The sequence below is a fragment of the Delphinus delphis genome, chromosome 6, assembly GCF_949987515.2.
Source record: "Delphinus delphis chromosome 6, mDelDel1.2, whole genome shotgun sequence".
Taxonomy (NCBI): domain Eukaryota; kingdom Metazoa; phylum Chordata; class Mammalia; order Artiodactyla; family Delphinidae; genus Delphinus; species Delphinus delphis.
This window is the reverse complement of record NC_082688.1, coordinates 7,606,022-7,742,764: the sequence shown is the minus strand read 5'-3', so window position 1 is coordinate 7,742,764 and position 136,743 is coordinate 7,606,022. Positions and strand designations below refer to the sequence as shown.

General features: G+C 55.1%; 7 protein-coding genes and 1 long non-coding RNA gene across 22 annotated transcripts; 4 read left to right on the top strand and 4 right to left on the bottom strand.

Moving 5' to 3' along the window:
- Positions 1 to 1,340: 1,340 nt before the first annotated feature.
- On the bottom strand, positions 1,341 to 12,752 carry PTGES2 (prostaglandin E synthase 2). 2 transcript variants are annotated; one of them, XM_069540747.1, is made up of 7 exons: positions 12,183 to 12,743; positions 10,800 to 10,997; positions 10,068 to 10,126; positions 9,547 to 9,696; positions 9,079 to 9,279; positions 8,624 to 8,741; positions 1,341 to 1,595 (listed from the first exon to the last, which is right to left on the bottom strand). In XM_069540747.1, exons 1-7 carry the CDS (start codon positions 12,450 to 12,452, stop codon positions 1,560 to 1,562), a joined length of 1,032 nt encoding a protein of 343 aa, XP_069396848.1. In that variant the 5' UTR covers positions 12,453 to 12,743; the 3' UTR covers positions 1,341 to 1,559. The 2 variants fall into 2 exon arrangements, with proteins under 2 accessions (XP_069396848.1, XP_059870065.1); XM_060014082.1 differs by lacking the exon at positions 1,341 to 1,595 and adding an exon at positions 6,996 to 8,156 and having other exon boundaries at positions 12,183 to 12,752.
- A 12,209-nt stretch (positions 12,753 to 24,961) lies between these two features.
- LCN2 (lipocalin 2) lies at positions 24,962 to 28,798 on the top strand. The gene is made up of 7 exons (XM_060013294.1): positions 24,962 to 25,144; positions 25,669 to 25,805; positions 27,005 to 27,084; positions 27,280 to 27,399; positions 27,636 to 27,737; positions 28,484 to 28,513; positions 28,619 to 28,798. The coding sequence occupies exons 1-6, from the start codon at positions 25,007 to 25,009 to the stop codon at positions 28,504 to 28,506; spliced, it is 600 nt and encodes a 199-aa protein (XP_059869277.1). The 5' UTR covers positions 24,962 to 25,006; the 3' UTR covers positions 28,507 to 28,513; positions 28,619 to 28,798.
- Positions 27,657 to 32,005, bottom strand: LOC132426503 (uncharacterized). The gene is made up of 3 exons (XR_009519714.1): positions 31,856 to 32,005; positions 31,222 to 31,369; positions 27,657 to 27,748 (listed from the first exon to the last, which is right to left on the bottom strand). It is a non-coding gene; the product is annotated as an uncharacterized lncRNA (long non-coding RNA).
- A 235-nt stretch (positions 32,006 to 32,240) lies between these two features.
- Positions 32,241 to 36,185, top strand: BBLN (bublin coiled coil protein). Its single transcript, XM_060013293.1, has 2 exons — positions 32,241 to 32,416; positions 35,279 to 36,185. The coding sequence occupies exons 1-2, from the start codon at positions 32,338 to 32,340 to the stop codon at positions 35,449 to 35,451; spliced, it is 252 nt and encodes an 83-aa protein (XP_059869276.1). The 5' UTR covers positions 32,241 to 32,337; the 3' UTR covers positions 35,452 to 36,185.
- A 652-nt stretch (positions 36,186 to 36,837) lies between these two features.
- On the bottom strand, positions 36,838 to 54,158 carry CIZ1 (CDKN1A interacting zinc finger protein 1). 8 transcript variants are annotated; one of them, XM_060014078.1, is made up of 18 exons: positions 53,906 to 54,056; positions 53,220 to 53,346; positions 52,860 to 52,975; positions 51,024 to 51,095; positions 48,941 to 49,167; positions 46,482 to 46,575; positions 46,193 to 46,301; positions 45,356 to 45,692; positions 45,064 to 45,271; positions 44,682 to 44,803; positions 43,897 to 44,094; positions 43,013 to 43,137; positions 40,593 to 40,680; positions 40,030 to 40,143; positions 39,682 to 39,831; positions 37,898 to 37,967; positions 37,553 to 37,674; positions 36,838 to 37,182 (listed from the first exon to the last, which is right to left on the bottom strand). In XM_060014078.1, exons 2-18 carry the CDS (start codon positions 53,339 to 53,341, stop codon positions 36,967 to 36,969), a joined length of 2,490 nt encoding a protein of 829 aa, XP_059870061.1. In that variant the 5' UTR covers positions 53,342 to 53,346; positions 53,906 to 54,056; the 3' UTR covers positions 36,838 to 36,966. The 8 variants fall into 8 exon arrangements, with proteins under 8 accessions (XP_059870061.1, XP_059870057.1, XP_059870056.1 ...); XM_060014074.1 differs by lacking the exon at positions 53,906 to 54,056 and adding an exon at positions 54,066 to 54,158 and having other exon boundaries at positions 45,064 to 45,692; XM_060014073.1 differs by having other exon boundaries at positions 45,064 to 45,692.
- An 8,438-nt stretch (positions 54,159 to 62,596) lies between these two features.
- Positions 62,597 to 107,774, top strand: DNM1 (dynamin 1). Of its 4 annotated transcripts, XM_060014072.1 has the most exons (23): positions 62,597 to 62,826; positions 78,166 to 78,239; positions 78,454 to 78,603; positions 78,972 to 79,175; positions 79,455 to 79,553; positions 79,658 to 79,818; positions 80,857 to 80,999; positions 81,133 to 81,268; positions 81,461 to 81,528; positions 82,658 to 82,796; positions 90,033 to 90,119; positions 92,610 to 92,680; positions 92,853 to 92,904; positions 93,110 to 93,121; positions 95,493 to 95,606; positions 99,411 to 99,520; positions 100,258 to 100,369; positions 100,830 to 100,841; positions 101,216 to 101,386; positions 102,455 to 102,696; positions 103,067 to 103,282; positions 105,501 to 105,537; positions 106,475 to 107,012. In XM_060014072.1, exons 1-22 carry the CDS (start codon positions 62,666 to 62,668, stop codon positions 105,520 to 105,522), a joined length of 2,556 nt encoding a protein of 851 aa, XP_059870055.1. In that variant the 5' UTR covers positions 62,597 to 62,665; the 3' UTR covers positions 105,523 to 105,537; positions 106,475 to 107,012. The 4 variants fall into 4 exon arrangements, with proteins under 4 accessions (XP_059870055.1, XP_059870051.1, XP_059870054.1 ...); XM_060014068.1 differs by lacking the exons at positions 105,501 to 105,537; positions 106,475 to 107,012 and adding an exon at positions 107,139 to 107,774; XM_060014071.1 differs by lacking the exon at positions 105,501 to 105,537 and having other exon boundaries at positions 106,478 to 107,012.
- A 110-nt stretch (positions 107,775 to 107,884) lies between these two features.
- Positions 107,885 to 124,712, bottom strand: GOLGA2 (golgin A2). 4 transcript variants are annotated; one of them, XM_060014064.1, is made up of 27 exons: positions 124,622 to 124,712; positions 123,212 to 123,334; positions 122,182 to 122,262; positions 119,187 to 119,303; positions 118,869 to 118,912; positions 118,704 to 118,767; positions 117,886 to 117,945; positions 117,607 to 117,687; positions 116,759 to 116,797; positions 116,422 to 116,484; positions 116,242 to 116,335; positions 116,032 to 116,138; positions 114,980 to 115,038; positions 114,537 to 114,678; positions 113,699 to 113,785; positions 113,485 to 113,592; positions 113,203 to 113,290; positions 112,360 to 112,697; positions 111,943 to 112,056; positions 110,984 to 111,208; positions 110,827 to 110,902; positions 110,526 to 110,617; positions 110,048 to 110,266; positions 109,856 to 109,958; positions 109,654 to 109,760; positions 109,430 to 109,580; positions 107,885 to 109,340 (listed from the first exon to the last, which is right to left on the bottom strand). In XM_060014064.1, exons 1-27 carry the CDS (start codon positions 124,703 to 124,705, stop codon positions 109,123 to 109,125), a joined length of 3,084 nt encoding a protein of 1,027 aa, XP_059870047.1. In that variant the 5' UTR covers positions 124,706 to 124,712; the 3' UTR covers positions 107,885 to 109,122. The 4 variants fall into 4 exon arrangements, with proteins under 4 accessions (XP_059870047.1, XP_059870049.1, XP_059870048.1 ...); XM_060014065.1 differs by having other exon boundaries at positions 107,887 to 109,340; positions 110,526 to 110,614; XM_060014066.1 differs by lacking the exon at positions 122,182 to 122,262 and having other exon boundaries at positions 107,886 to 109,340.
- Positions 124,713 to 124,847: 135 nt separating this feature from the next.
- Positions 124,848 to 129,890, top strand: SWI5 (SWI5 homologous recombination repair protein). Its single transcript, XM_060013652.1, is given in 7 exon segments — positions 124,848 to 124,873; positions 125,041 to 125,058; positions 125,060 to 125,152; positions 125,463 to 125,511; positions 127,234 to 127,355; positions 128,179 to 128,273; positions 129,778 to 129,890. Coding segments are annotated over 7 exon segments (468 nt in total). The 3' UTR covers positions 129,843 to 129,890.
- The last annotated feature ends 6,853 nt before the right edge of the window (positions 129,891 to 136,743 follow it).

Sequence of the window (136,743 nt, the reverse complement as noted above, 5' to 3'; positions counted from 1 at the left end):
GTTGGAGTGATGCATCGACATGTCAGAAAATGCCAAGGATTGGGACTTCCCTGGTGGTCCAGTGGTTAAGACTCCATGCTTCCACTGCAGGGGGTGCGGGTTCGAGCCCTGGTCAGGGAACTAAGACCCCGCAAGCCTCGGGTGCGGCCAAAAAAAATAGGATTGCAGGCAGCCACCTGAAGCGAGGGGAGAGGCAGGAACGATTTCTCCCTCAGACCCTCCAGAAGGAACCAACCCTGCTGGCACCTGGATTTCTGGCTTCTGGCCTCCTGAACTGTGAGAGAATTCATTTCTATTGTTTGCGGCCATCCAAGTTCATGGCAGCCACAGGAAACAAATATGCCACTTGCGTCAGCTTGTTACCAGGGTAACAGGCATAAACCATTTCCCAACCATTGGTTGGGTCTTGTCAAGTTGGTCGTCCCCGCCCCACCCCCGCCCGCCCCCGTCCAGGCTTCTCCTTGGGACGGTGGCCAGGTCCCAGGTTCCCAGGTCCTCAGTTCCTTCCAGCTGGGAGTGGGGCTTCTCCAGCACAGAAGTTAATTTTGGGAGGTGCTCTGAGGTGGGTGACACTTGATGTGTCACCAAGCCAACCTCCCTCCTTTGTTCCTTCATCCCTCCTTCCAGTCTTTAATTGAAGGTCACTTTCTTACAGAGGCTGTCGCTGGCCACCCTGCTTCCTATGGCAGCCCTGTTCCACGCCGTTTGTTCTTCTCCCTTGCACTTCTCCCCGCTAACTAGAGGGTGGGAGTACCGGCTGGCTTTCTCACTGCTGTTCCCAGTAGGTGCCCGGCACCCACTACAGGCTTAACGAATAGTTACTAATCGGATAAAACCCATCCAAACGTTCTATGGTGTGGGAAGCAGAACTATACCCCCTCCCAAAGACAGCCACGTCGTAACCCCCACCACCTGTGAATTAGGTGGCATGGCGAAGGCTAATTAAGGTCACAGATGGAATTAAGGTTGCTAATCAGCTGACCTTAAAATAGGGAGAGTAGCCTAGATTATCCAGGGGGATCCAATGGAGTCACAAGATCCTGCCACGTGAGAGACAGAGGCAGGGAGAGGCGGGGAGGCGGGCGAGGACTCAGCCCGAGGTCGCTGGCTTTGAAGATGGAGGAATGAGGCCCGAGTCAAGGAATGCTGCGGCTTCTAGAAACTGGAAAAGGCAAGGACCAAGTCCTGGAGAGCCTGCGGAAGGAACGCTCCCCTGCTGACAACCCTGATTTTAGCCCGGCGAGACGCATTTCAGACCTCTGTCCTACCTCCAGACGAGCCTGGGAGGGCTGCTGGAAAGTTGAAATGAGACAGGAAACGGAAATGGCCGGTCCTTAATAAAGAGTTTTATCTCGCAGCTCCCCTGCCCCATCCTGGATTCCAAACTCACAGAGTGATTTCCCCTAAATGCTTTTCATTCCAGTCCCCCCTCCCTCCTTCCCGGGGTGAGGAGGCCTGGGATTTCTGGCATGGGATGGGGGTGGGGGCAGCTCCCACCGTGGGATCTGGCCCATCCTCTTCGTGCTTCCTTTCTGAAGCCAGACCTTCTCATCTCTTAGTCACGGGAGCGCCATCGCTGAGCGCCAGCTGGGGCTCTGCAAACACAGGGCACAAGTGCCGCCGCCATGTCCCCATTTTACAGAGGCAGAAACTAAGACTCCAGGAGGGGAAGGGACTCGCCCAGGCCCTCGCCGTGAGCAGGTGACGCGGCCTCGAAGGCAGGTCAGAGGACCCCACTCCCACTGCATGCTTGGGGGGTGAAGACGCCATGGGGTCTGCTGGGGCCCCTGCCCCCAGAGCAGGCCTGGCGGCCTGGAACCACACCACGACCCACCTGCAGGGACCTTCACTGAGGGGCAGGTGCTCCTTGCCTCACCTCAGGTAGGTGACACCTGGCGTCTGGCTGCTCTCCTGGCCAGGAGGCCACAGAGAGCCGGAGAAAAGTGGGGCAGGCCCGTGCTTGAATCCTGGCACCTGGCGGCGTGATCCTGGGCAAATCTCATGCCTCTCTCAGCCTCAGTTTCCTCACGAGCAAGACGGGCACAATATTTGCCTTACAGCTCAGAGCTGGAAGGGACTCCTCCGGTTCATACAAAGGGCAAATGTTGGGAATTGCCTGGCGGTCCAGTGGTTAGGACTTCTCACTCTCAATGCTGAGGGCCCGGGTTCGATCCCTGTTCAGGGAACTAAGATCCCACAAGCCATAGCGTCCCCCCACCCCCCAGAAAAGGGCACATGTTGAGCCGGGATTCAAACCACTTTTGCTGACTCTGAAGCCCTGTTCTCAACCTCAGCTCTGGCCAGACTGTCCCCAGTCCGCATCTTGCTGGTCTGGGCAGGTTGGAATGTAGGGGAAGGGTGAGAAGAGGAACAGCCTGCCTGCCGGGCCCCTCTGCCCAGGCGTGGACCTTGGTCCCTGCCCTCCAGGGCCAAGAAGCAAGAGCAGACCAGCGAGTCCCAGTTATAGTGGCTGGAGAGGCTGGCCAGTGCTGGGTGGGAAGGCCAGCAGGAGGGGAGTGATGCAGGAGTGCAGGAAGGAAACAAGAAGGCCAGAGGCCCACCCCAGCCCCCAGGGGCCAGGCAACCTAGGCCTCTCCTGCTGTCAGCGTCCCATAACACAGAGGCTGGCGGGGGAGCGGCACAAAGGGACCAAACATTATCTCCCCACGGCAGCTGTGAAAGCCCCATGAGCTGGCTCCACCCACACCTGCCAGGGTTGGGGGTCCCCTGCTGCACCAAAGAGCCCAACCCCTGCCCCTCATTTTAGGGAGGAGGAAACTGACACAGGGCAAGGGACTTGCCCCCAGGTCACCTGGCTCCCTGTAGCCGCTTCTCTTCCCTGACTACACTGGTCTGTGCCATTTGTATTAGTGTCCTACGGCTGCTGCTACAAATCATCACAAACGTGGCATCTTAAAACAACACAAAAGCAGGACTTCCCTGGTAGTCCAGTGGTTAAGACTCCGTGCTTCCATTGCAGGGGACACCAGGTTCGATCCCTGGTCAGGGAACTAAGATCCCGCATGCTGCGTGGCACAGCGAAACACACACACACATTTATTCTCTTACAGTTCTAGAGGCCAGAAATCCAAAATCAATCTCACCTGAGCCGAAATCAAGGTGTCCCACAGGGCTGGTTCCTTCCAGAAGCTCTCAAGGAGAATTCATTTCCTTGCCTCTTCTGGCTTCTGGAGGCTGGCTGCTTTCCTTGGCTCTCGACCTCTTCCTGGCGTCATTCCAACCTCTCACTTCTGTTCTCACGTCTCCTCTTCTTTAGTGAAACCTCCCTCAGCCTCCCTCTTATAAAGAGACTGTGATTACATTTAGGGCTCATCTGGATAATCCAGGAAAATCTCTCCATCTCAAAATCATTAATTTAATCACACCTACAGAGTGTCTTTACCACATAAGGTAACGTTCCCAGGTTCCAGGGATTAGGACCTGGATATATTTGGGGGCCATTATTCAGCCCACACCACACCATCCCCCCACTACCACGTCTGTTCCCCATTAGACACTTCTGCCCGTCCACATCCTTCCCATTGGACTGGTTAAAAAAATTAGGGAAGAGTCATCCAGTGGAGCATGGCATACTGTGGGACAGTCATTAGAAATGGTGAGGGAGAACAGTTACTGATCTGGAATGTGATTCAGGAGCTACTGTGTGATCTGAATTTTTATTTCAAAAAATATGTATCTAGAGAGAGAGAGAAGTAATGTGACATTGTGATTAAGATCATCGACTCTGGAGCCAGGAGATCTGGGTTCAAATCCTGCCTGTGCCATTTACTGTGTGACACCAGGCAATTCATTTAACCTTTCTGATGCCTCAGCTTCCTCATCTGTAAAATGGGAATATTTGTACTTACCTCATAGGGATGTTGAAAGGATTAAATGAGGTAATATGTATAAAGTGCTTAAAGTGGTGCTTGCCACAAAATAGGCCCCATTTAACTGTTAGATATAAATATTGTACATAAAATATAAATTATATATATAAATATAAAATATTTTATGTGTGTATATATATATATATATATATATATATATATACATACACACTATATGCAGATACATAAAAAATAACTAGAAGGCTATTCTCCAAAAAAAAAACTTTTTTTTTTATTGGCTACGCCGCGCAGCTTGTGGGATCTTAGTTCCCCGACCAGGGATCGAACCTGTGCCCCCTGCATTGAGAGCACGGAGTCTTAACCACTGGACTGCCAGGGAAGTCTCAAAACTTTTTAAATTTTTGATATTTAAATTTTTAAATCTCAGTGATGGGTCTGTGAATAACTGGTATCTTTTTGCTTATCCACAAGCTCTATTTATGCACAATGAACAATTACTTGCATAATCAAAATGAAAATTTTAAATTTAATAATCTAACAAAAATAGTGAACCAGAATCCTAATCCTTAAAGCCCCTGCTGTGGCTTGCTCTCCTGAGGGAGCCCTCCCTGACTCCCAGGGAGGAGGGATCTCGCCATTCTCACGGCTCTCTTCCCTTCTTACTTCCTGGAGCACTTGGCCGTGAACTCCAGGAGCCCAGCAGGAAACAGCAGGGAGTGTGTTCTGAGAAGAGACAGCAGACCCCACCGGCTGCAGAAAAACACCCCTCACACATCAACAATGCACATCAACTTTGTGCAACCTTCCCATCCCTGATTTCAACAACCCCATGAAGGGTAACTGACCTCCGAGAGCTTGCCCACGGATGGGCAAGGATGGGGCTTGCCCAAGGTCACAGCAAACAATTGCAGAGTTCCCACTTCAGGCCTTCTGCTGCTACCAATGCCCACAGGCACAAGCCATAACCTAAGCATTACCAAGATGGGGCAAGGGTTCCTAGCTTGCGGCCTTTTCCCCTGAAAGGTGTGACTCTTCCTACCTACCCATCTTCAGCACTTTGCATGCTAAACCCATTTTACAGATGGGCAAATAGGGTCCCTGGAAAATGAAGATGGCCCAAAGGTGCGATCCCAGAATTGGCCACAAGGTGGCAGCACCAGGTCTTGTGGCCATCCCCTACAGGGCTTTTGCATCCTCTACCGCCCTCTGCTGGTTATGGGAAAAGGTAACTGAGGCAAGGTTGTCACCTCTGGGGGAAATACTCCGTGAGAGAAGCAGGACTCAGTGCCCCGTGGTGGCCTTGCATTGACTGGCCATTCTCCAGCCCGTCACAGGGAATGGGTCTAGTTAGCACAGTCCTTTTCATCAAGGTGACTTTTCATCAAGGTGACCATTTAGTGGAGGTGGGTGAGGAGGGTGTGAGCAGGCTCCTCTCTGCCTGCTGCAGCCCCAGGGATAAAGCCCCAGTCAGGAGTGAGGCCCCTATCCCCGGCATGGCTCTGCCATCAACCATATCCTCCTCTGAGAAATGCAAAAACAGAAGAAAACATCTCTGTGAAAACAAGGAGAGGGGTGGTGATGAGTAGCTGGGGTCTGGCCTGCCCCTGGCACCTCCTTCGCCAGACCAGGCCTCAAGAGGAAGACATGATCACTGGATTTAGCAGGGAGCAGAAAGGGCAGGAAGCACAGGGTGGGACTGTGGGACGTGAGACCCTCCCCAGGCCATGGTGCCATGGACTGAAGGTAGACGCCTCATCCCAAGCAGGTCACATCAAATGCTCCCTTTGGGGAATTTTGGGATTGAGACAGAGAAAGGCGAGTCGGCCTCCTTGAGCAGCTGGAAAAGCACCAAGTAACCCTGGGGGGTAACAAGGAAAAGCCTGTCTGTGAAGAGCAGGCAAAGTGGGGAGGGGGGCAGGGATGCAGCCCCGAGGTGCTCCTGGCCTAGTGCCTGCCCCGCTGAGGGAGGCTCTGGGGTCCACAGGCCAACGCAGGTCCTTGGAGCAAAGGCGCCTTGGGACTTAAAGGCCGATCAATGAAGGGGGAACTGCATCCTGGACACAGCGGTGACTCGGGAGACCTCAACACCTGTGGGCCCCATGGAGGCAGCTTCCACGGCTCCTCAACCCACAGACTGGTGTGGCCTCAGGCCTCAGCTTCTCTCCTTCCTCCCAGAGGAAGGAGCACTCTGCAGCCATGAAGACCCAGCCAGTGTGACACGTTGACAAGGACAGATGCTCGCCATGGGAACAAAAACAAGCAGGTGGCAGACAGCCCTGCAGAAGCTGAGGCCACTGCTCCCAAAATGACACTGTCTGCCTCCAGAGTGCTTGTCGCTTCTACCTTATTTGAATGTTTGCTAATACAAAAACCATGAATTTTTTTTTTTTTTTTTTGGCCACGCCGTGCAACTTGTGAGATCTTAGTTCCCCGACCAGGAATCGAACCCGTGCCCCCTGCATTAGGAGCATGGAGTCTTAACCACTGGACTGCCAGGGAAGTCCCCAAAGACCATGAATTGTTTTTATGTTTTAAAAAAATTAACAGGGCTTCCCTGGTGGCACAGTGGTTAAGAATCCGCCTGCCAATGCAGGAGACACGGGTTTGAGCCCTGGTCCGGGAAGATCTCACATGCCACGGAACAACTAAGCCCGTGCACCACAACTACTGAGCCTGCACTCTACAGCCCGCGAGCCACAACTACTGAGTCTGTGTGCCACAACTACTGAACCCCGCGGGCCTAGAGTCCATGCTCTGCAACAAGAGAAGCCACCGCAATGAGAAGCCTGTGCATCACAACGAAGAGTGGTCCCCGCTCGCCGCAACTAGAGAAAAGCCCGTGCGCAGCAACGAAGACCCAACGCAGCCAAAAACAAATAGATAAAATAATTTTTTTAAAAAAAAATTAACAAAGAAAAAATTTAAACTCTCCTGAGAGGGTTGCCCAGTCACTGCACAGTAGGGAGGGCCCGGGAGGTAGAATTCAGCTCACTGGCTGCCTGTCGGGCCTCTGCAGGGCCACCTCAGCAGACCAGTGTGCCCCTCATCTGCTGAAACCAGGGGAACAGGGACCCCACAGCCCTGCCTCGTTCCCAGAACCGCTTCTCTCTATAGCCCCCTGTCCCAGCGTCCCCCCCCCCCACCGTGAAATGCCAGGCCTGGGATTTGAAGCCCTGGGTGGCTCTGTGCTGCCAGAGGGGCCCCTGGAAGGCACTGTGTCCTCTGCACCCTCGTCTCCTGGTCTCCAGAGCAAGACTGGAACAACCCCGGCCCCTGCTGCACCAGGCACCCTTCTGCACACGTGACCTGTATCCTGTGATCAAGCCCTCACAACTTCCCCTTGAGGTGGGGACCACCATTGTGCCCATCTGACAGATGAGGAGACTCGGGCCGAGAGGGGTGCCCCTGCCCAGAGCCCCACGGTCAGTGGGGAGCAGAACTGGACCTGCACCCTGGGCCATCTCTGCACCTCCCTGCTGCACATCCCATGTCCGTGTCCCAGGGGTTATGGGACACAAAGCCCACTGAGCCTTTCACCCAGGCCTGCTGCACATCCCATGTCGTGTCCCAGGGGTTATGGGACACAAAGCCCACTGAGCCTTTCACCCAGGCCTTAGTAAGCACTGGACAAACGGTATTTACTGGCTGCGGACCTCCACTATGGTGCCGCCACGCGGGGAGCAGCAAACCTTTTCTTTATTGTGAACATGACACACAGTCCTGGGGACACCTGGGAAGAGCAGGAACCAGGGGGAGCCAGGGATGGGGCCTCCCCAAACCAGACGGTTCCTACTTCCCTTGCCCAGGGCAGGAGCCCAACCTGATTCCCACCCACGGGGTGTAAACAAGGCAGCCTTGAGAGCCCCAGAGAAGGCTAAAGAGCAGGGAGGCCCAGGAGGGGGTCCAGCTGGTGAGGGAGGTAGCCTTCCATGCCCCGGGGGGCGGGGGTACATTTGTGAATGGAAACTGAGCCTGGGCTTTGTCCCCCAGCGCCCCAGGGCTCCAGCAGACGTCCAGTGTTAGAAGCGAGGGGGCAGTTAGGGTGGGTGGGCAAGAGGTCGAATGATCCTGTCCCCTGCTGCACTGTATCACAGCATCAGCAGGTGCTGGCCCAGCGGCCCTGGTCCCCCACAGCCGGTGTCTTCCACTGTTCCCTCCCTCCTCCCGGCAGGGATGCTCAGTTCACTGGGGGGCCTCAGCGATGGCCTTCTCCACCCGCAGGTACCAGGGCTGGATGTGAGTGTGACGCATCAGGTCGTCGAAGGCCTCCAGACCCTCCATCACACGCAGCACACCGTACACTGCCTGGGGGAGGGGGGGCGGGTACAGAGGGGGTGTCCATGCCTGCCCCGCCCTCTGCCCGGTGTGTGCCCTGGGCCCATCACCTCCCCGTTCAGGGAGCCCCGTGACCCACTGACGGGCCAATTTTGCACGCAGGACTTTGAATGAAGCGTGTGGGTTGGCTGTAGGATTCGGGAAGAGCGGACCCCACCACTCGCTCCAAGACCAGAGCCTTGCAATCAACATATTCTACCCTGGCTGTAGGACTGCTTCAAGGATTGGCATTGAAGTCAGGCCAACAAGACACTGTCCCAGGAATCTTGCTGGGCAGAAGCCTGGAGCACTGGTTTTCCTTAAGCCCTTGACAACCAGTGGAGGCAGATGCCTCTGGGATGGAGGAGCTGTGAGACGTAGGTATTGCCTGCCTGGGCCTCCCCCACCCCAAGGACAGACCCTTTGGTCTGTGCACCCTCTGACACCACCACACTCACCAGATCAGCCAGGTTCGGCCTCTGGCCCCCCATGAAGGGCCGGTCTTTGCCCACAGCTGCCACCCACTTGTTGGCAGCCTCGTAGAGATCCTCACGCACGTCGTCCTGGAGGCGGTGCCTGGGTAGGAATGGGGGAAGTCCATCAGGGGAACTCCGAAACCTGGCCCAGGTCGGGGGAGCGAGAAGGCCCGGGGGCCAAGGCTACTTCGGCGGGTGGAGCAGGACAAGAGACCCAACCATGGAGAGGAAAACAGAGGAAGGTACAAGGCAGAGACCCAGCTCTGGACTCCCAGGCCAGCCCTGCTTGCCCTGGGCTGGGGGAGGCAATCAGGGGTTCTGGGTTTGAGTCTCAGCTTGGCTAACGCTGGGGACTTGGGGAGGGCAGGCCCCCAGGTGCACGCGCGCATGAGCGCACGCGCACACACGAGCGCACACACACACGTGTGCACCGTCACCTGCTCTTGAGCCGCTTGCTGATGAAGTACATGGCAGCTGCGCCCATGTACTTGGCCATGGCGCCCTCCACGGTCCCGAAATTGCCCTCCTTGACAATGTAGTCAAAGGAGGCCAAGGCTTCGGTCGGCGTGCGGTACACATTGGGGGAGATGAGGTGCACCAGCCAGTCGTCTGCCCACTGCCGCCACTTCATCTCCTCCCTGCGGGCAAGGGGGGACAGAAGGTGGGCCAGGTGGGCTCCCTGAGCCAGGGCCTGGGAGCTGAGGGAGCAGACGCACTATCTCGACAGCCCAGTGTACGGACGGAAGCAGGAGGTCCTCAGGAGAGTCAGTCACGCCCGTGGCTCAGCCCCAGCCCTCGTGGTCTCCCATGCTGCTCCTGGCTCACAGCATCTCGCGCAGCCTGGTCCCCTCTGGGGAAGACCAGCCCCTCCCCACATCCCCAGGGCTGGCCCCGGCCCCACTCACGTCCTGGCCTCCTTCCCACCATACATCCGCTGGGCCTCCTTTTCATCCAGCATGAGCCAGTACTTGTTGCAGAATTCGGTCACCTCCTTGCCCTGGTCGTTCACAGCCTTCATGGGTGGGTAGTAGGTGATGATGTCTTCGAGGGGCTGCCTTTGGGAGATATCCAGAGCCTCACCCTGACTCCCTCTTCCTCCAGGAGACTCAGCCCTCACCTCCTCGGGATGAATATCTACCCCAGCCTGATCCAGCCCCAGGACTGACCAACAAAAGCTTTCCCACCCTCCTGTGGGTGACACAGGAGGTCCTGCAGCAAGAGGGACTTGGGGCAGATACCAGAAGCACTTCCCCAACAGAGGGAGATGCACAGAAGAAGGGGGAGTCTCAGAGTGATGCCCATGGCCCATCCTGGAAATCTAAGCAGCAGCTCCACCCCACTCCCATGCAGGAACCTAGGGGAGGCCTCCCTGAGATAGGAGACAGGATGAGCTGCAGCGCCAGCCTGGGCCTCAGGGGCTCCTTACCCCGACACCAGGTAGGTCTTGAGGGCACTGATGATGACAGAGGAGTCGTTCAGTTGTTGCTGGAGAAGAGGATGGTTTAGATCAAGACTGTGGGGGGCGGGGGGTACTGGCTGACTGGCCACTGGCAGGATCACCAGGGGCTCTTAATCCTGACACCCAAGCACTCTGCAGAAGCTGGTCGGGTGGAACCTGGGCATTGTTTGTCTGTCCCTGGAGGTTCACCCCTAAAATCGATGCCCACTGAGCTTTCCCTTCCCCCAGGACCCACTCCCCGCCCTCAGGGAAGCCTGTCCCGAGTCAGGGAGACCCAAATGTGGCTAATGGGGAGGAGAATGTGGGGAGGACCCAGGATCTGAGCCCCGCCCACTCACCCCCTTGGCCTCCTGGGCACTGAGGGGCCGGGAAGACTCAGAAGCTACGTACTAGGAGCCAAGCCCTACACCCTGGAGAGTATGGTTCTCCGTTGATTAACGAAGCAAACCCAGAGGGGCTAAGTGACTAGCCCCAAGTCACATAGCCAGTGAGTGACAGAGCTCCACCTTGAACCCAGTCCACCCTGACCTCAGAAGCCACGTTGTTAAGCTCTGTGGTCCTCTGTCTCCCTTAGACTCACGGGTTCATAAGCCCCAGCTGAGGCCCGGAGAGCCCAAGTTCCTTCCAGGGCTGCAGGGCAGGGCCCAGCTCAGGACAAGCCTGGACAACGGGGCAGGGAGGGAGCTCCCCAAGGCTCACCAAGCTGTCTCCTTCCTGGGCCAACAGGATGGGCACCTTCCTGTAGGAGGAGAACTTGATCTCGGCCCTGCGCACAGGGTTCACCTCCACCACCTGGTAGGGCAGGGTGTGGAAGTCGAGGAAGGCGCGGACCTTGCTGCAGAAGGGACACGTTTTGTACTGGTACAGAGTCAGCTGCAGGCGGCTGGACAGGGAGAGCTGGATGAGGAGCAGAGGAGGGCGCTTCTGAGGCCCGGTGCCCAGGCCCCGCCCCCAGGTCCAGGCCCCACCCCCAAGCAAAAGTTTCCCAAGAGAGTTTTCTAGGATGACCTGAGAACTTCAGGAGAAATGCGGGATGGGTGACAGGGAGAAAGGGAGGTGAAGGGAGGTGGGCAGCAGGCTCCTGCAGTGGACAGCCAAGCGCCCATCCAGTGGGCTCCCCAGGTAGAAAGTCTGTTCTGTGTAGGAGGAATCTTCTCATCTCTGTCCAACGCTAGACAGACATCTCTCCTTTCCTTCCTGTCCCAAGGGAACTTCAGACACCGCCAGGTGTGCCCCCCCAGATGCAACTGTTTCAACTTGGGAGTGCCCACCCCGACCCCTTCAAGGGGTGTGGAGGCAGAGCCCAGCGTTTCCGAGCGGGGTCTACCTCAAATCTACAAGAGGGGAGCGTTATATCTGGGCCACTGGCCTGCATAGAGCAGGAGAGCCTCACGAGAGCTCGCAGCATATTCATGTTTGAAAGCCACAGCTGCAGTACCGCTCCCCCATTGTTCAGAGATGAGAGACTGAGGCTGGGCCACGGAGGTGGGCGGGCAGGCAGACACGGAATTCCACTCCCCATCTACCGTTCCTGTACCCATGGGTTCAGGAAAGGGGCGCCTGTGGGGGTGTGTGTGTGGGGGGGTGCTGGTGCTGTGTACAAAGCATCGCAAGGGCAGCTGGGCCACCACCCGGCTTGGGGGACATACCCTTGTTCCTCCGTGTCTCAGGGCCTGGAGTCTAAGGGTCATCAGTTCCGTAAAAATACTAATAACAGTACTAATAAATACACAACCTCGGGATTTGGAGACAGTGGCAGGGACACGATAAAATGTTTGTAAAGCCATCCACTGTACAAGAGGCTTTCCCTTTTCAGTGATCTCCAAATCTTTCCATCAAAAAGTCTTAAAACACGTTAGAAAAACGACTTTGAAACAACGAGAATTCTAGTCAGCAGGCATCAGTAGCGCCCCATTTCACAGATGAGGACGCTGAGGGCTCGAGGGCTTAAAACCAAGTCACTGGTCCAAGGTTAAGAGCGGACGGAGGAGGCGATTCCTGACACCGCCGGTTCCCAGAAGTCCCGAAGTTCGGCGCTGACCCGAACGCCCCTACCCAAGGCTTGGTCCGACCCGGGCTTACCTGCGCGGCTGAGAGGTCGGCACGGAGGTTCTGGGCGCGCAGGTGCCACCGTGCAGTGTGGTACAGCCCCAGGGCTCCTCCCAGGGCCAGCGCCGCCGCCCCCAGGAGCCGTGCGCCCCCCTTGCGGGTGGTGGCGGCGGGGCCCGGGCCTCCCGCCGCCCCGGTTAAGCCGGCCCGGCTCTGCGCGGGAAGTCCCAGCGCGGGACGACCGCCCAGCCTCCAGGTCAGAGCGAGCCCGCCGGGCCACAGCGCCCGCACAGCGTGGGCCATGTTTGCTCCGCCGGCGCAGCGGGAGGGCGCGAGAAACAAAGATGGCCCGGGCTCAGGCTCCTCTTAAAGGAGCAGGTCTCCGGCGCCCTGCAGGTTGCCGGAGTGACAGTGATGCCGAGTGGGGAGGGCCAGCTCTCGTGGGACTGGGCGTGAGTCCTCGGAGCCCAGTTCCACACATCCGTCAGAGCCGAAGAAACACACCTAGGGATGTCTGCTAAATGCCCCGGCTTCTAAAGTGTAGATGTAACTGGTCTCGGTGGTGACCCGGAGACGAACGCAGGAACTCGGCCACGTAGCTCGCCATGTGGCCGTCAGCGTCATCCGTAATACGCACCCAATCGAAAGAGAGTGAACCCTTCAGACTACCAGGGAAAGCGTCACGGCGTCGGGTCCAGGAGAGTCGCAGAAACCGCCCAGCCCGACCCACAATAGGTGGGAATCCTCGAATCGGGCTTTTTCTGCCCTCCCGCACCGCTGCACCGTTTCTTCTGTGGCCCGAACCATAAAATTTTCCATACACACAGGGGGCCTTAGAAACCACGTGTCTCGTATTTATTTCGCCCACCCGAAGGCGCCGAGTCGCCGACCCGCAGGTGCCCAGCGGCAGGATAGGGCGCAGTGGGGATTCCAAGCCCTCCCGCCCCTCTGTCGGGCTCCTTGGCCCAAACTGAGGGCCCGAGGCTCAACTACCTAGGCTTCTCGGCGGGCAGCCCCGGGATGGCCCCTCCCGGCGGCCGGGCGATGGGTGGGGCTCGAGGAGTGGATGGGGATCTGAAGGCTGGACAGATTGTGGGCGGGGCGATGCGGAGTCCGAAGGCCAGGCGGGCACAAAGCTTCGCTCCCGGGGTGAGTCGCAAGAGCTGGGCTGCGACAGGGACCAGGCTCTGAGTGGGGCGGGACGTGGGGCGGAGTCTCACAGCGGGTGGGGGCGGGGCCCGGGCGCGTTCAGTTGTGGCATTCAGCCCAGCTGGTCCCGAGTTCCACCCATCACCTCCACCTTCCGCCCTGTGCCGGCTTTCTGTGCTACAATCGCTGTGTCCCGTCTTCGCGCTGCCCTTGCGGCGCCCGAGCCCACAATGTCGGGCCCCAACGGGGACCTGGGCATGCCGGTGGAGGCGGGCCCGGAAGGCGAGGACGACGGCTTCGAGGAAGCAGGTGACCCAGGGGGGCTGCTGAAACGACTTTGCTTTCTCTGGGGTGCCCTCCTGGGAAGGGGAATCGGGGCCGGGATAGGGACCGGGAAGGAACCGCAGAGCCCTCCCATCCCCCCGCCCCAGGGTGGTTCCGGAGCAGCAAGCGCCCTCCGGGGGTTTGGGACGAGCACCTGCGAGCGGGTCCCTGGAAACCGCAGCCTTCGAGAACTGTGGGCGACAGGCCCCGTTTTACAGATGGGGAAACTGAGGCCGCTTCAGGTCACTCGCCCTTTGGGACTGGGATTTGCTCCAGACACTTCTTTCAGCCCATGTGGAGACGGAGACTCCTAAGGGGCCGGGGCCGGGAGTGGACCTTCTTGGCTTGGCAGGAGGGGCTATCTGGGTGGGCGTGCCGCCCTGCTGAGTCAGCAACCCCAGGCACCTTTGCTGGTGTGGCCTGGAGCCCTGGCGAATGTGACTTGCTTACAAAGCGGCCTGTTGCCTACACAGCACTGCAGGGGGTGGGGGTAGGGGGGAAGGAGAGAGAACCATTAGCTCCCTTCTCCCCTTCTGCAGCCTCAGTTTCCCCATCTGTAAAATAACAATAATGGTTAGTGTTTCCTGCAATGAGATCTGTCAGAATTAAATGGGGAAATGAATGGGGAGAGTCTGGAGGCTAGTGAGGCTGGGGTGTTTTAGAGACCCCTATTTTTTGCCTACCTGGCAGCTTGCTCCATCTTTGCCAAATACAGAAAGGAAACCCAATAACCCAATCCTCCACCAAAATACTTGGCAAATTCTCACTTTGTCTTCCTGGCCAAGATTGGGCAGGACGTAAGGGCAGGCCCACGTGTCTTGACCTGCCAGCCGATGCTCACTGCCCTGGGTCCCTATACGGCCTCTTCTTTAGTTCTTTCCAGGCAGGAACCTTCTGTCTGTGGCTGAGCTGGATGGATCCCTAGGCCCAAGTCTGAGCAAACCCTAGGGGTAGCTGTGCTGTTCCCTGTTGCTATGGGACATCTGGGGACAGGTGGCCAAGACCCAGGGTTCTCACACGGGAGAGAGGACAGAGCCTCTGTCCAGGCATAGCCCAGATCGTGCCAGCCCAGGAGCCCCATTCTAGGCTGTAGCTTCTGTGACCTCCCATTGGTATGTGACCCTACTAGCCAGTCTCTTGGGCACATGTCCCTCTGAGTCCGTGACCTCACCCTCCTTGTTTTCCTTCACCCTCTCTTATGCGGCCCTGCCTCTTTTTTTTTTTTTAATAAATGTATTTATTTATTTATTTTTGCTGCATGTGGGTTTTCTCTAGTTGTGGCAAGCAGGGGTTACTCTTCCTTGTGGTGCACAGGCTACTCATTGCAGTGGCTTCTCTTGTTGCAGATCATGGGCTCTAGGTGCGCAGGCTTCAGTAGTTGTGGCTCGCGGGCTTCAGTAGTTGTGGCTCGCAGGCTCTAGACCACAGGCTCAGTAGTTGTGGCACATGGGCTTAGTTGCTCCGCAGCACGTGGGATCTTCCCGGACCAGGGCTCGAACCCGTGTCCCCTGCATTGGCAGGCAGATTCTTAACCACTGCGCCACCAGGGAAGCCCCAGCCCTGGCTCTTAAGAACTGGGTTCTTCGGGGTTCATTCTTGGACCCACTAGGCCCCATACACGTGGCCTCGGCCACCTCTTCCCTACCCTGGTTTCTGTTACCATCTGTGTCGTGAATGCCCAGCCTATGGTTTCAGGTCAACCCTATCCTGGGTTTACAATTGCCTCTGGGTCAGCTGGGATGTCCCACAGGCACCCCACCCTCATCCTGGCATAATCACCCAATTGACTATCTTTCCCACCTAACCATTTTCACCTTTTCTGCTCCTGCCTCCGTCGTCAAGGGAGAACCCAAGAGTCCTGCCAACCGCTTCACCCTCCATGACTGCCCAGCCCCTGCTCTGCCACTCCTCCTGACCCCAGCACTCACCCCTCTAACACCCCAGTGGGTTCTACCCAAATGTCCCACTGCCCCTTCATCTCACCCAAAACCTACTGAAGAGATGAATCTCAAAATAATTGTGCTGAATGAAAGAGGCCAGGCAATAAAGCATATGTACTATTTGGTTCCACTTATATACAACTAGAAAATGCAAACTAATTTATGGTGAGAAAGCAGCCTGGGGGTTGCCTGGGAGTGGGGTAGGGGGTGTGTGATGACGAGGAGCAGGAGGGAAGGGGCATGAGGGGTTTTGGGGGTGATGAGTATGTTCACTGTCTTGATTGTGGTGGTGGTTCCATGGGTATTTATATATGTCATAACAAATTGCGCGAAAACTACAATGAAAGCGGTATGTCAAAAGGACTTCAGAGGGCTTCCCTGGTGGCATAGTGATTAAGAATCCACCTGCCAATGCACAGGTTCGAGCCCTGGTCCGGGAAGATCCCACCTGCCACTGAGCAACTAAGCCCGTGCGCCACAACTACTGAGCCTGCGCTCTAGAGCCCGCGAGCCACAACTACTGTAGCCTGCGAGCCACAACTACTGAAGCCCGCGCACCTAGAGCCCGTTCTCTGCGACAAGAGAAGCCACCGCCATGAGAAGCCCATGCACTGCAAAGAAGAGTAGCCACCCACTCACTGCAACTAGAGAAAGCCTGTGCACAGCAACAAAGACCCAATGTAGCCAAAAATAAAATAAATTAAAAATAAGTAAATGTATATATATAAAACAAAGGACTTCGGAGCTCCAATGGCCAAAGTTGGAACAATTTGATCAACAAAATAAAGTAGTATTGGATTATAACCCAACGTATGCAATAAATATTCATGAGCCCATTCTGATATAAATAAATGATTGAATTAATAAGTAAAGGGGGGAGAAGATACAAATCTCTCGTAGAGAAGAATTCCAAATAATTTGTGTAGACATCCTGCCCTCAAGGAGGTGGAGCAAAACTCCACCCTCCTTAGGTGTGGGCTGTGCAGAGTGACTTTCTTCCCAAGAGGACAGTGTGGGAAGGGGGAAGAAGGGTAACTGCAATGGAGAAACCTGACAGTCACCCCCCAGCCAGGTGACCAAGGTCAACATCAACATTGATCAGTCATGTTGACAGTATGTGCCCTCGATAGGATGTGATGCAAAAATGGCGCTTGACCTCTGCACTCTTTCTCCCCCAAAACCCATAAGCCCAGTCTAACCATGAGGAAAACACCCGACAAATCCCGAGAGGGACGTTCTGCACAATACCTGAGCAGCGCTTCTCCAGACTGTCAAGGTCATCAGAACCAAGGAAAATCCGAGAAACTCTCAAAGCCGAAAGAAACCTAAAGAGACATGACAACGTATGTATATGTATAGCTGATTCACTTTGTTGTGAAGCAGAAACTAACACACCATTGTAAAACAGTTATACTCCAATAAAGATGTTAAAAAAAAAAGAGACGTGACAACTAAATGTAATGTGGGATCTTGGAACAGGAAAAAGGGCCTTATGTACAAACCAAGGAAGTCTGAATAAAGCATGGACTTTGGTTAATAAAGTATCATTGATGGTTTGTTAACTGTAACAAATGTATCAAACTAATATAAGATGTTAATAATACAGGAAACTGAGTGCAGGGTATATGGGAGCTCTTTTCACAATTTTTCTGTAACTAAAACTATTTTAAAATTAAAAGTTTATTTTTAAAAACTTGTCAGATTGCGTACTTTGAACATGCTTAGTTTATGTTGCTCGTCTGGTATTTGTGGGAAGGTTTGTTAATGGTTGATTCGATTTCTGTCGTGGCTATAGGGCAGCTCAGATTGAATCCCTTTGGGTAAATTACAATTTACTGGGAAATTTCCCATTTCATTACCCGTAACATTTACCTATCCATTTAATGTCTATAGAATCTATAGTTATATCCTTCTTTTACTTCTGTTTATTTGTGCCTTATATCTTTCTGTTTTGAGAAATTTTTCTAAATTTCTATCTAAATTATAAGTCTTTTCCAAGAGTCAACTTTTGGCTTTGATATTCCTATTGTGTCTTTCTAGTTCATTAATTTCTTCTCTTAACTTCATTTTCTCCTTCCTTCTGTTTTCTTTGAATTTATTCTGTGGTTTCTTTTATACATTTTTATTTTGGACGCCTTGCTCATGACTCTGCAGGCTTTCTAGTTATTCTAAAACACACCCTCAAAGCCATGCATGTCCCTTGTTTATTGTGAGCCCAGCAGGGCGTTAAGAGTCTATTTCACGCTAGATCTGGTTGTCTGGTGGAGGGAGGGCCCTTCAGAGTTTCTAGACTGCTGTTCACCAGGATTGCTTTTCACATGAGTCCTCCCCAAGGTGTACTCCCCAAGGTCCACTCAGGCCACAGGAAGACTGGGCACCCCTCCGTGCCTACCCTTCAGAGCAACAGCCCTATCTTCCCGATAGCCTCCCTTTCTCTCCTCGCCAGCAGGGGCCAATCTTGACCATCCCTCGCCTTTTGACTTCTCTTGGCAGTAGTCTGACTCCAGTCCACAAGCTCCAAGACCAGAAGTCAGCCCTCCACCTTCCACATCGATTCTCCAAAATAGCCTCACTAGGCAGGAGCTGGAGGAAGCAGCTCCCTGCTCCTAGTGGGGATAATTAGGAGGTAAAAAGGGCAGGGCTCTGATCACGGAAGGGAGGGACCCTGCGGCCCTGGAATACCGGCAAGGCCCTCTGGACGGGCCTCTCCCCCCTCTCCCACCTGATACAGCACACACTCGGAGGAAACACTTGGTGTACACTGGGAACCTGTGAGAAACTTCAGCCATGTAGGAAGGGGAACATTGGAAGGGAGGATGAAGAGCAGACAGTGGGAGAAGGGCAAGGCTTCCACGCGCCAGCTGTGCAAACTAGAGGCCCTAGCATAGTTTTAATAGTCCAGGAGGCCTAAAAGATCCTTTAGTAACTCTTTAGGAGAGGGAAATGATGGGAAATCTGTCAGTGTATGGTTTCACTCTGTGAAAGTGGACAGAATATTTGGGATGTTTTCTTAGCCCAGTCTTTTAGGAAGGCTCTGAACAAGTGAAATCAATTTTCTTTTCAGAAAGCTAAACTTTAAAAAAAACTAAACTTTTTTTTAAAAGGTTGACCAGGAATGAAGATTATCTAGGAGATTTAGAAACATGACACTTCTAGGAAGATGGGGGATTAGGAATGGATAGGAAATGTGGCAATTTAGGGACAAAAAGAGCAAGCTTAGAAGTTTAGGATTTAGGAGTCAGTAGATGTGGCTCACGGGCTCTAGAGCGCAGGCTCAGTAGTTGTGGCGCACGGACTTAGTTGCTCCATGGCATGTGGGATCTTCCCGGACCAGGGATCGAACCCGTGTACCCCACACTGGCAGATGGATTCTTAACCACTGCGCCACCAGGGAAGTCCCAACAACAGAAATTTAATTCTTACAGTTTTAGAGTCTGTGAAGTCCAAGATTAAGGCATTAGAAGATTCGGTGTCTGGTGGGGGCCCATTTCTGCCCATTTCCTGGTTCACAGACAGCCGTCTTCTCACAGGGTCTGCACATGGTGGAAGGGGCGAGGAGCTCTCTGGGGTCACTTATAAGGACACTAATCCCATTCATGAGGGCTCCACTCTCATGACCTAATTACCTCCCAAAGGCGCCCCTCCTAATACCATTGCATTGTGGGTTAGGATTTCAACATGAATTCTGGGGGGACACAAACATTCAGTTCGTAGCAGTATCCCAGGACAGGGGGCCCCAGAGGTATGGGTAGAGACCAAGGAGCCATGGGTCACTCAATCCTGGCAGACCCAGGTTGGCTCCTAGGGAGAGCACTCGGGCTGCACTGACCCTGGGGGAGGCCAGTGCCCATCTGAGGGTTGAGGGACTCTGGGCCCAGAGGGAGCACCTATACCTATGCCCTGCATCCTCAGCCTGCCTGTCACACCTCTGTAGAGGGTTCGCACCCCTGAGGTGATTCTGAGAGTCATGAGAAGAGGGAAGGGGGTGGTCCTCCCTCCAGCCCAAGGTCCCCAGAAACTCACACCTCCCCCCGGCCCCTACCTTGTCCCCCTGAGAATTGGACTACAGAGGGGCAGTGGCCAGGCCCAAGGCTTCAATGGGTGTTCTCAGAGTTTTACTCTCCTCTGCTCCCTGCACCAGGCTCCCGGCCCCTCGCCCCACTGTCCACTGGCCCAGGTCGGCCCCTTCTCCTTATGAAAATGGACACACTGCCCCTTTGGAGCCTGACCTTGTCCCCACTGTCACAGTCTTGGTCGTGGCAGGACGGGTGCAGAGCAGGAAGGAGCAGGTCTTGCTGAGTGTCAGGGCCACATACCAGGCAGAGGCCTATGGAAACAGCTACCCCTGCCCAACTCCCCCGGAGCCCAGCATCCACCCACCGCCGGCTGGATGCCTGGTGCCCCCTGCAGACCCTGCTCAGAGCAGTGGCCTCCAGTCCCCTGGACCCCTTGTAATCATCACAGGCCCTCTTGCTTGCATGGCAGTCCAAGCCCTGGAGTGAAAGGCAGGAGCACCCATCTAAGGGGCATGCATGCATGGGCCAGGCACCCAAGGACCAGAAGCAGGACAAGGGCCTGGCCCCAGACCTCATGCTGCTGCTGCCCGGTAGACCCTAAGGATTTCCCCAGAGGGAGGAATCCAGTGGGTGTCTTGTGGGGGGTGTCAGAAGCAGCTGCCTTTCTTTTTCTCTTTTATTCTTTTTTAAAATTAATTTATTAATTAATTTATTTTTTGGCTGCGTTGGGTCTTCTTTGCTGTGCGTGGGCTTTCTCCAGTTGCGGCGAGCGGGGGCTACTCTTCATTGCGGTGCACGGGCTTCTCATTGCGGTGGCTTCTCTTGTTGTGGAGCACGGGCTCGAGGCACGCGGGCTGCAGCAGTTGTGACACGCGGGCTCAGTAGTTGTGGCGCACGGGCTTAGTTGCTCCGCGGCATGTGGGACATTCCCGGACTAGGGCTCGAACCCGTGTCCCCTGCATTGGCAGGCGGATTCTTAACCACCGCGCCACCAGGGAAGTCCGCGGCTGCCTTTCTAAGCTTTGCCACAGGTAGGCTTCCTGGTAGGTGGAAAGGGCGGGAATCAGGAGATCCTCGAGTGACCCCTGGCTGAGAGCTGAGCGATGGGGGTTGGGAAGCTGCTTCTGGAAACCTGAGACTCAAGCCAAGTCTCTGGAGGAGCAGGCACCTCACACTGAACAGTCCTTCGTTCTTCTGGGTGTTTGGACCCGCAGTGGCCAAGGAGGGCCTATCTGTGGACCCCAAGAGTTGCTGTCGCCACAGCTGGCCTCCTGGGGGCACCTTGCCTGCAGGCTGCTCCCAGGTGTCGCCCTGGCCCCCAGGAGCCTAGTCGCCCCTGCCCCGGGGACCTCCTGCTCAGCCCTTCAAGCAGGGGAGAGAGGGGTGCTTTTGCCCCAAACATCCCAGGCTGGGCTGAACACTGCTCCCAAGCTTCCAGAAACAAGTCCAGGCGGTTAGAGTGGATTCCTGAGATGCAAAAGCTGTCAGTGAGCATTTGACTGCCTTCCTGATTGGATTAGACCGGGGATGAGGCCTGGGTCCTTCCATGGGAGTCAGGCCACTGCAGTCCCTGGGGAGCTTCTCCTCTGGGGCCCGTGGAGGGGGAGAGCACCTGCCAGAACAGATTCAGAGCAGCCACCGTTCTCCTGGCTTCTTGCCACAGAGAGCCACGTGCGGATGGTTTCTAAGTTCCTGCCGTTGCTAAAGAGACCCAGAGCAGGACTTGGAAGGTCCAGCCCTGGCTTCTCCCAAGAGGGGCCTGGCCCCAAGACTCCTGTGTGGCTTGTTGTGGCCTCACTCAGGACGTCTGCAGCTCCTAGAGAGACAGCGGGGAAAGCGGGCAGGGGTGGCCTGTAAGACCAGCCCAGGGGCCACAGTGGAAACAAAGAGAGGGGCCAAGGGGAGTCAAACAAGCACCTGGGGTGCCCCACATGGCGCCACGAGTGCAGAGCAGAACTTTCTGAAGCCCTGGAGTCCAGGAACTGCTCCCAGCTCTGGGCAGTGTGAACCTGCAAGTGTCTTCCTTGGCCGGGGGCCCAGGCCCAGTGGGAGGGGGCTGGGCAAGGAACGAGGTCTCCAGGGTCCTGTCCTTGGAGTCGGCCCAAGTCTAGACAGGAGGTCTACACCACGGTCCTCACCCAACCCTCCTAGTACCTAGTTCTGCAGCTTGTGCGAGGTGGGTGTGTGTGTTGAGCTGACCCTTCCCTGAAGCCCAGCTGGACTCTGAAGAGGGTGGGCAGAGCTTTTCACCTTTATCCCCAGCCCACCCTGCAGGACCCTTTCCCTTCCTAAGGCAGACAGCTGCAAGCACCCTCGGCTGACCTCCTGCCGCCCAGCTCCACACAGCCCCAAACCCACCTCTTGTTGGCTGGGATTGGCCTGACCTCTGCTCTAGCCAAGGCCAGGACCATCCTTGGACCCCCACGAGGTATGGCTGGGACACGGCACACTGCTGAGACTCAAATCCCTGGACAGGCCTCGTCCCCTTCACTCCTCCCTCGGCTCCTGGACCAGGCCAATCTCCAGGGCTGGGCCAGGAGAGAAGGCAGAGGCAGCCAGCTGAGGAAGGGGTGATGAGATGGCTGTCACCAGGTGTGTCCGCTGAGGCCAAGACCACACAGAGATAAGGACAGAGAGATAGACAAGGCCAGTGGGTCTGAGACAGGCCTGGAGCCAGCACAGAGAGAATGGGCCCTGCGTGGGTGTGATCAGAAACTCAGAGGTGACGTCCTGTAGAGACCCCCCATGTGTGCACCAGCTGCATGGCCTCGCAGGATCTGCCTGCAGCTCTCTTTACAGACGGGGAGACTGATGGAGTGTGTGTGGGGGGGTGGACAGAGATTTGCAAGCACCCGGAGGCATCAGGACTCCAATGGGGGCCCCTGAGCTGGGCAGCTGGGCCGTCTCCCCTCCTGCACCTGGCCCTGGTTTTCACATGCTGCAGACCTGGCCCAAACACCCGTCCCCAATTCATACCAGGGGAGCATTGGCCACCCTGACTTTATTTTATTTTATTTTATTTTATTTTTATTTTACTATTTTATTTAATTTTATTTTTGGCCACACTGAGCGGCTTGCCGGGATCTTACTTCCCGGACCAGGGATCGAACCTGGGCCCACAGCAGTGCAAGCGCCAAGTCTTAACCACTGGACCGCCAGGGAATTCCCTCACCCTGACTTTCTATTTTTTTTGAGATCGCTCAATGTGAGCAAAAATGTGAACAGGTCTTCATATTTATTGCTCATCAACATCAATGGGAAATCTTAAAACACGGAAGAGAACAGGCCACTCCTCCTTCTATCTCATTCAGTTAGTGTTTTTCTTAGGACCCATTCCTTTTTGTTTTTCAGAGTAATCCTGACTTTTTTTTTTTTTTTTTTTGGCTGTATTGGGTCTTCGTTGCTGTGCACGGGCTTTCTCTAGTTGCGGCGAGTAGGGGCTACTTTTCGTTGCCGTGCGCGGGTTTCTCATTGCGGTGGCTTCTCTTGTTGCGGAGCACAGGCTCTAGGCGCGTGGGCTTCAGTAGTTGTGGCACGCGGGCTCAGTAGTTGTGGCTCATGGGCTCTAGAGCGCAGGCTCAGTAGTTGTGGCGCACAGGCTTAGTTGCTCTGCGGCATGTGGGATCTTCCCAGACCAGGGCTCGAACCCGTGTCCCCTGCATTGGCAGGTGGATTCTTAACCACTGTGCCACCAGGGAAGTCCCAACCCTGACTTTTAGAATCTAGAATATTCCCTGCAGTGGCTCCTTGGTGATCCAAGGTACTGTCCCTCTCCTACTTAAAATTCTTTGAGCCTCCATCCATGAGTTTCCCCAACGTCTAGGAGTCACCACAGACTCGAGGGTACCTTTTAAGGTCAGAGAGAATAGCAGGGGTAGAGGCCCTGGGGCTGCGAGCACGGATGAAAGGGGTGGGGTGGGGGTGGCCACGGGTGCCTGCAGAGGGCCCGGCCTTCGGTGGCAACATCCCTGAAGAGGCTTTGCTCATCTCTACTTCCTGTGCTTTCATCACCCGGAAAGGCCGGCAGGTCAGGGCCTGAGAGGGCAGGGGTCCTGTGGGGGCCTCTCTGCCTCAGTAAGATGCGTCCTACCCACCAGCTCAGGACCCCTCCAAAGCCCCTCCCCTCAGGGCTCGGCACCCCAGAGCCTAGGCTGGGGAAGCTGATTCCCAAGCAGCAGGCAGGCAGCGCCATTGAGGTCCCCGTCAGTCTCATGCGAGGCCAGCAGATCCTCAGTTCAGCCACAGATCAGGCATCCAGACAGCCTTGGCCCTCGTGGTAAGCTATCTGGGAGACATTGCCCGGGGCCTGGGACCCACCATTGCCTCCCAAGGACGGCCAGGCCCCCAGTGAGGAAACTGCGCCCCTCCAAGGACAGAGCTGGGATCAGCCATGGCAGGGACAATTCTGGGGTCCCACGCCCAGGGCACTGGGCTCCAAGGCTGTGGCCAGAGACAGCAGCTGGCCTCAAGGACCTCTCAAAGACAAGTCCAAGTCCCTGCATTCCCTGTGCCCCAAAGCACTTGGTGTTCAGAGCAGCTGGGTGGATAGCCCACCTTCAGGCCCCAGCCCCCAGCGCCCCTCACCCGGCACAGACGCATGCCCCCTGCTGCCCCCCACAAGCATGGCGCTGGGACCGCAACACCTGCTCTCTGCTTTGCCAAGGGTCCACACGTGGGGCTCTAATGCCCAGCTTGGGGTCTCATCCCCTGGGCCCACAGCAGGGACCAAGTCCTTTAGGGGTTGGCTAAGGTCCGAGGCATGGAGGAGGGGAGGGGCTCTTCCTTCAGCCTCTGGCCTGGTGTGCGGCCCCCGGGAGGGCCAGGATCTGGGCTCCGAGAGCTCAGGGCACACACCACACTCTCTGTCCTTCCTGGTTAGAAATGTTCACTCTCAGCTGCCCTACCCTTCCCTGTCCCTTCTGAGAACCAGGCCACAGCACATAGGCTGCCAGGGTGAGCAATGGTCTGTGTTCCTCGGATGTGGGAAGGGGGTCTCACCACACATACCCACCCTGGGCTGGGGCTGAGCAGGGGCCCCTGAAAGTCAGAGATGACAGCTTTTCCTGATCAGGGACCACCGACCATATACAGAGCCGACCAGAATGAAGGGAAGGGGCACAGAGAGAGTGGAGGGAGCCCTTGTGCCTGCCAGACGTGCAGAGCTCTGGGCAGTGTCCGCTCCCCACCTTCTGCCCCTGGTCTTGCACAATCCTGACCAGCGGGGAAAGGGGCAGAAATCTTGCCAGGTGTTTCAGCAAGAGTGCTGGCAAATGCCTCAGCCTTCCCGGATATGGCAAAATATGAATGACTCCACCCTGGGAGGGGCTATGAGGCAGGTGGACCATAAATAGGGTTGCCCAGGCAGCCTCCGCACTCACTTCCCCCCTCAGCTGCTGTAGGGAACGCCAGCCAGCTCAGCCCTGAAGCCATGCCCCTAGGTCTCCTGTGGCTGGGCCTCAGCCTGCTGGGGGCCCTGCACACCCAAGCCCAGGATTCCACCCCCAACCTGATCCCAGCCCCACCTCTGTTCAGGGTCCCGCTGCAGCCCAACTTCCAGCCTGACCAGGTAAGGGCCCTGGAGGGAGAGCTGCAGGGGTGCCTAGGGAAGAGTGCAGGCAGAGGGGAAGAGAGGTGAAGAGTCCTAGCAGACAGGTAAAGGCGGGACGCCCAGGCTTCAGCTTAGCCTGCCCTGGCTCCCCCGATGGAAGACACGCTCCATTGTCCCACACCGACCCCGACCTTGCTGACAAGAGGATCACCTGGGCAGACCTTCCCAGGTCCAGTCTCTCTCCCATAATTGCTGTAGTCCATGCGTGGTGGGGACACCTTTAGTCCCTCTGTGTGAGGAGGAAACTGAGGCACAGGGAGGCCAGCTGGCCACCCTGCCCAGGGTCGCCCCCTCCCTGCCACCGTCGGGCTCCCTCCTGGCCTGGCTGCCTCCGGCTCCCACTGGCTTCATCAGTGCAGGAACTGAATGCCCAGTCCCAGGCTCTGCTGCTTAGTTACTGGTTCAGGGCCTGGTTCAGGGCCTGGTTCAGGGCAGGGGCCCTAGGGTCGTTCGTGGGCTCTGCCTATTACAGCCCCCTGTAGTTCCAGGGGAAGTGGTACATCGTAGGCTTGGCAGGGAATGCATTTAAGAAGGAAAAACAAGGCCAGTTTAAGATGTACGCCACCACCTACGAGCTGAAAGAAGACCGCAGCTACAATGTCACCTCCACCCTGCTCAGGTGAGAGCTGCCACCTCCTTGGGGAAAGTGGGAGAGACCTGAGGGGCTGCTTGAGGGTCTAGCAGCAGACTGATGTCACAGTCAAGGGCTGACCGAAGGCGAGAGACAGTCATTCATCCTTCCGCTCAGCACCGGATTCAGGTATTTGTCCATTTCTTCCTTCATTAGATCAGCATTTATTGGTCACTTCAGAGCAGACACACAGAGGGTGCTGGGGATGAACAGTCATTCAGAAAACAAGACAGAGACAGCCAGGACCCCCCCCCCCGCCCCCGCCACCCAGGGCTTCATCAAGGGCTTACAGGGAGGTAGCCTCTGGAACTGGCCTTGAACGAGCCACCTGCCTCAGAAGGAGGCATGAGGCGTCCACGGCAGGGGCTGGTGACCCTGAGTCAGAGAGAAGCACTCCTTCAGGAAGCAGCCGTCGTACAGCTGTTCTGAGCAGCAGCTGAGTGGCTTGGCAGGGGGGCAGCCCTCACACTGCCAGGGGCCTCAGGCACCAGCACAGAAGCGATCTGGTGAGGAGTGGGTCTGAGCAGGGTCCCTCTGGGGGTGGTGGAGAGAGAAATGGTAGGGTGCCAAGGGTCGCCCAGCCCCTATGAGTCTCTGGCTCCGGCACCCAGGGGGATTGAGGCTGGAGCATCTGTGGAGCAAGAAGCAGAAGGATGGGTTTGGGGAGATCAGCTCTGGAATACCAGGAGACAGGGTAGGACTCAGGTCAGGGTTGGCCCAGGAGCTAGAGGAGTCCTTGGCAGGGAGCAGACTGGAACATTGGAGGGCGAATCCCCCAGGAGAGGTTACAGACAGGGAAGCAGCAGAGGGTAGATAGGAGCAGGGATAAATGCCTGGGGTTGGGGGTAGGGGGACAGTGTGTAGGGAAGGCCACCGAGGGGAGACAGCCCTAAAGAGGAAAGGACAGTGGGTGCTGGAGGGAGGGTCTGAGCAGGGTCAGATGTCCCAGGGCAGACCAGGCAGTGACAGACAGGGGTAGGCTTAGAGGGGAAGACCCAGGCCCATCTCAGCTGGGTGGGGTAGGGACCGCCTGCTGTGGTGGGGATGGACTGTCTTGGGCTGGGCCAGGCCAGGGGCATCAGAGTCCCACCCCCTCCAGCTACAGCCCTGGCCCCCACCTTGTCCAGCCCAAGGAGTCCAAGCCTGTGTCCACTCCGGTCTCACTCACCCATCTCTCCCTCCCACAGGGACGAGCACTGTGACCACTGGATCAGAACTTTTGTCCCAAGTTCCCGTCCCGGCCAGTTCACCCTGGGCAATATTAAGGGTGAGTCCTGAATGAGGCGGGCCCTGGGGTTGGGCTTCTGGGGGGGCAGGGTCCTCCAGGAAGGGGCGCAGACCTCCCTGCCTGTCCACACAGATGCTGTTCTGTGGGAGAAGCCCCTGCAGATGGGCCGGGGAGAAAGGAACGGCTCCCTCCTCCCAGCCTGGGCAGGCTGACCCCTTGCCGTCCTCCCCACAGGCTTCCCCGGGGTGCAGAGCTATACCGTGCGAGTGGCGACTACCAACTACAACCAGTTTGCCATAGTGTACTTCAAGAAGGTTTACAAGAACCAGGAGTACTTCAAGACCACCCTCTACGGTGGGTCTCCCCCACCGCCTCGGGGACCCGGCTCCTGGTCACACTGTCAGGGGAGAGGCCCACGCCAACCCAGCCCCCCAAGGTCCTCTCCAGTGTCAGCTTGCAGTCCCTGTGGGCGGCCAGGGAGGGAGGTCCTTCTGCAGACCCTCCATGAGGAAGGGATCAGAGGCCTTGTTCACACATTCAATGATATTTATGGAGTATTTGCCGGCCACTCACTGGCCATCTGGCCACAGGGAGGACCAAGGAGCTGACCCCTCAACTGAAGGAGAACTTCATCCACTTCGCCAAATCCCTGGGCCTCACCGATGAGTACATCCTCTTCCCTGTTCCAATCGGTAATGGCCAGCTGGGGAGAGGAAAAGGGCATGTGGGGACTACCCAGGCCTGATGCTGCCCCACCAGGGAAAGGGGGGGAGGAGGAGCTCGGTCCTCTACTCCAGTCACTGGAGCCCCTGGGAGCCACTTTGGGTTCAGGAAGACCCTGCCCCACCCAAGGATCCGTGGGGCACCCGGGGATCTGGGCCCCAAGGGTTCCTCCCTGACAGATGAGAATTTCAGGCCCAGGTCCAAATTCCCCCAGTCTCCCTGCCCCAGGCCACTTCCCCGACACCCCAGGCCCTACCATCCTAGACCACTTCCTCCTCACACCCCCTCGTCCGGGGCCACTTTCCCCCTTGCCTTGAGGCCGGCTCACCACTGACTTGAAAAGTGCCCTTGTCTTCAGGTGGCCTGGACTGGGCAGGGGGCTCCAGCTAGGCCACTCAGGGAGCCACTGGCTCCCCAAAGCTGAAGGGCTGCCAGGGTCAGCAGGTAAACAGGCAGAAGGCCTGGGTGCCCGAGCAGATGTGTGGCTGGGCCTCACCTGCCTCCTCTGCAGAACGGGAGTCCCCCAGGTCTGCTCGTCCTCAGGCCCTTCTCCCAATCCCCTGCCCCAGCCCCCCAGCCCTGAAGGGAACCCCCAGATATGCCTTTGCTGGGCCAGGCTGGGGCCTGGGGTGCCCAGGGGCAGTGCAGGGGTCCCAGTGGGCAGGGGTCGTACACACACACACCTGCCCATTCTAACAGACTCTCTCCCCCACAGACAAGTGCATCGATGACCAGTGAGGGTGCAGTGAGTATGGCTGGGGAGGGGGCTGATGGGAGCCAGGGTGCAGGCCTGCCTTTGCCCCCCCTGCCCAGGACTGCTCTTGTCTCTACTTCCCCGTCTCCCTCTCAGGTGCCTCCTGTCTCTCTGCTCCCATCACCCTCCTGTCAGCCTTTGCCCGGCTTGGTGCCCAGCTGTCCCCACCAGCCCAGACACCAGTGACAGGAGAGAGTCCAGAGACCCTTCTCATGGCACTGCCCACCAGCTGCTCTCCGAAGCCCCACCTTGCCTGCTAAATAAACACATGCCCCGGTCCCCAATCTGTGCTCCTTGACCCCTGGGCCACCTGGGAGGAGGACAGGCAAAGGATGGGCTCACATTAGCATCACTCCTGGACCCCCCTGTGGTCCTCAGCAAGTGATGGCGGCCACAGAACCCATGGCCAGCTATGGCTGGACACTTCCTAGCTCTCCACCCACCCCCACCCCACCCCCAGGCCCGTCCCTGCCTTTGAGGGATGCCTGGTCCAACAGAAACACTGATGGGGCTCATTCCCACACTCGATCACCTGCAGTGGGTGCCACAGCAGAGGCCCAGCCAGGGCCGGGGAGCTGGATGGGGGCTGCGAGGGCTGAGGTGCTGTCACCCCCAACTCACCAGGACTCCTGTGGATGCTGGAAGACAGCAGCCAGGGCAGGAGGGGTGCACAGTGGGTGGGGCAGAGGCATGCCCAGCTTGAGGGTCGCCAGGGGTGGTCCCCAGCCCCTAGGGGGTGGCAGTGTCCATGCTGACCCCATTCAGCATCTCGTCCTCACCCACACCTCTCCTCTATGATGACCTCCAGACCACCAGGGGCAGAGCCGGGGATGGCAGGGAGGGGAATATGCTGCCAGGAATTCAGATTCCAGGAGACTCGAGGGCTCCAGACCTGTACCCTCCGCTTGGCTGGGCCCAGCAAGCCCTTGTTCACCCACAGGCCGCAGCTGGAGCCCCTCCCTGTCTGTACCACACACAGGAACCCTCTCCCTGGCCTCTTCTTCCGTTGCAAGGTTAGAGGTCAGAGAGGGTGGGGTTCTGAAGAAACCCAGGCTTCTCCACCCACAAACTTGCACACCTACCCCTTCACCCTCGGCTGGGGGAAGGGGAGATACTGGAGCTGTGATAATCCTGGATAATCTCTCTATCTCAAAGGCTCAGTGTAAGCAAGTCTGCAAAGGCCCCTTTCCCAAATAAGGCACCATTCACTGGTCCCAAGCACTAGGACCCAGATCTCTTCGGGGACTGTTACTCAGCCTCTTCCACACGGGGCTTGCAGAGGGGGTGATGGCAGCTCACCATCACCATCACTTGTGAGATGAGGGGTGAGAGGCGAACAGCGATGCCAGAGGCGGGGCAGCACCAAAGCACGCCCCCTCCCCCCATCAGGGCTGGCTGGGGTAGTGGCTGTTTTGTCCTGTGGTCTGCTATGTGGACCTTGACCACAGGAGTGAGGTGGGCAGAGTCCAGGTTCGCTTTGGCTTCTGGGAGCAGAGAAGGGGCCAGCCAGGTAGGGGCCTCACCACATGTGTCACCCAGCTCTCCATCCTCCCACCCTCACTCAGCCACTTAGGGGATGAGGCTTTGGCTGGGCTCTCCTCTCCTCTCCTCTCGCCTGCCTCCCTCTGCCCACACCGCTAGCCCCAGGCCCCGGGCACACGCTCAGGCCCAGGAGAAAGGCCACTCCTTGAATGCCATGGTGGGGTCCTGCTGGGGGCTGTGCAGCGTCCTGCGGACCCTGCCCAGTTCTCCGTGGAGTCTGACTTTCAACCGGATAAGCTCAGTGACTCCCCTGCCTGGTCCCCACAATGGGACAGGCACCTCGGGGTCAGGGAGGGGGTACTCTCTGGGGCTGCGTTGTCTCCTTGAGAAAGAGAGGAGCTGAGCGGGGTCAACACTTGGCAGAGGTGTGAGCAGGGCTGAGAAAGGAGGGCTGGCTGATCAGTGAGAGGCCCTCCCTGAGACCCTGGCATTTCACTAAGACAGAAGAGTCCTGTGTCCTCTGATGGAAGCAGAAACACCTGTGTCTGTGTAGCACACAAGTGCGCAGAGACACGGCAGAAACACAGGTCACATATGTGGACATGCTGACACAATCCAAACATGTTTATCCCTACAAGCATAGGACACCCAAATAAAAGCACAGGCACATGTTTTCTCCCAGTTATGAAATCACACCTGAGATCACAGGACCCCACAGACGAGGGGAGAAACACAAAGACCCCCAGGCACACAGGGACGGGCAACAGACCCTCAGAGAGACATACAGGTTCTCAGAAACATGCCGAGGCATGTACAAATACACACCACACAGACATAGCAGTTGGATGCGAGCGCTCATGCATGCAGCCTGCACGGGGATGCCTGATGCACGTGTCCACCCATCAGAGCGCCTGGCTACCCCCGGGCGCACTCCCATCACCCTCCTGAAGCCAAAGACTCATCCCTCTCCAGGAATGGCCCAGGTGCTGTCTGCCACCTGTTCCATCCATGGGCCTAGTACCTTTTTTTTTTTTTTTGGCAGAAAATTTCAACTTTATTTGGCCAATGTGTCCAGTTCCAGGTAGTGGGAAGAAATAATAGAAATATTGTGGTTGCCCCAGGTGGTGGGAAGTAAGTGGATGCCTGGCTGGAGGAGGGCAGCTGGGGGGATGGGAGGAAGGGTACCCACCCATTATAGTCAAGGAGGGTCAGCTGACCTGGGTGAGGGGTTTTTCACTGCAATCCTTCCTGCACTGGTTCAGCGTGGGCCTCGCCTCCACTCAACCTGCTTCATAGAGAAGGTGGGGCTGCCGTTATCCAAGTCAGTGGTGGCTCACGTTCCTCAGTGAAACGGTAAGGCAGCTCCTGGGACAGAGAGGATCCCTTCCCATTGTCATCATCGGGGAACATGGCTCGGTCTGCCCGCCACCCAGGGATGGCCTGCTCTCAGGAACTACCAGTGTGAGACCAGCACCAGGCTGCAGCAGCCATGTGGCCTCCTCCAGGAGGCCCAGCTACAGGAGTCCCAGTAAGTGAGCCCCTCTCCCCTGGATATGGGCCTCACTCAGCGGTATCCCTGGCCAAGATCACACCCCTGGTTCCAGCTCAGGAGCGACACTTTCCGGCTGTGTAACTTTGGGCAGGGCCCCCTTTCCCAGCTGGTAAAAAGGATGGGGTATGACGGCAGCTGGGCAGACTATCCCGAAGCCTTCCGTGACTGACAGCCACAAGCTGCACTCTGCTGACCGTGACTCTCAAGTAGGCTGTGAACGGATATCTTCCCTACACACTGGGGGCCTCAGAAACAACTCGTCTCAGATTTCTCCCATGCAGAGGCGCCGGCTAGCTTACCCGCAGGTCCCCAGCAGCAGGATGGGGCAGAGTGGGGGGGTCCCAGGCTGCCCTGCCCTTGTGCCGGGTTGCTCGACCTGAGGGCCGAGACCCCAACGCCTAAGATTCTCATGAGGTGGCCCAACCCTAAGATTCTCACGGGGTGGTCCAACCCGGCCGCCGGGAGAGAGGCGGGCCCGGGGACCGGCGGAAGTGGGCGGAGCTCGACTGTGAGGCAGGGTGTGGGCGGGGCTCGAGTGTGGGGGCGGAGTCTTACGGACGGGAGGGGACGGGGTTCTGGCGGCGGGGCAGGGCGGAGCTCTGGCCGCCGGGCTCCGCCTTGGGGGCGGGGCCCCGGCCTACTGGGCGCGTTCTGCCGCGGCGTTCCGCCCTTCCGGCCCCGAGTTCCATCCACCGCCTCCCTCTTCCGCCCCGCGCCGGTTGTCGGCGCGACCGTTCCCGCGGTCAGTCGTCGCGCTGCCCTTGCGGCTCCCGAGCCCACAATGTCGGGCCCCAACGGGGACCTGGGCATGCCGGTGGAGGCGGGCGCGGAAGGCGAGGACGACGGCTTCGAGGAAGCAGGTGACGCAGGGGGGCTGCTGAAACGACTTTGCTTTCTCTGGGGTGCCCTCCTGGGAAGGGGAATCGGGGCCGGGATAGGGACCGGGAAGGAACCGCAGAGCCCTCCCATCCCCCCGCCCCAGGGTGGTTCCGGAGCAGCAAGCGCCCTCCGGGGGTTTGGGACGAGCACCTGCGAGCGGGTCCCTGGAAACCGCAGCCTTCGAGAACTGTGGGCGACAGGCCCCGTTTTACAGATGGGGAAACTGAGGCCGCTTCAGGTCACTCGCCCTTTGGGATTGGGATTTGCTCCAGACACTTCTTTCAGCCCATGTGGAGACGGAGACTCCTAAGGGGCCGGGGCCGGGAGTGGACCGTCTTGGCTTGGCAGGAGGGGCTATCTGGGTGGGCGTGCCGCCCTGCTGAGTCAGCAACCCCAGGCACCTTTGCTGGTGTGGCCTGGAGCCCTGGCGAATGTGACTTGCTTACAAAACGGCCTGTTGCCTACACAGCACTGCAGGGGGTGGGGGCAGGGGGGGAAGGAGAGAGAACCATCAGCTCCCTTCTCCCCTTCTGCAGCCTCAGTTTCCCCATCTGTAAAATAACAATGATGGTTAGTGTCTCCCGCATTGAGATGTATCAGGATTAAATGAGAAAGTGAATGGAAAATAGTAGACTTCAAGCATGCAAGTGTTCTGCATGCAAGTGTTCTGTAAGTGGTTATTATTCCCTTTAGTGTAATAAAATTTAGTTTATTAACAGAGGGCAGGACTTAGTAAATGTGGGGTAAGTTTGGAGTCTGCTTTTGGTTTTGTTTTGGGTAACAGCTTTATTGAGCTATAATTCACACACTGCACAATTTACCCATTTAAACTGTACGATTCAGTGGGTTTTAGGATATTCACAGAGTTGTGCAACCATCACCACAATAGTTTTAAAGCACTTCATCACTCAAGGTCTGCATTTAATAAAGAGGTAGAGTAAGTGGGGTAAGTGGTGGGCTGCCCGGTTTGCCTGGGGCACTGCTGGTGAACAAAGGCCAGGTGTGGTAATCACGCTGGCAGCTGTGCTGGGGGCATCTGGAAGGGTCTCCCAGGAGTCACACTGAGTGGAAGTTGGCAGATTCACAGGACTTAGGGCATTGGGGAGGAGGGTGTCCCCGATGGAAGGCAAAAACTTGGAACCGGGAGGTACCCGTGACACTTGACGCAGACAAAGCCTAGCCCCAGGAGCGGAGAGAGCTGCCTCCCCCGTCTTTCTCCCCATTTGTGTCTCTTGACCGGAATGTGAAATGTTGATAATCGCGACCACCTACTAAGCGCTTGCTGTGGCCAGACCCTGAGTTCTTGATATATGTATTTGAATCTTCACAATAACCCAGTTCTCATTCCCTTTTTCCAGAAAGGCGTAGTAACCTGCTGGGATGGGGCAGAGCTGGGACTGAAACCCAAGTGCCCCTGCTCCCCAAGTCTGAATCTTGGCTCTGCCACCAACCAGCTGGAGGACCCTAGGCAGGTCTCTTCCTTCTTGGGCCTCAGTTTCCCCATTTGTACCACAAGGGAGTTGGACTCCAGGATCCAGCAGAGGCTTTCCAGGACTCTGTCCTCTGTGAGTTAGGACAACTCTGGGCCATGGGTACCCTTCCCCCAGAATGCAGACACATTTGCACCCTTATCCCAGACACTCTCCTCTAGCCTTGGTCGTTTCCACACACCATCAGCCGCTTCCCCTTTATCCCAAGCTGGCAGCTGAGTGTATCTGAGTCATGCGCTGGCTCAGAACTGGGTCCCGCAGTGGGCACAGGCCCAGACCTTGGGCCCTAGGGGACATTGTGTGGCTGAGAGAGGCAGGTCAGGAGTGTCTGTGGAGGAGGGAGTGATGGTTTCTGGTGGAGACCAGGGAAGGATTCTTGGAAGAGGAGGCATTTGGAGCTGGTCCTTGAGCGGCTGAGGCATTCTGGATGGCAGGGGCAGTTAAGGAAAGGCAGAAAGCCTGGAAAGTCAGGCTTCATTCATTCATCCATTCATTCATTCAACAGATGCTTACTGTGTGACACTGAGGGCACTGGGGAAACAGCAGTGAACACAAGTGAACACAGTGAACACATTCCACCTGTCACACAGCGCTCACTGTAGTCTGGTGGGGGAGACAGACTAGCACACAGTCACAGCAGCCGAGCCGGCGGTGGGGGCCGTGGAGGTGTGAGAGGGCAAGGCGATCAGGAATAGAGGCCCGATCAGGCTGGGGCGTGGGAGGGCTCCCTGTGGCAACATCCACGCTGACACTTGAAGGATGAGTGGGGCTCATCCAGGAGGAGAGGAGGGAAGGAAGACAGAAGGAGAACACAGCACATTCCAGGCAGAGGCCACAGCATGTTCAAGGGGCCTGAGGTGGGCAAAGGCAGGTGTGAGAGAGGAAAGGAAAAGGCAGGGGAGGTGGGGCTAGAGAAGGGGGCAGGGCCTTGGAGTCTGCTAGGAGCTAGGGCAGGGGAGCCAGAGGGCTGGAGAGGAGGACCTGTCTGGGGACAGAGGCCGTGACTGCCTGGCTCAGGAGCATGGGCTCTGGCCTCTAGGCAGCTGGTGCAGGAAGTAGAGAGGAGACCTGGCACCTGGCAGGAATTCCCGGGCAGGACACTGTCTGGCTAACCTCCCTGTGACCAACCTAACCCTAGAAAAAGCTGGTACACTAAGGTATTTCTCCAAAGCCTTTCCTCCTTTGATATCCAGCCATTTTCCAGTTGGTGACAGTGAGCCTCAGGAAGGAGTAGGGACTTGCCCAAAGCTCTTTAGAGGCAGGCTGGGGGACAGTGGGGGGGGGGGGGCGGGGTGTGTGCCTGTGATCCCTGAGGAGATATGGGACCTTGACTCTCTTTCCCCTTCCTCCCAGAATACGCTGCCATCAACTCCATGTTGGACCAGATCAACTCCTGTCTGGACCACCTGGAGGAGAAGAATGACCACCTCCACGCCCGCCTCCAGGAGCTGCTTGAATCCAACCGGCAGACACGCCTTGAGTTCCAGCAGCAGCTCGGGGAGGCCCCCAGCGATGCCAGCCCCTAGGCTCTGGGAGCCCCGGCCAGGCTCTGGCCTGAGCACTCACTACCTGGCTTAGATACCTTCTCAAGGGCTGGCCTACAGATTTCCCGGGGCAAGGGGAGGTGGTGTCTGCCGGCCTAGGCCACTCTTCTGGTACTTCACTTGGCGTACCTAGGCCCGCCCCACCTCCCGGCACCCCCTCCTCAGGGCTTCCTCCCCACTGCTGGCCAGGTGTGGGCCAGCGACCCACCCACCTTGCCTGTCTGCCCAACTCCTGGACGCTCCCCACGCTGCCCAGGCCTTGAGCGTCCCCATTAAACTGGTCTCCAACACCACTGCGCCTCCTCTCTCCTCTGTATCTCAGGATGAGGACCCCAGTGGCCGCCAGAGGTAAACAGGGCAGTGGAGGCATCCCAGGCATAGATCACACACCGGCTCATAGGCATGGTGGTGGGGCCGGGCTTCTTGGCCTTGTATTTCTGGACACAGGTGCAGGTGAGGTCAGGGCTTCCTCCCCACCGGGTATGCTCCTGGGCAGCGGCTGCTTCCCCAGCCCAGCTGAGACAGCATCAGCCATGCTGTGTGACCCTGTGTGATGTGCTCAGCTTCTCTGGGTTCTAGGGCCTTTCACTAAGACAACCAACACCAAGACATGCTGTGCAATATGTATAAAATAGATAAGAACCTGCTGTGTAAAAATAAATAAAATTCAAAAAAATAAAGACATGCTGTGCAACCTTGGGTTCCACCCTCTTTCTCCTGGCTTCAGTCTCTCCAGCTGGCCAATAATAGGGCTGGTCTGGTTATCTTGTCTCTAAGGGTCTTTCCAAATGGGGAAGTGGAACTAAAGAGCCAGCTCAGCCTGGGCCCCACTCACTAATGATTCATCATAAGGTCTCCTGACAAGAAGGGTGGGGTCCCCGCTAATGAACATGAACTCGGAACCAGAGGGCCTGAGCAGTGAGGGCCCCCACTCCTGCCCTTCAGCTTCCGTAGGGTCCAGCTGGGAGAGGCCAGGACAGGGGTCCAGAGTTCAGGCTCGGTGTCAAATCCTGGCCACTCACCAGATATATGACCTTCAGCAGGCACTTGACCTTGCTAGGCCTCAGTTTCTTCATCTGGGATAATGGGATAATTTGGGGATAACAAGACCTACCTCCTAGGGACACTGTGAAGATTAAATGAGATCTTACTTGAAGGTAGTACTTTCCTAGCCTGGGTACATTATTAAGAGGGAAACTGAGGCTCAGGAGGTGAAACACCTCATAATCCCAGAGTCCCTGGTTAGGGAGCCTGTCTTCAGCTTTCCAGTTCTGCCACCACACTACCCGCAGGGGCTGGGTGCTGACTGAGAGCTAGCTGGGGGCCCCCTTTCCCTGTCCACCCAGACGGAAGTGCTGGTGGGGACTATACAGCCAAACTACCTTCTTTTATTGGATTTTGAGTAAAAACACCAACCATGTCACAGTCTCCACACAGACTCCTAAAAAGCGTAGCAGATCTAGACCCAGACGGGGCAGCTGTGGGCCGCTCCCTCCATCAGGTTTTGAGGCGGCTTGAGCGCCGGGGTAGAGGGTGCTGAGCGGGTTGGGCTGTCACCTTGCTGGGCGTTTTGGCTGTGTCCTGGGTGCTGGGCTGCGTGGGTGTGCGGCCGCCGGAGGTGAACAGAGCAGTCAGGGCGTTCCGGGCGTTGATTGCACACCGGCGGCTCACGGGCCTGGTGGTGGGGCTGGGGTTCTTGGCCTTCTTATATTTCTGGACACAGAGAGTGCAGGTGAGGCCAGGCTTCCTCCCCACCTGGTGTGCTCCTGGCCAGAGGCTGTTTCCCCAGCCCAGTTGAGACAGCGTCAGACATGCTGTGTGACCCTGTGTGATGTGCTCAGCCTCTCTGGGCCAGAGCTCTAGAGCTAACAGCCCAGCCCTCAGCACCCACCAGAACAACTGCAGAGAGACGTTGGCCCCAACGTGGCTCTGATTCCCTTTGTGGGCAGAGCCTCTCACTGGGCGCTGTACCCAGGGGCTGAGGCCAAACACAGGAGGGAGGTGGCCACTGGCTGTCCCCATCAGCTAGGACACAGTCTTGACTCCCTGGGTAGGGCAGAGCCGGGAAGGGGGTCTGACTCACCTGCAGGTTCTCAAAGTGGGCCAGGGACTTGCAGTGGGAGAGCTGCGCCCCTGAGTTGCTGTGATAGAATTTGTGGCAGATGCGGCAGATGTAGCCCATCACAGGCACCAGGAAGTCCACACCTGTGGGACAGCAGGGTCTGTCTCTCACATGCCTCACCAGCCAGGTGTCCCCCCTTCTCTAGGGGCCCATTTGCTACCCCTCCCCACCCTCCAGATGGGAAAAGAAAAGAGGACGAGGGGACAGGATGCCTGGCCAGGATGCTGTGGCTGGGATCTGGGGGGTTGCCTGGAGGCAACCTGAGGGCCGCAGCTCCTGCAGGTGGGGTCAGGGCTGGGGTCTTACCATATGCCGTGTCGGGGCTGTAGGTCTCCGAGCCTTTCCATTCCTCTATGGATATATCTCTGGATCTCACCTGGAAACACACACAGGTGTGGGCCTCCATTGGTTCTGGCTTCCCCTAGCCTCCTCCTAAACGCAGGCGGGGACTGGAACCCACCCATGCTCTTCAATCAAGGAACCCCGCCTTGATTTCCAGGAGGTTGTGGGTGGCATGCTCTGAGCCTTTGCACATGCTGATCCTGCCCCCCGAGTGCCTTTCCCAATCTATACTTTCCAGGTTCAGCTCAATCAGTCCCCTCCTCCAGGAAGCCCTCCTGCTCCCACACTGGCCATAATCCATGCCAGGTATGCCCAACACATCACACATGTCATTTCTCTGAATCCTCATAACAACTTTCTATGGTTTGCCCATTTTACATAAGAGGAAACTGAGGCCCAGGTGCATTAACTCACTTGCCCAGGGTCATACAGCGGGTTTATGGAGGTGCAGGGTAGTGAGCCCTGGTGAGCCCCCAGCCCGGTTACACTCTGCCATGAGCCCCCCGCCAGCTCCCTAATGCTGCAGCAACCACAATCTTAGGGGGTAGGTTTCAAGTGATCAAGGATCCCTTGTCTCACTGGCTGGACATGAGCCCCTTCCAGACAAGGCCACGCCTAGCAGTGCCTTGCAAACAAATCTGGCTTTTAAGAATAACGACCACCCCCTGGGCTGTGACCCTTCCTTACAGTCTGAGTTGGGACTATTCTAAGCAGAGGAACAGGCTTATAGAGGCCAAGGGGCTTGCCCAGGGTCATGCCACTGCTGACCGCTGAGTAGCAAAGCTGGCATCTCCCCCAACCTGCTTAGGGCTGGAGGCCACCCACGCAACCTTCCATCCACAGCCCCATTATGCACCGCCCCCTGTCGCTGCCCCCTCACCACCCTGGACTGTAACAGACAAGTTCTGTGAGGACAGGGGCCGGAACTTCAACCCCAAGTACCCCTGGTATCCAGCACCAGGGCCTGGCCCAGAACAGATGCTCTGGAAACACTTGTTAAACTGCAAAGCTCCTCCAGCTCCTCGCTCATGGGAAGCAGCAGAGCTGGGGTATTTTGAGCACGGGCTCTGTAGTCTCGCCTCCTGGCATCCAAGTGGGTGAGATTCTGCCAGGAAAGTGCTTGGTACACTCGTGGCATATAGTAAGTGCTCAAAAAATGTTCACTGCTCTCGCCATCATCCTCATCATCATCTTTCACTGACTTTTCCTGTATGCACCACATAGCTCCCCTCTCCATGCCTTTTTTTTTTTTTTTTGCGGTACGCAGGCCTCTCACTGTTGTGGCCTCTCCCACTGCGGAGCACAGGCTCCGGACGCGCAGGCTCAGTGGCCATGGCTCACGGGCCCAGCCGCTCCGCGGCATGTGGGATCCTCCCAGACCGGGGCACGAACCCGTGTCCCCTGCATCGGCAGGCGGACTCTCAACCACTGCGCCACCAGGGAAGCCCTCTCCATGCCTTTATGGTGCTGTTCTCTTGCCCTAGGATGCCCTTTCTCTTCCACAAGTAAAAACAGCAGCCAGGCTTTGAAGACCTTGCGTATTTCACCTGCTACCCTATAGGTGTCATGATGTATATTTACATATCGTCATATTGAATAGAGTTCCTATTGATACTAAATCGTGGCAGGCCTTAGTGCCCAAAGATGCCAGCACAGTGCCTCCTGGCCCCTGGGAGGTGGGGTGAGGTCTCTCCTGGGCTGGGAGTCCAGCCTCCAGCCTCCGTTCCACACCACCTCCCCCCAGGCACCTGCTTGCAGAATTCCTCCTCAACCTCGATCTCTTCTTCATCATCGTCATCCTCCTCCTCTTCTTCATCACCCTCAAAGCAGCCCACGGCGTCCACCGTGATGAAGTGGTCCTCATCTTGGCTGGCAATCTCCTTCTCGAGCATCTTCAGCTTCCCAGGGAGTGGGTGAAGGCTCAAGTCAGCTCTGGGCAGCCAGGGTGCGACACCCCATCCTCCCCACACCCCAGAGAACTCCAGTCCCCCCGGACCTGCTATGAATTTGGACTGGAATACACCTCAACTTGCTGTGTGGCCTTGGCCAAGTCTCTACTTCCCTGGGCCCATGTCCTCTGAGGGAGCTGGGGTTACCTCCTTGGCTTTGTCCTTATGCCCCTGGGACTTCACATGTTCCACAAACTTGCGGGGGGTCTTGAAGTAGCGGTTGCAAACAGTGCAGAAAGGCCGCAGGGACTGTTTGGCGATCTGGGGACAGGAAGGCAGGCCAAGTGGGCGGTGGGCAGCAGCCCCAGGCGCAGCCAGGCAGGGCCCAGCGAGACCTCGCCTCCCACTCGCAGGCCCACCACTTCTGTAATCAGCCGGCTGTGCTGCACAGAACAGAGGCAAACACATCCCGTCCCTGCGCTATAAAGAAGGACGACAGATGGTGACAGAGACAGGACCGTCGGAAGACAGGGAGAGAGGGCAGGCACCTGAGGACCCCACGAGCCCCGAAGCTGAATGCAGGGTGAGATGGTGCCTTGCCCACACTGGACAGATGGGGAAACTGAAGCCCAAAGAGGAAACGTGACTGACTCGTCATGAGTTGCGGCCACGCAGTGACAAAGGCTGACGTTTGCTTTCTGCTCCCAACCTGGGCTCCCTCCTCCGCAGCCCTGGGCTTGGGCGCCTTCGCAGCAGATGGGCCCTCATACCTTGTGGTCCTGCGTCCTCCGGTGCTGGATCAGGTCCCCCATGTAGTAGAGCTGGCAGGTGTTGCACCAGCGCCTGGGTGGAGGCTCTCTAAATGATGACAATCAAAACAAGTACAGTGTGACACCGCATTCTTGCTGGAAAGACAGCAGCTCTTCCAGACGCTCCATAAACGGAATGCAATTCCAACAGAATCGTTTTTTTGGAAACTTAACAAAATGGTCCTGAGGCTCATCTGGAAGAATACTTAAATAGGAATAAGAGAGAAAACTTGGGGGGAGAAATGAGATTTAGAAGCATCTGGGATACCAGGAGGCCACCAGGACGGTGACAGAACTGAGGATATCTGCCCTGGAGATCTCTTCTTATCCTTCAGTTTAGATAAAACCTCCCTTTCCCAGAGCTGTTCTTCCACCTCCCCCCATTTCTGGACCTGTCCCAATCCCAGGTAGCCAGGCCCCCCTCTGGGACCCCAAAGTGCCACTGCTCCAGCATTTTCCACGATGGATCGGGACGACCTGCTCCCTTCTCTGCCCTCACTGGACTGCAAGCTCTGGGAAGCCAGGACACCACCCCAGCATCCCCGGGGCCTGGCACGGGATCAGCCCAGAGTTTCAGAAGGACACACAGCCTATCGGAAGGACTGCCACATTCTGCACAGGGCCAAGTCCAGATTCAAGGGCAGACGTCATCAGAAGACAGTGTAATCGGAATCCCCTCCACCTGAAGCTTGTTTATAGCTTGGGCTACAGCCCTGCAGTTTTCTTCCGTCACAAGATCTTTTTTTTTTTAATTAATTAGTTTGTTTCTTTAATTTTTTTGGCTGTGTTGGGTCTTCGATGCTGCATGTGGGCTTTCTCTAGTTGTGGCGAGCGGAGGCTGCTCTTCGTTGCAGTGCGCGGCTTCTCATTGCGGTGGCTTCTCTCGTTGCGAAGCATGGGCTCTAGGCACGCAGGCTTCAGTAGCTGTGGCACGTGGGCTCAGTAGTTGTGGCGCACGGGCTTAGTTGCTCTGCGGCACGTGGGATCTTCCCAGGACAGGGCTCAAACCTGTGTTCCTTGCATTGGCAGGCAGATTCTTAACCACTGCACTACCAGGGAAGCCCAAGATCTATTTTTATATTGAATATAATCAAACTCATTCTGCAAACGCTATTTTGGATCCTGTTCTAACTTGACACTGCATCACACATATGTTTCCACATTATCAGAAATTCCCTAGAATTAGTTCTACCACCAAGAACTAATTCCCTAGAATTAGTTCTACCACCAAGTGGATAAGACTTAAACTGATCTGACTAATCCCCTAGTTTTGAAAAGATCATCTCCAACTAAATTTTTGCACCATTGCATTAACTCTGCAAGGAGCAACTCTGTGAGTCACCTTTCTCCTGTCTTTATGATGATTTGGCCTAAGTATAACTCCTAGGTCAGCAAGCAAAGGGAGCCTTAAGGCTGGAGAACATCCTACAAAGCCACAGGGAAGCTCTTCTCTTAGTGAGAACTGCCTAACAGAGACACAGAAGCCTTTGGAGAGAGTGCTTCCCGTCACGCAGGAGATGCAAGCTGAAGCTACTCGAGGGCCCTTCCTGTCCCCTCACCCCATGCAGGCAGCTTCAAGCTGTGACCTTCTATAAATGCTCATGGCACAGTCCCCGACCATTGACCCAAGGCCTATCTAGCTTCTGAAAGGGTCTGATTTGGCCTCCACAGGACTTGTTTCATCTTGTTTTAATTCTGAACTAGCTGTTAACATTTTGAAATTGGGAGATTCACATACAAATCTAGGTTTCTAGATGTCTCTGAAAAACCAGGAGGTCTGGAGCTGAGTGGCAGCTGTCCTGTGAGACACAGCCCATATCCCGCAGGGCGTCCCGAGCCAGCACCATCCTGTTTCTTTCACTGATGATGCCTCCCAGCCCCTGCAGGCCTCAGTGATTGCCCACAGAGCACCCCAAGAGCCAGTCCCAGACTCTGGGAGGGCTGACATTTCTGATGGGCCAAGTCCCCACGACAAAGAAAGGGGGTGACCCAGGGAAGCTCTAACCTCAAGCCACAAGATGAGCAGATCCTGACCTTCAGGCCCCCGTGGTTGGGGTCAGCATATATGCCAGGGGAGCAGGGTGTCCCACAACCCACTTCCCTCCCACATACATGGTCACACTGTTCCTGCCTGGATGTAACCTTAAGAGACTGTCTAGCTCATGAGTTCCTGCATTACACCCCTCGTGAGGCCATTTTACAGATAAGGAAAACTGAGGTCCAAGGCCACACAGTTAGTGGTGTGACGAGGTGTCTCAGGGAGGGCAATGCTTAACCCAGAAGCAGACCTTGTGGATGGTGGATTCAGGGTCCCTTTCTGCCGGGGCTGGCTTGCGAGGCCGCCTACCCCCCCTACAGCGGCTCTGAGATCCCCCACTCACTGGTCCTCTCGCTCCAGGACATCCCGGGGCACAGGCAGCAGGGACAGGAGGCAGGCTTGGCTCATGTGCTGGATCTCTCCGAGCCGCTGCTGGTGCTGGGCCCCCAACATGTGGTCCTGGAACTCCTGCGGCAGGCGAGAGGGAGGAAGGGGCATGAGGAGTGAGCCCCAGAACGGTGGGCAAGAGTGCGGCCCGGGGAAGAGGCCTCCAACCTTGGCTTCATGCTCACCCCACCTCCGCTGGGAGGCCGTTTCTCTTACAACCCTGTGTGGGCCAGAGAAGGATGGTGAACGGAGGCACGGAGCGAGTACACGCCAGCCAGAGCCTCTGCTCCCCCTGGAGACTGAGCGCCTCCAAGGCGAGGAGCAGTCTGATCAAATTCCAGGTCCCCGTGACTCTGCTCAGGGGAGGCACAGAGGGACGAAGGTAACAAGAGCGATAGTAATAATCATACCAGTATGATGCTGTTATTAACGCTGCACTCGCTCTGGGCCGGGCCTGGGGCTTATGACTTCAGTGTCAAGTCGCTGAATCCCCAGAACTTGCCAGTGAGGTGGGTTCTATTTTTTTTTCTAGAGGCGGGTTCTAAATGTTTCCTCCTCTGACACATGTGGAAACTGAGGCACAAAGGGTGGAATTCACCTTCCGAAACCCACATGGCCAGTCAGGGCTGATTTGAACCAGGTCCACCCAACTCTAAAATCCTGCCCCCTTGGCTGGTCAGGAAATGTTTTGTGAGCAAATGTACAGCTGCTGGGGGTGGGGCTTGAGGGCCCATGTGGCCACAGAGGCAGCCGTGGGAAGGGCAGGCTAGGCATCACATACAGACCCCAAACCCTCCGCCCGCCCACGTGACCTCCCCACCCACCCGCTGGGGGCGGTACCTGCTGGCTGCTGCAGCCGGCCTTGCAGATGTAGCAGAAGAACTGAAGGGCCTGCTTAGAGGGCACGCTGGCCGCCACAGGGGTGGCAGAGGTAGAGTCGCCGGACCAGGGCCCAGGTGTGAGGGGTACGGTGCTAAAGGCCCGGCTGTCGCTGCTCTGCAGGATGGTGACCTTCAGGGAGCCCCCAGCACCCCACACCTACACCGGAAGCAGGAGCAGAGCTACCACCAGCTGGGCGCTTACAGTGGGCCAGCCCCATGCTAAACATCTAGGAGCCGTCCTGACAGCCCACTTTACAAGTGGGGAAACTGAGGCTCTGAGTGGTCAGGTGATTGCCCAAGCTCGCTCAGCCAGGAAGCACCACAGTTAGGATTCAAACCCAGGTCCGCCTCACTCTAAAAGTCTACCCACCCCACCCCCCACATGACAGATGGAGACGCATGAAGAAGGGAGGGGGTTTGGCCAGGAGGCAGGGCTGGGCCCCAGCCCCAGGCACAGGCTTCCAGCTGCGCTCCCTCCGCTGGAGCAACGTTACCTGTAGGGGGCTCTGGGGGCTCTAGTTTCGGGGTGGGCCGGCTGGAAGGGACCCTTATCACTAAAAGTACCTCCAGGTCATCAGAGCAAAGGCATGTGAAGGCTGAACCACTGTCACTGAACCACTGTCAAACCCAGTCTGGTCTGCCCACGAACCCAGGTGGAGGGCTGCTGTCACATTTCACAGGACAGGAAACCCGAGGGGGCGCTGAGGGGTGCACCATGTGGTCCTCATCAGCATCTCTACCCACCCCCAGCATCTCTCTTGCTCTTTCTTCACATTCTCCCACATCCAGGCCACTGGTCAACTCTTCCTGGCTCTCCTCCAGGCCAACCTGGGCGCCCACTGGCTCTGGCGAGGCCTCCTCCAGGCCTGAAATGACAGATGTGCTCTGCTTCCCCAGGGTCCATCTCCCACCTGGGCCCTGAGGGACCCAGGCCCAAGAGCCACCTTCTCTGCCCACATCCAGGACCTTGAAGCCTCCAGTGCAGACGGCCCCGAACCCTAGATCCAGGCCCAACCCTCAGTCCCAGGCAGCACCCAGTCAGGGTTGGACAGTGCCAGGGCAGGACTGAAGGGTTCAGGCAGAGCTGTCCCATCACCAGGCCGGCTGGGAGCCACTGCTCGCTTACCTGCTCCAGCTTCCACTGTATCGGGCGGCGTCTCCAGCACTGCAGAGGGAACCGGAACTGGGGCTTTCTCCAGTGCCGGCACCGACACCTGTGGCTGAGTCTGAGGCTGTCTCTGGTTTGGCTCCAGTGGCTGCACTGGCAACTGCACTGGACGTTGCTCCAGTGGCAGCTCCAGCGGCTGGACCCTCGGCTGCGCTTCTGTCTGGACCTGTGGATACGTCTGCGTCTGTGCCTGCTTCTGCAGCAGTGGCTGCACCTGCCTTGGGGACTGTGAATGTGCCTGTGGCTGCACCTGTTTCTGTGGCTCTGCCTCCTTCTGCAGCTGCAGATGCTCCTGTCGCGGTACTAAGTGCTCTGGAGAGGTCTGTGTCTGTGCCTGCTTCTGCAGCTTTGGCTGCACCTGGGCCTTCAATGGCAGCATCTGTGGCTGAGTCTCTGGCTGAGTCTGTGGCTGCACCTGGGCTTGGATCTGCAGAACTCGTGGCTGAAATCGTGGCAGCACTCGAGCTTCCAGTGGCTCAGGCAGCAGCTCGGTTGTCTGTGTCTGCTTTGGTGCCATCAACCGGGCCTGTGGCTGGACCTTTGCCTGCAGCTGCCCTGGGGTCCCCTTCTCTGTGGGCTCCTCTGAGCTAGGAAGGATCAAAAGAAGATCAAATTCAATTGGCCCCAGGGGGTCCCAAGAAAGGCCATGACCTAGGCTCCAGTCCTAGCTATGCCACATACAAAGCTAGGGATTTGGACGAGCCCCCTCGGCTCTCTGGGTCCCAGTTGCACCTAAATAAATTGGATCACTTGCTCCCACCTCCCACAGCTTGCTAATATGTATCCGAGGTCCTGTAAGCCTGCCTACCCTCTGCCCACTCTCTGAGGTTCCAGGCTCACGTCTTCACCCCTCCAAGCTGGCCACCTCACCTGCCTCCAGGTGATTCAGTCACAGTGAAGATGCCAGAGTCCGTCTGGCTGAGGGCCTTCCCAGGTAAGGTGAAGAATTAGGTTTGACATTCCTCCAAGCCAGCAACCAAGGCCCTTTCCTTGAACGATCTCACCCCACCAACCCCCTACCCTCTGCCTTTGCAGGAATCAGGGTACAGGGTACCTGGGCCCCAGGCAGGTTTTCAGCATCAGTTACCTCTTTGACCTTTTAGCTGGTGGCTCAGACGCCACACAAGACTCAGGCTCAGGTGCTGCAGTGCGTTTCTCCTTAGTGATGCAATCTGGGCAGTGGGGAGATTCTTGGTCTGGAATGGAGGGCAGGTGAATGACTGCCGTGCTCGATATAGCACGTACGAGCTCCAGGAGATGGGGCCTGGGCTCACCCCCCCACCCACCCTGCAAGATCCCTGCCTCCATGACCACCCCTGCACCCCACTGCCCTAACCCGCGTCCCCTCTGAAGGGCCAGCAACCTCCCTCCCTCACCTTCAGGTGTGTCTGTTCGGGGCTCTGCGGCTTCCTCAGACCCCTCTGGGGGGTCCGACTTGTCCTCCACAGGCATCGTCTGAGAAGAAGAATCCTGCTTCCTTTCAGAAACCGTTTATGATACCTGCCACCCACCCCAGTAAATACTCCCTTGCCCAAGAGCGGCTGCAACACGTCCCCCAGAGGATGACGGGGCCTGGCCCCAGAGAAGATCCTAAACACCCCAGGAATTCTGTCCAGGGGGTTCCATCTAGCTGCCTGCCGGTTAAGTAAATGCAGGTTTGGGGGATGCAATGCCTTCACGTGGTCCACGGTGTTGCTTCCTGATTCCCCACCCTATTCTCCACAAAGCAGCCAGAAGGATCCTTCTCTCTCTCTCTTTTTTTTTTGTTGGTCATGCCGCTTGGCTTGCGGGATCTTAGCTCCCGGACCAGGGATGGAACCCAGGCCACGGCAGTGAAAGCGCAGAGTCCTAACCACTGGACCACCAGGGAATTCCTGAGGGACCCTTCTCAAACCTGATCATGTCTCTCATCTCTGTCAGGCTGCAACCCTCCCGTGATTTCCCGTAGCCCTGGATGACTCCTTCCTTACCCCAAGCCTGAAACTACCCACCCGCCCCACCCCCCTGCACACTCTGCCCTGTACCCCATGCCCACCCCTGCAGCCTCAGCTCTCCCCATGCTCCCCCTCCCCCTCCCCATGTCCACACTGGCCTTCTCTCTGTTTCCGCAAAGCCCCAGGCCTTCTCCCAGAGCCTCAAAGGCACTCCTTGCAGGAAGCCTTCCTAACCCACAGTACAGGCCCCCAGGGGCCCCAGGCTTCCTTTCTGTGGCGTTTTTCATAGTCATAATTCATTGGCTGGAGTATTATTTGCATTAAGGTCTCACCACTACCACCACCCCCTCCCCAGCCCAAGATCTCCAGGAGAGCATCTCCAGATGCCTTCTCTGCACCAGTGAGTCCTCCACAGGACTTAACAGACATCTGTGAAATGAACACACAGCTCCACGTGGTTCCAGGGCACCCCAGGGAGCCTCAGGAATCCACATGCAGCTTCCCTCCCTCCTACTAAGCCCAAGGAACCAGGGCTGAGTGCAAACATGCACCACATCAGGACTCCACACCCTTCAGAAGCTCCCCAGCTCTCACCCTGCACGACATGGGCACTGGCCTGTGAGTCAGGAGGGCTGGACTCTGGGTCTGTCGCGACAGCTGTGCAGTCCAGGGCAACCTCCACCCCACGGCCTCGGTTTTCCCATATGTAAAATGGGGGCAAGGAGGTAAACACTAGGCCAGACTGTGTTAGGACAAGCCCGACCCGTAAAGTCAGAGGCCGCCTGGACCCCCCTCTGGGGGGAAATGCCTCCCCTCCCGATGTGGGCTGGCGCCAGAGCAGCCAGAAGAGGAGGGTGTTCCAGCCCTCCACCGCCAGGTGCTCTCAGGAGTGTGGTGTGTGTGAGGAGCTGCCAGGACGTTCAGGGACAGGACAGGCTCAGGGAGGATATTATTCCCTTTGAAAACTCTCTGAGGCTTCCTGCTTTTGTCAGGGAAAGGCCTGTAGAGGCTGAGAACCTTCGGCTGGCAACGGAGTAGAGTTGAGGATTTTAGAACATTGCTTTACCCCCAGTCACTTTTCTTTTACTTCTATGTATGGCAATTAATTTAGCTTTTTTTTTTTTTTTAATTTCAGACAGTGATATAATGTTTCCTTTTTAACTAAATGTAGCAGAGAAGCAGCTACTTCATTTAAAGCTGTGCTATCCCAGACCGTAGCTACTAGTCACATGTACCTGGCTTTTGAGCCCTGGAAATGTTGGAAGCCGAATTGAGACATAAGCATAAAATATACACCGGAATTTAAAGACTTACTACAAAAAACAAAAAAAACCGGAATGTAAAATGCCGTGTTCATTTTTTATATTGATTACAGGTTGAAATCATTTTTTAAATATATTAAGTTGAATAAAATATGCTAGTAAAATTAATTTCACCTGTTTCTTTTTACTTTGTTACTGTGATTACTAGAAATTTTTAAATTACATGTATGGCTCACACTTTATTTCCACTGGACAGAGTTGATTTAAAGAAAATTGGTAGAATACACCTAAAATGAATACAATGTTATATGTCAGTTACATATCAGTTTTTTCAAAAAGAGAGAGATATTAGTAAATAATGTAAATAGTAATTAAAAAGGGAATAAATAATAGTACTGGTGGTGTTTGGATATAGCAAAAAATTACATCGGGGTTCAGGAATATTTAAAGTTTGGGAAACACTAAGCGAGTCTAACTCCTGCCCCCTTCCCCATTTTACAGATGAGGAAACTGATGTACAAAGAGGGGTATGACCTGCCCAAAGGCCAATGTGAGCCAGAGAGGGCAGAGCTGGGCTGATCCCCAGATACACCCTCTCCCATTCCCATCCTCGCCTGCTCCAGTCCAGATACCACTCACCTTGCGACTGGGGGTTGTAGAGGAGAACCGGGCCTGTTTCTGGGTGTTCCGCCCTGAAAGGTTGAGCTGCGAGGGGTTTATGGGGACCCCAACAGGAGGAGGGCCCAGCAGGGACTGCCGAGTGGCCTGGGGAAAGAACTGCTGTAGATTTGGGGTGGCCAGCTGCGGGGGTGTGAGGCTGGGAGCTGTCAGGTTTGGGGTTGCCAGGTTGTAGCCACGGAGGTTACCTGTGTGTGAAAAGAGGGGAGAAAAGGGATTACAACTGTGGTTGGGTGGTAGAGGCTAGGGTCAGGGGTCAGTTCCCCAAAGCATCATCACAGTTAACTTCCAAGGGGACCCTCCCCACCCAAGGGCAGCCAGAGGGGAGAGATGACAGCTGAAGACGCAGTCCCACCTGGACCACTGGTGGAGAGGGGGTTTTAGGGCTAGCGTTTTCTGCTCCAGCTGGGGAGAGAAGGGGGCCTTTTCCCACCCCAAATGCCTCCCTGGTCAGTGGCTTAAGCACCCCCAGCAACTCCGCTCACCCTCAGGCCTGCTTTAGTGTACACCTTAAGGTATGTGAAAGATTCAGCACAGGACCCAAAGGGAGAACCAGCAAGATGACTGGTCCCTGGAATAAGACGACACTCTCCTACCAATAGAAGCTACCCTTCATCAAGTTTCCTGGGAAGCAGCCACTTGCTAAGCACTTTCTATGCATGGCTTCACTCACCCCACCCAGCCACCATCAGAGTAAGCATTATCCTCTCTACTGATGACAAAATAGAGACACAAAGCGAAGGAGTGGCTTGTCCAAGGTCTCTGGGAGTGGCACTGCTGTCCACAGCTGGCTACCGGAGAGGATTCAGGGCATCTTCCTGACTCCTCCCTCTCTTCACCCTCCCCAATCCAAGCCAACACCGGATTCTATTAACACTGACTCCTACTCCTCTCCTCAGTCTAGCCTAACCCCTCTTCAAATCTCCACTCCTACCACCCCCCTTCCTCCAAAGCCACTTCATCCCCTGTATGAATTTCAGCCACAGTTTTTGCACTGGATAGCAGCAAACAGTGATCTTTCAAAAACCACATTCTGACTTTGCCCCTCCCCCTGCCTAAACCCTTCCATAGCTCCCTGATACTCAGGAACGAAGCCCATTCTTCACCGTGCAAGGTCCAGTCCTGCGCTCCTCCCTGACCTCCTTTCTCGCAATTCTCCCCACACACGTGCCCACTTTATTCCAGCTACATGCTCCCATGCATCCCTCAAACAAGCCTGGTCTCTGCCTGCCTCTGGGCCTTTGCAAATGCTGTTTCTTCTGTCTGGACTGTTCTACATCCCAATCATCCTTCATTCCTCTCTTTAGGTGATCTCCTTTGGGTGGCCTTCCCAGACCCTCTCTGTATCCCCAGAGGCCCCAGCTTCCCTGTTCTAGGACCACCTGCACAATTTCCTTGTCTGCTTCCCATTGCCCACCACCTAACCACCCTGCGAACTCCTTAAGGGCAGGCACCTCATCTGACTCAGAGATCCAGCACTGGGAATTGTGTGACCCAATAAAGGACAGTTTAAATCCCTGACCCAGTGCTGGGATGGGAGGCACAGGGGTTAAGGGCGTGCATGGGTCAGATGTGCTGGGAGAACTGGTTCAAATGCAGACTCCACAGTACAAGACCTGTGACCTTGAGCAAATCAGTTTCCCCTTCTTAGCCTCAGTTCCCTCATCTGTAAAATGGGGATAGTAAGAGTGCTTGACTCACAATGTTTTATGAGGATTCAATGAGATATACAAGTGTGCCTGGTATTTACTAAGGGTTTAATTAACATTAACTTAAAACAAATACATATACACATATGTGCAGAGAGAATGCTAACGAGCTCTTAAAAACAGTAAGATAAAAGGTGGCACACTCTAAAAAATAGACAAAGCACATGGACAAGTCACAAAAGGAATTACAAATGTTTAACAGACAAATATAAAATGTTCAACCGCACTAGCACTCCAAGAAATGTAAACTAAAACATTAATGATATAGCTTTTGCCAAGCAAATTAGTAGATTAGATGTATATATACATATATATATATATCAAGAGTATAATACCCAATGTTGCCGTGGGCATGGTGAGACCGGCACTGTCATATGTGGCTGGTGGCATTGCAAACTGGTCCAGTCCTTTGGGAAAGCAATTTGGCAATACTTATCAAGAGCCATAAAATACCCATCCCCCCGACCCAGTCATTCTACTTTTGGGAATCCATTCTAAGAGAAAATTCTGAAACATGATATTCATTCCATTATTTAAAGCAAAAAAAAAAAGAAAAGAAAGGAAAAGAAGTAGAAGAAAACAGCTGAGAAAGTTTAGGGACACAAGGGCACACACCTCCAACAGAATATTAAACAGCTGTTCAAAAACAATCTTTACAGAGACTTTCAAATCATTTGGTAAATGATCATGCCACTATATTCAGTGAAAAAGAAACAAGATACAGCCTTTCACTTATATCAATACCACAATCATATACAAGTCCCCAGGTTTGTGCCTAGAAAAAAAGGGGAGGAAATACAACAACACTTTAAAGGGTGGTTTTTTCTTTAGGAGTGAATCTGCATATGACAATTTGGGTTTTCTTATACTCTTTTTAAAATATTTCTTTCACTCTTCTTTGAGGAGTATGACTTTTTATTTTGTTTCTGTTTTTTTGTTTGTTTGTTTCTTTTTGCGATACACGGGCCTCTCACTGTTGTGGCCTCTCCCATTGCAGAGCACAGGCTCCGGACTCGCAGGCTCAGTGGCCATGGCTCACGGGCCCAGCCGCTCTGCGGCATGTGGGATCTTCCCGGACCGGAGCACGAACCCGCGTCCCCTGCATCGGCAGGCAGACTCTCAACCACTGTGCCACCAGGGAAGCCTGAAGAGTATGACTTTTAAAATGAGTAAGAAAAAGTGAAAAAATATATATACATTGTGGGTCCCTGTGTGTGGTTTTATCTCTCTACTCATCATCTATCATTTATAAGCCAGCTCTCAGGACCATCCACACCCATGTGGCCCCAGGAGGGCTGAAGAGTGATGACCATCACATCTTCTGACCTGACTGCATACCCTGCTGGGAGGCAGGATAGCCTGGTGTCTCAGAACATAGCTCTGTAGTAAGACCACTAATCAACACCTGGGTCTCAGTTTCTTCATCTGTAAAATGGGATCATGAGTGTATCTCCCCTTAGGGTTGTCAGCAGAGTCAAGGAATTGGGTTTGTCAGGGCCTCAGCACAGTGCCCAGCCCTGAGGAACCAGCCAGCAAGCCACAGCTACCGTGCGGGAGAGGCTGGGTCTGAGGATGAGCTGGCCCCACGTCTCTGGACCCCTGGATTACTCCTGCAGGGGCTAAGGTATCGGGAGCAGCTTCTTGTAAGGAAGAGATGAAAGACTGCTCTCCACATGCGGAAACTCAGGTAAGGACACAGGCTTAACGCAGAGGGCTAGAGACACCCACTCAGAGACCCAGGGGGTCAGGAGGCCCAGGCCTCTGTCTAGCTCAGCCACTGCTGATGCTATGTGACCCAGGGCAAATGACTTCCCTTCTCTGACATCCTCGGCATCCTCATCTGTCAAATAGGATGCAAAGAAAGGAGGGTGGTCAGAATAGATCTTGCCATCCATCATATCATCTAATCTGAATGTCAGCAAACTGTGCTGAGTAGCACCCACAGAGCTAACACCATGGCCAAGGGTACACCTCTGTGATCAGATAGACCTGCATTCAGTTGAGCAACTTAGGGACTTCCACCTCCTGGAGCCTCAGTGTCCTCATCTGTAAACCAGGACGCTGACACAGCTCCCTCTCAGGGTTACTGTGTGGATTTGATGAGATTCAGTGCCGTGGGGCTGCTGGGGATCTCCCGCTAAGATGGAGCGAGACAGGGCCCGCAGTCATACCTTGCAACTGCTGCAGAAGCAAAGCTCTCTGCAGCACAGAGCCGTTGAGGAGGGAGGCTGAGTTGGTGCCCTGGAGATTCAGGAGCTGCTGCTGTGGCTGCTGCTGGGGGAGCCCCCTGTGTGTTGAGAGCAGTGTCAGAGGGCTCTGGGGAGAGTCAAACCCTCCCTCTTCCCTGAGACCCCTCACCTCCATTCTCTGCCCCCCTCTACTGCAGACAGAGCATCCCCTTAGGGTGGGAATTGATGACCTCCAGGACTCAGACAGGGCTGTTCCTGAGAGAAAGGGCTGGGAGGAGGTCTCCAAGGCATGGGTCAGAGGGGCAGGTCTAGAGCCGCCCACCCCTCCAGTGGGGAGCTTACCTGCTGACGGCCATGGGCAGTGGGGCCTGCGGTGGGGACTGCTGGAGCAGCTGCTGGAGCTGCAGCAACTGCTGCTGCTGGAGCTGCTGGAGCTGCTGCTGCTGCTGCTGCTGGTTGAACATGGCGGCTGCGCGAAGGGAAGGAGTCAGGCCGGGTCCCCGTCGCCCAGCCCCAGCCCGCGGCCCTCACACGCTGCCGACCGAGCTTCACGGCTACCCTCCCGGTCCTGCCCAGAGCGTGCCACGCGTGCGCCCCATCCTTTCCATACACCTCCAATTCCACCAGCAGCAGAGTTCAACCACCCTCCCGCCAATTTCCCCCATATCTTCCCAATAGTCCCTCCTCCAAATGCCCAACCGCACCCTCCATCCCTCCGACTCCCTCCGCTCCGCAGCTCCGGGACGAGCGTCCGACAGAAATACACCTCCCACCCCACCCTTCAGCCTTTCTCTGCGCCAATCACGTAGCGAAGCCAGCCCCTGTCCACTCACACCCCTCTGATACGCCCACCCTGTCCCTTGCGCACATGTTGTCAATAACATCAGCGCCGCCCCACCCCCACCTTTCCCTTTCTTCCACGAACAAAGTAGGAGGAAGGCTTCCCTCCACCCTAATCCCCCCCATTCCGCTGAACCCCTTCCTCTACAGACAGAGCCAGCACTACACGTCAAAACCGGTGTCCCCACCTGTCAACGAAGCCCTCGGCCTCCATTCAAGTGGCCCCTAAGGCTTCCGGCGTCCCCCCAGCCGCGCTCGGCCCGCGCACTTCGCCTCCCAGCGCGGCTTTGGCCTCGGGAACCACACAGCCTCCTCCCCGAACCCCCTCCTCAGTCGCGCAGCCCCCACCGTGGGGGGTGGGCCGCGAGCTCCGGATCGCGGCTCCAACGGTCCCCGCAGCTCCCGGGGTCCCCGCTGCTCCGCCACGGCCTGTCCGCTGCGAAGGCCAGTCTGCAGGCCAGGGCAGGGCAGCGCCCTCTGGAGGACGGGAGGCCCGGGTGCCCACGGCCGCGCCGCGAGATCCCTCCCCGTGCACCCTTCGCGCTGCAGGGGCGGCACCTGCTCGCCCAGCTGCTGGGCGGCGCTGGGAGTGGTTCCGAGCTGCTAGGGGACCCTGGGCAGCGCAGACCCTCTGCCCCGCGTCCTCCGCATCGGTAAGGGGCGGCTCTGAGCCCCAGGTCCGTCTGTCGCCCAGAGGGGTCTCTCGTCTGGCAGGGACATCGCGGGCGACTTTGAGGGGGACCATCCCCAGCGGACCTTGCCGCGGCCGCCACTGTCCCGCGATCCGGAGACCCCGCGCGGGGCTGGGGTGGGAGGGGGCGTGCAGCCGCCGGCTGTACATTCGGGGACCGAGACCCAGCGAGAGGACGACCGGCACAACGGGGCAGAAGAATTAGCCCTGGAAGGGGTGGGGAGATCGGTTTGAAAGTGTTTTTTTGTTTGTTTGTTTCTCCGGTTTGGCTGGGGAGCGGGTGAGGAGGGCAGAGTTTAATGGTAAAAATGGCGCTCATCCTGCCCCTGAACGGTCCTGCCCGCAAGGACCCTTTAATTTCGACTCTGTCCCGCGTCCCGGTGCGCCTCTCCTCGGTCCCCACACAAGCACTGAGGCGAACAATCCGCAGTTAGTAACAACAATTCCCTTTGCTTTTTCTGTTGCTCAGAGCCTACCAGAGCTGTAACAGCCCCAGGCAATGCGCTCACTTTGCATTAAGCGCCGACTGTGTGCCACACGGCGCACGGTGGCGCTAGGGACGCGCAGACTTAAGGTCGGCCCAGCGGAGACCCGAGTGTCAACCAGTTACTGCAGTCATGTGACTGCAGTCATGTGACTTTAGCGCTGCCCTAAAGCTAGGGACCGGCTCTACTACAGCCCCGGGCGGCAGCACAGGTGCCTAACTCTGTCTGGACTTGGAGGCGCGAACGCGGCTTGGCGTGGCCGGAGGGCGGGGCGGGCTCGGGCTCAGGGGACTTTGCGCCTTTGGGTGGAAGGGAAGCCCGGACTATGCGGGCTTTGAAGGCGGGCCCGAAGAGTTGGGCTTTACCCCTGAGGGGCAGGGAGTGGCTAGGGAAGAGTGTGACAGCATCATATCCGCCCAGATTAGATCACTCGGCTCTGGTGAGAACCAAGACGGAGGCAATGGGGAAGGAGGGGTGGGTTGAGTCAAGATCGCCTAGGCTTGCAACCAATAGATCTGGGTGCTAGCCTTGGAGAGGTCCGGTGTTGAATTGGGGCTCCACTGCCTTCTGGCTAGGCGACCCTGGCTGTTGCAGGAGTCCTCTCTGAGCCTGTTTCTTCGTCTGTAAAATGAGTACCCCCTGCCGGGGATTTTTTGTGTGTGTGTCTGTGTGTGTGTGTCTGTGTATGATATTACATAATGTTTAGCACTGGGGAGCTTAGCAAATTGCCAAAGTAAAAAAATAATAATAATGCTCATGCTGGTGAAGGTAGGGAAGGCAGCGGTGGCTTCCTGTGTTAATTCATCTTTCTGGAAAGCAATCTGAAAATTCTCTATCAAGACTCTTGAACGTGTTCTGACCCTTGACCTGGTCCCCACTTGTAGGAATCTAGCCCAAGAAAATAATCAGAAACAAGCCTTTTAAAAGACAGCAGAGAGCTTCCCTGGTGGCGCAGTGGTTGAGAGTCCGCCTGCCGATGCAGGGGACGCGGGTTCGTGCCCCGGTCCAGGAAGATCCCACATGCCGCGGAGCGGCTGGGCCCGTGAGCCATGGCCGCTGAGCCTGCGCGTCCGGAGCCTGTGCTCCGCAATGGGAGAGGCCGCAACAGTGAGAGGCCCGCGTACCGCAAAAAAAAAAAAAAAAAAAGACAGCAGGTTTTGGGCTTCCCTGGTGACACAGTGGTTAAGAATCCACCTGCCAATACAGGGGACACAGGGTCGAGCCCCGGTCCGGGAAGATATCACATGCCACGAAACAACTAAGCCCATGTGCCACAACTACTGAGCCTGTGCTCTAGAGCCCACGAGCCACAACTACTGAGCCTGCACACCTAGAGCCCGTGCTCCGCGACAAGAGAAGCCACTGCAATGAAGAGCCCGCGCACCGCGACAAAGAATAGCCCCTGCTTGCCGCAGGTAGAGAAAGCCCACGCGCAGCAACAAAGACCCAATACAGCCAAAAATAAATTAATTAAATAAATTTATTTTTTAAAAAGACAGCAGGTTTCTGTGATAACCTATATGAGAAAAGCATCTAGAAAAGAATGAATATATGTATATGTATAACTGAATCAATTTGCTCTATACCTGAAACTAACACATTATAAATCAACTATACTCCAATAAAATTAAAGTATACTTTTTTTAAAAAGCCAGCAGGTCGCTCACAGAAACATTATTTATAATAGCTGTCTGGAAACTAATCAACTTGGAGAACAGCTAAATAAATCATGGTGTCTGCCTCTTAAGGAATAGCACACAGCCTTCAGAAAGTATGTCTTCAAAGGATATTTAAACACTCATGATATGATATGAATTGAACCCAGTAGGTTACAAAAGTGCATACACATTATGACCCCAGTTTTGGAAAGAATAAATGTGTGTAGTGGGCTCATGGGTGGGGGGCTGGGGGGGGGATTCACTTTCTCTCCTTTTTTACTAATTTGCTGTGACCAGTTGGATGACTTTATCATGGGGAGGGAGTGAACATTTTTTTTTTGAATGTATATGACCTTGTGCTGCCTCCTTGAAGACCAGACTAGATTGTGGATGGAAACACTCTGGGGACACTGTTTGGGGCTAGACTCATGTTAATTGCTTTTAATCAGTCCCTTACAGGCAAAGCCCCCCAGTGAAGTATGTTCCGAGGGAGAAGAAAGGCCCCATCTCTCTGCATCCCAAATGAAGTCTGACGACGTAGCATCACCTGGAGGCCTCATTCCTGCCTCCACTTTGAGATGCACCTTTATCAGGAAGTAGACTCATGCTCACGTGGCTCTATGTCCAGACCTATTTGCTCCTGGAATCTACTTGTCTCTTCCTGTGATGATATCACATAGTGTGATTGTTATAGTTTTGGAATATATTTTAATGCCTAACCACATAAGCCCCTGATACTGTTATGTTTCTTTAAAATTTGCCAATTCCCAATCATGTAGATTTTGGGGGGTAAGTTACAGAATGATTTTTGTCAAACCTTCTCCCTCCCCCACCCATGCCAAAATCCCATCAGAATTTCGACTGGTGTTGCATGAAATGTGTTTAAGTTGGAGAAACACAGCCAAGTTTATCCCAAGTTTTTCAGTTTAAGAATGAGGTACACATCTCCATCTATTCAAGCACTGCGTTATGTTATGGTTTTGCAGGCTTCTTGATCTAGCATCTGTGCAGTTTCTATAGTGGCTATTGTCGCTATTTTCCCAGTACACTTTCTAACCAGCTATTGATGATGGTGTCCTTATCCTGTAACCTGCTACTTCCTCCTCTTATTTCTGCCCTCAGTAATGGCATGTGCCCTTTGACAGTAGAAAACAGCTGCTGAGTTGTCCCCATGTCCTTGGGACACCAGCTCAGAGCCCTGTACATCATGGTTGCTTGGGGAAGGTTGATTAATGAGCAAACGAATGAACGAATGACTCCAGGATGCAGTTTCCTCCTTCCATCCTCGGGCTGGTGTTCATCACAGCAGCTCTTCCCTTCTTGACATCTACGTCCATCACCGCACAGCAGCAAGTCCCAGCAAGGCACCCAGCACAGCACACCAACGCAGGCTCACAGAGTATACCCACAACCAGACGCCCAGCTCAGAAACCCCAGGAATAGTCCGTGCTTAGCGACAGCTCCCGGCCAGACTAGAGCAGAGAAAAATATAAGGCCATACGGTTATCATGTATCAGTATCTGTCATCCACCTGCGCCTTTACCTATTATGAAGCAGGATGAGGGGAACAGAGAACAGAGGTGGGAGTGGCACGGTGGGCACAGCCTTGTTGCTGCCCCTACCTTCCAGAGAGACCTGGGGCAGGACCCCTCCCGACTTAGGATCTGAGTTTGGCCATCTCTTCTAGACAGGACTGGCTTATGTGTAATAGGGTCTCCCCACCGCTTACCAGGTTCAGCCACAGTGGCTGCCTTCCATCCCCAAAGGAACTAAATTTCCCTTACAATGCTCCCCCCTCCTCTCACTCGTCACCAGGCTGATCCCTGTCCAGTCTTCCTAGCTCAATTCAAACATCGCCTCTTCAGGAGGCCTTTCCTGATTGCCGGATATACCTTCAAAGGCCTCTGTCCACATGGGGAATACTTGGGTAATCTGGGGCCCCCTGGGGCCTGGGATTTCCACAGGCTGAGCCATCCAGGGCTGTTATATTTAGTCACTAAGTCTGCTCAGGGTCTGGCCCTTTGGATTCATTCATTCATCTGGCCCCCAATCCACACCTCCAGACCTAGCTCTGTCTCTCCCCCACAAATCCTGGCGCGTTTATGATCCCTTACCCTTCCCACCAAGAGGTGACATGCTTTGCTACCTTCATGAGGCTGAGGTTTCTTCAGACAGTACAACGGTAATGATGATTATAATTATACTAATCGTAGCTCTAAGGATTCACTGTTTTAGGCATGTTTTCATGTTTTACCTGAATTATTACATCACTGAATCCTCCTCACACAACCCTATGAGTTAGGTAATAGTCTTATCCCCTTTTACAGATGCAGAAACTGAGGGCCAGGGAGGTGAAGTGACTTGCCCAAGGTCACTGGGTTAGACAGTGGTAGGGGTGGGATTTGAACAGCAGGCAATCTAGCTTTGGAGCTGCGCCCTTGATCCTCAGCATACAAGGGATCTAGGCTTATGCTGTTGTTCCAGGCTTATGGGGAGCTCCTCATTGTAAGATGGGGAATTCCAATGGTCCAAGATGCCTGGACCATTGGTGCCCCAAAGCCCCTGGGAAATCTTGGTGCCCATCCCCCAGCCACACAGAGGAGGGCACTATGTGTGCTCCAGCCTGGCCCAGATGCTTCTTCAGCAGTGACCTTGCCCCAGACACGGCCAGGTGTCTTGGCTTCATGCACCTGGTCTGCTTAGCTTGTCTTCTTCTCACAGTGCATCCGCATTCTAGCAGGACAAGTCCTGCATCTTATTAACCTCTTCATCCCCCTATGTCTTGCTTGAGGTCTGGCATGAAGTAGCCACTGATTAATACCTGCTGAAGAATAAATGAATGAAGGAATCCAAAGGGCCAGACCCTGAGCAGACTTAGTGACTAAATATAATGGCTTGACCCAGGAGCTATAGGGTCAAGGCTGCGCAATAAGGCCGTTGCACAATTTAATGCAATTAGCATTTGTTAAGCACCTGCTGTATGCCCAACAAAAACCCCATCAGAAGGGACTAGTGTTTTATTTCATGTGCATTAGAAGTATATAGGTTGCAAGGGCTGGTGCAGTATAGGATATAAACATAGAAGCCCTGGGTCTCACCTACCTCCAATTCACATCTTCACTCCATCACTTTCTGGCTTTGTGACCTCAGCCACATTCCTCTTTGTGCCTCAGTTGCCTCATCTGTCAAGGGGAACTAATAAGAACTTCTCCCTCCTGAGGGTTGAATCAGCACAGTAACCTGGCCCAGGAAGAAATGCACAGTGAGTGTTCCTGCTACTGATCTGCAAGCATAGGTGGTGGTTACAGCTTCAGGGGGTCCAGAGAGAATTCTCCCTCGTCAGCGCTCAAAGTAGAGGGTCAAAGCCATTTCTAAGACTCTCATTTAACTCATTGGCCTTCTGGATCCCCAACTTCTCAGCACCCGGGAGAACCATCTACAGTGTCCCTCCTTCGGTCCTCACCAAGCCCTGTGGGAACAAAGACAGGGTAGACATCAGGTTCGTTTCCTTTCTGATTCCATACCTTTGCTTATGCTGATTCCTCTGCCCAGAACATCAGCACTTCTCTATTCACACTCCCCTCCAAGTGGCATTTTATCCATCCGTTCTTCAAGCCCAGCACAGTCATTTTTAGCAGACCAGGGAACAGAACCAGAGCACTGCCAAACAGTGGGAAACTATGCAGCCGTGAACAAGGAATGTGACCAAACTGTTCTTACGCTGAAAGACGTCAAAGACATACTGTTGCTAAAAAAGCAAGTTGCATGTGATAATATGTATTAGAGTTCCAACTTTGATGTGCAACGGAATCTCCAGGGGCCCTTGGTTCTGGTTGAATGCAGGTTGTGATCCAGCAGGTCATGAGTGAAGCCTGAGAGTCTGCATTTCTGACAAACTCGCGGTGATGCCCAGGCTGCTGGTCTAGCATGGGTGATACAGCAGTACAGGATTTATAGTATGATCCCATTTCTATGAAAACAAAATGAAACAAAATGAATATATATGGGATAAGCCAGAGAATAAACTCTAAGCTATAAGTAGTGGTTATTTCTGGGTGGGAGAATGACCAGAAGCTTTCAAACACTGTGTAAAGTCTGATTTTTACAATAAGTTTCCCTATTGTAATTAGGAAAAACAACCCAGCCATAGTGGTGCTCTTCTAGGCAGACATCTGTAACCTGCACCCTCTTTCCAAATTAATGGCTCCAATTCAGGCTTCATCTCTGCCCTCTCTGGCTCTCAGAGCATAATAATGGGCTGGCTTGGAGCAGCTGCACGGGATGTGTGTTGTGTGTGACTGATGCTCCAGCTATCTAGAAGGCTGTGATCAACAGCAGCAGTTTAATAAGGGTCTCCTAAGTGCCAGGCCAGGGCCATGCCCTTCGCAGTCATTCCCACATTGGATAACGGCGGCTCAAAGATCTGCAGGGACCTGGATCACACAGCTCGTCTGAGACCCAGGCCCGGCTCCTGGGATGGGATCCGCTTATTCCCCTCTGCCTGCCTGGAAAATTCCTCCCCTAGATGTCCACATGAGCTGCTCCCTCACTTCCTTCAGGTCTCTGCTCAAATTTTTACCTTACCAGAGTCCTCCTCTGACCACTCTATACAAAATAGCAACACTACCCCCTCCTCCAACTTCCCCAGCTTCCTTGCTTTCCAAAGCACTCATCACCATCTGACAGTCATATTTATTGGCTTATTTGTGCTTTGTCCTTCTTTTTCCACTAGACTATAAGCCACATGTGGGTAAGGGCTTTATCCATTTTGCTCATTGCTTTATCACTGGGGTCTAGCATAGTTCCTGGCTTAATAAATATGCATTAAATGGGTGAATGCACAACAGTCCCCAATTCACAGGCCGCTGATCTCCCAGCAGTGTCCCCACTCTGTTCACAGACAGAGTAACCTGCTGATCCCCAGTAGCACAGGGTAGGCGGGCCTTTCTTTCCAGCCTTGTGGGGAGTCCAAATTAGGTTCCTTAAATGCAGACGTGGATGCCTAGACCTGGGGCCCCATGGTCTCTCCATGTGAAAAGGATAAACAGGGTAGGGTTGTAGAAGTCCTGGATTCACATCCCACTGTTTTACCACCACCCTGATGGTTTGGGGAAAAGACTGTCACTCTCCAGGATAAGAAGTCCCAACTGTCCCATGAAGGTCCTTCCAAGGGTCAGGGTCTTTGTACTTGCCATTCATTTGGCCTGGCTGGCTCCTTCTCAACATTTAGGTCTCTTCTCAAATGTCACCTCCTCAGAGAACCCCCCTAACCTCCCAGGCTAAAGAGGACTCTGCACCCACACAGGTACTTCTCTTCACACCCCATGTTTATTTCTCCCATCACTATTAGTATATTTTCACTTTTACTGTTTCATTTATCTGTTTATTCATTTACTGTCTGTCTCCACTGTAAGATCTATGAGGGAAGATCTTGTTCTTGTTCTTGTTTACTGTTGTATCTCTAACTGTCTGTCTTGTTTATTGTTGTATCTCCAGCGCCTAGAACAGGGTCTGACTTATAGTAGGTGCTCAGTAAATATTTGTTGAATTAATGTTCTATATCTTCTCCTTCTAGAAATGGGGAAACTGAGGCCCAAAGTCGGGGAGGGAAATGTCAGAGATAAATTAGTCACAACCTAGAGTAGAAGGCAGTGAGGGCAAGTGGAACTGAAGGTCAGGAGACTATGACCTTGGAGGAGGCCCATGTCTCCAAGCCTCAGTTTCCACACCTGTACGATGGAGTCAGGCAGTCATGACCACTATCCGAGGGGCCTGGTACTAACGGTACCTAGTACCTAGGAGACCTTGACCATTTCCAGGAATGATATCTGCGGTGCAGCATCCGCGCTTCCCCCAGACATGGCTCGAGCGCCCCAAAAGCCGCAGAAGGAGAAAACTACAGTCCCCATAGTGCCACGGGCGGCGCCTGCGCATGACTGCCGGCCCGGAGGGCTGCGGACGCCCTCTAGCGGCACTCTGGCACAGCGCTCCGCTCCGATCCCCGAGGGGCGGGGGCCCGCGGCGCAGGCAGTCAGAGCGCGCGCTGCAGCGGCAGAGCCAAAGCCGGGAGCCCAAGCGGCCGCCGGATCGCAGCCCGTGGGGCCAGCCGCAACCATGGGCAACCGTGGCATGGAGGATCTAATCCCGCTGGTCAACCGGCTGCAGGATGCCTTCTCCGCCATCGGCCAGAACGCGGACCTCGACCTGCCGCAGATCGCTGTGGTGGGCGGCCAGAGCGCCGGCAAGAGCTCGGTGCTCGAGAATTTCGTAGGCAGGTAGGAGCGGCGCGCCCCTGAACTCGGACTCCCCCCGCCCGGGTCCTCCGGGCCTCGCTACCCGGCCCCGACGGCAGCCCCTGGCGCTGCACCGTGGAAGGCGCGCCCCCCGCCTCCAGCCAGAAGGAGACGGCCCACCCCCGCCACGAGAGCCCCTCAGGGGCGCAGCGCCCCCGGCTTGTCCGCAAACGTCAAGCCAGCGGCCGCGGGATCACGCCCCCCTCCTCCGCCCCATCCTTTGGGGAAGACAGCGAGACCCTGGCAAAGGGCTGTCCCCCCAACCCCCCTTGGGTACTGAGGGGCCTGCATTACTCAGCTCCTCCCTTCGGCTCTGGGGGTCTCTTGAGGCGGGCAGCATCCCTGGGGCAGTCCCCCCAACCCCAGGCCCTACGGGGGACAGCTCCCTCCTCTCATGGGAATTCCCGGCCCGTGGCAGGGGACCCCCCCCCCATAGCCCCTGGGAGAGGAGATAGCCCCGTGGGCATCGGGGAGCAGACGCAGCTCCCCCCCCCCCCCCCCCCCCGTCACACACACACCTCTGCGGCTCCAGCCGCCATCCGTGCGCAGCGCGGAAGAGGGGGGCGGCGCGGGTTGCAGGATGAGGAAGAGGACGGGGTGGGGGAGAAACCGCTTCTGATCCTTTACTGAGCAGCCGGCCCCTTGCCTCGCCGCCGCCCCTGGGTGGGGGCACCTGTCAATGTCGTTCTCCCCTTGGCCTGGCAGAGGGATTGTAATGGAGGGAGAAGGCGGCGGAGGGCAGAGATGACTAAGACAGGGAGGCAGGATGGCGGGGAGGGGGGAGCCATTTGCACAACCTAATCCCCCTCCTGTCTCTGATCCCACAAGGCGCTGGGAGGGCCGGGTGGCAAGGAGTCGGGGGCAACCACAAAGACAAAGGGTGTCCTGGGTTTAGGGAGGCAGGCAGGGTCGTGACCCCCACCCCAGGGTCCCCCAAGAAAGGGGAGGCGGAGATGGCTTTTTCGGGTGCTGAGAAGGAGAGAAAGAGGATGACGCTCTCGGCCCGGTGCTAGAGACCGAGTGGGGGCTGGGCAGACTGAGGGGGGTGCGGGAGAATTGACACTGACCGGCCCACTGTGTCATCTCCCTCGGAACTCTCGCCTTCTTCAGAAACCCTAGCTTTGTGCCAATGACCTTCATGGCTAAAGAAGCGAACGACATGTGGGAGAGGGAGGCAGGTAGAGGCTTTCGCCCTCAGAGGGACAGCAGTTCCAGGCCAGACATCCTGGGTCCAAGCCAGCTTCTGCTGTGAAACCTCAGGCGAGTCACTGCCCTCTCAGAGCCTCAGTTTCCCCATCTCTAATATGGACAGTTGGACCAGGTGGTTGTTCCTGCCCCACAAATGACCTGGGAAGCCCAGTGTCAACCCCAGGGATGAGAGGGAAGGATCCTGCCTGGAGCTATGGATCTGGGGGGGCAGCCAGACCCATCTGGTCAGCAGAGGGGGACGCCGTCTGTCTCCCAGGGACGGGCTCCCAAAGAACCTCCCTCCTAGTCACGTGACCCCCCAGAGCAGCAGAGGCACAGGCAAGAGACCCACAGATGGTCCCCGTCCCTACGCCTGGCTGTCAGAGTGAGGGGCTGGGAGGACCCTGGAGACAATAAAGCCCCGGGGTCTTCGTGCTTTATATAACACTCGTGGACATCCAGAACTTTCCAGTGTACAAGCCATAGGCCTGCCTTTCATCCCCTGGACATCTGCTGAACGCCTGCTCTGTGCCTGCTGCGTGCTCTGGGCAGGGGGCACAGAGGGGAAGGTGACCTCGGCTCCCACCTGCTGGGCCCTTCCCATGTGCCCCATGCCATGCAATATGGGATGGGTCGCAACAGCCCCATGAGGCAGGTACCATGATGCCCATCCTGCAGGTGAGGAAACTGAGACACTGAGGTTAGAGGCCATGTCCAAGGTCACAGGGCCAGGAAGGACAGCATCTATTAGACTCCAGTCTGGAGCCTGCACAGCCTCTAAGAGCCCAGCTCTGCACTGAGCAAAGGGACGTGCAGGGGTGTGGGTCCCCATTTTCCCCATCTGAGTGATGGGCAGACTGACAGCTGCTGCCTTGCCTTCCTGAGACAGTGGCCGTGGGGCTCCAGTGAGTTCACGGGTGTCAAAGCCCCCTTTTGTAAACACGTGGGAGGGAGGTGTTGATTGTCAGTTAGGTTTGGGGCCTTCATGTGCCAGTACAGACCAGGCCCCTGCCCTTCTGGAGTTCACTGTCCAGCAGAGAGAGGTGCCAGGAAGTAGACAGCACAGCAGGCCAGCCTGGTCACAGCTGACTTGGGCAACTGTTTGCTTGTTGAGTGGTGGAGTGAGATGTGGATTCTGCCCCAGGAGGCCTGGGCCCTCTCACAACCCAATACCGTTTGACTGTGGCCCTGCAGGAGGATGCACGGGGTGTACAGACACAGGCCAGGGGCAGAGCAGGGGTCACTGGGCCTGAGGCGGAGGAGTGAGCAGGGAAGCATTACTTGATCCTCATGAAAGCCAGTGAGGAGGCCAGTGTTGGAGTGCTTTCGGGAAACTGAAGTTCACCGGGGCCCCCAGCCAGCCCTGCCTGGTCTGTCATGGGTCCCAGCCTCTCTACCTAGGACTAGGTCCCCAGACGCATAAGCATGGTAACAGTGGCTCTGCCTCCTGGGGCTTCCCGGCAGTCAACTCCCCATGGAGAGGAAGTGGAAAATACAACAGAGGAAGCAAAGATTGCTCCAGGCCAGCCCGGGCTCCCGGGCAACAAGGAGGACCCTGTTGTCAGCTCTGCAATGGAGGTGACCCAACCAGCTGCCCAGGACCCCGCTAGGACTGGTCTGGGTCTATGCTATTTCTTTGTCCCCCTTTTACAGAAGGGAAAACTGAGGCTAATTCATTGAGTCATTCAGCAGATATATGAAGAAGAAAACTGGGGAATGGGGTCAATGCTGGGAGGGAAAAGGGCCACTTTCCACAGGGAGGTCAGAGAAGGTCTCTAGGAGGTGGTGGCATCTGAGAGGAGAACTGAGGGATGAGAAGCCACGTGACTATCTGGGGAGAGCATTCTAGGTGGAGGGAACAGCAAATGCAAAGGCCCTGGGGCAGTAATGAATTTGGTGTGTTTGAAGAACAGAAAGGAAGCACTGGGGCTGGTGTTTTGTGAGCAAGGCGAACACAGCATCGGGGAGTAGGCTGGGGCTAGATCTACAAGGCCCTCAGATTATGCTGAGGAGCTGGGTTTGTTTTCATTATTATCAGAAGCTTTTAAGTAATGGAGTGACTTGAGCTGATTCCAGCAAGTATGTGACTTGGGAAGGGGGGCAGGAGACACATGAGGAGGCTGCTGCGGTGGGCAAAGGTGACAGGGCCTGGACCAGGGCTTTAGCAGAGAGAGGAGGAGACCTGTGGGGTTCCGGATGTATTTTGGAGGAAAGTCCCACAAAACCTGCTGGTGGATGGGATGTGGAAGGTGAGGAAAGAAAAATCCAAGATGACTTCCGCACCTTTGACCGCAGGTGGGTGTTGGCGCCATTAACAGAGTACGGGAGGAGCCAGTTGGGGGGCTGGGGGTAAGACCAGGAGTTTGGTTTTGAATTCTTTGAGTCTGACATGTCAGGTAGGCAGTGTGGTGATGCAAGTCGGAAGCTCAGGGGGAAGGCTGGCTGGAAATATAAATTTGGAAGAGATGGAATGTAAACCCGTGAGCATAGATGAGATCATCTTGGGGGTGAGTGCAGACAGAGGAGTGTGTGTGGGCCCCAGGACACCCCAGCATTTTGTGAGCAGATGTCTGGTGCCCTAGTTTTCCCTTTGTCTGCCCCCAGCTGTGTGCCCCCTCCCCGCAATACCCATCCTACGTCAAGTCTGGTGTCCTGGGATAGGCTTCCAGCCTCCGACGCCCCTGGCCTTACTCACTTTGGTGCCCGGGTATGCTGACATTTGGGCAGTGCCCACCTTCCCTCCCGTTTGGCCCCTGGGGAGGCCAAGGCCAGTGGGAGTGTGGTAGAGGGGCTGAGCGCTCAGGCTCTGGAATCAGACCCGGGTTTGTAGCTTACCTCTGCCACTTACAAGCTGGGCAACACTGGGCATGTTTCTTAAACCCTGCTCAGCTTCTATTTCCTCATCTGTAAAATGGGGATAATAATAGCACCTCCCTCATGGGATTGTGGCGAGTGTTGACGTCATACCCGTGAAGCACTCGGGGTAAGGTCTGGCACAGAGGATGCACCCATTCTGTTCCTGCCTGGGCATAGGTACCAGCTGGGAGGAGGGCCAGGGTGAGGGTGGAGGTGGGAGAATCTCCTCTAGCCAGGATAGCGGGAGTGAGCCTCTGCCCAGAGCCCATGGGGCAGCCTGGGGGTAGTGTTTTGGGTTTCCCTGGTGACTCTGCCTACCCCTGCTCAGGCTCCCTGCCTCCTACCAATCCCCTTGCCCCTTTCTCTGCATTCGCGTCCCAGCAGAGACTTGTGCTGGTCTCTGGCCTCAGAGAGCCCCTCTCTTGGTCAGCCCCAGCTCCTGCCATGGGGGACAGCCCACTCCCCACTACTAAGATCTGTCGCTTCCTCTGAACACTTCGGGCTACATCTTAGTGGTCCCATTTCCCAGGTTTGGAGACTGAGGCCAAAGATGATTAGGGGATAATTGAGACATCAAAAGTAGAAAGTCACTGACTGGAGGGGGCAGAGAGAACTGACATCTCCTTGGCACTTGCAGCGTGCCAGGCCCTAAGGATACAGCTCTGAAGAAGCCAGACCCACCCCTATTCTGGGGGAGGGGGGGCTGCGGGGGAGGGGGGGCTGCGGGGGAGGGGGCTCACAGCTGAGCAGGACAGACAGACGCTACATCACACAAAGAGCTCTTTTTTTTTTTTTTTTTTTTTTGGCGGTACGCGGGCCTCTCACTGTTGTGGCCTCTCCCGTTGCGGAGCACAGGCTCCGGACGCGCAGGCCCAGCGGCCATGGCTCACGGACCCAGCCATTACGCGGCATGTGGGATCTTCCCGGACTGGGGCACGAACCCGTGTCCCCTGCATCGGCAGGCGGACTCTCAACCACTGCGCCACCAGGGAAGCCCACAAAGAGCTCTTTTGTTGTGTGTTGGAAAAAGGGTACCAGGAGCCTCGATTTTGAAGGGAGGGGAGTCGTCAGGGGGCCCGGGAAGGCATTTGAGCATTTAAGTCTGGGCCTGAGCAAAAACGGGACTTGGTCAGGCCAAGGAGTGAACACACTCCAGGTGCAGGGTCCCACCTGAGCAAAGGCCCGAGGTGGGAGGGAGCCCAGTGGGTCTGAGAACCCGGACGAAGGGCAGTGAGGAGCAGAGGTCACAGTGAGACCAGGAGAGTCGGGGAGGCGCTGCCGGCCCTTCAGCCATCCCCAGCCAGAGAGCCCGCGATGCTGCCGGGCAGCCACACTCTGCTCCCCGTCTCCCTGCTCAGAGCGCGCACCTGCCACGCGCCCACAGCCAGACCCGCGTGCCCAGCCCCGCCAGAGGACGTCTTCCCCAAACCCCCGCCCCACCCAGTGGCCCCAAGGAGCTGGGAATGAAAGGTGACTCTGGCAGACGGCAGCTGATCCCGGCGCCAGGAGAATCGAGTTTCCCAGGCCTTGGCTGGGGTCGGAGGGTCGGAACCTGGCGGGCGGGTGAGGAGGGGCGGGGCGGGAGCGGAGGCAGCCATTCACGGACGTGGTGTTATCAGCCCCGGAACAAGAGCAGAAGTGGAGCCCACGTGCCGTAGGTCTAAATACTCCTGTTATAAATCAAGCTAAGGAATTGCTAAATACAATACATTCTGCCCTCCCACCTTGACAAACACACCTTCAACGCAACCTGGCAGGCTGGTGTTGAATATCGAATTTCAGACTCCTCCGAGCTCTGTGATGGGATGGGAAGCGTCTCTCTCCAGGCCGCCCTCATATTCCAGCTCCATCCCCGTCCCCAGAAAGGATCCCCCTTAGCCCCCCAGGGTTGCCTCCCCGAAGCGAGGGCCGCCCCCAGTGGGGACAGAAGCTAGAGGTAGGCTTGAGACCCCTAGGAGGGGTGCACAGGCTCCAGTTGGGCACCTTCCCTTGGTCCTTGGGAACCCCATGCTTCATGGGGATGGTGAGGCCCGAGATCTCAACTGGGATGGGGTGCAAGGTCAGGGCCCCGATTCCCCAGCTCCAAGGGCAGTGCTGATTGTCTTCTTGGAACCAACAACCTGTCAGTAGGAGGAGCATCATCCCAAGTTTTCAGGTGGTGAAGTGGCACAGAGAGGGTAGGGGACCTGCCTGGAGTCACACAGCGGTGGAATCAGAGGCAGGACAGGAACCAGCACAGGTCTCCTGCCTCCATGTGAATGTCCACCATCTTCACCCCAACCCATGTGCTTACATCTCCATACACCTCAGCTTCTCCTCCTCTGCTCTCTCTGGTTGTCTCTCGGGCACTCTTATCCCCTCCCTGGACTGAAATCTGGCTAGGGAATATGAACTGTTTGCAGCAGTCAGCTCTAGCAACTTGGAATTACTACAGGCAACAGGAAAAAGAGGAATATTGGCCTTGGAAGGTGTTTGAGACAGTCACCTAAATGGCATCTTCCCACTGCCCTGGCCAGAGGCCCCGGGATCAACTCCCCCCTCCTCTCTCATCCTCTGCATCCATTCAGTCTACAAGCCCTGTGTATTCTGCCCCAGTCCACCCCCCTCTCTCTACCTTGGCCACCACCACCTTTGTCTTAGCACCTGGGGCATCTGCCTCTCTTGCCATTCTCCATCTGACAGCACAGAACTCTCTATGGCTTCCCAATCTGATCCCCTCTGCTTGAAGCCCTCCTTAGCCCCCCTGCCCTCCAACCAGAGACCTAGCTCCTGAGTTGGGACCCTGAGGCCTGCCTTACCCAGCCTGGATTCCCCTCCAGCCACTCCCTGCTGGGCCACCTGGGTACCTTGCAGTTCATGGGGAAATGGGCCATCCCTCTCTCTCACTCTCCTGAGTGCCGTTGCGTGTGCTGTTCTCTCTTCCGGGAAGGCTCTTCACCGCACCTCTGTCTTCTTCCTTCACTGGCTCAACCTCCAAGGCTCACATCAGCCAACACCTCCTCCAGGATGCCTTCCCTGATCACCCTCCAGCCCATGACCTCCGTGTGTATGGTAGGGCTCAGTTTTTCCAGAATGAGGGACCATAGAGGGAGGAAGAGGCCCATGGCCTTGGGCTGAGAGCGAGTTCCAACCAGGGTTACTATGAACATTTTACCTGTTTGTTACTGCGTCACTCTTTTATCACTGGTCTTAGCACAGGGAGACAAGGCCACCAGCCAGGACGGGGAGAAACATCTCAGCAGGTGAATGCAATGCTCTCTAGCACACACAGGCACCTAGCACATGATGGGCACTCAGGTGGCTCATGGCATCACCAATGGGCACTCTGTTAGATGTTAGATCTTTCTACAGCCAGGATCTCAAGGCATCCCCTCAACAACCCTAGGAGGGAGCTGCTGGATTGTGTCCCATTTCACTGATGAGGAAACTGAGGTTAGGAGCAGGGAAATAATTTAGTGGTGGAGCTGAGATTCCTTCACAGCAAGCTGCTGGTGATAAGAAATAAGGATCCAGATGTAGCTCTGTATTGAGCGACTTGGGAAAAGTTTGTGCTGAGCTGTTAGGCAAGCAGAGCCACTACCCAAGTGTGGCTCAGAGCCCCGGGCACAAGTGGGCACGTGAGGGGCACCTGACTTCATCTCTCTGAGCCTCAGTTTCTTCCCCTTTAAGTTGGGGAAACTGGACATGCCAACCTCACACAGCCATTCGAGAATCAAACGAGAGGATGCAGATTTCTTAAACAGCTTTATCAAGGTATAATTTACATGCCATAAAATTCACCCATTTTTAGTGCACACTTCAATGATTTTTAGCATATTTACAGACTTGTGCAACCATCATCACAATCTAATTTTAGAACACTTCCATCACCCCCAAAAGAAACCTCGTGATGATGCAGATTTCAAAGCCTCCGGCAGAGTCCTTGGCCAGCAGTCAGCAATGCATCAGTGTTTGCCATGACTATTATTATAAATGATAAAATGTTTACAATGGTGAGCCCCAGGTGTTGCGGTGTTGGTTGCTTTTTATTTTTTCAACATTTTATTTATTTATTTATTTTTCTGACTCAATAGCTGGAAACAGCAATTTCTTTTTTTTTTTGAATTTTTGAATTTTATTTTATTTATTTTTTATACAGCAGGTTCTTATTAGTTATCCATTTTATGCATATTAGTGTATATATGTAAATCCCAATCTCCCAATTCATCCCACCACTACCACCACCCACCCCCGCCGCTTTCCCCACTTGGTGTCCATACGTTTGTTCTCTACATCTGTGTCTCTATTTCTGCCCTGCAAACCGGTTCATCTATACCATTTTTCTAGGTTCCACATATATGTGTTAATATATGCTATTTGTTTTTCTCTTTCTGACTTACTTCACTTGTATGACAGTCTCTAGATCCATCCACGTCTCTACAAGTGACCCAATTTTGTTCCTTTTTATGGCTGAGTAATATTCCATTGTATATATGTGCCACATCTTCTTTATCCATTCGTCTGTCGATGGGCATTTAGGTTGCTTCCATGACCTGGCTATTGTAAATAGTGCTTCAATGAACATTGGGGTGCATGTGTCTTTTTGAATTATGGTTTTCTCTGGGTATATGCCCAGTAGTGGGATTGCTGGATCATATGGTAATTCTATTTTTAGTTTTATAAGGAACCTCCATACTGTTCTCCATAGTGGCTGTATCAATTTACATGCCCACCAACAGTGCAAGAGGGTTCCCTTTTCTCCACACCCTCTCCAGCATTTATTGTTTGTAGATTTTTCGATGATGCCCATTCTAACTGTTGTGAGGTGATACCTCATTGTAGTTTTGATTTGCATTTCTCTAGTAATTAGTGATGTTGGGCAGCTTTTCACGTGCTTCTTGGCCATCTCAACATTTTATTTTGTGAAAAAAAAATTTTCAATTTTATTTTAATTTTTTATTTTTTAAATTTATTTTTATTGGAGTATAGTTGATTTACAATGTCGTGTTAGTTGCTGCTGTACAGCAAAGTGAGTTAGTTATACATATACATGTATCCACTCTTTTTTTAGATTCTATTCCCATATAGGTCATTACAGAGTACTGAGTAAAGTTCCCTGTGCTATACAATAGGTTCTTATTAGTTATCTATTTTATATATAGTAGTCAAAAGTTTTTTTAAAGGGAGAACATATGATTTTTTAAGGTACAGGCAAAAGAGAAATTGATTTTCATTTTGAGAGTATAAAGTCATCAACACTTGAAGGAAAGGAAAGAGGAAAGAAGGGAGGGAGGCAGGAAGGAAAGAAGCAAAGAAGAAATGTAGGAAGGATGGAAGGATAAGGTGGAAGGAAAGATCACAGATTTTCTTTTTTTAATTAATTAATTTATGTTTAACATTTTTTTAAAATTTATTTTACTTATTTATTTAGGCTGCGTTGGGTCTTTGTTGCTGCGCTCGAGCTTTCTCTAGTTGCGGTGAGCGGGGGCTACTCTTCGTTGTGGTGCACAGGCTTCTCATTGCAGTGGCCTCTTGTTGCAGAGCATGGGCTCTAGGTGCCCGGGCTTCAGGAGTTGTGGCTCACGGGCTCTGGAGCACAGGCTCAGTAGTTGTGGCGCACGGGTTTAGTTGCTCCACGGCATGTGGGATCTTACTGGACCAGGGCTCGAACCCGTGTCCCCTGCATTGGCAGGCGGATTCTTAACCACTGCGCCACCAGGGAAGCCCCACAGATTTTCTTTAATAGAGAAAATGGATGTTGTGGAGAGAGCACCGGGCTTGGAGTCCAGAGCCCTGGGCACCAGTCCTACCCTGTCGCCAACTTGCACTGTGAACTTGGGCAACACTCTTCCCCTTTTTATGCCTCAATTTCCACATCTGTGCAATGAAGGCGATGGTGGGAAAACTGTAGGAGCTTCATCAAATCATTCTTTTGGTTGACAGGGGTGTCCCGAGTGCCCGCTCAGTGCCAGGCTCCGAGCTGGGTGCTGGGAATACGGTGGTAAACAGGACCAACCCTGTTTACTGGACATCAGAATATCAGGGGAAGCTAAGGCCAGGGCTGCTCTAAAATGTTCAAACCTCAGCTGGAAATTCATGGGCTATGCAACGAAGTGGGCCAGCCTGGGACCTCCTGGGGCAGCAGGAACAGAGCAGGACTTGTTGCCTGGCCTCACCTCCTCCCCACTGTGTTTCTTGGCCCATCCACTCCCTCACCTCCACCCTGGATCCCTGCTTCAGAGGGCATCTCACAGCCTGCCTGGCCCGCTTGCCTTCCACCTCCAAGGCAAGGTTTGGCAGGAAATATCCTAGCCTCCGTCCACGCTTCCGGCCAGCCCCCAGGAGACCCACCTTCCAACTCCCTCCCTGCTGCATCAGTTGGTGACATGGTTGTGGGAGCCCAGCCTGTGTTCTCAGATTGCTCAACAAGTTATATTTATAATCAATGCTACCATTTATTCAGGCATTAATTTATATAAGCCTCACAGAAACCCATTTTACTGATAAGAAAACTGAGTCTCAGAGAGGCCTGGTCATTTGTCCATAGCCACACAGCTCCTAAGTGGCAGCTCTGACATCCAACGCCTGGCCCGTCTGACATCAGAGCCCAGGAAACAAGAGACTTATAAGGATGACTGCCGCTGGGTACACGCCAGACCAAGCATGCTACTTTCTGCTGTTGTTTACATTCAGCAGGACCCGGAAACCAGGGTTCCAGAGCAATAGTCCCGGATCTCGGACACCAGAGTAGGGGTGGGGTCACTTCGGCCCTTTGGTGTAATTTCTCCAGGCCCCTCTGGGGTGACAGTGCCAATTCAGACGGGGAGTATGTAGTGCCTGGAGGTCGTGAGACGTGTTTATTTCATCCTCCCTGTGCTTCAGGTTTGAAGGTACTTCTGCAGATGGCAAGGCAAGGCCTCCCCGGGAAACCACCATCTGTCCAGGATGAGTGGGAGGGGCTGGCCTGTCACCATCCACCCCTCCCACATGACACTCGAGGCTGGTGGGCCCGGCACACTTTTCTCTGGGCACCTGTTCTGTCCTCCCTCAGGCTAACCAGGAGCTGGGTGGGAGGTGCAGGGGGGGCTCTGGCTGGAAACCAGATCAGGCCCGAATCCCCAGTGGGGAGGCACCAAGGTACACTTTAACAGAGGGCGTGGGGCAACCTTTCCGGTTGAAAGGCAGGAGCTGTGGAGCCGCTCCGCCGTGCTCGCTCCTACCAGTGTCCCCTGAGCCCCTGCTGTAGCCCAGCCTGTGCCCAGCGTGGGAATCCAACAGGGAGCAAGGCGCTCAGTCTGGGCATGGGAACCAGCCGGTGCGTCACTGCCTGTCCAGGCATGCGGGGCCGGAGAGCCAGCCTCCTGGTCCTGGTCCCATCACGACCACCTCTCCTACCTCTCCTACCTCTCCCATTGCTGTGTGGCCTCGCAGCTCCCTGCCCTTCTGTGGGCCTCTGTTCCACCCTCTGGATAATGACAGGGGAGTGAGATGTTCTCTGAAAACTGCACCTCCTTGATGTCCATCGTTTCCATCCAACATTCTGTGGTCAGAATCCCAAGATCCAATTCAGTGCCCGAAGGAGGTGAGGCAGAGGGCTCTTCAGGATCTTGGATCCCTTGCTGAAATTTGGGGAGCCTCCGAGGGAAGAGACCGAGGACGGGAGGACCTCCTTGACAGGCCCCTGAGACTGCTGAGCGCCTACTATGTACCAGGCATGGGCTAAGCTCTTGGTGAAAGGGCTCCAGGGCTCCTCCCGCAGCCATGCGTGGTAGTGTATGATGCCCGGTTTAGATCATGTGCTTTACAACTGAGGCCCCTGAGGCCCAGAGCATGAAGCAACTTGCCCCGGGGGCACCAGGCCGGGGAATGGCCAAGGCAGGATTCGAACCCAGGGCCTCTGTCTGGCACTGGCTCCTCACCACTGAGCCAGTGATCCTTAAACTTGACAGGAACATGAAAATCATATGGGGATCGTGTTTAAAATCCAGATTCCCTCCTCCCCTCCCCTGCACACCCCCCACCCCGCCCCTAGATTCTAACCCAGCCTGTCCGAGGAATGTGCATTTGAACAGGCTGCCTGGGGAACTCTGACACAGACTGTGTGAGGGCCTCCCTTTGAGAACCTGGGCCAGGGCCAAGATGGGGCCCCTCCCCACCTGGGCACCCCATCCCCACCCTGGCCCTGGGAGATCCTGGTCTGAGGAGGCGCTCTTCTCCCACACATGGCCCTGTGCTCTAATCTCAGCTTCCCATAAGCTGCTTGTCCTTTAAGTAGCCCTGGGAGGCAGCAACTGGGAGCAGGCTGGCGCAGACCCTTGACCACCCCTCCAGCTGGGCCCTGGGCTCCCCACACCCTCTATGTGGCACCTCAGGGACCTCCACCCCTCTGGCCTGCCAGGGCCAAGTGGGCCCATCGGTGTGGGGGGGCGGAGGGGTGCTCTCAGGGAAGAGCTCCAGGGAAGGTTCGTGTCTCTGCATGGGGAGGGGGCTCTCTGTGGGGAGTCCCATCCTTCCCAAACCCTCCTGCAGTTTCCATGGCAACTACTGTTGCCATGGTACTGCTGGGTGAGGAGCTGGTGGGGAAGAAGGTAGACCCCAGGCCCCCAGGCCCACCCCAGCCTCTGTGAGAATAGATGTCTTACCTCCACAGCCCTGAGGGATCCCAAGTACTAGGGGGTCACCCCTGCAAAGGCATCAGCGGATAAAGGATGGGAGAGACAGAGACAGGAAGCTCCCACCCTGCTCGCTTCCCCCTGTCCCCAGTTAATCACCTCCCTCTCTGTGCTGCCTGGTGCACCTCCATTCCAGCACATGTCACATTGCATTGCATTATCTGTTTACTTCTGTCTCTCCCACCATGCTGTGAGCTCCTCGGGGTGGGAACTGTCTGACTCATCTCCTCCCATCCCCAGGGCCCAGCACAGAGCCTGGCACAGAGCAGCTGCTCCCAAATATATTCTAGACTGAATTTAATTGAATTACATAAAAAGCCAAGTCTGGCTCCTCAGGTTTCGAGGGCAGCAGAGTTTGATGGGAAAGTTCGCAGGCTCTGGAGTCCAACAGCACCAGGATTGAATCCCAGCTCTGCCATTCCTCATTGGGTGAATTTGGCCAAGTCACTTCACCTTTCTGAGCCTCAGTTGCCTCATCTGGAAAATGATCATTTCCATATGAGAGCACTTTTGGAGGACTTGGGAATTCAGTGCCCATTTATTAAGGACGTCTTGTGTGCTAAGCCTTGTGCTGAGCCATGGGATACAGCGACAGACGGAAAGAGGCAAGCCCACCCTTCTGAAGCTCAGAGTCTTGCACAAATGAAAAGCATTTGCCTGGCACCTAGAAATGATGGATAAATGCAGGATTTATCATTCTCCTTCCCCATAAGGTGGCTGACTCTTCCCAATTAGCCTCTGCTCTCCCCAGAGGTGGGGCAAGGTGAGAACAGGGGATGAAAGAAGCCTCCCCAGGGCCCCCAGATGAGGCCTTGAACCCAGAAACCTGGGCCTACTCTGTTGTCCCCAAACCCTCTGCCCCAAACCTGCTTTGTGAGTCCAGGTCAGGCTCTGGGCTGGGGGCAGGGGATCCATGTTCATGATCTGGCTGTGTCCCAGCCCTATAGGATCTTTTTTTTTTTTTTAATTAATTTATTTATTTATTTTTGGCTGTGTTTGGTCTTCGTTGCTGCACGCGGGCTTTCTCTAGCTGCAGCGAGCGGAGGCTACTCTTCGTTGTGGCACGCGGGCTTCTCATTGCAGTGGCTTCTCTTGTTGTGGAGCACGGTCTCTAGGTGCACGGGCTTCAGTAGTTGTGGCTCGCGGGCTCTAGAGCACAGGCTCAGCAGTTGTGACACATGGGCTTAGTGGCTCCGTGGCATGTGAAATCTTCCCAGACCAGGGCTCGGACCCGTGTCCCCTGCATTGGCAGGTGGATTCTTAACCACTGCGCCACCAGGGAAGTCCCCCTTATAGGATCTTGAGTGTATCCTTTCCCCTCCCTGGGCCTCCATGTGCCTCTCCATGAATGAGGTGACTGGCCAGATCTCTGTGGTCCCTCAAGCTCTGGCCTCCTCCCCCCTTTCCTGAGTCCTGGGAATCCCATAACTGTGATCCCAAGAGCCTGATCCCTGGAGAGGCCTCCACCCTCCTTCTTGTGCTGGCCTGGGTGGGGCCGTGGTTGTGTGGGTGGGGAGATGAGAAGAGCTGACAGGACAGAGAGAAGTGTCACCCTCAAAAGTTAGCTGAAAGGACTGCTGAAGTTGACACAGCAGATGTCTGAGGAATAGACATCAGGTCTAGGGGCATGAGGTGAATTTGGGACGTCTCAGTCCAGTCCTTCAAAGGGAACTGGGGGGCTTCCCTGGTGGTGCAGTGTTTGAGAGTCCGCCTGCCGATGCAGGGGACGCGGGTTCGTGCTCCAGTCGGGGAAGATCCCACATGCCGCGGAGCGGCTGGGCCCGTGAGCCATGGCCGCTGAGCCTGCGCATCCGGAGCCTGTGCTCCGCAATGGGAGAGGCCGCAACAGTGAGAGGCCCGCGCACCGCAAAAAAAAAAAAAAAAAGGGAGCTGGGTCTTCAGGGAGTTGAGGGGCAGAAAGCTTTCACCAGAGAGTCAAACAGATCTGTGCCCAGGGTCTGGTAGATACTGGCTGGGCAACCTGAATGTCTCTGAGCCTCAGTTTCCTTGTCTGTAAAATGGGGATAATAACAGTATCTTCCTCATGAGGCTACTCTGTGGAGTCCAGGAGATATTGCCCACGTAAAAGCCTGGCATGCAGTAGGTACTTAAGGAGCATGAGTTCTTTTCCTTGCCTCCTCCTTCCCCCCATCCCCCTCATCCTCAACCCCAACCAGATGGGGCCAGGGAAGGGGAAGTGAGATGCTGCCTTTCCCCACAGCGGAAGGGGGGGAGGAGGTGCAACTCCGTTTCCTTGGCATCCACTCTGTGGCCACTGGACGCTTGGGCACATGAGGTGGGGCACCCCATGCCTCAGTTTCTCCTGAGTTGAATGGCAGTGGCTGGGTTGGGGCAGGGACTTCCTGTTGGCTCAGAATTAACACAGGGCAGACCTGAGAGAGGTCTGGGGGCCAGTTCAGAAGCACAAATTCTGTGACTCAGAGGATTTGGGGGTGATCTGTTACACCTTTCTCAGCTGCCCTCTTCCCATAGTGAAGTCCTTAGGCTAAGGTGTGGCAGGGAACTTTGGGCAAGCTTTGGGGCTCCCAGTGGCAGGACAAGTGCCCCTGGGACAGAGGGAGCCTCCTCAGACCTTGCCTCTCTTCTCACCCCCAACTCACTGCAGGGACTTCCTGCCCCGAGGATCTGGCATTGTCACCCGACGCCCCCTGGTCCTGCAGCTGGTCAATGCTACCACAGGTATGGGCTTCCCCTCTTTGGGCCTCATTCCCCATCCGAACAGCGGGGATAAAAATGCGTAACAGAGAGGTGGCTTTGCGTGGGGGGAGGGAGAAGAAGGCAACGTTTTGTGTGTTTGTGTGTGGGGGGGTCTTTTCCCAGCGGAAGATGGGACCCAGGTGGGTGCCGGCTATTATGATGCTTACTCGCCCTTGCCCCCCTCCTTCTGGGGCAGAATATGCCGAGTTCCTGCACTGCAAGGGGAAGAAATTCACCGACTTCGAGGAGGTGCGCCTGGAGATTGAGGCTGAGACCGACCGGGTGACTGGCACTAACAAGGGCATCTCTCCGGTGCCCATCAACCTCCGCGTGTACTCGCCGCACGGTGAGACCTGGCCCTGGCCCCGCCCCCAGCCTCTTGGCTCCGTCTCTGAGCCCCGCCCCTTGGGAACCATCTTATTGGCCCCGCCCCTTAGCTGGCACCTCCTCAAGGGCTTCACTCCTCCTGTAGACTCCGCCCCCACAGCGACTCCTCCTCTGCGCGTCCTACCCCAGTCCCACACGGCCACGGCTCCGCCCACCCCTGGCCACGCCTCTAACGGGCCTCCGTTTAGCCCTTCGCGTTTCCCTAGCCCCACCCACCTACGGCCACGCTCCCAAACAGATCCTCTTTAAGCCCGGCCCTGTTCCTTAATCCGCCCGCCCCCGGCCACGCCCCTCGCCTTCAACGCGCCTTCTCGCCGCCCTGTCCAGTGCTGAACCTGACCTTAGTGGACCTGCCCGGAATGACCAAGGTCCCAGTGGGGGACCAACCTCCCGACATCGAGTTCCAGATCCGGGACATGCTTATGCAGTTCGTCACCAAGGAGAATTGCCTCATCTTGGCCGTGTCCCCAGCCAACTCCGACCTGGCCAACTCTGATGCCCTCAAGGTCGCCAAGGAGGTGGACCCCCAGGGTAGGTTTTCACAGGTAGCCGATGCGCAAGGCCCTGGGGGTCTATTCACAGCGTAAGGGGGAGCCACTGGAGGGTCTAAGCGAATAGGGGTGGGATCAGATTTATGCCTTTAAAAATCATTTTGGCTACTGTGGAGAATGAATGAGGTGGGGAGAGCAGAGGCAGGCAGTGGGTAAGGGAGGGAGTGGGCTGGGAGATGGGGGAGTGGGGTGGGATTGGGAGTGCCTGGGGTCGCCTGTGTGAGGGCAAGTGTAGACAACCCTCTCCCGCCACCCCCAGGTCAGCGCACCATCGGGGTCATCACTAAGCTGGACCTGATGGACGAGGGCACAGATGCCCGTGATGTTCTGGAGAACAAGCTGCTCCCGCTGCGCAGAGGTCGGCAGGCCACACACCTGACCCACCCCCACTGCCCCTCCTCGTAACACCGCCCCCCCACCCCCCACAAGGCTGGTTGCCCCTGACCCCCACCCCATCCACAGGCTACATTGGAGTGGTGAACCGGAGCCAGAAGGACATCGATGGGAAGAAGGATATCACGGCTGCCTTGGCTGCTGAACGCAAGTTCTTCCTCTCCCACCCTTCCTACCGCCACTTGGCTGACCGCATGGGCACGCCCTACCTGCAGAAGGTCCTTAACCAGGTAGGGGCTCCTTAACCAGGTAGGGGCTCAGGCCAGGATGAGGCCTGAAGAAACCAGCGTAACAGAATCATTTAAGCGTATTTTGTGAGGGTTGCCCACTGTCCCACAGTGAGGTAGCACCAGAGAGCTTTGCTGACCGTTCCCTGTCCGGGGCCAGGAAGGGGAGCCCTAGGAACGCCCCAGAATGGAGAGAAGTCCAAGACCTTGTGTGGACGGTGGCATTGACAAGGGCTTGGGCTTGGGGGCTAGGATTGGAGTATGGTTGGCTAAAGACCTTTGCTCCTTCTGAAATGGGGAGAGGCTGATCTGCGGAGGGGGTGATCCCAGGGGCTTCCCTAGGATGTTTCTCCAGCTGGAATGGGGCTTCCAGAATTACCGAGGGGTGTGTGTGTGTATGTGTATTGACAGTAGGAAGGCAGTGTGGCATGGGACAAAACTGGGGTCTCTGGAGGCCACATACCTGGGTTCTAGTCTCAGCTTTGTCTTTCACCCACCAAGACTCTCCAGCTCTCTGAGCCTCTATTTCTGCATCTGTAAAATGTTGATAATGGTGATGTGACCTGTTTCTTAGGGTCATTCTGCAGTTCAGGGAGATACTGCGTGTGGAGACCTAACCAGAGTGAGCCTCAGAACTTGAGAATTACCTTAAGGGAGGCCTTAAACCCAAAGGGCACAAGGGGGCAGTCTTCCAGCCATCACTGCCCCTGATTCATTTCATCTGGCTCTTGTGGTGTCTAAAACTATTAAATTAGTCAAGATCAGGCAATTTCAGATAAAAATCTAGATTTCTGGCTTCTACTGAAAATGGAGTTATTGACTCATTCATTCAATTAATACACCTCTGTGAGCACCTACTGTGTGCCAGTCCCTGCCCTCAGGCAGCTTTCATTCTGGTGGGCAGGACAGCAGTGGGCAGGGCTGTGGCTCTGCACCTCACCACATCCACATGGGCCCCAGACATCCTGGCCCCTGCTTGGTCCTGTGGGCATTCTGGGTCTGTGACCATAGCCTTAACCCTTTCCTCGCCCCCACCGCCAGCAACTGACAAACCACATCCGGGACACACTGCCAGGGCTGCGGAACAAGCTTCAGAGCCAGCTGCTGTCCATTGAGAAGGAGGTGGAGGAGTACAAGAACTTCCGCCCTGATGACCCAGCGCGCAAGACCAAGGCCCTGCTGCAGTGAGGCCCTCCCCATCTCCTGACTCCCCATCATGGGGCTGTCCCTCCCCGCAGCCTCTCAGCACAGGGCTCTCCCAGGGCTCCCTGCCCGGGGTGGCTGCTGCCCCCTCAGGTCATACCACTCTCTCCCCAGGATGGTCCAGCAATTTGCTGTAGACTTTGAGAAGCGCATTGAGGGCTCAGGGGACCAGATCGATACCTATGAACTGTCGGGGGGAGCCCGCATCAACCGGATCTTCCATGAGCGCTTCCCCTTTGAACTGGTCAAGGTAGGCAGACCCCCCAGGGGCAGGAGGGCTCAGGACTACCCTCCCACCCACCTACCTAAGACTCTCTCATGCATACATGTGCTGACCCCACTAGAGGCCCTGATGCCCAGCTCTGGGAGTGAGGTGGACCCTGTTTGACCTCCCAGGTAGCAGAACAGGCCCTGACCAGCCATCTCTTTGTCTCCTACACAGATGGAGTTTGACGAGAAGGAACTCCGAAGGGAGATCAGCTATGCCATCAAGAATATACATGGCATTAGGCACGTATTGGGACCGGGGAGGGGAGCTGAACCCTGCAAGGCAGGAGGGGTCTAGTGCAGAGACAGAGGGAGTGATGGAGTGAGCCTCCCTGAGGAAGGACCAAGAGCCCTACCTAGTCCCCAATCTCCTCAACCCTGACTTTCTGGCTCCCAGCTTGGACAGGCTCTGGATAGGGGAGGTGGATGGGAGACCCAGGCCATCGCCCTACCTGCAGCCTGCTACCCTCCTTTGCTTGTCCCTGGGAGCGGCCCGGAGGCTAGAACAGTGGGGTAGAGCCCGAGACACAGGTGGCTGGGGAAGCACCCTTCAGGCTTGGGCCCCCTGCCCATCCCCAGGGTAGGACAGCTCCCCCCAGTGCTATCCAGAACAAAGCTGCCCAAACCACTGGGTAGGGCCTGGGCTGGTGCATCAGGTGTTAGTCTGTGAACCTTTTATGATGGGATGAGGCCTCTCAACCCTCCAGACCCTGCCACAGTCCCATTAGCCCGAAGTTGGCCCCATTCCACCCCACTTCCCTCCTGCTAGCCAGCCCCAGGGCCTGTGGAGCCGGGACAAAGGCTGGAAAATAGACTGTTCCTAAAAAGCTTCGCCCCGCTCCAGGGACCCAGATCGACACTGTCCGTTCAACAAGAAAACTTAAAGCACCTGCTATGTGCCAGGCAGTGAACAAGACTGAAATGTCACTGCTTTCATGCAGGTTCAGTTCCAAGGTTTGGCATGGAATTTACAGACTGCATTGGCTAAGGCACAGAAAAGAAAAAAAAATCTCTTTCCTAGTCTTAAAATAAAATGCTTTATTCCCAGAAAGGCTCTTAAAGAAAACCCAGTTTGACAGTTTTCAAACCATTTCTAGCCATAGAACATTTTGTATGAGCAGAATCTGAAGACAAAGCAGGACAAATGCAACAGTTATAAGCAGACCTTGTCTTGCCCTAAAGAGCTTCGATTGAAAGGCCTTCATCAGAATCCCTCCTGCCCATTTTACAGATGGGGACACTGAAGTCCAGACAGGGGTAGTGGGAGGACCCCGAGGGCAGAGCTCAGGGGGGCGGGGCGGGGCCCTGGCCTGGTGCTCCTGGCAGGAGCCGGTCTGTGACACCGTGCCCTTCTTCCGCTCCGGGCGTTCAGAACGGGGCTCTTTACCCCAGACATGGCCTTTGAGACCATTGTGAAAAAGCAGGTGAAGAAGATCCGAGAACCGTGTCTCAAGTGTGTGGACATGGTTATCTCGGAGCTAATCAGCACCGTTAGACAGTGCACCAAGAAGGTAACCAGCTGCCCGGCCAGCCCCTGCCTCTGCCCCGCCCTGCTCTGCTGCCAGGCGCTCCTTCCCCACCTCCCCCAGTGCCTCCTGGTAGCATGTACAGACCTCAGCGGGGTGGGGGAGGCAGGCCACCACAGTCCAGGAGAGGGGGACTCTCTGAGGGGGCCTCACCCAGCCCCGGCCCCCAGACCAGGGGAACCAAGGGATTAGACATTGGAAAGACAGGTATGATGGTGGTAATTTGCCCTGAGAGCCCACCAAGAGCTGCCCCAGCTCAGGGAGAAGAGGGGACCCTGAGCCCCCTCCCTGCTCTCAGAGATGGGGTCATCTTTGGGGGCTCCAGGGAGGGGTCTTGGGGAAGTCTTGTCCCTGGAGACAGATGAAGTACAGGACCTTCTTGGGTGCTGCCCTAGGGGCCTGGAACACCAGAGGGATTCAGAGGACCCAGGTCAAGCAGGTACCCTGACTCCCCACTGTCCTTCATCTTCCCCATCTCACTCCATCCTCACTCAGGACCCTCACTCAGGACCTTCCCCGTCCCTTCCATCCACATCCAGCCTTCCAGGGACAGAGCCCCCTCTGCTATGTCATTTGAGCCTCACAGAACCACTCAAGGAGGGCACGGCAGGGCAGGGAGGATGGCGCCCACTTCACAGCAGGAAAACTGAGGCTCGGGAGATCAAGTGACTTGCCCGAGGACTTGAGCTAGGAGGTGGCAGAGCTGTTACTTGGAGCCAAGGCTTTGGACTCCAAGTCCAGTGCCCCAGACTCCCTTCCTTTCCCCTCCCCACTGCTGCCCTGGCCCCTCTCTATCACCATCTCCACTCTTTCTGTCTTTCCTCTTCTCTCTCTGTCTTTCCAAACTGAGCTCCTCCAGACTCCTTAGGAGGAGAGGCAAAGGATGCCCCTTGAGGAGAAAGGGAAGGGCAGGAGTAGAGCAGGGAGCTGGAGAATGGCGATCAGGCAGCTACACAGCAACTCCAGGAGGCATCATCTGCCCCGTAGTCTATGGAAATGGAGCCCCCTGGAGTTGTGCAGTGCACAGCCTGGGCAGCTGAATGCAACAACCTTGGTGGAGAATAAGGAATGGTGCTGGGCTTTGGAGTCGGGATGAAGCGAATACAGGAGGTTCTGGGAAACCTAGAATTGAACAGAATGTGGGTGGGTGGGTGTGGCCTGGGTCAGCTCCTCAGCAGGATGGCATAGGAAAAGGACAAAGAGAGAGAGGGCAGGCTCGGTGTAGCTGAAGAGTGGGGGAGAGGAGGGAGGCAAGCCCTGGGGAGAGAATATGAACTCAGTAAGTGCCCTTGGACGGGGCAGGGGCTTGGTCCCTCAGACCCCTCCCACACCCTCAGAGCCCTGGGGGTTGCTTGGCAGCACCTGGGAGGTGCCGATCCAGGTGGGCAGGAGGGCCAGGTCCCACGCTCACATTGTCTTCTCTTCTGTCTCTCTTTCTCTGTGTCGGTGTCTCTCTCTTCCCTCGTGTCCGTGCCATCCTCCACCCCGGCCCCTGGCTCTGCTTGGCTTTCACTGCCCTCCTTCTCCTCGCCCGCCCACCCCGGCTGCTCCTCCCCTGTTCCCCTCCTCCTCCCCGGGTGCAGGACAGGCCTCTTCACACCTGACCTCGCTTTTGAAGCCACAGTGAAAAAGCAGGTGCAGAAGCTTAAAGAGCCCAGTATCAAGTGTGTGGATATGGTAGTCAGTGAGCTCACAGCCACCATCAGAAAGTGTAGCGAAAAGGTATGATGGCCGCCCGGGAGGGGCTGGGCCTGGCCACCCCTTCCTCATGGCCAGGGCCTCCCGTGGGCAAGAACCAACTGCTGAGCAAGCCCGGCAGCCTCTCAGCCACCCAGGTGGACCCAGATGCCCAGGCCGGCCCGGCTGATTCCTGGCCCCAAGGTCTCATGCCGGCTTCTAACCCTGGGTCTACTGTACTCATGATTCCTTCAGGCCCCCACCTCTCCCAGAAGACTTTGCTCTAACCCAAGCATCCTCAATGGCCGCTTTGATGGTGATGATGATAAGGAGAATGGCTGCTGTTTATCGAGCACCTACTGTGTGCCAAGCACTAGGCTAAGTGCCTGCCCTTGTCATCTGACTTAATCCTTTTAACAACCCTAAGCAGTGAGTAGTCTTATCTCCATTTTACAGATGACAAAACTGAGTCTCAGAAAAGAACAGCAGAGTGGGATTCAGATTTAGGGAGGCTGAGGGAAGAGATCTGGGATCAGGGCCTCCTGGGGCAGGGGAGCTATCCCAGCCCCTCAAAACCAATTTGCCTAAAAGCATATTGGGTTACTCACTTTACTGTAATCCATACATGTTTGACAGGGTCAGCCTCTTTTGAGTCGTCCGTGACCTTTTAGATGGCTTTTTCCTATTTGTCTACTTTGGGGCATTTTGGGGACTTTTCGCCAGATCATCTAAAGCAGTGCTTCCCAGGGGCCTGCATGAGCCCAGCCTCACTTGTATTTGCAAAAGCTCCCTACACTGGGAGGTGGGGGAACATCTGCCTTAACTTCATGTTTTAAATAAGTATCACGGTTTTTGTGGCTCATATATAATTAGTCCTGTGCGCCCCTTACACAATCCTATCTCACTTTTGCCAAATGGGGATAGATTAAGCAAATTAGCATCCACTCAGTGCCTGATCCAGGTGGAATCAAATCTGGGCTGGACTTTCCCTTGCATAGTATATATCATGATATCTAAATCATGGTCCCACTGCATCATTAATACTAAGCAATGCAATCTTAACTTTTGTTAAACTAAAAAATACCGAGTTTATTTTAAGCTGCCTCAAATCTCTTTACAAAAGAACACAAAATATATCTAAATTTTTAAAAATTTTGGGTTTTCATTTTGAAAGGAACACACTCTCAATTAGAGAAAATTTGGAAAATGCCCAAGAGTGAAAAGGAGGCAACAACACTCCCTTTCCAAGAGCCACACTGAGATTTTTGTACATTTCCTGCAAATACACTCCTTTTTTTAAAAAATGAAATTATCGGTATTGATTTTGTTCTGATCATACATGATTGTTATCAAAATATTCAAACTGCACAGAGAAAGCAAAAGTCCCTATAAGCTCACAGCCCTAGAGATAAAGGCTGCTAGCAGCACACCCTTCCTAACTAATTACAAATATGCACCGGTTTTAACCTAAAAGGGATCACACTGACCACACTGATAGTGAACTCTTCTTTTTTACTGAGCAATGTGGAGTGGAATCCTTGTAGTAGCTACGTAAAGATCATGCCCTTGAACAGCTGAATTGTATTCCACTGTAGAAATATGACACGATTTATGTATTCAATATCCTATTGACAGACATTTAGGTTGTTTCCACTTTTTCTTTTCTTTTACAAACAGTGCTGCAGTGAATAGCCTTATAAATATATTTGTAGTACTTATCCTGTCATTTCTTTAGAGCAAATTTCTAGCATAGAATTGCCTAGTCAATGGATGTGAGCACTCACAGTTTTGGTAACTTCTGCAAGATTTGCTCTCCAAAGAGTTTTCACCAATTTATTCCTCCAAACTCTTTTTTCTATACATAGGTTTATTTACTTTGTTAGGTATTTACACTGTGAATATATTAGTATCCTGCTTTTTCTCTTAATAACATACGTTTTGGTGGGTGTTATTACATAGTCTATGTGAACATTTTTTTAAATAAATTTATTTATTTATTTATTTATTTAATTTTTGGCTGCGTTGGGTCTTCGTTGCTGCGTGCAGGCTTTCTCTAGTTGCGGCGAGCAGAGGCTACTCTCCGTTGCAGTGCGCGGGCTTCTCATTGCAGTGGCTTCTCTTGTTGCGGATCACGGGTTCTAGGCACGCACCCTTCAGTAGTTGCAGTGCATGGGCTCAGTAGTTGTGGCTCACCGGCTCTAGAGCACAGGCTCAGTAGTTGTGGCGCATGGGCTTAGTTGCTCCGCGGCATGTGGGATCTTCCGGGACCAGGACTCGAACCCGTGTCGCCTGCATTGGCAGGTGGATTCTTAACCACTGGCCCACCAGGGAAGTCCCTATGTGAACATTTTTAATGATTGCATAATATTCTATTGAATAGATTTATCACGGTTTACTTAACCATTTTCTTATTGGTGAACACTGAAACAGTCTCTAGTTTTTCAATATTATAAATACCCTGGCAATGGACATCTTTGTGTATAAAGAATTTTATTTTTCTTTCTCTAGGATTATTTCCTTAGGATAGATTCCTAGAAGACTGATTACTAGATATAAACATTTAAAAACTGTGGAACACTTTGCTGAATTGCCTTCCAAAAAAGCACTAATTAGGGTAAATGGTAATATTTTGGAAACAACCCAGATGTCCATCAAGAGGGGATTGACTATGGTATCACACAGACAATGAAAGACTATAGTTGTTAAAAGGGCAAGGGATATTTATTTCCATTCACGTGTCCTTCCACAATGTACTGTGGGGGGAAAAGCAGGTTTCGGAGACGAACGTATAGAATTTGGGGGGGAAAGTAATATATATAAATGATAAATATATATAATATAATAATCTACATAAGTGATAAAATTCCAAAGGCATAGTTACTAACCATTATTTTAAGAAGGCAAAGAACACAGGAATTTTTTCATTTCTACTTCACAAACTTTTGTCATATTCAGATTTCTTACAGTGAGTCAGTAAATTTTTGTAAGGAGAAAAATTGACCAACAAAAACTTTAGAAGGGAAAGCTTATAAATTATTTCTTTAAAAAAATTGCCTTTTAATTGATTTAATGCATAGTAGTTTTTTGTTTACATAGCAAAATTCACCCATCTTCCTCTTTTTTTTTCCCTCCCCAAATCTTCTAAATTTAGCAAGCCACCCCTGCTGATTATTCCTAGCCCTGCTGGGATTAGAGTTTCATCTCTGGATGAAATCTGGAGTTTAATGTCCAGCACAGGGTGTGCTTCTCAGTCCTCTCAACAACCCTAAGAGGGAAGGTGCCATTATTACCTCATTTCACACATGGAGAAACTGAGGCTCAGAGGGGTCCAAGCACTTTCCCAAGGAAGGTCAGCAGGGTAGGGGGCTGGCTTTGAACCCAGAGCCATGGTGGCTCCAGGGCCTGCATTCCTGACCACTAAACAGTGGGCTCCAGGCTGACTGCCCCACTTAGCCAAGACCTGAGAGAGAAAAGTTCCATTTTAAAAACTGGCTGAAAGTTCTGGAAATGCTCAGAGGCAGCCAGAATGGAAAAAGATGCTCAAAGGGAACAGAACTTCTCAAAGGGGCTGAGGCTGCCCTGTCATTTGTGACACATGGAAAACTTGACAAATGTAATATCCAGGCCGTTAGTGGGAGAACTGGTCATGCTCTTTGGCAAATTGCTCCCTCCTCCTCCCTCCTTGCCCCTCCCGCGACGCCACCCAGGGAGGGAGCACTTGGGACCGTCTCAGAGGAGGCTTTGCTGGTGGCCGTGACTCGGTCCCAAATCTACCCCAACTCGGGGATCGTGAGAAGGAGTGATGGCCTATCCCTGAGCCTCTCGGTGCAGAAGGGTCCACTGGGTCCCTCCAGCCAGTGCTGTTTCTAAGCCCCGCCTCTCAGGCTGCCTCTCTTCCAGGTCCCCTGAGCTTGGCCACATGAGCCACACCCTTGGCAGAGCCACGGAACAGTCAGGGGGGAGTGGGGAGGATGTGGCATCTCTCAAGTCTGCCTCTCCTGGGCTGGCATCCAGGGCGCTGCTCTCTCCCCCATCCTCCTGCCTCTCCTGATGCCCCCCACCCCTCCCCCACCCCATCCCCTTGGCCTCCATCTTGCCCTCAGAATCACTACCTGTGACCCAGGCACGCTAACCTCCAGCTCTCTTCCCACATAGGGGGATCCACCTGCGGGGCCTGACCCAGGATAGGAAGAGGGACAAGGTGTGGGTCTAGCTTTGCCCAGCCTGGGCCCCTCCATGGCAGAGGAGGAAGTCCCCTTGGATAGACTCCCACCATCAGCAGCTCAGCGAGTCCCCCTCTCCAAGGAGCTGCCGGTTCATGAGCCAGAGGGCAGAGGAGCCCATGTCTGCTCACCCTGGCAAGGAGGGCAAAGACTTCCATCCTTCATTCATTCCCTCATTCTTTCAACGTGCCCTCTTTGGGCACTGGCAGTGTGCCCAGCCCTGGGCCCTACCTTCAGGGCAATTACAGTCCAGTCTGGGGAGGGAAGTGGGGTGGAGAGGGATGGGGCACATGGAGGTGGTCACAGTAGGCTCTCTGGAAGACACGATATTCAACAGAGTCCTGAAGAAGGAGTCAACCCGGGTTTTGTCCAGAGCCTGGCTGAGCTGAAGGCAGAGTCCACAGGCAGGGGGGAAGGGTTTGGAGCAACTTCCCTTTGGCCTCAGTTGATAAAAACTGCGGGGGGTGGGGGGTGGGTAGAAGGGTGCTGCTGAGCTTCTACCCCCAGAGGAGTGGGGTAGAGACAGGCTGGCCGGCCAGCTCTGAGCCAGGCAGATGTGTCGGGTTAGCGGTGCCGGGACAGGGCATGCAAAGGGAGGCAAAGCCGGTGGATTCGACCAAGAGGGCCCCCGCGGGGTACTGCTCATGCTGCTGGCACTCCCACTCCGCATGCCCACCCCACCCCCAATGCCCTCGCATGCCTGTGCCTCCTGCATGTCCTTTGTGTAGCCGCTGGTCTTCCCCTGCTCCCCTCCCCCAGCTCTGACAAGGAGCACTGCCTGTCCCCAGCCTGACTCAGGAGGCCACCTGGCACCTCGGGCCCTGCCCTCCCCAGATTCTCCCTGGATCGTAATCTGCGGGCTGTTACCTGCCTGATTCCCCACCTGACTGTGCCTCCAAGCCTTTGAGGAGGCAAGGGGTAGCCCTGAGGATCAGTGAAAGTTTGGGGCGCTAACAGCGCCCCAAACAGAGGCCTCAATCGAATAGGTCTTTTTCCAAATGGCTGCCACCAAGATGGCGGCCGAGGACCAGGCTGATTCCCAAGGCATTTGTGCTCATGGGAACTGCCGGCCCCCGTGAAGTTGCCCAGGTAGGCTAGTGAAGAGGGCCCGGGACTGGGAAGACCCTTGACTTGCCATTTGGAACCCACAATTGGGGGAAAGGGGTGGCTGTGGCTGGGTGCCATCAGCTTCCTGGGCCCCCAGGTGTGGGGCATTCTGTGTGTCCCTCCCACCCCACGGCCCTGGATTCTGGTGGGGTTTGGGTGCCCCCTACCCGTGCCCCCAGTGTACGTGGCTCTCTCCCCTGCCCCCCCGCCGCAGCTCCAGCAGTACCCCCGGCTGCGGGAGGAGATGGAGCGCATCGTGACCACCCACATCCGGGAGCGCGAGGGTCGCACCAAGGAGCAGGTGAGCCCACGCACCACCCCCTCTTCCCTCACCTTTCACTCCTGCCCTTGGGCTCACCTCCTTCTTCCCACTTTGTCTCTTCTGTCTCAGTCTCTCTTATACTTTCTCTCCTTGTATTAACTTTCTGCTTCTCTCTTGCTCTCTCTTTTGTTGTGAGAAAATATATACATAACATAAATTTTACTATTTTAACCGCTTTAAATTGTGCAGTTCAGTGGTATTAAGTACATTCAGATTGCTGTGCAACCATCACCACCAGCCATCTTCAGAACTTTTCATCTTCCTAAAATGAAACTCTGTCCCCCTTAACCAGTGACTCCTAGGGACTTCCCTGGTGGTCCAATGGTTAAGACTCCACGCTCCCAATGCAGGGGGTGCGGGTTCAATCCTGGTTGGGGAACAAAGATCCCACATGCCCCACAGTGCAGCCAAAAACAAACCCAAAAAAATGACACCCATTCCCCCTTCCTCCCAGCCCCTGGCAACCACCATTCTCCTTTCTGTTTCTATGAAGTTGATGACTCTAGGTACCTCATATAAGTGGAAGCATACATTTGTCCTTCTGTTTCTGGCTAACTTCACTTAGCATAATGTTCGCAAGCTTCATCCACGTTGTAGCACGTGTCAGAATATCTTTCCTTTTTAAGGCTGAATAATATTCCATTGTATGAATAGACCACATTTTGTTTATCCGTTTTTTCCCACTTTTGGGCCATTGTGAATAATGCTGCTATGAACACAGGTGCACAAATATCTCTTTGAGAGCTTGCTTTTAAATCTTTAGGGTATATTTCCAGAAATGGAATCGCTGGATCATATGGTAATTCTATGTTTAACTTTTTGAGGACCTGCCATACAGTTTTCTAGAGAAGCCGCTCCATTTCACAATCCCACCATCTGCTTCTCAACTATCTATACTCTGGTCATCTCACTTGGGGCCTCTCTCTCTCTCTTTGCTGTTTCTCTGGGTCACCATACACCCCTCATAGGCGCCCTCCCTTCCTTTTATGTAGTCATTTATCAAATATTCTTTCATTCATTCATTCATTCGTTCATTCAATAAGAAGCATATTCCCTGAATGCTCCTCTGAGCTGGGAGGGGCAGAGGTGAGCAGGCTCCCTCATGGCTCTCACAAAGCTCACAGGCGAGTCCTTTTCCCTTGGCCATCTCCCTGTCATCTTCTGTCTATACCCACCTCTGGCTCCCAATTCCCAGCTTCCATCCTCATACACCCCTTCTCCACAATGGTGCTGTCCCTAATCACTCACATTTTTGTTGCCGATGTTGTGTTTCTAAATCCTCACTGGTCTCTTTTTAATGACAAAATGAGAAATACTCAATAAAATATTCAATCAGTATAGAAGTCATTAACTTACGAGTAAGTGTTCCTCCATTCACGCTTCCCCGCCCGCAGTCTCCCATAAAAGAAACATTATTAAAAGTGTGGTGTGTCTCCTTCCAGACATTTTCCCTAGGCACATACAGATTCCAGACTTCCTCTTACTCTTAAAGAATCACAGTCCTGCGGTGTGTCTTGCCTTTTTTTCTCTGAAGATAATTGTAGCTAACATCTGTTGAGCACCTATTACAGGTCAGACCCATGACCTTCCTCCTCTCACCGTGTCTTCACCACTCCTGTGAGGCTGAAACCCTTCATTTGTGGAATTTGAAGCTCGGTGAGGACAAACTCACAGGAAGCAGCAGGGCCCGGGTCTGAACCCGGCAGTGAGCATCAGGAATGTCACCCCCATCACAATTTGGTCACAAATCCCATCACTCTTAATTATTTGCAAAGGGGATTTTCCCATGCCAGAATCTGGACGTTATCCTCATTCTTCTGAACAGCTGTAGAGTGCCTTTTAGTTTAGAGGATACCATAATCTATTTCACCTTCTGATAGCCATTGGCTTGTTCCCAGTTTTTCTCTGCAACGCACCACACCAGACTGAACACCCTGGTACCTGTATCTTTGCTCACTCAAGGAGCTTATCTGTGAGATATAGTTCTAGAAGTGAATATGTGCATTTTAATGTTGTCAAATATTGCCAAACTGCCCTCCAAGAAGGTGATACTAATTTACAGTTCCACCAATGGCATGTGAGAGAATCTGTCTTCCCACAGTTGTGCCCACACTGGTCATTATCAATATTTATTATTAATTTGATAGGTTAAAAAGGGGTCTCACTTTAACTTACATTTCTTTATCAATGAGAGGGAGCATTTTTTACATATCCTTATTGGTTGTATGCATTTCTTCTATGGGTTACCCATTCATGTTCTTGGACTATTTTGATTTGTGTTTCTTGTCTTCCACTTATTGATTTATAGGAATTCTTTGTTTATTATGGATACATTTATTTATTGTGGCTTATACATTGATTTATTATGGACTCTATACATGCTGCAAGTATGCTTCTCCCAGCTTTTCATGCATTTTAAAACTCTGTGGTATCTTTTCCACTTTACTGCTGACCTGTGTATCCTTGAAGGTCATGCTCCTCATCGATATTGAACTGGCTTACATGAATACCAACCATGAGGACTTCATAGGCTTTGCCAAGTGAGTGCTCCCTGGTCAGAGAAGGTGACACCTCGTGTGACTGTGTGTGTATGTGTGTGTAGGACCCAGGCCTGTTGGGTTAAGCCTCTGGGTCTGGTGCCCACTGAGCAGTAGCAATGAAGCCGGGCCTCTTGAGAGAAGTTTCTGGGACTCTTCTTTCTCTCCTCATTAGTGCTCAGCAGAGGAGCAACCAGATGAACAAGAAGAAGGCTTCAGGGAACCAGGTGAGTGAACTCCAGTGTCCCAGCCGGAGGGATGGAGGGTGCCGGATGGACGCCAAGCTCTGAGATCCCCCTCCCCCGAGGGGAAGGGTCCCACAGGGGCCAGAGAGCCTGTCAGATGCCAGCCACAAGCCTCCCACTCTGCATCAGTAACCCTCTCTCCTCTCTCCCGGTGCTTCTCGTGGTTGCTATGGTTACCTCTTTGCAGGATGAGATTCTGGTGAGTACCAGGACTGGGGCTCTTGGTTTGTGTAGTGAGGGGGAGGAGGGGACCCATTTGTAGTGGGGATGTGCAGGGGTCAAGAGGGCACCCTTTGGTTTGCACACACCAGCCCATGGGTGTCCACATAATGCGCTCAGGCCAGAGGCAGGGTCTAGCCACACACAGAGTCCCACCAATCTGTCCATCACTGCGCATGAACTAAGCATCTACTTCAGCCAGAGGTAGACCATGTGGGCTGGGGTGGGTGAAAATGCCTGGCAGGGGCCTGGCACTGAGTAGGGGCTCTTTAAATATCGGTCGGATGGATGGATGGATGGATGGATGGTTGGATAGATGGACGGGTGGATGAGAGAGAATGTTTTTAAGCTGGCATCTCTACCAGAGAGTTGAGTAAAGAGTGAATGAAGTGTCAAGAGACCAGTGCCTCCTTACCTATTCTGTCCTTCAGATCTCTGCTGAAACATCACTTCTCAGCCCCGGTTGTACCACCAGCCATAGAGTTTGAGCTCTTCCAGAAGCTGTAGTTTCTTTGTGATAATATAGGTGTTTGTGTGATTACTGGCATCATATCATTTCCCTCTTGAACCCTATAAGGGGAAGGGCTGGGTCTGTCCTGTTCACCAGTAAATCCTCAGCCCCCAGTGCAGTGCCTGGCACACAGTAGGTGCTAAATAGAATGAAGGAGCTAATGAATGCAATATCCCAGGGCAATGCGGTTCAGCAAACACTCACTGGTGCCTGTACTGTGCTGGCCCCTGGACAGGAGTCAGACTCTGGCCCTGCCCCTTGGAAGCCTGTGCTTGTAGTCAGGCCCCAGGCAGGGTGGAAGTGGGGGGAACAGGAGGTCCCTGGTGCTGGGGCTCTGGAAGGGGGTTTTGGGTGAGCAGGGAGGAGGGCAGAGCTGGGGGTGGCGGAGGGAGGACAGGAGTCAGGGCGGGAGCAGGGTGGAGAGGTCTGTTGGTCAGACTGGGGAGATGGAGGGCCAGGGAGTGGCATTCAGACTCAATTCCAAAGACAGTGACAAGATGCTGAGGGGATCCTCTCCAGACCGGGACAGGGTGGGAGGGTGGTCACGAGGCACTTGGCTACCACATCCCTGTTACTGACTAAGGCAGCTACTAGCTGTGATCCGCTGTGTGACTTGGGTTCTCCGCAAGGTTCTCAGGGAAGCCAGAGAGGTTTAAGGAGGGCTGGGAGTGGGGGCGGGGGGCGGGGGGGGCGCTTTGAGGGCCTTAGATGCAGGCTTGACCCCAGAGGGCTTTCCTGCCAGCCCCAGGCTGCTCAGTCTTCTCCGGATGCTCAGGGGAGAAGCTAGGGAGGCCAGGGCTGGGGGAGGGAGCAGAAGTAGCTCCCTTGTCCCCTCAGTCTGTCCCACCACCGGGGTCTGGTCAGTGTCCCTGCCCTTGGAGCAGAATCCACAGGCCCTAATCTGCGTCAGTCGCTCAGGACAGTCCCAGAGCAGCTGCTTCCTGCTGTGAAAAGAGACCTTTGCCTGTTACTCTGGGCTTCTCCAGGGAAGAGGAGTCTGGACAATTTGTGCTCAGCTCCTCCCCGCCGCGTCTGTGCTCTACCACCACACCCCTGTCCTGGGGCTTGGAGGCAAAGACTCTTAGAACCCTACTATCACAGCATTCATGTATTCATGCCACAAATATTTATTGATAACTTACTGTTTGCCTAGCCCTCTGCCAAGTGCTGGGATACACCAGTGAGGGAGAGAGTTCACAATTTAGCAAGACAGACTGACATCAACAGATAATCACACACACGCACGCAAATTCAAAATTCCAGTCATCGTCATAGAAGAAAGCTTAAGGGAGTGATGAGAGATTATACTAGGGGTCCTGACTTATATGGGGGGCCGGGGAGAGTCTGCCTGAGAATGTGACTTCTGAGCTCATACCCAGAGGATGAGTAGGATTTGCCAGGCCAACAGGAGGAAGTGCTTTCTAGGCAGAGTCAACAGAAGCACGTGCAAAGTCCCTGAGGTCAGAAAAAGTCTTTGAATAAACTGACTGTTAACCTGAAAAGATACTCAGAGTTATCTTGCCCAATCAGCCACCTGAACTCTGCTTGCACACTTTTTAGCAGTGGGGAGCTCGTCCCCTACCAAAGCCACCAGTCCCCTACTCAGATGGCTCTGTCAGAAGGCTCTTTATCCTGAGCTGACCTCTGCCTTCCTCTGTCTTCCTCTCTGTTCACTTGTGGTTCAAACCAGGGCAGGTCTGGCCCCCACCCTCTCTGACCAGCCAGGCCTTGAAGAGCTGGGGGAGGGGTGAGCTTTTGAGGGTCTCTCTTTGCCCACCCCATCCTCCATGGGGAATCCTCGCCTCTGTCCACTGACTTCCTGCACCCCCCCACCCTCCAGGTCATCCGGAAGGGCTGGCTGACCATCAACAACATCGGTATCATGAAGGGGGGCTCCAAGGAGTATTGGTTTGTGCTGACCGCCGAGAATCTGTCCTGGTACAAGGATGACGAGGTAAGTAAAGGGCCACTGGTCATCAAGGGGTTTGGCTGGTGGCCAGAGGCAGGCTGAGACCCTACCACAGGCTTGGAGTGGACTGAACCACCCAAAAGGGGGATTTAAAACTCTCATCAAAGACCTCTGGGTGGAGGTGGGAGGTCAGGACCAGAGGCAGGCAATCCTGGGGGCTCATCCAGGCTGGATGGAGAAGAGGGCTTGGCAGGACTGGGGAGCTTGGGGCTCAGCGCCCTGGGGTGGCAGAGGTTCTGGGCATCCCTCCCTGACCCCACCAGCCCCGCAGCCTTCCTGTTTTCTTGCTCCAGGGCGTGCCTCCTACTCCGTGGCCTCCACAGGCCCATGACACACACGAGTCCAGCTGCCAGACACGCTGTTAACCCCTGCACCCCAGCCCCCCAGCCCCCAGCAGTCCGAGGGGGATGCCCAGGGTGCCTCCAGCCAGAGGGGCGAGGAGCGATGGGGCCCCACAGAGGCACCACCCCAAACCCCTCCCTGCCCACTGGGCACAGAGAAGCCCAGCCACCCCCCTTCCCTGCTGCTGGTCTCCTTTAAGAACGAGTCCCTTTGGCTTCCACATCTGGATTCCAGAGGTGACCAGAGAGAGCAGGGAGGGCTGGGGGGGAGGGGGCTTGTGGTAATGAACTCCAGCTGGCCAAGGAGTGGGGGGAGGGACCCCCTTCTTCCTGAGGGGTCTGTTGAAGGCGAAGGTGCTCTCCATGGGGGAGCAGAGCCTGGGGCAGTGGCCTCTGATTTCGCTCTCCAAGCCCCCCTCCTTGATCCCTGCCCCCTCCAAGTCTCCCCAGGCAGGGCCCCCCTCCTCACTTTGGGCGGGGCCCTCTGTCGTCACCGGCGGGGGCGCCAAGCCATCTGGACCTCATTACCCCAACCCTGGCCTCTCCCAGAGCATGGGGCCCCTCGAAGGGTGGAGCGTGAGGCTGTGCGGGGCACGGGTGTGGGGACCGCTTCCTGCTCTACCGCCTGGGCAACCTTCCTAGAAGTGCCCGTGCCCCACCATTCCTTGGGCTCCTGTGTTGAGGTTCCTTGCACAGGGCCAGGGGACAGTGTGACTGGGGCTGGGGTCTAGAGATGGGCTACACTGGGGGGAGGAGGGAGTATATCTGAGCAGGGCCCCCGTCCTTGTATATGTGTGTGTGTGTGTGTGTGTGTGTGTGTGTGTGTGTGTGTGTGTATCGGGGGGCTGGTCTCTATGGAACTTCGTGTGTACATTTGAGTTGAGTCGAGTGTGACCCCGGCGTTTAGTGTACGTGTGGGTGGGGGAGGGCTGGGCAGTGAGTGCTGGGAGGTGAGGGTGTGTGTGAGGCTTGTGGACGTGGGGTGTGGGTGTTTGACAGGAGAGGGTCTGGGGTATAAGCTTCGGGGCGTGTTCGGTGTTTGAGGGTTTGCATGTGTGTTTAGGGGCAGACCATGTGTGCCTGAGGCGTGTGTGCCCGTGCCCGGTGTGTAAGCATCTGTGTGTATGTGTGGCGAGTGGACTTGAGGAGGGAGGGCGTGCGTGTGGCACGTTTGAGGATATGTATTGTACGTGTTGGGGATGTAAGGATGGGAGAGGGCTGGTGTTCCATTGTGAGCGGGTGTGTGCGTCTGTGTGCGCATGTGTGTGCATGCACTTGTGTGTGCTTGGGACACGGATGTGTGGCTTAAAATTCGAGTGTGGGGATGTATGTCTCCGAGTTGTAGGTGTGTTCGTGCCGAGGTAAAGTTGCGTGTGTGTGTGGGGTTGTGAGTGGATCTTTCTGCCCTAAAACAGCTGGGGACAGGGAGGTGGTCCGGGCTGGGCGGAGGGTGATCTGTCCCCCTTCTCCACCCAGCCACCAACCGTCTGGTCTTTGGGACTTGGGTGATCCTCTGGGCAGACAGGCAGCCGCCCACATCCCCAGCCCTCACTGACCCCCCATCTTCTCACTCTTCCTCCGCCACCCATCAGCAACCCCACCCCGTCCCACAGCATGGTGGCGCCCCCATCCCTGTTGCCTCCTCCCAGCCCACCCTGTGCCCCCCAAGCCCCCTGCCCCGGCTCCAGGCTCCAGTTCTGGGATGGCGCGCGGGGGCCGCTCCAGCTCTCCGGCGGCGGTGCCGAGGGTCTAACCCAGCCCAGCCTAACCAATGTGCAGACTACTGTACAATTTGGAAGTCCTGAACAGATAGTCTAAACACTGGGTAGACGGAGTGGAGGTGTCCTCTGATCCATCCAGGCTGCAGTGTCTGTCCGTCGGGTGAGAGCTTCAGCCCCATGTCCTGGAGATGCAAGGCCCCCAGCCCAGCCCAGCCAGCCCGGGGTCCCCTCTCTGCTCTGACTCCCCTTCTGCCTCCTTTGACGTGGCAGGGGTGAGCGGGAGCTCTGGCTGGGGAGGAGGGGCCTGGGGACGGGCCGGCCTGCGGGGAGGAGGGGGCTGCTCCTACCTAGTGTCCAACCCCAGAGCAGAGCGCAGGGCGGGTGGCGGCGGGGCCTCCCTCGAATGCTTCCAGATGTTCCCTGGCCGCGTGTGCAACTTCCTCCTCTCCTCCCCCAGCCGCCCTCTGGGGCTCCCGGCCACCCGCCTGGCATAAAGAGGGCTTTATGTGGCTGGACGGGCCAGGGGGGTGCGGGGGGCAGAGAGAGGTGGGCAGGATGACGCCAGGACGTGGAGCAGGGTCCTCCGAAACCCAGCCCCCGACCCGAGATCCGTGGCGAGGCTCATGCCCAAGCCCCGAGTCCTCCAAACCCACACAGTCACCCCAGCCCGGGCCCCCGGGTGTGGGCCCTGTGGTGTTGGGTTGACTAGTGGGGTACAGGCAGCAGAAACCCCTCCCCTCCTCCCAGAGCCCCATCCTGGGGTACCTCCTCCGAAGATCCCTGAGCTCCTCCCCTCTGTCTGTAGGACACAGGAGCCTACAGTCACGTGTCAGCCCCCACCAGACGTACACACATGTGCACACAGGCCTGGCACCCACATGCCATCCACAGATAAGCGTAACTCCTCCCAGACGATACAGATAAACCACATAGACTCAGCCCATTACGAAAACTCTATGCACGTAAGTACGTGCACCCACAGTGCAGGTCCCGCAGGTACATTCACGCAGACATATGGACACTTACAGTTGCCACACACACACACATGCTCACACGCACACACAGCCGGGCTGGCACCTCCTCAGGCGCCCTCGTGCACACACAGGGACACATGGGCACACGCACGGTGGTGAGAGCACACGTGCTCAGACATGCACATGTTTGCACAGACATACAACCACACACGTTGCACACGCACACTCACCATCTCCAGGCTTGTGCCGTGTGCCTGATCGCTAACACATGGGCAGCTGTGGGGAGTGGGCTGAGCCAGCCCTTTGAAGCTGCCAGGCCTGGTGGCCGCCCCCCTTCCCCGTCTCTCCAGTCAGGAAATGAAGTCAGAGGCTTATCCAGAGCAGGCCCCATCGGCCAGGCTGGCGGCAAGAGAGGCCGAGTGCGGGGTCCCTGGCTGGGGCTGGCCTGGCTTGCGTCCAGGGCTGGCTTGGGGCGGGATGTGGGAGCCAAGCTCAGCCTCGCCACCCCAGGCTCTTGAGCTCTGGCATGGATGCGGAGGCGGTGGGAAGGGCTTGAACGCCGTGGGGAGCCGAGGTGCCCAGCAGACCCGGGGCCCTGTGGCCAGGCTTTCATCAGACAGCGCCCACGCAGTGCAAGGGGGCTGGTGGTCTACAGCCCCAGGTCCCCCCACGCCGCAACATGGAGCATCCTTAGGGAGTGAGGCGTAGCACAGACAGCACCAACCTCACCCATCGCTCCTCCCTCTCCCCCAGGAGAAAGAGAAGAAATACATGCTGTCCGTGGACAACCTGAAGCTGCGGGATGTGGAGAAGGGCTTCATGTCCAGCAAGCACATCTTTGCCCTCTTCAACACGGAGCAGAGGTGCGCCTGCCTGCTCCCACGGGGCCCTGGGGAGTAAAGACGGGCCCACGGATCCAGAAGACAGAGAGATCTGCCCGGGCTCCCCAGCAAGTCATTCACTTGACAAATATTTGTTGAGTTTCTAATCTGTGCTACACTCATGTCCAGATCTCGTTCCTGGCCTCCCTCCCGCCACCCCTTCCTTTCTCCTTCCTGCCTTTCCTCCCTCCCTCTCCGTCTCTCTCTCTCCCTCCCTCCCTCCTTCCTCCCCTCCTGTCCTTCTGCAATCACTCGGTTAGTACCTGCCCTGCATGAGATACTGGCAGTACCAGGCCTCTCCCCTCCCAACCCAGGGCTGACTCTAGTGGACTTTCTCCTACTCAGAGATGAGGGTTCAATACAGCTGCCAAGAGGGGAAAGCCTGGGAGGGGGCCAATGGGGGTTGAGATCTAAGCCAGGGGCTGCACTGTCATGGGTGCCCCTTTCATGAGAGCTCAGTCCCTTTCTAATAGAGTACTTTACTGCTCATTTCACTAAATCCTCTCAATGACCCTAAAAGGCAGGAATTGTTATTATTAACCCATGTTCTGGATGAGAAAACTAAGGCTGGGAGAGAAGAAGGGACTTGCCACAGCTGGCAAGTAAGAAAGCCAGGATTGGCCCAGAGGCACGATGACCCCAGTCCACGCACGCCCTTAACCACCAAGGTGAATGGGCTTTGCCCCCCATCTCCCCTCACCACCTGCCCCATCTTGCAGGAACGTCTACAAGGATTATCGGCAGCTGGAACTGGCCTGCGAGACACAGGAGGAGGTGGATAGCTGGAAGGCCTCCTTCCTGAGAGCTGGCGTGTACCCCGAGCGTGTTGGGGTGAGTGGCAGGGGAGGTAGGGGAGGGGCAAGCTGCTTAAAATAAGGGGCTCCGGGGGAAGCCATCCACAGTGATGCCAAGCCATTCCATATTTTCCGGCTCTTATTGGGCTCAGAAATAGCAGGGATCCTCCCCCTACCTGCTCTGGGGTGGGATCAGAGTTAACCCTTCCTCCCATCCTTCTCCAGTGCAGTTTTACATGACTCTTTGTCTGACACAGATGGCATTTCCGACATCCCTTTCATATGATCATGCTTTCTTCTGACTGCCTTCACTTTTCTACCCTCTTTCACTGTGACAATGTCTAGAGTTGCCTTACAGTTGGGGTGCAGTGCCCTGGGTTTACTCAGTCCCTCCTCTTTTCCTGTGTGTGTCTGCTACGGCTGTGCTCGCTGGTGGTGGCGGCGATGATGGCAATGCTGGTGTGGTGACCTCTATGGCTTTGGTGTGGGCCTCCCAGGACAAAGAGAAAGTGAGTGTGTCCCTCTCTCATCTTCTGCCAGGCATCTCTAGCCTGGCGACAGATCTGGCCAGGCCTTTAGAATCAGGAAGGGTCCTTGGAGATGTCCTTTCCTAATTTATGGACTGGGAAAGTAAGGCAAATTCTAGGTACTAGAGTCAGAGCCAAGATAAGGCTGAATGAGGGTTTGGGGTCCTGAGAGGCACTGGGGTGGACAGAGCCCAGAGACCCAGAGCTATGGGGGAGCTGGTGTCTTTGTGTACAGGCCAGTTGCTTCTCTCTGTATCTTAGCGTTCCAGGCATCCTTGAAGGGGCTGGGACCCTGGGGATGCCTGGAACCTGGCTTTGAGGTCCTAGCCATCCTGATGCCCTGTCCTCAATGGCAGGCCAGTGAGACGGAGGAGAATGGCTCAGACAGCTTCATGCACTCCATGGACCCACAGCTGGAGCGGCAGGTGGAGACCATCCGGAACTTGGTGGACTCATACATGGCCATCGTCAACAAGACTGTCCGGGACCTCATGCCTAAGACCATCATGCACCTCATGATCAACAATGTGGGTGCACCACCGCGTGGGGGGCGGGTGCTCTCGTGGGACCAGGGAGGCAGGTGGCCAGGTTGGCCTGGAGTAGGCACGGGCTAGTCATGTGGGACCAAGTCTGGGGAGGGAGGCATGGGTCCACGCCAGAGGTATCCAATAGAAATGTAATGTGAGCTTCATATATTATTTTGTAGATTCACATAACCAAGTTGTTCCAAGCATGCTTAAATGCTTTCCAGGAGGGGCTAGGAATATGCATCTTTTGAGAACTCCCACACCATGTTTTGAGATACACACCCCACGGAACCACTTCCACCCATGGCTTAGTGAAAAAGCATGGCCTGAAGGGAATTAGAACTGTGTTGGAATCCTGGCTTTGCCTCAACCCTGTGTGACTTTGAGCAAACGAACTACCCTCTCTGAGCCTCTGTTTTCTTATATGTAAAATATGGATAATGATAGAGTTGAGGATTAAATGAATATAAAGTGCATAACAACACAGTGCCTGGCATGTAGTAGGTGCTCAACATAAATTTAGATGATGAATAAATGAGACACAGGCCTACGGCATAAAAAACCTCAGCATCTCTCCACAAATGTTCCAGAGCCTGGCCCAGGTAACATCTGGGAATTTTTAAGGAGAACATTAACCCATGCCCTACACACAGACACTCACATTTCACCCGATCCAGGCACACATTCACACCTGCTACTCAAGGGCTCAGAAAATTTTAAACTGTCGTCTTCCTTATCTTGGTCCACTGGAGCATACAAGTCTTTGGAAAGGGTGTAACTACCCCATTTTACAGATGAGGAAACTGAGGCTGAAATAAGCTGAGTAACCAGGTGTCCTGGTGCATAATAGGCCCTGAGTGTTCTCCTAGATCTATGACCTTGAACAGTTCACTTTTCTTCTCTGGACCATCTGAGAAAAAGGGCAAGCGGGGAGGCGGGGAAGCAAGGGAGATCTCTTGAGTTTAGGCAGTGGCAGAGCCCCATCCCCGAGCTAGTAGGGCCCGGCGGGGAGGGCAAATTGGTACAGGCGTCAGGTCCCAGCCCTCTCCTCTCTTTGCCCGCCCGCAGACCAAGGAATTCATCTTCTCGGAGCTGCTGGCCAACCTGTACTCGTGCGGGGACCAGAACACACTGATGGAGGAGTCGGCCGAGCAGGCGCAGCGGCGCGACGAGATGCTGCGCATGTACCACGCACTGAAAGAGGCGCTCAGCATCATCGGCGACATCAACACGACCACTGTCAGCACGCCCATGCCCCCGCCCGTGGACGACTCCTGGCTGCAGGTGCAGAGCGTACCGGCTGGACGCAGGTACCAGGGCCGGCTCCCACGGCCCCAAAGCCCCCCAGCCCGGGGCCCGCTGGAGGAGGGCCGAGACCGGGCAGTGACGCGACGGCGTCACCGGGATAGCTCCCACCTGGAGCGAGGGGCGGGGCTTATCGCGGGGCGGGGCTTATCGCGGGGCGGGGCTTGCCGTGGAAAGCTGGCTGCCGGGAGGGGTGGAGCTGGAACATTGGAGCCTCTGGGGGCGGGCTTAAACTCCGGCGAAAACCTAAGGCGCGGAGGGGCGGAGCTTGCGCGCATGGGCATGACAGGCACCCAGCTGGGGGCGGGGCCTCACGGTGGGGCGGAGCCGCTCATCTCTCTCCCCTCCTTGTCCTTCGCTCCCTGTCGCCCGCAGGTCACCCACGTCCAGCCCCACACCGCAGCGCCGAGCCCCCGCGGTGCCCCCAGCCCGGCCCGGGTCGCGGGGCCCTGCTCCTGGGCCTCCGCCTGCTGGGTCCGCCCTAGGGGGGGCGCCCCCCGTGCCCTCCAGGCCGGGGGCTTCCCCTGACCCCTTCGGTCCTCCCCCCCAGGTGCCCTCGCGCCCCAACCGCGCCCCGCCCGGGGTCCCCAGGTGAGTAGGGGCTGAAAGCGGCGGCAGAGACCGCCGGGCGGGCGTGGCCGGGAGGGAGGTGGGGCCGGATTCCGGAGCATCGGCCCAGGTCGCCAGAGCCGGCCCTCTCTGTCCGGGTCACTCGGACCGTGGGTGCCAGAGCCACCGGGGGTGTGGCCGAGGGCTGGCGGAGCCTGCCCCCAGGGAGCGCTGAGTTCCGCAGGTGGTCGTTTCTGGGGAGGGGGCCGTGGGGCTCATCCCACCTGCCCTCTTCTTTCCAGCACTTGCATGGCGCTTCCCTCCTTTTTCACTCTCTCTCTCCCACGCGTTGCCTCCCTTCTCCTTTCCCCTTCTAGCCGCTCTCCTCCGTTCTCCATTCCGTCCTCTACTTCTGTCTCCCAGCTCCTAGTGAGCCTACCTCAGGTCTGAGGATCTGAACCCAAATCCTCTCTGGATGGGTAGATTTTATTCACTTACACTCAGGGCTACCCTGGTGCCCGCACTTCCCAGTCCTGACTCTTTGGACCTGTCCCCGAGGGTTGTGACTGTGTGACCAGCAAGGTGTGTGATGTGTGTGTGGGCGTGCACACGGATGTGAGAGTGTAAGAATGGCACCCAGGCATGCGGTAGGACGTGGAGCAGCTGGGAAAGGGGCCTGGGAGCCATGGGACAGCCTGATGGCTTCCTTCCTTCCCCTTGCCTCTGGCCCTAGCTGGCCTGGACCAACGTGGTGGGTGTGCGGGCAGGAGTGGAGGCTGCCCCATTCCCAGAAATCTCCAGGGAAAAGGGTTCTACTTCATCCCTTGCCTTTGCCTTCTTGATCCATGACCCTCTTTCAAGGAAGCTCACTCTGATATTTAACTCAGTCTGCCCTGTTTCCACTGGCCATGTTCTCTGAGGAAGAACACATCAGACCAATAATATCCATTTATGTTTCCAGATGGCTGGAGGGTAGGGCCATGGGTCTAACCTCCATGAACCTACAGTGAAGCAGAGATGGGGCTTGCTCTATGGTGACCTGACGGCCAAGGCAGATGGGGTAACGCAGGCAGCGTGGTGTTGGTCAGGGGCACTGGACTGGAGTGGGCCTTTAGGCGAGTCACTTTCCCTTCCAGGGCCTCAGTTTCCCTTCCACCAAATGATATTTAACATTCTGCCTTTCTCCCAGGGTTGGTGTGGGGATCAGGGGAGGCAGTGGCTATAGGGATGCCACATTAACTGCAAAAGTGGCTATAGGAACTATTTGCTAACTTCCAATGTGAGTTCAGATTCTTAAGGGTATTTGACATGTCCAGGCCTGTGCTGAGGTGTGACATGAGAACTGTGAGATCTGGTACCTGCTCCGCTCTAGTCTGGCTGACACATGGGAAGTCACAGCCTCAGAGGAGAGAGCAGTCTGGGGAGCTTCAAGGCAGCTTGACTTCGGTGAGATCCCAGGGTTGATGGAGATAAGGCTCAGGTGGTGAGGAGTCAGGAGGGCGTTTGGGTAAGGAGCAGCAGGTGGGCAAAAGTTGAGTGCGGAATGCGTTGAGAGCTGCTGGCCAGAGCAGAGTGCAGGTAGAATGAGGAAGAATAAGAAGAGGTTGCCCTGGGGACTTCCCTGGAGGTTCCAGTGGTTAAGATTCTGCACTTCCACTGCCGGGGGCACGGGTTCGATCCCTAGTCAGGGAGCTAAGATCCTGCATGGTGCACAGCACGGCCAAAAAAAAGAAAAACAAATTTGCCCTGGGTAAGGTGGGGCAGGTAGGAGAACCTTCAAAGTCCACAGAAGAGGTTGACTTGGGACTCAGTGCTGTGAGCAGCAGGGAGCCATGGAAGGCTCTTGGGTGGAGACATGACAGCTGGACCCTAAGAAAGCAAGACCTGTCCCTTCTGGAGCAATGCAGGTGGCCCTCTGAGCACGCCAGGCACGAGTGTGCAGGGAGCTGGTGCAAATGCCTCCTGTGTGGGGGCGAGCTTCTGTGTTGTGACTCCGCCCCCGCGTGTGCTTCAGTGTGCCAAGTGGCTGCATGCCCCAGATCCATGCTGCACGTGCCGGCCAGCGAGGTTGCTGGGCGTTGGGGGGTGGGGTGTATGCGTGTTGTTTGTGGGCATGTGTGTCAGCGTGTGCATGCGGGGCCGTGGGGCCTCACCGCATGTGTGTGCACGCCCGGGCGTGTGCGTGTGCGTGTCCCCCCACCCCCAGGCCTGACCCGTCTGTGAGCGTGAACTGCCACGTTGATTTCGTGCTGTCTTTCAGAATCACTATCAGTGACCCCTGAGGAGCGTCAGCCACGGTAGGTACAGGCCTCTCCACCTGCTGCATGAACCGGTGTGTCTGCCCCCTGCCGCACCAGCTCCACACTGCAGGGCGAACCTGGGACCTCAGAGGCAGGCCCCCTCCCTCTCCCTTCTGCAGCTCCAGACTTATTCTTTCCTCTTTCTGTCCTCGCTGCCAGCTGGCTCTCTCACCTCCCTTCTCAGCGAGCCTCGGGACTCAGTGCCACTGCCCAAGACCTCCATGGCTGAGCCTGGGGAGGTCTTGGGACAGGCTCCGCACCCAAGCAGGCAAAGCTGGGTGCTCTCTGGAGGCGTCAGAAAGAGCGCAGAGCTCATGGTTCGTGGTGTTAGGGGCAGGGAGCTTGGCTGGACTCAGGCACCCAGAGGCCTTGGCGTCTCACCCTGGGGTGCGATCTCACCCTGGGGTGCCACACTCACTCCCCGATCTGAGCCCTGCCGCGGGGGCAGGGCAGCCAGCTCCCAGCCTGGGAGCTCTGGAAACCGAATCCACGATAGGGCAGAGGAAGTCAAAGTCCCACCTCCTTTATCGAGCCAGCAAGCGAGCAGCAGCTGGGGGTGAAGGCTCTGGTTATTTGATGATTTGGGAAAGCCTGAGTGTCCCCCCCACCATCAGCCCAGAGCACAGCTCACAGGCCAGGCAGGTCACACCGCCCCTTCCCCTGCCTCCGCGGTACTGTCACTCCTGCTGGTGCAGGACTGAAGGCAGCGTCCTCAGCCCCAGGTGGAGCACCGTAGCCGGCCCGCAGGCTCATCCACCTGGGCCTGTTGCTCCTAGGGGTGACCTCCGCTTTTCCGCTAAGGGGATGACGGTGTCTGCGGACCTGGGCAAGCCAGCTTCTCTGAGTTCCGCCCCAGCTGGGCCCCAAACTCGCCCAGCAAGCCTGCCTGCCACTCCACGCCTGCGCTGACTCTTGCTCTTCTGCTTTTCCCCAGCAGGAAGGGCCCAGCCTCACCTACGCGACCTGCGGCCCCCCGACCAGCTGAGGCTCCCCTCTTAGACTTATAAGCCTGTGGCCACTGGCATCCGGCCGCCTGCCCTCCCTGCCTCCCCAGGGTCCCTATAGAGGACTCGTGGGCTTTCTGCCCACCCAGAGGGGCCTCTAGCGCTCCCTCCAGCCATTCTGTTAGCTTTGCCCTCCTGGTTCAAACAGTGTTCTTTCTCGTGTGTTCCTCCATCAGGCCTGGTGGCTGTCGCGTGGGGCTCACGGCCCCATACTCCCTGAGGTTAGGGATGGCCCTGCGCCAGTGGGTTGAAAGACAGGGGGCCAGAGAAGAGGGAAGCCAGAGGGGGCCGAGCACGTGTCTGGAGCTGTGGGTGCACTGCCTGGTGGTGTGTGAGAGTCTAGCGTGTGTGGAGGGGTGGGCGCTGCCCCAGCCTTTACCCCAGACCCCCGTGAGGCTCTGGCCCCTGCCCATCTCCTGCCCTTCTACCTTCCCTTTCTCGTCTCTCTTCTCTATTCCAGAACCCTTGCCCACACCTGGGTCTTCTGCCCCCCCCTCCTCTCCCCTGACTGCCGGGCTAGGCTGCCCTTGCCTTACCAGCTCTCTCCCCCTTTTCTCTCTCCCGTTCTCTCTTTGCTTTCTCTCCAACTGCCAGCCGATCGGGTCAGGCAAGTCCATCCCGACCTGAGAGCCCCAGGCCCCCCTTCGACCTCTAACCAGATCCCTCCTATTCCTCGGAGACCTCCCTTTCCAAGCCTGCCTGGACGGCTGTTCTGTGACTTGACAGTGGCTACCCGGCCCCAGAGCTTCCCCTTCATCTGTGACTTAGTCTGTTGTAGTGGTGAGCTGACACATCCAGGCGTGATGTTGGTGAAACTTGTGCCCCTCTGTGGTCTTGCTCCTGCCCAGTTCTATAAATATCTATAAATACTCATATATATATATATATACATATATATATATATATATACACACACACACACACACACACATATATGGCCAAGCCTCACCTCTAGTGTCGGGAATCAATCACCATGCTGTCCTTGAGGAGTCTTGTGGCCCAACTACAAGGGAACGCTGTCACCCTGACATCCCCCTCCAAAGCGTGCCACCTCCGATGAGCCCCCGTCGTACGCAGCCTGTGGACAGCCAGCCCCCCTCTGCCGCCCTCCCGTCCCTACCCCCCCTCGAACACGGGGGTGCCGTACTGGCAGCTGTGTGGTTCTCTGACCACTACCGGTCTTGCTGTCTCTTGGCTGAGAATAAAACCCATTTCTGGATGATGGGGAACAGCGTGTCCTCTGTGGCCTGTGTTCTCTGTGGCGCTCAGGGAGAGGTAAAGGTTTAAACATTGGGGTGAGGGATGGGGAAGGGCCCAGCTATTGCTAGGGTGCTGTAAGATGTGGAGAAAAAAGCCGCATCCTCTCCGAGGCCTACTGGGAAAGCCCCTGGAGTCAGCTGATCCTCGTCCTGTGAAACCTGCTCTGGCCACTAGGGGGCGCGGAGGGAGGACCGTGAGGTGCTGGCCAGGCAGGCACTGTGGAAGGACAGGCAGAACAGGCCACCAGAGGGGCAGGGCGATGGAATGGAAAACACCTGGACCACAAGTCAGCACTCAGGGTGCTGTGGCACCCTGCTTTCCCTCCCTGGGATTAGATCTGACTTCTGAGTCTCTCCGTCATTAAGGCAGGACTGCCCCGAGAGCCCCACGGCGGTCCCCCGGGAACCCCCAGTCTTCACCAGGCAGCATGCAGGTGACAGGCCTTGGAAGATCTCTTAACAGCCCGGTTGGATGTGCTCAGACACACTGGGGACCAGCACTACCAGAAGCTTGCCCTCTGCTGGCAGGACCCACTCCCTGTTCAGTGCTCACGGCACAGGACCCAGCGACAGAAGAAAAAGGAACACGCAAGAACAAGCAGTATGGCTAAATTCATTTATTCTGAAATAAAAAGTGAAACAGGAGTCGAATCACCCGGGCACAAACCCGTCCCCGCCTCCACCTTCTCTCTCCGACCTACACTATCAATAAATAATTTTCCCCAGCCCCAAATATTTAATAGAAGGTCCTCCCCATTTACCAGCGCCAACCTCCAATGTGATACAGGGGGCTTCCCTACCTCCAGAATATACAAAATGTTACACAGTTACAGTATAAACACTGGGGAGGGAGCCCACCCTGCCACCAGCTTATGTCCTTGCCTGGCCTCGGTTTGCCCAACCTGCCCAAGGCCTGTGAGAGTGCTGCCCAGTTGTCTGGCTGGGCAAGGGGGAGGGGGGGCACTTGTGCCCCAAAGTGCCTCTGAATGGAGGACTGCTTGGTGGGGGTGAGGAGACCAGCAGGGAGCCCCTGCTCCCCAAGAACGGCAGCCTCTTAAATAAACTACCTTTACTGAGCCTCCGGCTCTTTGTTTTTCTGGAACTATTAATAGCCCAGAGATCAAGACACAGCCCTGGCCAAGATGGCAAGGGGTCTGCACCTATTTGTCTCCCCCCATTAGACAGGGGGCTATACCCCTTTTCAGGGGTGTTTTTAGGGATGAAGGGGTGCCAGGAAGGAGGGACGGGGCAGCAGGTACGGGCAGGGGCAGAGCGCCCCAGCCCCAGGTCTCCGGTCTTTGCCCGCTAGTGTCAGGCAGTTAGACCACCAAGATCTTCACTTCATCGTTGTCGTCAGTCTCGTAGAAGAAGGGGACGCAGGTGCTGCTACCCAAGACTGGGCACTCCTGGGGGTTCTGGATCTCCCGCAGCAGTTGCATGATCTGCTGCGCAGTGGGGTTCTCAGGGGTCGTCTGGCCCCGCAGGGCTTCCCCCTGGGTGGGGTCCACGTTGTCCTTGAGGCTCACCTCACGGAGACCTTTGTAGAGAAAGAGAGAGGCAGGGCTCGGAGTGGTGTGCCAGCTCTCCCCTGCCCGCCCGCCGGTCCTCCCCGAGGGCGCTACTCACCACCGTGCTCGGCAGCACCAGGCTCCTGCGGGGCTGGGGGCGCTGTAGTGGGCTCGCCAGCAGGGTTCTGGGCAGCCAGGAACTTGCCATACCATTCATTTCGCTCGCCCACCAGGCGTAATACCAGTTCCCGGAGCTCCAGCAGCTTCACCTGGAGGGACAGGCGCTCAGCACCCGCACCCCACCCCACCCCCACCCACAGAGCCGGTCACAAGGACCCCTACCTTCATTTCCTCCTTGTCCTGAGCCAGGCGGCTGATGTACTCCTCCTTCTCCTGGTGCCGCGCCTTCAGCACCGCCCTCTGACTCTGATAAAGGGCGATGTACTCTCCTGCGGGGAGCAGGGAGGGCGAACAGGGCTCAGGTGCGGGGCTGCCCCGATCCAGCCCTCGGCCCCCCGCCCCGGGCCCCCGCCTCTCCACTCACCAATAGTGTCTGTTTCTCCGGACAGCTGGATACAGCGATGCTCCAGCTCCTCTACCCGCTCCTTCAGATCCACTTTCTCCTGCATGAGCGCTGTGAAACGGCCCTGAAGCCACAACAGCAGGTCAGGGCTCGGCAGCGATCTGACCGCAGGCCCCCACCCTTCCTGGACCCCACTGGGGGCGACCCACTCACCTGCAGCTTGTCCATGGCCACCTGGAGGGCCTGGTGGGTCTCCGCAGGCACACTGTCCCCCCCGATCCCGGAGGCTGGGGCCTCCTTCTCCGCCCCGTCCTGGGCCGCGGCTGCCAGGTGAGCCAGGCGCTGGCAGCGCAGCTTTTCCTCCTTCAGCTGCCCGCGCAGCCGGGCCTGCTCTTCCTCAGCACTGGCTAAGGCCGAGTTAAAAAATGCCACCTGCGGGCAAGAGGTGTGCGCATGCTTTTGTGGGGGATACTGAGGACCAGCGAGGGGCGGCGGGCGGAGGGATGCTCCCCCTCTCGGGGTCTTTGAGGGCATGCCTGTGGTTCAAGGATGACATGGCATCTGACTATGGCTCCCAGGGGAGCTTGGGGGTCCAGAGAAGTCAGAGGGAGGGAAACCACAAAGAGTGTCTGAGAGGAAGCACAGGAGGAGGTAGGAAGTAAGACAGGCAAGGAGTAGGAGGTCAGCTCACCAGCAGCTCTCGGCTGTCGAGCTCCTCCGGCACGCTCAGCTTCGGCCGGGGGGCCTCCTCATCCTTCTCCTCACCGTCTGGTCCACCTCCTGCTGGGGACACATGGAGGGGCCTCAGACAACCCGACAAGGCAGGGCGAGCAGGCCGGGAAGAGAGCGTGCCGCCCAGCTCTGCCCCTCACCTCACTCGCTGCAGGAGGAGGATTCGCTGTCCTAAAGGTCTCTTCTAACTCAATTCCACGCTGCTAAAAGTCCCCCTGCTCCTCAGGCTGGGTGTTCTCCCTGCAGGCCGTCCTACTTACCTTCCCCAGGCATAGCCATGAGGTTCAGCTGGGCTTGTAGCTGCCGGTTCTGCTGGTTGGCTGCTTCCAGGCGCTCCTAAGAGGCCAGGAAAGAAAGTGAGGAGGGACACAGGTTGCAGGCTTTGCCGTCAGGGGCCCAGCACTCCGACGCCCTCACCTGGGTCTCCTGTAACTCCTGGTGGGCCATCTGGACCGCCACCTTGCCCTGGACTTCCTCGTGCTGCAGCTGGTCCATGAGCTGCGTCTGCAGCAGCGCCTGCTTTTGCAGCCCCGCCTTCTCAGAGGCCAGCTGCTGACAGGCAGCCACGTACTGCTGCAGGTGGCTCAGGTACTGGTCCCGCTGCTGCTGCAGATCCTGAGCCTCCTGGCTCTTCACCTCCACCTGCGGGAAGACCCTGGGGGTGAGGACAGGCTGTGGCTCGCTTCCGCAGTCGGAGCCCATAGACTGGGGAGGTTGGGCACAGACCCCTCTGCCTGAGGCAGGCACCGCGAGGCTCTGCTGGCTGCCCAGAGCCCCATGCCGCCTTCACCCAGCCCTCATAGCAAGCTTCTTTCTATCTTAACTTGAGGCCGCAGACGGGTGGAAAAGTAGAGCTCCAGCCAACATCTGTGAGGTGCACACTGAACGCCTAAGGCTTTACATGCATGATTCTCTAATCTCCAACACCTCTAGGAGGAAAATGATAACCTCCTTTTTTTTTTCTTTTCTATTTTTTTGGTAGCTCCACACCACCACGCAGGATCTTAGTTCCCCAACCAGGGATCAAACCCGCACCACCTGCAGTGGAGTCTCAACCACTGGACCGCCAGGGAAGTCCCGCTAACCTTTTAAGATAAGGAAACTGAGGCTTAGAGATGCGAGGGCTGAATCCAGGGCTGAACCCAAGGAGCTGGCCACCGTACACACTCTCTTCCCCTCTAATTAGGGGCTCGATGCCTCTAGCGGGGACAATGACCTATGGCCCAGGGCTACTCAACTCTGAAAATCAGAGGCCAGGGGGCAACAAGCAGTCACAGGCTCTGAAGGACTCTGGGGTCACCTGTCCTGGCCCCAGGTCCCTGGCTCCCCAGAGGCTGGTGCCTATCTCCTGGCCCTCCCGCTGGGGCAGGGCTTACCGTCTCCTTCAGCTCTCCTAGCCTCCCCTGCAGCTGCTCCAGCTCCTTGGCCAGCTCCTTCTTGATGTGCTGCTCCGAATGCAGCGCGCTGGTTATCTCCATGTTCTCGTTGGACTGCACAGAGAGAAGCAATCAGCGGCCACCCAATGCAGCTGGAGACCCCAGAACTTGGTGTCTGCCACCCACAGCTCAGGGAAGGGTGGAGGCAGGTAGGAAAGTCTGCCCCTTCCCCCCATAACCCTCCGAGCAGGGCTCTCCGACTCACAGCGTGCCTTCGTGGGCACCATTTCACAAAAGGTCCATATCACCCATTTTACAGGTGCGAAAACCAAGGCCCCAGACAGGTTAAGTGCCTCGCCCCGCCCCCAGAGGACTTGGCCAGGGAGGAGGGCAGGCTGGCCGCGAAGGGCTGCGCACCAGCCTGACGAATCCATTCTGCAGTTCAGCCAGCTGCTCCTTGAGCTCGCGGTTCTGGAACAGCGCGCGGCTGATGGTGGTGCGGTCGCTCTGCATGCTCTCTAGAATCTGCCTGCGCTCCTCGGCCTGCTGCCCCCAGCACTCGGCCGCCCGCTCCAGCTCCAGCAGCCGCTGCTCCTGTTCCTGATTCAGGCGACTCAGACTTTCGTTGTCCTTTACCTGAGCCTGCAGCTGCTGTGCCAGGCTCTGCAGTTCCTTCTGTAGCTGTTCGGCCTCCGCCTGCAGCCGTTGTTCTACCTCTGAGGGCCCGGCTGGGGGCTCCTGAGGCGGAGGCACAGCTGAGAAAGCGAGCACACCGTCAGGGCCTCTCGCCTCTGCAGTCTCCAAAAACCGCTTTTGTTTTGTTTTTTTTTTTTTGGCCACACCAGTGCGACATGAGGGATCTTATTTCCCCAACCAGGGATCGAACCCGTGCCCCCATGCAGCAGAAGCACAGAGCCTCAACCACTGGACCGCCAGGGAAGTCCCTCCAAAACACCCTCTTCGTGGTCCACAGCTCCTGATTCAGCCTCCTTGCCCCAAATCTTGGCTTCCTGGCTCAATCTTTCAAGACACGTTCAGACAGAGTTCCTCACATCTTTATGCTCAAGACCACAGTGGGCACTTCACCCCTTTTTTGCAGATGGGGACCCTGAGGCGCAGGGAAACTGCAAGACTTGCCAACTCCTGGGACAGACCTCTTTCCCTTGGCCACGGTGCCCTTCCACCCACTCACCTCCATTCTCAGCCGCCCTCACCAGTGCCGACACAACCCTGCTCCCGGATCCCCTGGCCCTGGCTTACCCATCTCGGTCCTCAGTTTGGCCAAACTGGTCTCCAGCTCCCGCACCTGACTCATGCTGCACTCCTTTTCTTCCCTCAACTTGCCCATCTGCCCAAAGCATGGGTGGGGGGGTGGGGGGAGAACACAGGAGGGGGTCAAGGCCGGGCGACCACCTCCCTCTCCACCCCCACCCTCTAGATACACACTTCCACCTCTGGCTGCACACAGCAAGTGTCGTGATTCCTATTTCACAGATGCCCAGGTGACCTGTCTAAGGAGGGGGGTAGAAGGTCACCTCTCACCTGCTCCAGCATCTGCTGCATCTTCTGCTGCCAAACGGCGTTCTCTTCTTTCATATTCACCACATACTGGTCTCTCTCTGCCTGCAGCTGCTTCAGAGAATCCTTCAGCTGCGAGAGTGGGCACAGAAGTTACCACGGGCTGTCTGGGGCCTCACCTGCTCCCGGTCACCTGGGGTCATCGTCCTCCCGCACCCCTCTCCCTGCACAATCTCACCTGCTCCACGTGGGTCTCCAGCTGTGCCTGCTCGTTCAGGGCCTGCTGTAACTGCTGGCTGCTGTCAGCGGTAGGTTGACTAGAAAACTGGATGGTGAAAAACGAGGTTGGATTTGGGAAGCCCAGGCTGCCCCACGCAATGCCCCCCAAAAGGTCAACGTACAACTCAGGGTTGTCCTCGTGTTATTAGAACCAGGTCCACAGGCTTTATTTTTACTAAATACTCATGGCTCCCCAACCACCCCAATCCAGTGTGTATCCTTCTCGACCCTTCTCCATACACACGCAAACACGTTTAATTAACGCACAGTGCGGTTGTGCTGTCACGGGGTGTATCATATATGGTTCTGCACCTTAATTTCACTTTGCTGCAAACAAGATATACTTAATTTCTGTAATGGTTGCACAGTAGTCCAATAAATGAACATGGCATACTTTAACCGTACCCTTACTGAGGGCAGGAAGGCAGAGAATCACTGTGCATGCAGGAAAACTAAAGAGGAGGCTCTCTGAGACCTGAGCGCCCTGTCTACCTGGAGGCTTGGCCCCGAGGGGAAGGGAGCGGACTCTCGGGCTAGCCTTGTAACTGTCATCCATAAAACAATGGTTTTCAACCAGGATGCTTTAAAAATAAAACTAAAAAAGGCCTATCCCTGAGCTTCTGATTCCAGAGGTCTGGGCAAGGCCCCAGTTTTTCTCCTATCTCTAGAGGAGTCTATGGCAGGACCAGAACGAGGATCCAAATGTTCTGGCTCCTGGCCGGAGGCCACCCACAGTGACCCTAAGAGGCCCGGGCCCCGCCAGGTGGGGCCCGCACTCCCTGGGGCTCCAGGCCCACCTGCCGCAGCAGCAGCTCGGACATCTCCACCTTCTTCTGCAGCTCCTCCATCCCCAGCTGCATGGCCGCCTTCTCTTTCGCCATGACCCGCAGCTTCTCCTCCAGCTCCGAGGTCTGCTGCTTCAGGTCCTCGTTGCTTTTGCTGTGACCGGCGGTAGTGGAGGGAGGCGTGAGTAAAGAACAGAAAGGGTCACTCCGGTGACCAACCCACTACCTTTGCCACAGAACCACAGAACAGTTGCTTTGGAAGGGACCCCAGGATCAAGAGTCACAAGTGGCAGGCCACAGAGAGGACATGAGTGGCCTGAGGCCACAGCAGGAGTCGGTGGCACAGCTGGGACAGCAGAGCCTGGCTCTGCACGCATGCGAAGCTGTACCAGCTCCTCACCCGCTCCCTCGGCTCCTCCCCACTTCCCAGCCCTCCCCCACTATCCCTATCCTACTTGTTCTTGTATAAGTCCAGCCTGAGGGCATCTCGCTCTTTGGTTAATTCTTTGTTGTACTGCAAACACAGAGAGGCGAGGTCAGGAGAAGGGAGGTGGAAGATGCAGACTAACAGCAGCAACAGGACGACTCCCAGCAACACGTCCTCACCTGGTGTCAGGCTTTATATTTTTTCAAAGCACGTCCAAGCTCACGTTCTCATTTGGTTTTAATAAGAACTCGGGAAGGGTGGAAAAGGCAGGTGGAGAGCTCTAACTCACGGCGGGCTCACAGGCCCAGGGGCAGCAGGTAACACTGCCATCATTCTCACTGTTACCAGCCCCACGTCTGAACCTTTCCTGAACACTCTCTCAGCCAACATTCCCATTTCAAGCTCACAATCACCCTGGGAGGCAGTTACTATTACTACCTCCATTTTACGGGTGAACGACACGGAGCGTTAGAGGTTAAGTGGCTCGCCTAACATCACTTAGAGCTGGGACTCTTGAACCATGTTCTCTCCCCGGGGCGGGAGCACAGATATGATGGGGGGATTAAATTGTATTGTAATCTCTTGTTCATTTTTTGAATGGATGATACCCTCACACAGCCCCTAACTCAGAAGGTGCCGAAGTGCCGCGTCTCTCAGCCATCCTGTTCCTGTCCCCTGGGCTTTTATGAATCCTTTCCCACCTGTCTTATACGTATTTCACACACGTACTTCTCTCTCTCTTAGCGTGGTAACGGATAAAAATACTGTTCTGAACCTTCACAGCCCGAACACCTAGCACTTGGGCCAGAGCCCGCAGCCAGTAAAGGGCAAGGCTGGTGCTCTGGCTGTGGGCTCTGCATCCAGCGCTCGCTCTAGACAGCACTCCCCCCTCCCCCAACAACTCGCCATAGCAACCAACTCGCGCCCGGGTTGCTTCTCACAATCACACAACTTTAAAGCAGCAACACAGGGCCAGTGCTGCCTTCTGGGCAGCAAGTCACTCCATGCTGCCGAAGGGACCTTTAGGCTCACCCCACCCACGTACCACCTCCAGTGGATGGGCAGACTTGCTGGGCTCACCCTATCGGCCTGCTTCTGCTGCGTGGAGACGGCAGACAGCGTCCGTTCCAGCTCTCCCACACGCTGCCTGGATGACCGCAGGCAATTAGCAAGGTCCTCCAACTCTTCTGAAATGACAACATGAGAAGGGAAGCCCAAAGAAGGAATCCCGCTGAAGGCCAGCCAGTGCGCCCCTCGGGCCGAGGGGTCAAAGGGTGCCTAGATTCCCACCTGCTTTCTGCCTGGCTGCCTGTTGGGTGTGAGCCAGAGCTGTCTGTAATTCCGTCTTCTCAGACACCAGAATCCCTATGGTCTGGATGTGGACCTTTGGGAGAAAGGGCAAACAAGTGCTAAAAGCAGAAAAGCAATGTTTCCTGGGGGCCGTGAGGGACCCTGGTTCAGCCCACTCACCTGCAGCTGTTCTCTCAGAGCCCCTTGTTCCTTCACGAGCTTCTTCTCAAATTCCTTCTTCTCCTGCAGGAAAAGAGAAGAAACAGCTCTTACTGGTAGGCAGAGGTGAAATAGCAAAGGATATAGCCCCCAGAATGTCATCACTGGCCCAGGACAGGCCCACCGATGAGAACAGATAATTGGCCACCCCGGGAGTAGGGGATGGGCGGGGAGGGGCAGGGGGTAGGCCCCCTCTTTCTCCAGGCTGCCAGCAGGCAAGAGGAGAATGGGCCTCTACATCTGACTCCTCCCCCAAACCCATCAGCCACGGGAGGAGCAGACAAAGAAATCGCGTTACTTTTTCCAGTCGATCCAAAGTTTCCTGTTTCTCTTGTTTCTGTAGGGAGAGTCATAGGAAGGTGACTGAGATTGTCCCCCTTTCTCACGATCCTCAGACCAAGGAGGAGGGACGGGCAGGGGCCAGGAATGGGTTAGAAAGGGAGAGTTCATGGGGACATAAATGGATGAACGCTTCTCAAGCTAAGAGACTTTGGGTCTTGGGAAGTTTTAATCACGGCTACAGTAGTGAGAGTCTGGATCTGATTCCCTTGAAGGGACAATGACATAAACCTCTAGAAATGGAGTCTGAGAAGGTCAGACCACCCTCTGCCAGCTCACAATATGGAAGGGGGCATTCATTCACTCAAGGAATGTTTCCTGAGCACACACTGCAGGCCAGGTTCTGTTCTTAAGAGCAAAGATATGGGAACGAAAAGGACCTTTAAATCTCTGATTTTTTGAGCTTAAAGGGACCTTGGACACCCTCTAATCCTACCTCCTCAGGAAACTAAAGCCCAGAGAGGACAGCTGACTTGCCCAAGGTCCAAGTCGGAACAAATCAGGGGCTGAGTCAGGGCTGGGACACACCGGTCAAGCTAGTGCTCCCCCTACAGGCAACAGCCCCAGGGCAAGCGTGGGGAGGACTCAAGCGGGGGTCTCTGGAGAACAGAGTAGGCAAAGAGGGCAGCCACAGAGAGAGCCATGCTGCGTGCCATGCTCCGGGGTCCCTCCAGCTGAGACCTAGGCCCCCCTGCACCCCATTCTCCCTTGGCACCAGGGTCCCCAGCCCCTTTCTTCAGAGCCCCAAGGTGAGACTGGGGCCCCAGATTGGCAGCGTGGAATCCGGGGACAACGCTGGACTCTTACCAATTGCTCTATCTTGCTACTGAGTTGTTTGTTTGTTAGATTGCTGGAGTCCATGGCTACTGATAGTTCTTGGTACCGGCTCTGAGGCGCATGCAGAGAGGAAGAGGAGGACTTGGAGGAGGGGTGGGGGAGGCAGAGAGAGCGATCACTAGGGTTGGGGGGTGTCTGGGCTGTGTCAGCTGGTAGTGGGGCACCCAGCCCCCGCTGTGGGAGGAGGGACGTGGGGGCAGGTGGGGGCTGGCCTGCAGGGTCACCGGGCCACGGTGCAGGCCCCCTTACCTCCAGATTCTTTATGTCAGTACAGGATGCTAGACCCTCCCCGTTGATGTAAGATGGAGACTAGGAGAGATGAAAGGGTTCACATGGAAACGTGATCTATCCCCCTCAAGGCCTAAGCCCTCCAACATCTTCCCCATCAACTGGCAACATTTCCTTTTCTGCCTAACTTGCCACCCGCCCCTTAACCCCTTCCTGTGCCAATTTCTCCTTGTTCTTAATTCCCCCTTGTCCCCCCCTCCCAAGCAGCTCTCATCTACAGGATAAAATGATGTAACCAATCTCATGATCCAACCCCTTCATTTGGACAGCGTCAAAGAGGAGACTCAGGGCTTCCCTGGTGGCACAGTGGTTAAGAATCCACCTGCTAATGCAGGCGACACGGGTTCGAGCCCTGGTCTGGGAGGATCCCACATGCCGCGGAGCAGCTAAGCCCGTGTGCCACTGAGCCTGCACTCTGGAGCCCGCGAGCCACAACTACTGAGGCCCGCACGCCTAGTGCCCGTGCTCTGCAACAAGAAGACAGCGCAATGAGAAGCCTGCGCACCACAACGAAGAGTGGCCCCCGCTCGCCACAACTAGAGAAAGCCTGCGTGCAGCAACAAAGACCCAATGCAGCCACAAACAAACAAATAAATAAATAAATTTATAAAAAAAAAAAAAAGAGACTCAGAGAAGTAATGACTAGCTAAACATCATCCAGCCAAGCTGCCTGGTCCCAGGACCTTCCCTTCCTCTTGGGAACCTCTGTCTCGGTTTCTTTCCATCATATTTTCCTTCCCTCTCTAGCCCACTCCGGGCTCCAATTTTGGGGGTGGTACCTCGGACACAAGACCGTTGAGCTGCTGAGATAGCTGTCGCAGGCTCTCAGTGGATGAGAAAGATCTGAGGATGAACACAGCAGTCAGGGGTGCAGGAGGCTCGATGGGAAAGAGGGGGTCACGGGCAGTGGCCTAGGGATTGCTGGCCCCGCGGGAGACACTCACGTGCTTTCGTCAACGGGACTAGGATCATTGTCAGCATCACGGTTCTGTTTGGAAAGAAACGTATGAATCGGTCATTCAGTTTCCAGTAAGAACCACCCATGGCGCCAAGCTCATTCCAACCGCTTTCCGTCTGCCCGCACCTCAAGGAGAACCTGCTCTTGGCCTCCCCCACCCCAGTCCTCAGGAAGGGCGCCTCGCTCTAGGAGCCAAGCTACCTGAAGAAAGGGGAAGAGGCTCCACGGTAGGTCCAGTCCTCCAGGAAGGAGGAGGGGGTGAGCACAGAGTGGGGCAGCAGGCCAAGGGGGAAGAGGCACGAACCTGAGTTGATGCCATGCTAGTGACACGGGGGGGACTAGCACAGGGGGAAGGGACACCGCCAGGTGACACGGTGTCATCAGCAGACGGTGTAACAGGAGCGGCGCGGTCTTTGGGCGCCTGTCACAGAACAGAGCAGGGGGTTAGGGGGGGCCACGCAGGGCAAAAGTCGTCTCACTGCCATGAATGGAGGGGTGCAGAGCGGGTAGGACAGGTGTTGCTGCAGTCAGAGTGACAGTCACACATGCTGGGAGCCACTCTGGGGGGTGGCTACGGCTCGCCCAGACCTCGGGCCAGTCTGCAGCCTTCCGGGACTGCACAGCCTCCTTCGAGAACACGAGGGCCTTGTTCTCCCTGGAGCTCAGCTCCCTGGCTGACCTACGGCAGCTACAGCAGGTGGAAGGAAGGTGTGCCAAGTCAGGGAGAAGCAAGGCCCTGCTCTTCCAGAAAGCCAGTCTGTGCCCAGAGGGCCCCTCACCCGGGGCCCCACGCTGGGCAGAGGGTGGCAGTGATGAAGGAGCAGAGCGATCTGCCTCTTTCTTCTTGTTCTCCCTTCCTTCCTTCCCTCCTTCCTGCAACTACTGGTGTGTCTCCATGACTCAGGCCTTTGCTGGGAAAGAAGCTGCCCAACGAGAAGGCTCTCCCTGCTCTTACAGGTAAAAAGAAAACCATGGCCACTACCCATCCCAACCTCCTGGCTCCAAAACACCTACCCAACCAAGAAACAGCTGAGAAACCAGAGGTAAGACGTCTACGCTTTGACTCCTGTCATCCTGGAGAACAAACATGGGATTGAGGGCCAGGAGCCACGGAGAAGTTCTCTCTTGGCCCAAATGGATCCACTTGCTTGACCAGAGCCCCACTCGGCCTCTCTCCAGGCTCAGGCCTGACACTTAGTCCAAGCCTCTGGCTCGAGGGATCTAATATTCAATAGGTGAGATGGGGAAGAGGGCTGATAAGCCAAAGCTTGACGAGGGAAGAGCACCGGGGAGCCAAGGCCTGGCCAACGAAGCTGAGTCTGGAAGGAAGAGGCTTCACCTCTCTTGGGGGAAAGGGCTGCCTGCTCTCTGGAGCCTCAGCCCTGGCCTCTGAAAACCCAAAGCTACTGCCCTCCTTAGAGCAAGCAGCACAGAGCCTGGGGAGCTGAAGATGAATCAAGCTGTTTGCTTGGTGACTGTCCACGCTGTGACCTTTGACGCCAGAACCTGGTGTTGCCTTGTCAACCTGGACTACTGAATCTAATAGGTAAGAGCGGGGGTTCAGCAGCTGGCTAGGCATGAGACTTTGGGGGAGGGGAGCACACTCTTAGCCACGGGCCCTGGCGAGCCCTGGGTCCCTCCTGGCCTCTTGGGTGCCCACGGATCCCTAGCATTAGAAACAAGAAAGCTCAGAAGGGAAAAAAGTCTTTTTCTGAGGACTTAAATATACTTAATATGACAATTTTGTGAGCAACCAAGTTATTTCATAATTTTGAGTCATATAGCTAAGTATGGAATTTTAAAAAACATTGTCCACTCCCCTCCAATGTCCCATCCCATTAAAAAAAAAAAAACCTTTTTTTTCTATCCACTAGTCCTCAGTTCTGGAAATGTCATCAGCTCTGCCCAGGATACTGCAATCACAGGCCTGCACTACTAGAGCAGAAAACTTAAGTGAGAAACAATTATCGATATAGAGAGAATTTTAAAACGACAAGAAGGGAATATGGGGATCTGCGTCTTCATTTCCAGGAGAGCAGAAGGATGCGGGCCCAGGGTCTTAGAACAAGAGTACAGATGCACAGCTTCGGGACTCCTGTAGGCCTGCGCTCCCCTCCCCGTGCCACCCAGCATCTCCTCTGAGTCAACAAGGTGAGTCACAGCACCTGGACAGACCCGACCGACTGGGCATGAGCAGTCCTGATGATTGAAAGACTCTCTAACCCCAGCCAACAGTTCCCCGTCCCAGCCCCTCTCCCCGTGCCCATCTCCAGCAGGACCTGGCCCCCTTCCAGCCCTACTCCTCTAGCCTGGCAGATGTCCCCCGAGGAAGTTAATTAAGGAGGAAGTGACAACATCATGTCCGGAGGAGGTCATCTCCTAGTCCAGGGGCACCCCAGGCTCCCCGCCTTTCTGGAAAGTACTCTGCGAGCTCATAATCCTGGCTGTTACCTGTATTACACCCTCTGCCTGGGACTCCCATTTCCCCTACTCTCACTGTGGATGACTGCTACCCACCTCTAATCTTCAAACCGGCCTCAAATGCCACACCCTCCAGCCTCGAGTCCATTTAGAACCAAGCTCTGCCTTGTCGAGCATTTGGAATATTGCCATATTCCAAATGCTTCTTTCATCTGTTTTCTACAGCCCCTAGCAACATGCCTCTGCTCTCAAGGGCCCACTGAATATGGTTAAATGTCCAGTTAATTTTTAAAAGAGAATAGGGGCAGAATGTCCTGACCACTCATGTGTTTGGTTAACCTCACATCCCTTACAGATAGCTCCACTGAAAAAAATAACCTCAATCCTTGTAACTATAATGCAAACTCCTTTTCTCTTAACCCTACATTCCCTACTGCCAAACCAAAATGAACTGATCAACTCAAAAAAAAATCACCAACTACTTTGTGGTCTATTGGTCTTTTGGGGTCAGATGCCCAGGGGCCAAGACTTGAAGGTTTGGTTTTATTTAACCTCTCCTAGTTTGATAGCACCACGGACATTCAGACTGGAGGCTCAAAGAGCCCAAATCCCACACACCTGCTCTGGAAGCTATTCCCAAGTTACCTTTAACCTCCAAGGAGCATCTCACCTTCTCCAAGACGATAAAAGATGGGGGGGGGGGGTCAGGGGGGAACCCAATCAACCAAGCAGGTGAAAAGCAGACATGAACAGGCCCAGGGTTAATGACAGCAACATAAAATAAGCCAGAGGCCAAGTATCCCCCAAACCAGAGAAGCCTCAGGGCATGCAGAGCTGGGAGGGAGCAAGCCAGAGAGGGGGTCTCGGCACTGCCTCACCTTCCACTTGTCCAATGGGGGGATCGCTACCCCATTGGAGCGGTTAAGGTCGGACACCAGCACCTTCAGAATGTCCTGAATCTATAGGAGGCGAAAAGGGAAAAACAAGGGCAGGGAGAGAAAGAGAAAAGTGGCTTAGAGAGGCAAGAGAGTCAGGGAAGGAAGAAGAGATGGGTTCAGGGCAATGGAATGCTGGAGAAGACAGAAAGGGATCAATACCACAGCCTGTGCCATTATCCAAACAGCCACTTGCTGCCTTGCCAGAGGCAGAAATCAAGGTAAACAGATGGAAAAGTCCCTGGAACAATGCAGTCACATAGCTCCTTAGGCCAACAGTGCAGCTCTTAATAGCTTCTTAGACCCTCAGGCCCAGACTTTTAAAAACCAGACTTCAGAACAAGGGTCCGCTTGAACAAAGTGGGCTACAGCTAAAAAATAAGTCTGAAAGACAAGGATCTGATCCAACAGTGTCATCTTACAGATGAGGAAACAGAGGCCCAGGGGAAGAAGTGATCTTCTTGAAGTCACCCAGCAAGCTGGTGGCAAAGATGGCCTTGAAACTCAGATGATCTCCTAATCCAAGGGACTAGGGACTCTCCTCACCACACCCTGGGGTTCTGTTGGTGCCTCTAAATGGAGAGCCTGAGGACAAGAGGCTGTTCTCACTGCCTGGCTTCCCACTGAGGACGGGGCTGAGGAAGATCACCAGAGCAGTAAGTCAAATAGCAACTACTCTTTACTGAATGTTTACTCTGCACCAGGCCCTGTATTAGGGGATTGTTATAAAAACCACAACAATCTCATTTAAACTTCATAAGTGTAAGACAGTATTACCCCAGTTTTACCAATGTGGAACCAGAGACCCAACGAGCTTAAACAATTTGCCCAAAACCATATCCCCAACAGAGGGAGAGGTAGAATTCAAACCCAAACTTCTTAGCCAATATCTGACATTTCTTCCACAATCTTAACCACTGCCCTCTCCTGCTGTCCCTTGAGCACCCCATCCCCGGAAGGTGGCAAGACTCACATCCTCAGGTGAGGGACAACCACCAGAAGTGGTTTTCTCCGGACTACTGCCATTCTTGATCTTTCTTTTTTTCTTAGCTGCTGCAGGAACACCAGGGCTGTTCTTCTGCTGATACTCCCTTAACTGCAAAAAGGAAAAGCAGTGAGGCTCATGAGACCTATAAGCCCCCTATATTCACATCTTACTTTACAGTTTACAGGAAGCAGAGGTGGAAAAATAAACATTTAATCAGACATCAGGGTCCTTTCTTACACCTCTTTTAGAGCTGCACACCACTGCTTCTCAAACTTTTACATCAGTGTATCCTAATGGCAGAAGGCAGTGAAGGCACACACCCCTAGTGAATCTGGGAACGTAACAGAAAGAGGACAACCCAAACACCATTTCAGAGAGAAGTCTATTATAATCTTACAAATCTATGCAAACGTCATCCCTAAGCACATTAATATAAAAGGCTTTTTCTCTTTCAAGAGAATCAAGCAAAACTGATGCTCCAGTCCCATGTTTATCCTGTGGCACTCAGGGCAACCCATGTTCAGATGATGATTTGGGAAAGAGTCCCAGCTGTGAAGTTCAGTTTCACGCGATCTGTTCCACAGAGGATAAGCAGATCTCACTCCAAAGGAGCACTGAATGACGGGCATTCTGGTCTCAGAATCACAGCGCATTAGAATGTAAGGTAGAAGATTCAGATTAAAACTGTGAAAGTCTCTCTGGATAGAAACCTGGGAAAAAAACCAAACTAAACAAAGCACATTCTCCCCACTGCCACCCAGAGATATTGTCAATGTTTCGAGATCACTGGCTTTTTACGCTATCGACACCAAAGGATGGGGTACAGACTAGAGTGAGGGAGCCTGAAACCCAGGTGGGACCTAGGTCCCATAGTCCCAAGTCCCCTTCAAGCTAGAAATTTGTGCTGCGACCAGAGAATCCGGAAAGAATGTGAAGACACAGGGGGACTGGGTAGTAAGATCAAACACCGGGCTCGTGGCGGTAATGACAGTTCAGAGGGGGATTATGACGTAACTACTTTCCACTCCTCCCTACCGATGCCCGAGTCACCGTTCAGCGGTGGGGGAGGGGAACGCAAGGCCAGGACCGAGGTCCTTGAGACCGGGAGCCCAGGGAACCCAGGAGGTCCGGTTCTGGGCGGCAGGAGGCGAGGGCCGAGCCTGGTGCGGGAAGCCCCCGGGGTCACCGGCCCAAAGTCACCCCGGGGTGACGAGCGAGGGCGGGGGCTGGGCTGCCGGGGGGCGGGACTGGCTGAGAATACTTTTGGAGGGGGACGCCAAGGGGCGCCGAGAGGCTCGCCCCGTGTGCCTCGAAGGCAGCACAGACTCTGGCCATGGCCCGGCCGTCGGAGGGGTCTCGGGCTGGGTCAGGGAGCCGCGACCCCGCACGTTTTACCTTTTTCTTGGCCGCAGCCAATTTGCTCTGTCGGGTTTCTTCCGACATCCCGGGACGGGGCGGGGGAAAGGGGGGGGGCCACATCAGCACGATCCCGGCAAGCACTGCGGAACTGCTTCCGGCAGCCACAGCGCCGCTGTGAGACGAAGCCAAAAGAGGAGGGACCAGGGCGTTACTAGGCCGCAGCGGTTTGAGCAGAGCCTCAAATCCCTAATCCTATTAGTCGATGAGAAAGTTGAAAGGGAAAGAGGCGTGGCTAAACCACAGTTTACCAGGAGGGACGGGGGAAGGCCTAATAAAGACTGCGTGCGCAGCCGCTCTCCTCGTCCACCTGGTCGACGAACGGCGGGGAAGGGCGGGGCCGGATCTCGCAGCGTGCTTACGTAGCTATAGCTCTGTGGAGTTTCGGTGTGCGTCAGAGAACTGCGAATGCCGGGCGGACCTGAGGGGCCGCTTCTCCGCACCCGCCCTGGACCCTCCGGCACTGCAGAGCTCCCCGAGTCAGGGGCCCCGGACCCCAGGGCTGAGGAGGTGGGCGAGGAGCGGACAGCAGGGGGAACGCACATCTCTTCCCAGTCACTTTTCCTGACTCCCCGAAGCTCTGCCCCAGACTTTTCTCTCCCCAGAGATCGCCTCCAGAGACCACCCCCCCCCTTCCCCTGTTCCACATCAGAATCTCTCCTTCCTCCAGGATCCCTACCCCGATCCCGGGAGCGTTATCTACCCTCTTCCCAACCGGATCCAGTCCCGGTCTCTGTACTTCACAGCAGTTCCTCCTCTCACACCCTCCCAAAGCGGCCTCTAGGTCCAATCAGCCTTTTTCCCTCGGATTCCTCTACAGGACTCAAGCAGGACTTTCCAAAAGTTGCCGCGGGGCTTTCCGATCCCCTGTGAGTATGCTTGTGCCCCCTTCCTTGCCCTCCACCCTGCACCCCACTGCTGCTCCCAGCCCTCCTCTCCGTCCCCAGCAGCAGCTGACCCACCCCCAGTCCTCTTCAAGGTCTTCCCCCAGCTGACCTCATTCTGCTGAGAAACTCTAGGTCATTCCTCAGTCCTTCCCCATCTTTTCTTCCTGCCCACCAAGCTTCAAAGAAGAAACAGCGTCCTGTACTTTGTCAGTGGTACCCCCAGGCTCTCCAGATGGGCTCTGTCTCTCATCCTTCCTGACAGCACCACAAGTGGCTGGTTGGTTTTGTTCTTTTCACACCACTATCCCTCCCTCACCCATTCTACCCACATGGAAACCACTCCGTTTTCCTCGAATACGTGTACTCTCTCCTGCCTTAGGGCATTTCTATACACTGTCTGGAATCAGCTTTTTGCCAAACTGATGCCTACTCATCCTTTAAAGTTGAGCTTCCTCAGAGAAGTCTTAGGCCCACTTCGGGCTCAGGCCAATAGCTTTGTTAGCCACTCCCCTAGAACACTGTACTTCAACTTCAAAGCGCTTTTCAGACTGGTAGTTAGTTGATTGGTTATTTGTCATTCACTCATTCAATTTGACGAATTCATTCGAAATAGTGCTTACTATGTGCCAGGTACTGTTGTAGACACAGGGCAATCAGTGGTGAATAAAACAGAGTCCCTGCCGTCATGGTGTTTACACTCCAGTGGTATAAGGCCGTCAGTGAAAATAATATTAATGAAATATACAATATGTCAGGTGGTGATAGATGTTAGAAAACATCAGGACAAAAGGATAGTGATTGAGGTGTGGCCATGTAAACGGGGTGGTCAGGAAAGGACTTTCTGATGACGTGTGACCTGTGAGCAGAGCTTTAAACGGAAATTTCTGGAGGAAGAGCGTGACTGTTGGGGGTTCTATGTCTGGGACTAGGCTATACGTTCCGTGAAGGCAGGGGGCTGGGCTTGATGTCTTATCCATTGCTGAACCCCTGGAGCCTTTGCCATGGTAGCTAGTGTTTACTCACGATGTGTTGACTGACTGGTTAAAATCCCCTGTCCTAAGAATGGGAACCACGTCTTCCTCGGTCTCTTGTATTACAGTTGCTCCAACAAACATTTCCTGAAAATTAGCAGTGTACCAGGCACCGCCCTTCACAGCTTGTAGACGCAGAAAGGACAAAGATGAACTGTAGCCCCAGGGATGGGTTTTGCTACCCAATGCGATTATAAAGCCAGTGACATCATAGACTTGACAGGAGAATCCAAGATTCTCTGGGGTCAGATTGGGAACCAGGATGGGCCCTTTAGTTAAAGTTGGGTTTGGCTGGGAGTGAAAGAAAACCCCAAATAATGGTGGCTTCAGGGACCAACAGTCATCAGGGACCCATAACCTCTATCATCCAAGACACCAACTCCAGCATCCCTCCAGCTGGTAAGAAAGAGGGAAGCTAGAGAAAGGCATGCCCTTTCCCTGGAAGGACAGTTCCCAGACATCGCATATGCTATTTCTAGTTAAGTTCCACTTGCCAGAACTTAGTTATAGGGCCACATCTAATTCCAAGGGAAGCTGGGAAATGTAGTCTTATTCTGGGGTGGAGGGTGTCTATTACCAACCAGAAGCAGGGAGTGGATATTGGGGGATAATGTGTAGGTTCTGAATTGTAGATAATTGGTCAGTCTGGCTTATGACTCTTTGTGCCACGCAGCGGCCATCTCCCAAGTCTGGCCAGGCTGATGGGGCCAGCGAGGATTCTCTGCACCTTGACGTTCAGAAGCTGAAGGAGAAGAAGGACATGCTGGACAAGGAAATCTCCCAATTAATATCTGAGTAAGTCTCTTTGGCTTCCTCAGTGTGCTTAAGATAACTTTTTTTTTTTTTTTTGGCCATGCCACGCCATGCAGCTTGCAGGGTCTCAGTTCCCTGACCAGGGATTGAACCTGGGCCATGGCAGTGAAAGCGCCGAGTCCTAACCACTGGACTGCCAGGGAATCTCTAGATAACATTTAACTAGTGCCCAGTAACTGCAACCTAGCTTAGCATAAAAACAGGACTGTGCCAGGAATTCCCAGGAGAATAAGGGGACCTGGGAACTGGAAAGCCATGGCTCTCCCAGTCTTTTCTGGGGCCCACGGTCTCTACCTCTGCTTCTGTCCGCACATGGGCTCTGTCCTCCCTCCGCAGGTGGGGTTTTCAGTGCCCAGGGGAAGCTGGCTCTTCCACAACTCCTGGGTTTTCCCGTGCCCTTTGCTCCAGTCACATGGCACAGACTGAGCAGCCTTTGAATGTGCATGTCACCCTTGAGGGGATCTGATTAGCCACTCATGTGCCCATCTGTGAATCCCTTGGCTGTGACCAGGGTTACATAGTACCAGCGTGGCTGAGGCTGCCTCCCTAAGAGTACAGGGAGAATGTGCCAGGAGTGAGGGAGTAGGCAGATCTCCTGCCCTACCTTAAGCTTCATGAGGGCAGGGTCTATCTTGGCATCACTATCTTAGTTCCCAATGCCAAGCACCCAGTAGGCCCTTAGTGAACATTTGTTAAATAGATGCCTCGTTACTCTCTGAACCTTGGAGCAGCTTTCTCAACGATATTTTCTCTCTCTCTCTCTCTCTCTCTCTCTCTCTCTCTCTCTCTCCATTTCTCACCCCAGAGGCTACAGTGTCGATGAACTGGAGGACCACATCTCCCAGCTCCATGAGTATAATGACATCAAGGATGTAGGCCAGATGCTGCTAGGCAAACTAGGTGAGGGAGTCCCCATGCCCCAGGGGTGGTGGGATTTTGCTCCTGGGCCTTCTAAACTTACCCAACCCCCCTACCATTCTCAGCTGCCACACTCCCTGAATGCCCTTCCCCTTCCTGGCCACCTCGCGAAGCAGCTGTACAGCTCTTACCTGAGTGCCTGCGGTTTTTCCCTCGGGTATAGAGCCTGCTTTGGAGCTATAGGCAGGTTTGAGTCTGGGCTCACCCGCCTGCCTGAGGACTAGGGTTCCCAGTCCTCCGGGGCCTACTCAGACCAATGGAGACCCCAGCCTCGCCTCAGGTGGCCGACATGCTACAGAGGCAGAAAGTGCAAGGGGAACTCTGTGGCTTAAAGGGGTATTTTGTTCCTCCTCGAACACAGTCTCACTATCTAGAGGGCTGAGCCGAGACACAGGCACCTGTGTGTCTGAGCTGGCTGGGACAGCCCACCTTGGAGGTGAGGAAATGTGCAGGTGGCCTTGGTTCCATCACCTGGCGTGGATCGGTGGGCACTCTGATGTTCAGCCAGCAGGGACCATTTGGGACAGTGCCCAGAGCTGGGCTGTCTGCCCGCTGGCTGCCTGAGTTGTAGCTCTTGTCGCAGAATTGCCCATCAGCATCCGGGATTCCACGGCAGGAAGGGCTTCTCCGTGTGTCAGTGGGGAATGGGTCTCAAAGGAGGGGAGGGAGAAAACAGAAGGGGGTGGAGGACGATCAGGGCCCGAGAAGAAAGGAATGTGAGGGGACTGTCGCCTAGAGGCCAAGGGGAATAAGCTCTTGTTTCGACAGAACCCAGTTTGAGACCTGTCCTTCCAGGTCATAGGACCTGGAGCAGGCGGAGTGTCCTCTTTCATTCATTCAGTGAGTATTTCCTGAGCACCTACTCTGTGCTACTCAACAGGGTATGGGGACATTTTGGTGAACCAGACACTTGAGTGTCTCCATTCTCATGTGACTTATGTTTTGGTGTTGGGGTGGGGGAGGGGAATGGTCAAGAAGTAAAGGAACACAAATAAATGAATTATAAAATGCGTTAAGTGCAGTGAAGGAGACAAAAGACAGATGGAAAATATTGAGGTATGAACAGGGTGGCAGGTGGGGATGAGACAGGGTGGTCAGGGCAGGCCTCTGAGGAGACCCCTTCCCTTGGGAGGAGAGAAGAGTCTGTGAGGAGGCATGAGGAAGGGCATCACCAAGTGGCAAGGGCATGCACGTGGGCCAGGGTTTGCAGCTGGCCACTGATGCAATGTGAGTGTACACTTACACTTTCAGCACATGACTCTTGCTGCTGCTTCACGTGGGTGAGGGTTAAGTGAGTCTAGTTTGGAGGGACCAGACAGGGCCCACCGTGGAGGAGCCTGGAAGGGGTAGCAGGAGGGTTATCTGGGCCAACTAGGGGAGCAGGAAGAAAGTGCTGGAGAGGGTCCTGGGTAGGCCAGGGTTTTGGCCATTTTCCCTCCTACTTCTCCCACTGGACATTCTTCCTTCCTTCCTTCCTTCCTTTCAGCTGTGATCCGAGGTGTCACCACCAAAGAGTTGTATCCAGAATTTGACCTGGACATGAATGACTGAGCTCACAGCCCCTTGTCCACGGCCCACTGGGAGAGGCCGATGTGGACATGAGAAGCAGTGAAAGCCCAACCAGAGCACCTACAGGCTTTCCAGTGAGAAAGTGTCAGAAGCCCTTTTCTAGAGAGCCCAAGCCGAGTCAGGAAGGGGTGTTCCCAGCCCTGAGGTTCCTGAAATGTTCCAGTGATACCTGTGTATGTGTATATGTATCCTGTTTGTAAATAAACATATGAGCGATTTTGGTGCGAATCTGTATGCTGATTCCCTCTCCTCTGATAGCCCCCGATCCTACCCTGGAAAAAGACAGCCTGCCTTGGATTATAACAAACTTCCATGTGCCAGGCACTGTACTAAATGCCTTATATCCATTATCTCTTAATGCTTCAATCCATCCTATGAGGAATTAGTATTACTATCCCCGTTTTACAGATGAGGAAATTGAGGCTCAGAGAGGCACAGTGACTTGCCTGAGGTCACACAGCCAGTAAGTGGCAGAGCAGGGATTTGAGCCCAGGTCTTAACTCTGAAGCTTCTGGTGTGCAACACTGCCTTTCTGGGCTGGGAAACAAGTGGGTAAGAGCTGAGAGTGAAATAGTGACATTGGGAGGAATTCTTCCCTGATCTATAGAATCAGGGTTCCACTGCCCAGTTGTAATTCTCTGCCAAGCATGGGTGAGCTGTTGTCATTTCCTCACCGCGTGTCGCTCATCCTGAACGACCATCACTGGCAGAAGTACAGCTTGAGTGTTGCAACTGCGGAGTGCAATCCAGAAGAGCAGGAGTCCACTCGGACTTGCTGAGTATTCTGACTGCTCCCGCTGGACATTCTCATGAGATTTCAGAAGTTAGAGCAGTGCTTGGGGACAGGCTTTCACGAGGTGAAGTACGTTTAGTTTCTAAACACCAGCCATGCAAGTCAGGCCTGGGCTTGAGTTCCAGCTCTGCCCGCTTACAAGCTGTGTGACCGTGGGCAGCTGTCTTGGCCTTGATAAGTAGAAATGATAGTAGTGCCGTATGCATCAGGGCAATTAGCATGAATTGCCTCAATGACCCCCAGACCTCCGTGGCTGAATGCAGTAAAGGTGCCTTTGTTTCACAAAGTCCGATGAGGATCTGGTGGCCCTCCTACGTTTTGGAGCTTCACCACTGGAACCCACAATTGGGGGAAAGAGATGGAGAAGACACGTCAGCTCTGAACCGACTCACCCCCAAATGGGCAGACGTCACTTCCGCTCACAGACAGTGGTCCAGAACTAGTCATGTGGCCTGAACTGCTCTGGGTGAGCACCCAGGTATTTGATGGGGACCAGCTGCTGTCTCAGCCACAAGTACCTACCTCCAAAGAGTGCTTCAGGGATTTGATGAGCAACTGCCTGGGACCCAGCACCTGGGAACGTCAGTCCAGCTCCCCTTTAATGCTGGACAGCAACCCGTCCTGCTCAGGGGACGGCGTGACCCAGGCCCATGCTCTGGTTCTGTTGCAGATCGCAGACAGTTGGCTTATCCTGCCTCTGTCCGCAGAAGGAGGAGCTGGGAGTCACGGTGTCTGGGTCTCTGCCACACAGCGCTTCTCTGCCAGCAGTAAGTAAGAAGCAATGACAGTGCAACGTGATAAAGGTTGTCATGGGGTTACAGGAGCACATTTAAGCGGCACCAGCCAATTCGGGACATTGGGGAAACGCTGGGAGAAGAGACATCGAAGCCTGCGCAGTAAAAGGAGTCCGCCAGACAAGAACGTGGGAGAGTAGTATTCCGGGGGGAAACTATTTACAAAGGTCCAGAGGCCGAGAATTTAGTGGACCCAGGACTCCAAGGGACTCTGGTTGCAGAGTGATTAGGAACGAAGCCTCTCCCAAACACAATTGTAACCCAACTCTGCATTTTGGGCCAGTCTTTGTTTTGTTTTTTTTTTGAGATGGGTGTGGTTTTTACTTTCCACAACTTACAAGTTTCATAATTTAAATCTTTTTTAAAATAAATTTATTTATATTTATTTATGGCTGCGTTGGGTCTTCGTAGCTGCGCGCAGGCTTTCTCTAGTTGCAGTGAGTGGGGCTACTCTTTGTTGCAGTGTGCGGGCTTCTCATTGCGGTGGCTTCTCTTGTTGCAGAGCACGGGCTCTAGGCGCGCGGGCTTCAGCAGTTGTGGCACGCGGGCTCAGTAGTTGTGGCTCACAGGCTCTAGAGCTCAGGCTCAGTAGTTGTGGCGCACGGGCTTAGTTGCTCTGTGGCCTGTGGGATCTTCCCGGACCAGGGTTCGAACCCGTGTCCCCTGCATTGGCAGGCGGATTCTTAACCACTGTGTCACCAGGGAAGTCCCTATAATTTAACTCTTATGATTTGAAAAAAATCCAATAAAGACTTTAAAAGCAGACACGTAGGAAGCAAAAGCAAAGGGAATGAACCATAATAATGCTTAGTTAAGATGGTAGGATTATTGGTGGTTTTCCCCTTTTTTTCCCACTTCTCTATACAGCATGCAATGTTATTATACTGTCGTCAGTACCACAGTTGTAGGACCACGTCTCCACACCTCCACCACTTCTTACTCTCTTAGTTCTCAATCTAGCTAGTTAATGTTGACCTTCCTGTAATTAATTCATCCTTCCTTTTATTTTATTTATTTCTCCCACCTCGTTTTGGTAGCTAATTTCAAATCTTATAGCAAGAGGGCTTCCCTGGTGGTGCAGTGGTTAAGAATCCGCCTGCCAATGCAGGGGACACAGGTTCGATCCATGATCATCTTCCATGATCCGGGAAGATCCCACATACCGTGGAGCAACTAAGCCTGTGCGCCACAACTACTGAGCCTGCACTCTAGAGCCCACGAGCCACAACTACTGAAGCCTGCGCACCGCAGAGCCCACATGCCGCAACTACTGAGCCTATGCTCTAAAGCCCATGAGCCACAACTACTGAGCCCATGTGCCACAACTACTGAGCCTGCTCACCTAGAGCTCATGCTCCACAACAAGAGAAGCCACCACAATGAGAAGCCTGCGCACCGCAACAAAGAGTAGCCCCCGCTCGCCGCAGCTAGAGAAAGCCCGTGCACAGCAACAAAGACCCAACGCAGCCAAAGATAAATATAAATAAGTAAATTTATATTAAAAAAAACTTATAGCAAGATATCTTTCCCTCTTTAACTCTATACTAGTCATTTTGCTTAACTCTAACCTTATCCTCAACCCTAATTCCAGCTGTAATTCCAAATGTTACTAGAAAGCAAGGACACTTCTCACTAGTTCCCTAAAATCCCTGCCTCTTTACGATTTTTCGTTTTTTCCGCCTTGCCACGCGGCTTGTGGGATCCTAGTTTCCCAACCAGGGATCGAACCCGGGCCCTCGGCAGTGAGAGCACAGAGCCCTAACCACTGGACCGTAACCACTGGACCGTCAGGGAGATCCCCCTGCCTCTTTACAAATTACAGACCTCCTGTGGCTATGCACTTGTTTTCTGATGATCGCCCAGAGTTGCATTCTTCTGGAAGGCAACAAAAGGCACTAAGGTAGATTCCAGGTTCTCAAATTGAGAATGAATACACTGCCAGTGCTCCAAAGACTTTTGCATTTGGGGCCAATTTTAAGGCACCCCTGGAGGATGCTTGGAAAGCATCATCTGGGTCCTCTTCCCTCTGTGTGAAGTCAGCGCTCCCAGGTGTGATGGCAAGCAGAGGCCTCAAGGGGGCAGTGTCTGCTCAGAGATGCGTCCAGCTGCCGGGGAAGCTGCCCCTGGGAGGGCTCTGCCTGGGAAGGTCTGGTCCTGCCAAGCCACTGGCCACAGACAAGATCCTCAGAATGCCCCACATAGAAGAGGGGGTTCTCTATGGCAGCACCTCTCCCAGAGTCTGAAGTGACCCCAACCGCCACCCTGGGCAGTAAGGAGCCAACTGGTGGTGAGATGTGCATAGTGACACGTGCCATTGGTCAGGGCGTGCCCTGATGGTGCTAGGAAACAGGCTACCAAGGGCAACTGACACTGTGAGTGCAGGAACATTGTTTGATCACATCCAGTGTAAACCTTACTCCAAAACATTCATCATTTGGTACATACTAGAGTTCAAAACACTAATGAAATACAGCCTGTATTCTCATCCCTGAGGGCAGAAAGGGGTCGTTTCCGGGCAGCCTGACCTCATCGAGGCAGTGTCACCAAATAACAGCCCACTTTAGCTTTGCTCAGAAACAGAGGACAATTTGCAGAGGGGAGGAAGGCCAGATGGGGGGCGTCTGTTACGGAAGAGTGGTGCCTGAGGGGCCCGCAACCTTGACACCTGGAGGCTCTGTGATGAAAGCTCTGGGTACTGTCAAGTCAGGTGTTGTCACCAGATGAAAGGTGACGGCCACCATTCAAACCAGTCACAAGCTGAAGGTTTCCCCAGAGAAGGGTTGATGGAGATAACTAACATTTCTGAAACCCTGTGGGTCAGCAGGGAGATGGGCAGTATGCTTCATGGGCAGTATCTCACTGGCACCTTCCAACCAGTGTGTGGTTAGGTGGAGTATCCCCATTTCCAAACTGAGGTCTGAGGGGCAGAGTAACATGCTCAAGGTCACAGTTCCAAGAAGCAGCTGAGCCCGTCTGGCTCCAGAGCCTGGCTGATGGTGAGCTGTCTTCCTCCCAGCCGAGGCTCAGCCTCTCTCTTATTTTTAAAAAAAATTTTGAGATTTTTAAATGTTTTCTGTTTTGTTTTGTTTTTTTGTTTGTTTGTTTTGTGGTACGCGGGTCCCTCACTGTTGTGGCCTCTCCCATTGCGGAGCACAGGCTCCGGACACGCAGGCCCAGCGGCCATGGCTCACGGGCCCAGCCGCTCCGCGGCATGTAGGATCCTCCCAGACCGGGGCACGAACCCGTGTCCCCCGCATCGGCAGGTGGACTCTCAACCACTGCGCCACCAGGGAAGCCCAAGGCTCAGCCTCTCTTGAGTCTCACCCAAGGTCATACATTAATAAAAGAAGTCAGAACTTGAATCCAGAACTCTGAGCCTTTAAGCCCAAGGTCTTAGCCACAAACCTTCACTGTGCTTCTTCGAAGTTGTACCTGCCCAAGGCCCTGACCTAGAGGCCTCTACCTTGAGTTTGGCCTTGGCACCTCTCTCCTGATTCCTCTTGAGCAGGAGACTTCGCTCCCTTCCCAGGGAGCCTCTCATCCCCGACATTGGGAACTCTGAACAGGAGCAGATCCTCTCCTGGCCTTTAGCTCCCTCAGCCTCTCGTGTTCATTCCAGAATCCCAGAGGATCTCAGCGGCAATGATAATCATAGCAGCCAACACTGGGAGCACATACTCTGTGCCAGGCCCCAAGCCTAGAGCTCAGCATGACTACAACAAGTATTTCCAATGACAGCCCTAAGAGGTACATCATTAGCCCCATTTTCCAGATGAGGCAAATGAAGCTCAGAGAGGTTAAGTCACTTTCCCAAGGAAACAAAGCTAAGTGGCCAACTCCAAGGTTGAAGTTCCACAATCATTCTCTCTCTCTCTTTTTCTTTAAAAAATATTTATTTATTTATTTATTTTGGCTGCACCGAGTCTTAGTTGCAGCATGCATGAGGGGTCTAGTTCCCCGACCAGGGATTGAACCCGGACTCCCTGCATTGGGAGCGCGGAGTCTTACCCACTGGACCACCAGGGAAGTCCCCACAGTCATTCTCTTTAAAGACCAGGTAATAATTTCCAAACCTCTTGAGTGTCACAATTACCTGAGAGGGCTTTTAAAGGAAAAGATATGGGTCCCTAACTCCTCCCTAGGGATTCTGCTTTGGTAGGGGGGGCAGGCCTGTATTTTTTGTAACAAGCTCCCCAGGTGTTTTTGATATCTGGCCTCTCCGGTGAGCATTCCTGGATCGTTGACAGGTTGCTTCTAACCACCAGGAATAACATCCAATCAAATCCTGCCTCCAAACCAGCCATCTTCAAACCCATCTACAGAGCCACCAGACCCTAAGAGCCAGCTCTGGATCAAACCTAGGTGAGATTGTATCTGGCTTCTCCCCAGAGCCTTCTCATAGGCCCAGGCATTTGCTAGCTCTGCTCCTCTGACCTCCACCCTGGCACCAGCAGACCTGCCCAGCTGGTTTGCCCGGAAGGAGATTGGCCTGTTTTGCCATCTTAGGGCTCTTCTCGTTTCTGATTTACTAGGGGCTCAGGAAGTACCTGTAGGGTTGGGGGCGGGGACTACTTGGAGAAGATTGATGGGCAGGGGGTCACAGGCTGCTTTGCAGACCACAAGGGGGCTGGAAGGCCCCGGGACAGCCCACCACCCCACCATCACACCCGGCCACCCACCTGATGCTTGTCTCTCTTAGTCAATGTCCACTGCCCCGAAAGCATCCCGATCCAGGTCTCACCAAGAGGGAAACTTCTTGGAGTAACTAATGTCTGTCCCTCTGGTTACCCAGCCCACCTCCAGGTGAGTCCCACGCCTCCTGCTGAAGTGCTCGAAGGAGGGGGTTAGTCAGGGTCTGACTGGATATTGCAGAAGAAATCAGATGATGATACGGTGGTGGGAACGGGGTTTTGTTTGTTTTTATTCTATGGCCAGAGCTAAAGCTCAGCAGGCCATGCCATGTGTAGACAGATGCAGGAGGCTGGGCTGGTGGTGGCGGGACCTCCCCAGACCTCAGTTTCTTCATCTATAAAGTAGGTAAAATAATACCTGCCGTGGCCACTTCACAAATGATCATAGATATAAAAGCTGGATTAATGACTCTAATGAAATAGGCAAATGTCAGCTCATTGTTAGGATGATAGATTTGGGCGTTCTAAGCATATTCCTGGCTCCCCTGGGAATGCAGGGTCCTTACAGCTCAAAGTGGGGCCTTAATGAGCTAACATTCCTGGTGCAATAGGGTGGGGTGGGGGGAGTGAGCTGGGGAATGTAAGAAGAGAAAATTCGTTACCTT

Bases quoted from the DNA above. Each gene is read 5' to 3' on its own strand.
- PTGES2 (XM_060014082.1), bottom strand. From the start codon at position 12,452: ATGGCCCACGCTGTGCGGGCGCTGTGGCCCGGCGGGCTCGCTCTGACC. The intron at 10,998-12,182 runs GTAAGCCCGGGT...CTCCTCATCCAG, and splicing joins CCGACCTCTCAGCCGCGCAG to CTCTCCCTGTCCAGCCGCCT. The intron at 8,742-9,078 runs GTGACGGTGCAC...ATTCCTACCCAG, and splicing joins AGCAAGCGGCTCAAGAGCAG to GCACCGCCTCCAGGACGACG.
- GOLGA2 (XM_060014064.1), bottom strand. From the start codon at position 124,705: ATGTGGCCCCCCCCCTTTCCCCCGCCCCGTCCCGGGATGTCGGAAGAA. The intron at 123,335-124,621 runs GTAAAACGTGCG...TCCTTTTTGCAG, and splicing joins TGGCTGCGGCCAAGAAAAAG to TTAAGGGAGTATCAGCAGAA. The intron at 118,768-118,868 runs GTGAGTGTCTCC...GTTCATCCTCAG, and splicing joins AGTCCCGTTGACGAAAGCAC to ATCTTTCTCATCCACTGAGA.
- DNM1 (XM_060014071.1), top strand. From the start codon at position 62,666: ATGGGCAACCGTGGCATGGAGGATCTAATCCCGCTGGTCAACCGGCTG. The intron at 81,000-81,132 runs GTGAGGCCCTCC...CTCTCTCCCCAG, and splicing joins AAGACCAAGGCCCTGCTGCA to GATGGTCCAGCAATTTGCTG. The intron at 81,269-81,460 runs GTAGGCAGACCC...TCTCCTACACAG, and splicing joins TCCCCTTTGAACTGGTCAAG to ATGGAGTTTGACGAGAAGGA.
- CIZ1 (XM_060014074.1), bottom strand. From the start codon at position 53,341: ATGTTCAACCAGCAGCAGCAGCAGCAGCAGCTCCAGCAGCTCCAGCAG. The intron at 44,095-44,681 runs GTGGGTAGAGAT...CTTCCGGTGTAG, and splicing joins GAGCAAGAGAGATGCTGGGG to GTGTGGGGTGCTGGGGGCTC. The intron at 40,144-40,592 runs GTATGAGGGCCC...TCCTGTCCCCAG, and splicing joins GGAGGACGCAGGACCACAAG to ATCGCCAAACAGTCCCTGCG.
- LCN2 (XM_060013294.1), top strand. From the start codon at position 25,007: ATGCCCCTAGGTCTCCTGTGGCTGGGCCTCAGCCTGCTGGGGGCCCTG. The intron at 27,085-27,279 runs GTGAGTCCTGAA...TCCTCCCCACAG, and splicing joins CACCCTGGGCAATATTAAGG to GCTTCCCCGGGGTGCAGAGC. The intron at 27,738-28,483 runs GTAATGGCCAGC...TCTCCCCCACAG, and splicing joins CCTCTTCCCTGTTCCAATCG to ACAAGTGCATCGATGACCAG.
- BBLN (XM_060013293.1), top strand. From the start codon at position 32,338: ATGTCGGGCCCCAACGGGGACCTGGGCATGCCGGTGGAGGCGGGCGCG. The intron at 32,417-35,278 runs GTGACGCAGGGG...CCTTCCTCCCAG, and splicing joins CGACGGCTTCGAGGAAGCAG to AATACGCTGCCATCAACTCC.